Source organism: Lentinula edodes (assembly GCF_021015755.1).
Source record: "Lentinula edodes strain Le(Bin) 0899 ss11 chromosome Unknown C8R40scaffold_44, whole genome shotgun sequence".
Classification (NCBI taxonomy): domain Eukaryota; kingdom Fungi; phylum Basidiomycota; class Agaricomycetes; order Agaricales; family Omphalotaceae; genus Lentinula; species Lentinula edodes.
The window spans coordinates 158,158-289,875 of record NW_025764350.1 but is presented as its reverse complement, the minus strand read 5'-3'; the positions used below and the strand labels follow the sequence as shown (position 1 = coordinate 289,875).

General features: G+C 46.4%; 37 protein-coding genes and 2 non-coding genes across 39 annotated transcripts; 22 read left to right on the top strand and 17 right to left on the bottom strand.

The window, feature by feature from the left end:
• Positions 1-3,633: 3,633 nt before the first annotated feature.
• On the top strand, positions 3,634-3,858 carry C8R40DRAFT_1056736 (uncharacterized protein; the record flags this gene model as incomplete). The annotated part of the gene is made up of 1 exon (XM_046225103.1): positions 3,634-3,858. One exon carries the CDS (start codon positions 3,634-3,636, stop codon positions 3,856-3,858), a length of 225 nt encoding a protein of 74 aa, XP_046081629.1.
• Positions 3,859-4,161: 303 nt separating this feature from the next.
• Positions 4,162-5,379, bottom strand: C8R40DRAFT_1175567 (uncharacterized protein; the record flags this gene model as incomplete). Its single annotated transcript, XM_046232350.1, has 2 exons — positions 4,162-4,388; positions 4,458-5,379. 2 exons carry the CDS (start codon positions 5,377-5,379, stop codon positions 4,162-4,164), a joined length of 1,149 nt encoding a protein of 382 aa, XP_046081628.1.
• A 37,423-nt stretch (positions 5,380-42,802) lies between these two features.
• Positions 42,803-43,804, bottom strand: C8R40DRAFT_1175555 (uncharacterized protein; the record flags this gene model as incomplete). Its single annotated transcript, XM_046232349.1, has 1 exon — positions 42,803-43,804. One exon carries the CDS (start codon positions 43,802-43,804, stop codon positions 42,803-42,805), a length of 1,002 nt encoding a protein of 333 aa, XP_046081627.1.
• A 405-nt stretch (positions 43,805-44,209) lies between these two features.
• On the top strand, positions 44,210-44,790 carry C8R40DRAFT_1175554 (uncharacterized protein; the record flags this gene model as incomplete). Its single annotated transcript, XM_046232348.1, has 3 exons — positions 44,210-44,219; positions 44,272-44,358; positions 44,408-44,790. 3 exons carry the CDS (start codon positions 44,210-44,212, stop codon positions 44,788-44,790), a joined length of 480 nt encoding a protein of 159 aa, XP_046081626.1.
• A 1,593-nt stretch (positions 44,791-46,383) lies between these two features.
• On the top strand, positions 46,384-46,674 carry C8R40DRAFT_1056676 (WD40-repeat-containing domain protein; the record flags this gene model as incomplete). Its single annotated transcript, XM_046225098.1, has 1 exon — positions 46,384-46,674. The coding sequence occupies one exon, from the start codon at positions 46,384-46,386 to the stop codon at positions 46,672-46,674; it is 291 nt and encodes a 96-aa protein (XP_046081625.1).
• A 3,741-nt stretch (positions 46,675-50,415) lies between these two features.
• C8R40DRAFT_1175553 (uncharacterized protein) lies at positions 50,416-51,131 on the top strand (the record flags this gene model as incomplete). Its single annotated transcript, XM_046232347.1, has 2 exons — positions 50,416-50,554; positions 50,620-51,131. The coding sequence occupies 2 exons, from the start codon at positions 50,416-50,418 to the stop codon at positions 51,129-51,131; spliced, it is 651 nt and encodes a 216-aa protein (XP_046081624.1).
• A 1,089-nt stretch (positions 51,132-52,220) lies between these two features.
• C8R40DRAFT_1126178 (uncharacterized protein) lies at positions 52,221-53,892 on the bottom strand. The gene is made up of 10 exons (XM_046229013.1): positions 53,706-53,892; positions 53,666-53,669; positions 53,422-53,618; positions 53,292-53,370; positions 53,112-53,250; positions 52,856-52,887; positions 52,692-52,727; positions 52,618-52,642; positions 52,450-52,567; positions 52,221-52,397 (listed from the first exon to the last, which is right to left on the bottom strand). Exons 1-10 carry the CDS (start codon positions 53,865-53,867, stop codon positions 52,305-52,307), a joined length of 885 nt encoding a protein of 294 aa, XP_046081623.1. The 5' UTR covers positions 53,868-53,892; the 3' UTR covers positions 52,221-52,304.
• A 59-nt stretch (positions 53,893-53,951) lies between these two features.
• C8R40DRAFT_1126173 (uncharacterized protein) lies at positions 53,952-54,585 on the bottom strand. Its single transcript, XM_046229012.1, has 2 exons — positions 54,249-54,585; positions 53,952-54,195 (listed from the first exon to the last, which is right to left on the bottom strand). Exons 1-2 carry the CDS (start codon positions 54,423-54,425, stop codon positions 54,109-54,111), a joined length of 264 nt encoding a protein of 87 aa, XP_046081622.1. The 5' UTR covers positions 54,426-54,585; the 3' UTR covers positions 53,952-54,108.
• Positions 54,586-54,877: 292 nt separating this feature from the next.
• Positions 54,878-56,454, bottom strand: C8R40DRAFT_1056773 (concanavalin A-like lectin/glucanase domain-containing protein; the record flags this gene model as incomplete). Its single annotated transcript, XM_046225104.1, has 7 exons — positions 54,878-55,171; positions 55,244-55,292; positions 55,354-55,517; positions 55,584-55,889; positions 55,945-56,025; positions 56,078-56,214; positions 56,280-56,454. 7 exons carry the CDS (start codon positions 56,452-56,454, stop codon positions 54,878-54,880), a joined length of 1,206 nt encoding a protein of 401 aa, XP_046081621.1.
• An 848-nt stretch (positions 56,455-57,302) lies between these two features.
• Positions 57,303-57,382, top strand: C8R40DRAFT_t230. Its single transcript has one exon. It is a non-coding gene; the product is annotated as a tRNA-Glu (tRNA).
• A 1,071-nt stretch (positions 57,383-58,453) lies between these two features.
• On the top strand, positions 58,454-59,513 carry C8R40DRAFT_1073240 (uncharacterized protein; the record flags this gene model as incomplete). Its single annotated transcript, XM_046226539.1, has 6 exons — positions 58,454-58,621; positions 58,725-58,843; positions 58,916-58,928; positions 58,995-59,039; positions 59,116-59,254; positions 59,335-59,513. The coding sequence occupies 6 exons, from the start codon at positions 58,454-58,456 to the stop codon at positions 59,511-59,513; spliced, it is 663 nt and encodes a 220-aa protein (XP_046081620.1).
• Positions 59,514-59,957: 444 nt separating this feature from the next.
• On the top strand, positions 59,958-60,825 carry C8R40DRAFT_1175551 (uncharacterized protein; the record flags this gene model as incomplete). Its single annotated transcript, XM_046232346.1, has 6 exons — positions 59,958-60,110; positions 60,157-60,269; positions 60,343-60,355; positions 60,420-60,464; positions 60,512-60,650; positions 60,716-60,825. The coding sequence occupies 6 exons, from the start codon at positions 59,958-59,960 to the stop codon at positions 60,823-60,825; spliced, it is 573 nt and encodes a 190-aa protein (XP_046081619.1).
• A 1,551-nt stretch (positions 60,826-62,376) lies between these two features.
• Positions 62,377-62,461, top strand: C8R40DRAFT_t231. Its single transcript has one exon. It is a non-coding gene; the product is annotated as a tRNA-His (tRNA).
• Positions 62,462-63,676: 1,215 nt separating this feature from the next.
• Positions 63,677-65,800, bottom strand: C8R40DRAFT_642462 (uncharacterized protein). Its single transcript, XM_046235750.1, has 5 exons — positions 65,580-65,800; positions 65,007-65,491; positions 64,209-64,412; positions 64,032-64,153; positions 63,677-63,979 (listed from the first exon to the last, which is right to left on the bottom strand). The coding sequence occupies exons 1-4, from the start codon at positions 65,593-65,595 to the stop codon at positions 64,040-64,042; spliced, it is 819 nt and encodes a 272-aa protein (XP_046081618.1). The 5' UTR covers positions 65,596-65,800; the 3' UTR covers positions 63,677-63,979; positions 64,032-64,039.
• A 232-nt stretch (positions 65,801-66,032) lies between these two features.
• On the bottom strand, positions 66,033-67,934 carry C8R40DRAFT_1240419 (uncharacterized protein). The gene is made up of 2 exons (XM_046233517.1): positions 67,853-67,934; positions 66,033-67,794 (listed from the first exon to the last, which is right to left on the bottom strand). The coding sequence occupies exon 2, from the start codon at positions 67,778-67,780 to the stop codon at positions 66,164-66,166; it is 1,617 nt and encodes a 538-aa protein (XP_046081617.1). The 5' UTR covers positions 67,781-67,794; positions 67,853-67,934; the 3' UTR covers positions 66,033-66,163.
• Positions 67,935-68,231: 297 nt separating this feature from the next.
• C8R40DRAFT_642166 (uncharacterized protein) lies at positions 68,232-69,772 on the bottom strand. The gene is made up of 9 exons (XM_046235748.1): positions 69,458-69,772; positions 69,226-69,376; positions 68,997-69,171; positions 68,856-68,936; positions 68,743-68,773; positions 68,625-68,688; positions 68,551-68,567; positions 68,449-68,496; positions 68,232-68,371 (listed from the first exon to the last, which is right to left on the bottom strand). Exons 2-8 carry the CDS (start codon positions 69,337-69,339, stop codon positions 68,454-68,456), a joined length of 525 nt encoding a protein of 174 aa, XP_046081616.1. The 5' UTR covers positions 69,340-69,376; positions 69,458-69,772; the 3' UTR covers positions 68,232-68,371; positions 68,449-68,453.
• A 2,505-nt stretch (positions 69,773-72,277) lies between these two features.
• Positions 72,278-75,104, top strand: C8R40DRAFT_642440 (laccase). Its single transcript, XM_046235749.1, has 12 exons — positions 72,278-72,686; positions 72,765-72,831; positions 72,890-72,958; positions 73,042-73,197; positions 73,269-73,347; positions 73,418-73,445; positions 73,509-73,602; positions 73,665-74,342; positions 74,396-74,452; positions 74,506-74,594; positions 74,655-74,740; positions 74,801-75,104. The coding sequence occupies exons 1-12, from the start codon at positions 72,502-72,504 to the stop codon at positions 74,857-74,859; spliced, it is 1,647 nt and encodes a 548-aa protein (XP_046081615.1). The 5' UTR covers positions 72,278-72,501; the 3' UTR covers positions 74,860-75,104.
• C8R40DRAFT_1163144 (FAD binding domain-containing protein) lies at positions 74,915-77,515 on the bottom strand (the record flags this gene model as incomplete). The annotated part of the gene is made up of 15 exons (XM_046230339.1): positions 74,915-75,104; positions 75,152-75,568; positions 75,621-75,748; positions 75,807-75,862; positions 75,925-75,966; positions 76,016-76,102; positions 76,151-76,220; positions 76,279-76,556; positions 76,616-76,685; positions 76,745-76,882; positions 76,933-76,992; positions 77,058-77,099; positions 77,155-77,208; positions 77,273-77,327; positions 77,382-77,515. 15 exons carry the CDS (start codon positions 77,513-77,515, stop codon positions 74,915-74,917), a joined length of 1,821 nt encoding a protein of 606 aa, XP_046081614.1.
• Positions 77,516-78,058: 543 nt separating this feature from the next.
• On the bottom strand, positions 78,059-79,648 carry C8R40DRAFT_1056648 (glycosyltransferase family 15 protein; the record flags this gene model as incomplete). The annotated part of the gene is made up of 10 exons (XM_046225097.1): positions 78,059-78,108; positions 78,173-78,341; positions 78,411-78,511; positions 78,617-78,709; positions 78,794-78,856; positions 78,925-78,998; positions 79,163-79,215; positions 79,268-79,308; positions 79,361-79,500; positions 79,560-79,648. The coding sequence occupies 10 exons, from the start codon at positions 79,646-79,648 to the stop codon at positions 78,059-78,061; spliced, it is 873 nt and encodes a 290-aa protein (XP_046081613.1).
• Positions 79,649-80,674: 1,026 nt separating this feature from the next.
• C8R40DRAFT_641521 (uncharacterized protein) lies at positions 80,675-81,857 on the top strand. Its single transcript, XM_046235746.1, has 5 exons — positions 80,675-80,781; positions 80,834-81,075; positions 81,153-81,304; positions 81,372-81,456; positions 81,516-81,857. The coding sequence occupies exons 2-5, from the start codon at positions 80,938-80,940 to the stop codon at positions 81,786-81,788; spliced, it is 648 nt and encodes a 215-aa protein (XP_046081612.1). The 5' UTR covers positions 80,675-80,781; positions 80,834-80,937; the 3' UTR covers positions 81,789-81,857.
• Positions 81,858-82,228: 371 nt separating this feature from the next.
• On the top strand, positions 82,229-83,653 carry C8R40DRAFT_1175544 (uncharacterized protein; the record flags this gene model as incomplete). Its single annotated transcript, XM_046232345.1, has 8 exons — positions 82,229-82,249; positions 82,306-82,546; positions 82,621-82,703; positions 82,760-82,817; positions 82,874-82,993; positions 83,053-83,170; positions 83,220-83,298; positions 83,354-83,653. The coding sequence occupies 8 exons, from the start codon at positions 82,229-82,231 to the stop codon at positions 83,651-83,653; spliced, it is 1,020 nt and encodes a 339-aa protein (XP_046081611.1).
• A 169-nt stretch (positions 83,654-83,822) lies between these two features.
• On the top strand, positions 83,823-85,721 carry C8R40DRAFT_641024 (uncharacterized protein). Its single transcript, XM_046235745.1, has 8 exons — positions 83,823-84,518; positions 84,566-84,811; positions 84,869-84,961; positions 85,022-85,037; positions 85,091-85,240; positions 85,299-85,355; positions 85,408-85,471; positions 85,530-85,721. The coding sequence occupies exons 1-8, from the start codon at positions 84,126-84,128 to the stop codon at positions 85,618-85,620; spliced, it is 1,110 nt and encodes a 369-aa protein (XP_046081610.1). The 5' UTR covers positions 83,823-84,125; the 3' UTR covers positions 85,621-85,721.
• Positions 85,722-85,821: 100 nt separating this feature from the next.
• C8R40DRAFT_1175542 (NUDIX hydrolase domain-like protein) lies at positions 85,822-87,471 on the bottom strand (the record flags this gene model as incomplete). Its single annotated transcript, XM_046232344.1, has 8 exons — positions 85,822-86,149; positions 86,231-86,586; positions 86,638-86,671; positions 86,729-86,814; positions 86,868-86,888; positions 86,941-87,031; positions 87,091-87,234; positions 87,293-87,471. 8 exons carry the CDS (start codon positions 87,469-87,471, stop codon positions 85,822-85,824), a joined length of 1,239 nt encoding a protein of 412 aa, XP_046081609.1.
• A 71-nt stretch (positions 87,472-87,542) lies between these two features.
• C8R40DRAFT_1175541 (uncharacterized protein) lies at positions 87,543-88,901 on the top strand (the record flags this gene model as incomplete). Its single annotated transcript, XM_046232343.1, has 8 exons — positions 87,543-87,551; positions 87,618-87,812; positions 87,863-87,947; positions 88,003-88,192; positions 88,245-88,308; positions 88,366-88,529; positions 88,590-88,638; positions 88,716-88,901. 8 exons carry the CDS (start codon positions 87,543-87,545, stop codon positions 88,899-88,901), a joined length of 942 nt encoding a protein of 313 aa, XP_046081608.1.
• Positions 88,902-90,460: 1,559 nt separating this feature from the next.
• Positions 90,461-91,967, top strand: C8R40DRAFT_641530 (uncharacterized protein). Its single transcript, XM_046235747.1, has 8 exons — positions 90,461-90,696; positions 90,769-90,857; positions 90,917-90,955; positions 91,017-91,024; positions 91,083-91,237; positions 91,298-91,440; positions 91,492-91,573; positions 91,626-91,967. The coding sequence occupies exons 1-8, from the start codon at positions 90,667-90,669 to the stop codon at positions 91,824-91,826; spliced, it is 747 nt and encodes a 248-aa protein (XP_046081607.1). The 5' UTR covers positions 90,461-90,666; the 3' UTR covers positions 91,827-91,967.
• A 55-nt stretch (positions 91,968-92,022) lies between these two features.
• C8R40DRAFT_1056716 (uncharacterized protein) lies at positions 92,023-92,428 on the bottom strand (the record flags this gene model as incomplete). Its single annotated transcript, XM_046225101.1, has 3 exons — positions 92,023-92,058; positions 92,109-92,311; positions 92,368-92,428. 3 exons carry the CDS (start codon positions 92,426-92,428, stop codon positions 92,023-92,025), a joined length of 300 nt encoding a protein of 99 aa, XP_046081606.1.
• A 2,520-nt stretch (positions 92,429-94,948) lies between these two features.
• C8R40DRAFT_1126073 (uncharacterized protein) lies at positions 94,949-95,438 on the top strand (the record flags this gene model as incomplete). Its single annotated transcript, XM_046229011.1, has 1 exon — positions 94,949-95,438. A coding segment is annotated over one exon (188 nt), but the record flags the coding sequence as incomplete, so codon positions are not given.
• A 1,282-nt stretch (positions 95,439-96,720) lies between these two features.
• On the bottom strand, positions 96,721-97,459 carry C8R40DRAFT_1175537 (uncharacterized protein; the record flags this gene model as incomplete). The annotated part of the gene is made up of 2 exons (XM_046232342.1): positions 96,721-97,217; positions 97,279-97,459. 2 exons carry the CDS (start codon positions 97,457-97,459, stop codon positions 96,721-96,723), a joined length of 678 nt encoding a protein of 225 aa, XP_046081604.1.
• Positions 97,460-98,161: 702 nt separating this feature from the next.
• Positions 98,162-98,733, bottom strand: C8R40DRAFT_1126070 (uncharacterized protein). Its single transcript, XM_046229010.1, has 3 exons — positions 98,654-98,733; positions 98,440-98,602; positions 98,162-98,386 (listed from the first exon to the last, which is right to left on the bottom strand). The coding sequence occupies exons 2-3, from the start codon at positions 98,491-98,493 to the stop codon at positions 98,258-98,260; spliced, it is 183 nt and encodes a 60-aa protein (XP_046081603.1). The 5' UTR covers positions 98,494-98,602; positions 98,654-98,733; the 3' UTR covers positions 98,162-98,257.
• A 44-nt stretch (positions 98,734-98,777) lies between these two features.
• Positions 98,778-101,065, top strand: C8R40DRAFT_640967 (uncharacterized protein). The gene is made up of 2 exons (XM_046235743.1): positions 98,778-99,038; positions 99,090-101,065. Exon 2 carries the CDS (start codon positions 99,095-99,097, stop codon positions 100,739-100,741), a length of 1,647 nt encoding a protein of 548 aa, XP_046081602.1. The 5' UTR covers positions 98,778-99,038; positions 99,090-99,094; the 3' UTR covers positions 100,742-101,065.
• Positions 101,066-103,087, top strand: C8R40DRAFT_640968 (uncharacterized protein). Its single transcript, XM_046235744.1, has one exon. The coding sequence runs from the start codon at positions 101,389-101,391 to the stop codon at positions 103,036-103,038; it is 1,650 nt and encodes a 549-aa protein (XP_046081601.1). The 5' UTR covers positions 101,066-101,388; the 3' UTR covers positions 103,039-103,087.
• Positions 103,088-103,250: 163 nt separating this feature from the next.
• Positions 103,251-104,101, bottom strand: C8R40DRAFT_1175534 (uncharacterized protein; the record flags this gene model as incomplete). Its single annotated transcript, XM_046232341.1, has 6 exons — positions 103,251-103,332; positions 103,393-103,503; positions 103,565-103,572; positions 103,638-103,762; positions 103,821-103,970; positions 104,038-104,101. 6 exons carry the CDS (start codon positions 104,099-104,101, stop codon positions 103,251-103,253), a joined length of 540 nt encoding a protein of 179 aa, XP_046081600.1.
• Positions 104,102-104,987: 886 nt separating this feature from the next.
• Positions 104,988-107,090, bottom strand: C8R40DRAFT_1126066 (uncharacterized protein). The gene is made up of 11 exons (XM_046229009.1): positions 106,777-107,090; positions 106,716-106,728; positions 106,557-106,662; positions 106,361-106,507; positions 106,280-106,310; positions 106,166-106,229; positions 106,060-106,104; positions 105,935-105,988; positions 105,813-105,872; positions 105,586-105,746; positions 104,988-105,530 (listed from the first exon to the last, which is right to left on the bottom strand). Exons 1-11 carry the CDS (start codon positions 106,797-106,799, stop codon positions 105,215-105,217), a joined length of 1,020 nt encoding a protein of 339 aa, XP_046081599.1. The 5' UTR covers positions 106,800-107,090; the 3' UTR covers positions 104,988-105,214.
• C8R40DRAFT_1126059 (uncharacterized protein) lies at positions 107,000-108,795 on the top strand. Its single transcript, XM_046229008.1, has 5 exons — positions 107,000-107,021; positions 107,097-107,449; positions 107,505-107,615; positions 107,681-108,459; positions 108,514-108,795. Exons 2-5 carry the CDS (start codon positions 107,402-107,404, stop codon positions 108,515-108,517), a joined length of 942 nt encoding a protein of 313 aa, XP_046081598.1. The 5' UTR covers positions 107,000-107,021; positions 107,097-107,401; the 3' UTR covers positions 108,518-108,795.
• Positions 108,796-111,169, bottom strand: C8R40DRAFT_1258043 (FAD/NAD-P-binding domain-containing protein). Its single transcript, XM_046233790.1, has 7 exons — positions 110,540-111,169; positions 110,332-110,484; positions 109,583-110,275; positions 109,324-109,462; positions 109,134-109,272; positions 109,028-109,081; positions 108,796-108,961 (listed from the first exon to the last, which is right to left on the bottom strand). Exons 1-7 carry the CDS (start codon positions 111,063-111,065, stop codon positions 108,917-108,919), a joined length of 1,749 nt encoding a protein of 582 aa, XP_046081597.1. The 5' UTR covers positions 111,066-111,169; the 3' UTR covers positions 108,796-108,916.
• Positions 111,170-112,370: 1,201 nt separating this feature from the next.
• On the top strand, positions 112,371-119,002 carry C8R40DRAFT_1175530 (chitin synthase; the record flags this gene model as incomplete). Its single annotated transcript, XM_046232340.1, has 12 exons — positions 112,371-112,735; positions 112,791-115,901; positions 115,951-116,276; positions 116,326-116,680; positions 116,731-116,950; positions 117,007-117,579; positions 117,637-117,660; positions 117,713-117,802; positions 117,854-117,918; positions 117,965-118,131; positions 118,185-118,857; positions 118,903-119,002. 12 exons carry the CDS (start codon positions 112,371-112,373, stop codon positions 119,000-119,002), a joined length of 6,069 nt encoding a protein of 2,022 aa, XP_046081596.1.
• Positions 119,003-119,801: 799 nt separating this feature from the next.
• C8R40DRAFT_1056880 (Polymerase/histidinol phosphatase-like protein) lies at positions 119,802-120,837 on the top strand (the record flags this gene model as incomplete). Its single annotated transcript, XM_046225114.1, has 3 exons — positions 119,802-119,960; positions 120,012-120,557; positions 120,613-120,837. 3 exons carry the CDS (start codon positions 119,802-119,804, stop codon positions 120,835-120,837), a joined length of 930 nt encoding a protein of 309 aa, XP_046081595.1.
• Positions 120,838-123,333: 2,496 nt separating this feature from the next.
• C8R40DRAFT_1073222 (uncharacterized protein) lies at positions 123,334-124,854 on the top strand (the record flags this gene model as incomplete). Its single annotated transcript, XM_046226538.1, has 2 exons — positions 123,334-123,573; positions 123,634-124,854. The coding sequence occupies 2 exons, from the start codon at positions 123,334-123,336 to the stop codon at positions 124,852-124,854; spliced, it is 1,461 nt and encodes a 486-aa protein (XP_046081594.1).
• A 564-nt stretch (positions 124,855-125,418) lies between these two features.
• On the top strand, positions 125,419-128,222 carry C8R40DRAFT_1163134 (alpha/beta-hydrolase; the record flags this gene model as incomplete). The annotated part of the gene is made up of 17 exons (XM_046230338.1): positions 125,419-125,488; positions 125,554-125,616; positions 125,665-125,860; positions 125,923-126,053; positions 126,103-126,141; positions 126,192-126,223; positions 126,273-126,365; positions 126,425-126,538; positions 126,592-126,662; positions 126,717-127,054; positions 127,121-127,137; positions 127,190-127,253; positions 127,306-127,392; positions 127,453-127,482; positions 127,583-127,711; positions 127,771-127,943; positions 127,995-128,222. The coding sequence occupies 17 exons, from the start codon at positions 125,419-125,421 to the stop codon at positions 128,220-128,222; spliced, it is 1,875 nt and encodes a 624-aa protein (XP_046081593.1).
• Positions 128,223-131,718: the final 3,496 nt, after the last annotated feature.

Sequence of the window (131,718 nt, the reverse complement as noted above, 5' to 3'; positions counted from 1 at the left end):
CAAAGATTCCTCAGGTTTCTTCACATTAAATCTACTCTTGGGGGGAATGTTCATGCCGTCAAGCCCCTCCACAGGCCAGATGTGTGAACGGACTTACATTCCTACCAACTCTACCCCTTACCCGCTGTTGAACCCCCAACCAGGCTCATCAAAATGAGTGAAGAAGGTAGCAGCCACTCGTAGGAAATGCGCTAGCTCTGCTCAGCATAGGTAGGCCAACGGCGACTCAAACAGCATGCAATTTGGGTGGTGCTGGATGCGACTCCTGTCATATGCATGCAATTCACCCCATACGCTTCCCGGCCCGGCCCGGAGCGGCCGGACTTCGGAATAATTACCTTGTGACTTATTTATTATTCCGAGCTTTCATCGAGGTCTTATGACTACTGTATTTGTGATGTATATAAGCTAGAATACTTTGTACGTTGTAGTCAAGCTTGAAATCAAGTGTACCATCTTATCCCAGTCTTTAATATCTTCTTTACCCTTTGCTTCCGGACTCCCGGATCATCAGGAACCCCATTTAGGCTGCTCATCCCAATCTTGCACTCTTGCCATAATTCCCGGGGACACCAACAGTGTGTGAAGGGTGTTGCTAATAGCTTCACCGACGTCCCACTCCCAGTGTGTACTACAGGCCAGTACTCGGCTCCGGACCTCGGAGTTATCCCGGGCCATTTCCGGCCCATATCCGACCTCAGAACCTCTATAGTTATTGACCTGTAGGCACGGTCTTGTCAACTCCCATCAAACTTGAGTTGTTCAATACTTCATCTCTTCCCGCCGCCTCAAACAGGTGGAGTGCCTATTCTCGCACTGAACTCAGCCCTGGTTTACTGTAAGACCTGGGTCAGAATAGGTCTTAAGGTAGGGTTTGGTATACAAAGGTTTATGTTGTAGCATGCTAGGAGCAGGCTGGAGCTCGAAGGGAGCTATGGGAACCGCGACCGAGGACAGGAATGACCTAGTAGTGGCTGGAGCGAAGAGGTGGTGACCCTTGAGGGGGTTCCTAGGAGGTCCAGGGAGGTCCCTAAGGCGTAGGGAGGTTAGGTAGAAGGAGTGTTGGAGGTGGTAACGGAGAAGCAATACGTGGTTTGACGTTACTTAGATCGAGGTCCTGAAGCTCAAGGAGGTTTGGGGAGGTTAGCTCACCAAGGCAGTGACACGCCTAGATTTTGGCTAGACGTCTAGGCTGTGAATTGTGACATTTTCACGTATAGATTTGTATCGAGAGGACTGTAATTGAGACCCAGATTGACAGTCAAAGTCAATACTGAATCAGTCTAATAAGTTGAAGGGACCATATACCCATACTACCACAAGTTGGTTAGTTTACCCATCCCTGATCCTACCTTCGGATAGCAGTCTACCTGTTTGTCAAGCAGGATTATACCAGACTCGGACTACATCCGAAGGATGACCATTCACGTATGACATACCAAGGGTATTCTTATTAGACCTTACACTGGCAGGAGTTTGGAAGAACTTACTCAAGTGACCATGAGCCGAGGATTGACTCGAAATGACTTTCTAGAACTCAGGAATTATCAAATACTCCTTCTAGAACGAGATCATGCATTAATCTAAAAGACTGCGATTTAGTCTAATAGACCAATCAAGTTGCATGGTTGAGGAAAATGACTAGAAGAACGATCAAAGTACTGCGAGGCTCCGAAGACATATCAAATGAATGTCAAAGAGTCCTGACGTAGAAAATGTTGAAGAATGCAATTAAATGAATACTATGCATAACTCCCTGGATAGAGTATAGGCACATTGGGTGTCTGTTGAAAGAGAGAAGCAATTAGTTTAATCCAGATGAATCAGATTGATAGGATTAGAATCGAGGAGAGCTGATTTGCCTCCGGACGAGGTGACAAATGATCGAAGTAAGTGTTGAACAGCAATGACAATTGAACACCATTCGAGTCATTCTCCAAAACAATTAAATTAAATGAATAACGAAGTACCTACCTATGTTTGGAGGTATACTTGAATCTTGGGACCATTATGGACCAAATAAGGACATATAGATTCAAATTAAATGGTATCTGACTGATTGTAGAAGTTTCCTGGCGGTTCCGAACGTTTATTGTCTTAAATTAATTGTACTGTGCGACTCTATGTTCTGTATGTATAAATAGCGATCCGAAGTATCTGGAATACAAGTGATTTTGGGACGACGTTGCAGTGCTAATCCGTAAAAAGGAAAGACACACTCCCACCAGACTGAAACCTCTTCGCTAGCAGCCATTCGGGCCCGGCACTTGTGAGTATAGGAACGTTGTGTTCTGCTCCTTGTGACTGCGAGAAGTATATCCAGTTGTTGGGTATTCTTCGAACTTAGGATCAGTTGTTGGTCTTAAGGGCAAATCACACTGTGTGGTTGTGCCAGCACATAGTTCTAGCCCTCCGAGGGGTCTGTGTGTTTCGGTTTTAATTTACTTTGATTCAAACTCCCAATTCTTGATATACCCATATCAATACAAACCAAAGCACAAATCGTGCTGAATCTACCTTGATCAAAGGAATATATCGAATCCTTAGAACGATTCAAATTGATTGATCAAAGCTTCTTACTAGGCTTTCAAAGCTTTGCGGAACCTTTGCCAATGCTACCCCTTGCTATTAAATAAATTTGATAGCAGTGAACTCGCATATTGTGTATTAGATTGGTTGGTTGGAGTGCCCATTAGATTCCTTTCTCTTTCACACAAAAACGAGGCAAGCTTGTTAGCGGTAGGCGTTGGGGAGCTTTAGTATTGTTCGAGGGAGCTCGGGGACTCACTCGGATTGCTTAGACGTGAAGTAAAAGCGTGTATTGGATCGTATAGACGATTGTAGAGACAATAGACAAGAGTTGAGAGAAACAGAGATAAAGAAATAGAGAGTAAAGAGAATTCCGTATAGGTAGCAGGTACAAAGGGACAGGGACTGGACCTATGTAAAGGGTGTGTGTTCAAAATATACCAAGCTGGGGCTTCTGGACGTTGCGGCGCTACTTAAATAGGTACAGGAAGTGAACAAGAGAACATCTGGAAACATGAGGCAGCTAATCGAGGGAGGAAGGTAATCGAGATTTAGTACTTAAAGGGGTTGGCGGTTAGGAGGGTGTTGTATGCGTATCGTGGTGAGTGTCAGGACGTTTGGGTAGGTATGTCAGGGGAATGGTGATAATTGGGGAGGTGCATGGAGGAGGAGGGGATTGGGGAGGTGTATGGTGGTACTTGGGGAGGTGTAAAGGTGGGTAGGAGATGGTGGCTGGTACTGGGACAGGTCTGGTTGTAGCCAGGGCATGACATTTACAGCGACTTTGGCGTAACCTCAATGCGTTGACCAAGTCACATCTCCGTCTTTTTGATTGGGATGGGGAGTGAGTTGGAGGTCAATGCTTTAGCTTATTATTTTCTAATCTACAGAACTTATCCAGGTCTCGAGTTGTTCTCCTCGATGCCTCAGATCGGGTCATAGCGGTTTTGGGTGGGATTCCGCCAAGTTCTGCTGGTGAGGGCTGGCGAACAGCTGTGCACAAGGCTAGTGAGGTGGTGGAAACCTTTTGGGAGAGCAGCTTGTTCACCAAGCAACTTCTTCGATGCCATCCTCATCTCTGGGCAAACTTTCCTGGTACCCCGTATGCTGGTCCCCAATCATTTTCGCCCCCCTCATCAAGACCCTGACAACACTGTTCACAGCTGGTGCACTGATACTCCCCTCGCCAAGTACGACCCCGACTTAGGCAGTCATCTCATACTCTGGGATCCCCGTCTTCCCATTCGTTTCCCACCAGGTTCCACCATCCTCTTCCCATTGGCAATCATCACCCACTCGACTTTGCCAATTCAAAAGGGGGAGACTTGATCCGCATTAATTCAATACTCCTCCGGTGGGCTCTTTCATTGAAGGGCTAATGGATCGGAAAGGTATTCGTAGGACAGAGGCAGGCCTGGATGACTTAAGTGATCTTAGTAGTTCTGAGATGGGACTCTTACCTACAGCTAGACATATGTGTTCATAATTTGTATGTAAAAATGCATTGGGAAAATCTATCAAATCTACTCATGTTACAAACTTTGAGTATCACAGAGTGCCATAGGATTTCTGCCGCTTCTGCTTATGCTCTGGAGAAGGAGGTCTGAAGGGCATGGAGAAGTGCTGTTTGAGTCAACGCTCCAAAGGTTCACCCAAAACGGGAAGCGAATCAGATACAGTTCTACGGAACTTCCTCGTAGTCATTGGGAGACTTGAGATTGGGGAGATAGGCCGAGAGGGAGGTGGGGCAGTCAGATGTGGAGAGGCCATAGTGCGGGGTCTTGTCAGTTGAATTGAGAGCGCCTCAACTACTGTGCTTGATTCTGAGATTTCCGGAGATTCTGGAAGCGCTACTGCCTCTGAGAGAAGGTTCTCTCAGCCATAGAGACGTGGAAGTAGGGTGGTTACTTCCTGGTGAATCCGCTGACTGATCTGTATTCCAATAGCAGAGTGCTGAAAGAGGTTGAGATCCATGAGAGGGTCCTCATCAGAATCCAAGCTGGTAGCGGGTGATTCTACAATAGCCTCGCTATCTGTGTCCCCCTGCTCATCAAGACCATTTCCTAGGATAGTAGAGTCACCACCAAGAGCTTGAATTACAGCCCAGTCAATAGGTTCTGGGGACAGTTGAGATTTGGGAACCACAGCCATCAGATTAGAAGTTTTAGATGACATGGTTTGACAGGCAATCTCCTGGGCACTAGCTAATGTTTGAGGATAGTGAAATGGTTTCTCGGTCCATGCATTGATAACATAACGGAAAGCACGGAGGTGCTTACAAGCTCCTCCTTGGCTGTAAAAGTTTGGGCAAGAACACGAAGCATTGCCAAAGCGAGAAATAGTGAGCTGGTAAGATGTAGAACCAGACATTGAAGCGCAAGTTGTCACAAACATATCATGGTTGGAACCGAAGGAAGGAGTTTGCAGCCAATAAGACTGAAGGATATGTTGAGCTTGAATGTTCCTAGACTCATCGACAGCCCACCAGCAAACACTGATGAGAGCTTGAGAATGCTCTTGCTTTTTGGCAATGAATTTCTGCTGAAGTTCTCCAAGGTTCTGGCCACCAGCACCTTCTCGAAATCGTGAATCCAGCCACAAATAATGCTGTCTTTGCATCTGTCGACGACTGTATACCTGGGGTAGGATTTCAGTGAGCAATAGGAATATCAAAATATCAAAACACAGTCGGTGGCCAGAATGTAAATATTGGTGGAGATATTTCCACTCCAAGATAGCATTGAAAGATTCCACGTGGTTGGTTGTGGGGATGACACCTTGTACAGGGATTGAAAGAGCTGCAGCCACAGCAAGGCGTCCCCATTCAGACCAACTCTGCCAGAGTGACATGCTCATCCAATTGACATTGATATACCTAACGTGCTCTAGTCCAGCTTCTGCTTGTCATGCCTCGCCCCGAATTGCATAGCCCATAAGCTCCTTAACATAGTTCCCGACCTCCTCAACCCCCTTCCCTGAACCCCTGAGAGCACTCCCAACATCCCGCAGACCTCCTTACTGCTAGAACAACCTCCACAATCCTTAGTTCCCCTCAATTCAACCGAACAACTCCACGACAGGGTCCTGGAACCCCGTACATGCGCCCATCATTCTGTCCTCATGTACTTAGAAACCCCATTAAGTGCTCGTTTCATATTATGTCCCTTTGTTAACTTCCCTATACGTATTTAAGCAGTCCAGTAGTGTCCAGAAGCCCAGCTTGGTATATTTTGAACACACACCCTTTTGCATAGGTCCAGTCCCTGTCCCTTTGTACCTGCTACCTATACAGATTTCTCTTTACTCTCAGTTTCTCTATCTCAGTTTCTCTCTACTCTTGTCTATCGTCTCTACAATCCAATATATGCTTTTACTTCACATCTAAGCAATCCGAGTGAGTCTCCGAGCTCCCTCAAACAATACTAAAGCTCCCCAATGCCTAAAGCCTTGGTGAGCTAACCTCCCCAATGCCTAAAGCCTTGGTGAGCTAACCTCCCCAACGCCTAAAGCCTTGGTGAGCTAACGTCCCCAACGCCTAAAGCCTTGGTGAGCTAACGTCCCCAAAACCTCCTCGAGCTCCCCCATTGCTCCAAAAGCTTTGGGACCTCGACCTAGGTAATGTCGAAGCTACCTCCCATGTCAAACTACGTATCGCTTCTCCGTTACAACCTCCCATACTTGAGGACATCCACCCTCAAGCCCAGTCCCTGGGAACCTACCCTCCCGGGCGTATACCTTCTCAGGAGCTTACACACTCGAGACCCCTTTCCACTACGACCTATTCGATCTTACATTGACATTCTAGCGAGTACAACCCCTACTACGCAACACTACCAGGTTCCGTACTTCTGCTTAACCTCCATACGCCTTAGGGACCTCCCTGGACCTTATAGGAACCCCTTCAAGGGTCATATCTCTTCATCCCAGCCATTACTAGGTCATTCCTGTCCTCGGTCACGGTTCCCATAGCTCCCTTCAAGCTCCAGCCTGCTCCTAGCACGCTACAACATAAACCCTTTCATACCAAACCCTACCTTAAGACCTATTCTGACCCAGGTCTTACACTGCTGCTCTCTTTGTGTAAGACCTGGGTCAGAATAGGTCTCAGGGTAGGTCCTGGTATAAAGAGCTCACGTTGCAGCATGCTAGGAGCAGGCTGGAGCTTGAAGGGAGCTACGGGAACTGCGACCGAGGACAAGAATGACCTAGTAGTGGCTGGGATAGAGAGATGTGACCTTTGAAGGGGTTCCTGTAAGGTCCAGGGAGGTCCCTAAGGCATAGGTAGGGGAGGTAGAGGTACAGAACCTAGTAGCATTGCGTAGAAGGAGTTGTACTCGCTAGAACGCATAAGATCGAATAGGTCGTAGAGAGAATGGGTCTTGAGTGTATAAGCTCCTGAGAAGATATATGCCCGGGAGGGGAGGTCCCGGGATCTGGGGCTTAAAGGTGGACATCCTCAAGTGTTGGAGGTGGTAACGGAGAAGCAGCACGTAGTTTGATGTAGGGGGTAGCTTTGACATTACCAGGATCGAGGTCCCAGAGCTTGTGGAGCAATTGGGGAGCTCGAGGAGGTTTGGGGAAGGTTAGCTCACCAAGGCGTTAGGCATTGGGGAGCTTTAGTATTGTTTGAGGGAGCTCGGAGACTCACTCGGATTGCTTAAATGTGAAGTAAAAGCATATATTAGACCGTATAGACAAGAGTAGAGACAACAGACAAGAGTAGAGAGAAACTGAGATAGAGAAACAGAGAGTGAAGAGAAATCTGTATGGTTAGCAGGTACAAAGGGACAGGGACTGGACCTATGCAAAAGGGTGTGTGTTCAAAATATACCAAGCTGGGGGCGTTGATGTTACCAAGGATACTTATATAGTTGGGATGAATAGGTAAAGAAACATTGTAATAAACGAGCATCTAATGGGGATGGCATGAAGTGCGGAGCCCATGAGGCTAATTGATAGGGGATTGTCCGATGGCATACGCGAGTCTCGGGACTGGTGGTTCATGGGGGTTTCATAGGAGGTTATGGGTTCATGGGAGGTTATTTAGGAGGTGCGGGACATTGTGGTCCCGAGAAGGGACTGGGGAGGTTGGAAACTAGGCTGGGGAGGTTGGAAACTAGGCTGGGGAGGTTGGGAACTATGTTAAGGAGCTTGTGGGCTATGCGATTCGGGGCGAGGCATGACCCAGCGCAGGTTCCCGGACCTAGTACTGAGCCTCCTACTCCTGAAAACAGAGAACAACCCTCTGTCACTCCCGGTGACGAAGCTAATACCCTGATCAGACTATGTCAGGAAGGGGGAGCTGAATTAATATATTCTCTCATGGCTAGGGCCATTCCATTTGAGGGGGAGGTGAAAGGCTCTGAGAACATCTGTGAATGGACTTACAAGGACATTACTTGCTGAGCTAAGGCTGAGCGTGAGGAATGGCTTAAGGCCTGCCAAGAAGAGCTTGAAGCGCTCAAACGGTGTGGTACTTTTGAATTCATGGATTGTCCAGCAGACCGAAAGGTCATTAAGAACTGCTAGGTCTTTGACATCAAATCTGATGGCTGTAAGAAGGCATGCCTTGTTGTCAAAGGGTTCTCACAAATTGAAGGTCTTGATTATGACCAAGTCTTCTCTCCTGTAGTATGGTTTGAGACTGTTAGACTGTTGCTTGCCTTGACTGCGCTGAACAACTGGTATCTCACTGGACTTGATGTTCAAAATGCCTATCTATATGGCGTCTTACATGAGACTATCTACATGGAACAGCCTGAAGGTTTTTGAATCAAAGGCAAAGAGGATAAAGTCCTCTTACTGCGCAAAGCTCTGTATGGACTGAAACAAGCAGGTCTTGTCTGGTGGCGAACACTGGACTCATACATGAAAACACTCAGCTTCAAATGCTTGAGCTCTGATGCAGATATCTTTGTCCATTGAGGAAAAGATGGCTCTCTAGTCATTGCCATTATCTACGTTGATGACGCACTCTTCGCTGGACCTGACAAGAAACTCGTAGCTTCTCTTAAAGGGAAATTCATGTCACACTGGGAATGCAGAGATCTTGGTGAAGCCAAAGAATTCCTTTGCATGCAGATTACTCATCATGGCAAAAAGATCTATATTGATCAATGCACCTACCTTGACAAAATCCTTAAGCATTGTGGTATGGAAAATGCTAAAATGGCTAATACACCACTTCCTGCAGGGTTCCAACCTGTAAGACCTGGGTCAGAATAGGTCTTAAGGTAGGGTTTGGTATAAAAGGGTTTATGTTGTAGCATGCTAGGAGCAGGCTGGAGCTCGAAGGGAGCTACGGGAACCGCAACCGAGGACAGGAATGACCTAGTAGTGGCTGGGATGAAGAGGTATGACCCTTGAAGGGATTCCTAGGAGGTCCAGGGAGGTCCCTAAGGCATAGGGAGGTTAGGTAGAAGTATGGGACCTTGTAATATTGCATAGTAGGAGTTGTACTCGCTAGAACATCAATATAGGATCGAACAGGTCGTAGATGGAAATGGGTCTTGAGTGTGTAAGCTCCCGAGAAGGTATACACCCGGGAGGGTAGGTCCCCAGGGACTGGGCTTGAAGATGGACATCCTTGAGTGTTGGAGGTGGTAACGGAGAAGCAGTACGTAGTTCGACGTAAGAGGTAGCTTCGACGTTACCTAGATCGAGGTCCCGAAGCCTATGGAGTAGCTAGGGAGCTCGAGGAGGTTTGGGGAAGGGTGGCTCACCAAAGCGTTTAGGCATTGGGGAGCTTTAGTATTGTTCGAGGGAGCTTGGAGACTCACTCGGATGGCTTAAACTTGAAGTAAAAGCGTATATTTGATCGTATAGACAATCAGAGAGACAACAGACAAGAGTAGGGAGAAACTGAGATAGAGAAACAGAGAGTAAAGAGAAATCCGTATAGGTAGCAGGTACAAAGGGACAGGGACAGGACCTATGCAAAAGGGTGTGTGTTCAAAATATACCAAGCTGGGGCTTGGGGACGTTGCGGAACTACTTAAATAGGTACGGGAAGTGAACAAGGGAACATCAGGGGATCTAACGGACATGAGGCAGGTAATTGAGATTTCTACTTAATGCAGTTGATCGTAGGAGGTCCGTAGGCATGTTGGGGGAGCTATGCGTGTCGGGAAAGCCGTCGGACATTCAGGGAATGGGGAAGTGGGAAGGTTCCATAAGTCTTAAGGGGGAGCAGAGCTAGGTAAGAGGTAGGGGAACATATGGTTGGTGCTGTGGCGGGCCTGGTTGTGGTCAGGGCATGACACAACCCAAACCCACCAAAGGCCAAGCAGATTCCGCTCTTTGTAGCAAGTTCCAGATGGTTATTAGTTCTCTTCTCTACCTTATGTTGGGCACATGTCCCGACATCTCCTTTGCTGTTACCAAGCTTGCACAACATGCAGCTAACCCATCTCAAGAGCACCCTCTATATTTGCCGCTACCTCCTAGGTACTAGATCATATGCACTTTGCTATGATGGTGAATTGGGTATTGGTCTCAGCGCTTGGACTGATTTGGATTGGGCTTCCGTGTCAGCAACTGGTTCTAGTAATGGGTGTCACCAGGTGTCAAACTCAAGAAAACCTGTCAAGTCCATGCCTCGGGCCTCCATTCCACCGCTCGGTATTCCGAAGATCCACTCTTATTGTAATATTACTCTTATTGTTCTTTCTCGCTACACATACCCTTTCGTTCTAGTCCCTTCTTATTGTCTTTTACTTTACCCTGCAGGTACTACTCGTATAGCTCCTAGTAGTTAGTCTGGCGCTCCGCACCGCTGCGCCGTTCCGTAGATATAAATACTGCCTGTACGCTACTGTAGTTCCTCAGTTTAATTATCGACTTAGATTCCCTCTTTAACTCTGTGCTCTCTAAGTCTTCAGGCTCAACGCCTTGAAGTACGTTCTACTCTACCTTAGGACTTAGACGTCCTCTGGCTCGCTCCTCGTCACCGGCGATACCACCGCTCCGACTTGGCTGCTCCTCAGTTCCTCCCTTCTCTACTCTCAATCTCCGGTGACTAACGGCGTAACGGCGGTGTTGTTAATAACTTCACTACTGTCCCACTCGTCTTCCGCACTTAGACACCTTGTAGCTTTGGCACGGTTACACGGTGTACATGATCTTAACAGTATAATTAAACTCAATCCATTAACGTCGTACTGACCTATCATTTTTTATGCCTCCGAAAACTCGAGCTCAATCCAGAGCTAACTCCGAAGAAAACACTTTCTTCACCACAGCCCAATCATTTACCCCATTCTCCGACTCTATTTCTGCCATTGGTCAACCACGTCGCCGTAATCGCGGTTTCGGTCCAGCCACTGTTCCTACTACGTCGACTCTTCCTGAAGCCATGGAAGAAGAACAACAATTCGAATACAGTACCTTGTATACCGGTGACGGACAACCTGTCCAAGTCCTGACCCCCCGTGGTCGCTCCGGCTCGGGGCCGGTCTACTACTCGAATCGATTCTCCAATTCTCCAAGCCATCGCCCGCCGTACTGGGAAACAACCCCAACGTCGTGCTGCTTCTGAATCTCCTCGTGACCCACCTCCTCACTTCGATTTGGACACCGGTGATCACGATGATCAAGACCCTCCTGTCGACCCCGACAATCCGGGCGCCGATAACAATAATGACGATCTGGATGACGACTCCGGCGGTTTACCGCGTGGTGAGCCTGGTGACCCCAGTGGACCTGGTGGTCCCGGCGGTCCTGGTGGACCTGGTGGACCCCGTTCTCCTATTTCTCCTGACATCCCCAACGAGCAACGTGCTATGTTGGAACTCCTCTCGGGGTTCAAGGGCTCCATTGAGACCCTTGGTACCGTCCTCGCCGCTCTCGGCCGTCCCTCTGACAGCTCTGAATCCAAGAGCAAGGTCAAGGAGCCAGAGGTATTCGACGGTTCGGATCCCCGAAAACTCAAGACGTTCTTCGTCAATCTCGCCCTGGTCTTCAATGACCATCCAAAGTACTTCACCGACCAACGGAAGGTGAACTACACCCTTTCCTATCTCAGTGGGTCAGCCAAAGAATGGTTTGTCCCTGATATCCTCGATCCGGATCTCGACTCGCTGCCGGCCTGGACGTCCTCCTTCAAGGCCCTTGTAAAGGAGCTCCAGGATAATTTCGGCGTTTACGACCCCTAAGGCGAGGCCGAAGATTCTCTCGGTAATCTGAAGATGAAGGAAACCGAGAACATCTGGAAATACAACATCCGGTTCAACACCCTAGCTGCTAGTACCAACTGGGATTCTGCTGCCCTGAAATGGGCTTATGGACGAGGCCTAGCTGAACGCATCAAGGACGAAATGGCGCGTTTGCCCGAGCCGGCGATGCTCGCCGATTATCATCAGGAAGTTCTTCGTATTGACAATCATTATTGGAAACGCGAGGAAACTAGAAAGCGTGAGGCTGGTAAGCCTTTCATTGCTCGGAACCCGAAGAAGGGTTCCTCGGACTTTAAGACTGGTTCTACTAACCAGCAAAACAACTCTCAGCCATCTGGCTCTTCGGCGCCGTTCACGCCGAAACCTAAACCTTTCTCTGGTGGTAAGCCCCAGAACTCTTCGAATTCCGGCCAATCCGGCGGTCAGCGCCCCGCGTTCAACCATCTTGGTGCAGATGGGAAAGTCCTTCCCTCCGAGAAGGAAAGAAGGATGAAGAACAACCTTTGTCTTTTCTGCGGTGGTAAGCATCAGATTGCTGACTGCAATAAGCGAAAGGCCCGAGAATCGAAGGGCCGTGCTGCCAAGGTTGAAGAAACCCCCGAAGCAACCGTTGAGGTTGTTGAAGAGGAATCGGAAAACTAGTCCGCAGCTCTTGTTCCCCGGTACGAAACGGGAGCTGCGTTGATCAGGTTCGTACCTCACCTGGGGAGTTATATCTCAACGCGTCCGCTCTTTCTTCCATTGAACGATCTCTTGTAATATCTTTGACTACTGAATTTCCTTTATCCGATTTGGCCGCGCCAGCCGAACCTATTTCTGCTCTTCTTAAATTTCCTACTCTTGTTGATTCTGGTTCTACTGACTCTTTCATCGATACTCATTATGTTTCTCAAAATTCTATTCCTACGACCAAAATCTCTCCTGTTAATCTTCGTCTTTTTGATGGTTCATTATCTTCTAAACCCATTACCGATATGGCGAATATCGCCGTTTGGTTCCCTTCTGGCGAGCTGCTTCTCTTACCCTTTTATGTTACTCATTTAGATTCATCTTGTAAAGCAGTATTAGGTTACAGTTTCTTATCCCACTACAATCCGTTGATTGACTGGGCATCTTGAAACATTACGTTCTGTAACACTTCACACTTTGATTCTCCACAGACGTCTGTGCCTTCTGCCATCAACCCCGTTGTTGCAAAGGTCGCTGTTCCGCTACCGGAACCTTCGCCGTCGGTTTCACCGACAATTCTGGAGACCCCTCCTGGGGACTCACCTCGCTCTCGCTCCCGCTCTCGGACTTTACGGGCCAAGCCCCTTTCGTCCAAATTCCCCTTTGAACCCATCTATTCTTACCCTACGGTCTCTCAATTTGCTGCTCAACTGGAAACTCCCGAGGTCGACATTGCACTCGTCAGTGCTGCAGTCTTTAATAGGGCTTGCAAGGACGCTGGTATGGAACCCATTCTTCTTCGTGCTATCCACTCAGAGGTCGCGGCCCGTGCCGCTGACCGCTCCTCCACCACTCCTACTGTCCCTCCACTCCATCCTTCTATTCCAGAAGAGTACGCAGAGTTCGCAGACGTCTTCGACGAGATTGCTGCAGATTCACTCCCTGAACACAGACCTTACGACTTGAAGATTGATTTGGAAGAAGGCGCTTCGCCGCCTCTCGGCCGTATTTACCCTTTGTCTGAAAAGGAGCTAGTCGCCCTTAAAGACTTTATTGACAAACAGCTGGCTACTGGTGCCATCACCCCATCATCCTCTCCTCATGGCGCTCCGGTCCTTTTTGTCCCGAAGAAAGACGGCAAACTTCGCCTTTGCGTCGACTTCCGTGGACTCAATCGTATCACCAAAAAGGATCGTTACCCACTCCCACTCATATCAGATCTTCTCGACGCTCCGAAAAGAGCTAAAATATACACCAAATTGGATCTCGCTCACACTTATCATCTGGTCAGAATCGCTGAAGGTGATGAATGGAAAACCACCTTTCGGACCCGCTACGGCTCTTACAAATGGAAGGTCATGCCGTTCGGCCTTACGAACGCCCCTGCGGCTTTCCAGCGGTTTGTTAATGACATCTTCTCTGACATGCTCGATGTTTGTGTCATCGTCTATCTGGACGATAGTCTAATCTACTCTGATACGCCAGAAGAACACCGAGAACACGTTAAGGAAGTTCTTCGGCGGTTACGGAAACATCGGCTTTACGCCAACCCCGAGAAGTGCGAATTCAATATGGATACTGTTGAGCATTTGGGTTATATTCTTTCTCCCGACGGATTGACTATGTCCAAGGAGAAAGTTCAGACAGTTCTAGAGTGGCCGGTCCCGAGGAAGGTTAAGGACATTCAGTCCTTCCTGGGTTTTGCAAACTTCTATCGTCGTTTTATTTACAATTATAGTGATATTGTTGTGCCGATGACTCGGCTTACCCAAAAAGGCGCTTCCTGGATCTGGGACAGCAGCTGTCAAGAGGCCTTCGAAAATCTCAAGACTGCTTTTACTTCTGCGCCGATACTGGCCCATTGGGAGCTGAATCGCCCACTTATCGTTGAGACCGACGCTTCCAACTACGCCATTGCGGCTATTCTTTCCATCCAATATGCTGACGGTGAAATTCATCCTCTAGCCTTCCTTTCCAGAACGCTTCACGCAGCGGAACTCAACTACGATACCCACGACAAGGAGCTACTGGCCATCTTCGAGGCCTTGTAATCCGGTGGACGTCGTCACCAATCACAAGAATCTTGAGTATTTTTCTACTACCAAGGTTCTTACACGCCGACAGGTCCGATGGTCTGAATTTTTACATCAATTTAATATGGTCATTCGCTTCCAACCGGGGAAACTCGGCGAGAAACCTGATTCGATAACTAGACGCTGGGACGTCTACCCTAAAGAGGGGGATATCGGCTACGCCCAAGTGAACCCTCATAACTTCCGTCCTATATTTACTAACGAACAACTCACTGCGTCTCTTCGAGCTACCTTCCTGGAAGGTCCGGCTTTACGAGCCTCGATTATCATGGATATCGAAGCCCTACACCAGGCTATCATTCTCGCTCTTCCCGCCGACCCGAGCTCCGTTGCTGGTTTGGAACTTGCTAAAGATCCTTCCAATGAACGTTGGAGCTTAGGTAGTGACAAGCTACTACGCCTTGACGACTGTATTTATGTTCCTAATCACGGCGATCTTCGCCTTCAAGTCCTCCGTTACTTCCATGATCATCCACTCTCCGGCCATTTCGGCCAGAACCGCACTCTAGAAGCTGTACGTTGTCAATACACCTGGCCCAAGGTCAGAGACTTTGTTCGTGACTACGTTACTTCCTGCACTATCTGTGGTCGCAATAAGCCTCGCCGCCATCGGCCTTACGGCTTGTTGAAACCTCTGCCGGTTCCGGTCCGACCATGGGATTCCATCTCCATGGACTTCATCGAGCAACTGCCAATGTCTAATGGCTACACAGCTATCCTAGTCGTCGTGGATCGATCTTCCAAACAAGCTATATTTATTCCAACTCACGACACCATTACTTCCGAACAACTAGCTGAGCTCTTTGTTATTCACGTTTTCTCTAAGCATGGTGTTCCTAATCATGTCACTTCTGATCGTGGTTCCGAATTTGTTTCGGCGTTCTTCCGGGCTCTCGGTAAAGCGCTTTCTATGGAACTTCACTATACCTCTGGATATCATCCGGAAGCCGATGCGGAGACTGAGCGTGTCAATCAGACTCTCGAGCAGTACATCAGGATCTATTGTTCCTACCAACAGGATGACTGGTCGCCTTTACTTCCGATCACCGAGTTCGCCTATAACAACGCTCCCAATGCTTCCACTGGTATTACTCCATTCTTCGCTAACAAAGGATACCACCCTAACATCACCGTTCGGCCCGAGGTCGATATGAAGTCTGATCTAGCTAGAGACTTCGTCGTCAACCTCGATGAACTCCACGCTTTCCTTCGAGAGGAAATCCTTTTAGCTCAGTCTTGTTATAAGGAACAAGCTGACAGGAAAAGAATCTCGCACCCGGAGTTCCCGATCAGCTCCGAAGTATTTGTTCTTGCTAAGCATATTCGATCTACTCATCCTACTGAAAAATTCTCTGAAAAATATCTTGGTCCTTTCAAGGTCATCAGTCGACCTGGTACTCTATCTTACGAGCTCAAGCTCCCGGACTATCTTCACCGCATTCACCCGGTTTTCCACGTCTCACAGCTGGAGCCAGTTACGCCGAATCCATTTCCGAATCGTACTCAATCTCCTCCACCTCCAATTGAAGTTGATGGTGAAGAGGAGTACAACATTGCCGAAATCCTGGACTCCAAGCTGGACAGAAGGTATAAACGTTGCCCTCTACGTTATTACATTCGGTGGGCCGGTTATGAAGGTACCGACGATGAGTTCTCTTTGGTTGCTGCTGATGAATTACACGCTGACGAACTTGTACCGGCATTCCACGCCCGATATCCTCACAAGCCTGGACCTTGATCACACAAAAACATTTTATTCCTTTGTCCCGTTCCCGCCTTGCTCCGCCGAAGTTTACTTCGTGTGTTTAGAGGGTAAACACGATGATAGTAAATTGAGTGTTTATCTCTCTCTCTTATTTGCTTATTATGGTTTATTTAATCACAGTTTTCACTTAGTTTCCATTTACACTTACACTACTTATACTAAACTAATTACTTATTACGCCGCCTCGCGGCCCATTCGCTTTCCGATTTTAAATCGCGTTAACATTTTGTTAGATACAAAAAACAAAAGAAAAGCAATAAGCAAAAAATATGTACAGAAGGCAGAGGACTACAAGAAGTTTACGCAGGGCCGATGTCCGTTGTCCATGATACTACTACTCTACTCCTCCCTTTCCTTTCCTTTCTCCGACCGGGCCTTCTTCGGCGCCGGTTCATCCCTCTCCTCTTCTTCCCTTCCCTCCATTTCCTCCTCTCCTTCTCCATCCTCCTCTTCCCCGACCTCTTGCTCTACTCTTCGCTGTTCCTCTTCCTCATCGCTATCCGCAAGTCTCCGTCGCTTCTTCGGCAAATCCGATGGCCCAGCCTCCGGCAATTCTGGTGGCGTTCTTCTCCTCCTTGAGGTATCCGTGACCAACCAGTCCAGCGTCCGGTTCATGTGACGATGGTAGGTGTTCGCCTTCACCTGACCATCTCGAAGCTGCCGGTTGTTGGCGAGTAACTGAGCCACCTGGCTCTCCAGAACCGCCAGGCGCTCGCCATACGGAGTTCCTCCCCCCTCTCGCTTCACCGTCGAGGGCCGCCCGGAGTACGAGCACCGTACCTTGGCATCGTGGCAGGGTTTGCAAATGACAGAACTCCTCTTGCCAGCCTGCATCTGGCAAGAGATCTTCTTGCTCCTGCACCTTTCACAGGGAGCCCTGTCATCGTTGTCGTTGTCGTTGTCATCCCCGTCGCCGCCGTCATTGGGGTCCCCACCAACGGGCTATAAACAAGGAAATCAGCAAAAAGATTATCGCCTAAGGGTATCATTACTCACCTGGGCCTTGCCCTTGCCTTTCCCCTTGTCCTTTCGGATTTCCACCACCGGCCGTTGTGGGGAAACCGAACTCCCTCCTGGCGAGGAGCCACGTCGACTACGAGCGGTGGCCGCCTCCGCCATTCTCCTCTGACGCTCCTCCAACTCCCGCGCTGCTACCTCCTTCTTCCTCTGCGCCTCCTCTGCGGCCTTCCTGGCCACCTCCTCCTCGGCTTTCTTCTTAGCCGCCGCAGCCGCCTTCCTGGCCTTCATCCGGCGGACCCTCTCCTCCGCCTGCCGGATGGCCTCGTCATCGTCTTCCTCCATATCGTCGTCGTCGCCCTCTCTAGGTTCGTCGGGGGCGGTGAGGTTGATGGGTGGTGGTAGAGTAGGCTGCGATCTTGAGGGACCGGCGGTCGACGATTTAGTAGTGGTGGTGGTTGTAGTTCGGCTGGTCGACATGGTAGAGGACTTAGAGTTTTTGGAAAATCTAGGGCCTTAGCGGCAAAACCCTGGGCCTTTTATAGGGCAAAAACGGCGCACGGACCAACGCAAATTTTTCTCCGAATTGTGTTTGGTTTACGGTGAACCGAAAATTTTCACTAATGACTAATGACAATTCCCGGTACCAACGGCTTTTGAAAATTTTCCTGCTGACTGATGGGTCAAATTCCCGATACTGACGGCCTTTAAAAATTTTCTTTGGTGACTAACCAACTCCCGGTATTAACGGCTTTCGAGGGCTCAAGCCTAAGAGGGGGATACTGTCAAGTCCATGCCTCGGGCCTCCATTCCGCCGCTCGGTATTCCGAAGATCCACTCTTATTGTAATATTACTCTTATTGTTCTTTCTCGCTACACATACCCTTTCGTTCTAGTCCCTTCTTATTGTCTTTTACTTTACCCTGCAGGTACTACTCTAAATCCTAAGGTTATAGTAGAGAGTACTTCAAGGCAATGAGCCTGAAGACTTAGAGGAGCACAGAGTTAAGGAGGGAATCTAAGTCGATAATTAAACTGAGGAACTACAGTAGTGTACAGGCAGTATTTATATCTACGGAACGGCGCAGCGGTGCGGAGCGCCAGACTAACTACTAGGAGCTATACGAGTAGTACCTGCAGGGTAGAGTAAAAGACAATGAGGAGAGACTAGAACGAAAGGGTATGTGTAGCGAGAAAGAACAATAAGAAGAGATTACAATAAGAGGTGGATCTTCGGAGTACCGAGCGGCGGAATGGAGGCCCGAGGCATGGGCTTGACATAATACCTGCAGGGAAGAGGATAAGACAATAAGAAGGAGCTAGGATGAAATGGTTTGTGTAACAAGAAAGAACAATAAGGAGAAAATGACAATAAGAAGTATCTCTTGGAATACCGAGCAGCGGAGCAAGGCGCCGAGGCATGGGCTTGACAGCTATGCAGTTCATGTCATGAAGCAGCAGAGGCGGAGTGATTAGCGGAGCAGGAAAGCGGAGTGACTAAGCAAGGCAGCGAGGCGGAGCGACTAAGCAGGTCAGTGAGGCAGAGTGACTAAGCGGATCGGAGGCAAACTGGTCCCAGATAATGATAGAGATATATTGAGTATCGTAGTCATAGGTAGTAATAAGTAAGCACATACCTGGTCCCAGATAATGACAGAGAGGTCAAGATAAGGGACCAGGCTGTGGAGGGTTGGCTATATATACATAATCCGGTCTGCGAGAAACAACGATATAATACTGTACAGTTCAGGGGCAAGGAAGGTGGCGGAAGCCGGTAGAAAGAGAAGATGGGTCAGGTGGATCAGTAATCAATGGGGGTTTGACAGTGATGGTGTAAGACCTGGGTCAAAATAGGTCTTAGGGTAGGTTTGGTATATGGAGGTTTATGTTGTAGCATGCTAGGAGCAGGCTCGAGCTCGAAGGGAGCTACGAGAACCGCAACCGAGGACGGGAATGACCTAGTAGTGTCTGGAACGATGAGGTGATGACCCTTGAGGGGGTTTCTAGGAGGTCCAGGGAGGTCCCTAGGGCGTAGGGAGGTTAAAGAAGAGTGCGGGACCGTACGATATTGCGTAGTAGGAGTTGTACTTGCTAGAACGTCAATATAGGATCAAGTAGGTCGTATATGCAACTGGGTCTCAAGAGTGTAAGCTCCCGAGAAGGGATATGCCAGGGAGGGTAGGTCCCTGGGGGCTGGGCTTGAGGATGGACGTCCTTGAGTGGGGGAGGTGGTAACGGAGAAGCGGTACGTAGTTCAACGTGAGGGGTAGCTTTGACGTTACCTAGATCGAGGTCCCGAAGCTTACGAAGTAGCTAGGGAGCTGTGGAGGTTTGGGGAAGGGTAGCTCACCAAAGCGTGTAGGTGTTGGGGAGCTTTAGTAATGTTCGAGGGAGCTCGGGGACTCACTCGGAAGGCTTAGACTTGAAGTGAAAGCGTATATTCGATCGTATAGACGATCAGAGAGACAATAGACAGGAGTAGAGAGAAACAGAGGTAGAGAAACAGAGAGTAAAGAGAATTCCGTATAGGTAGCAGGTACAAAGGGACAGGGACTGAACCTATGTAAAGGGTGTGTGTTCAAAATATACCAAGCTGGGGCTTGGGGACGTATCAGAGCTACTTAAATAGGTACAGGAAGTGAACAAGGGAACATCAGGGGCCATGAGGCGTGTAATCGAGATTAGTATCTTAATGGGGTAGGTGTAGGAGGGCTTCAAACGCGTGTCGGGGGAGGTTTAGGAGCTGTCTTGGGTAGGTACAGGCATGGATCGATTCTTGGGGAGGTACGGGCATGGACCGGTGCAGAGGGGTGAGAGTGTATGGCTGATACTGGGGCTGTCCTGGTCGTCACCATTAAGAGGGCTGTGGATAATGGTCGAGCCATGACAGATGGGATGATGTATCGTACAAGTAAAGGCGTCGAGATGGTGAGAAAAGGAAAATGAATGACAGTTCACACGCCACTAATATGATCATGTGTGATACTATGTCATATGTAGTCATTTACCATAAGCGGATTCCTCAGTACTTCCTTACGTAATACTGTCATACATTTATGTATATAACCAGGCTGTATCCTGTACTGGAATCCAACTCGCTTCTCTCTCATCTTTATTGCCTCACTGAGACTATAAGCTTTGTTACCCAGGTATGGTGCTAGAGAGTGTCCCCACTATGCACCCCTTGCCTGCTCAACACCTTCCCTCACATGTACATATCCTTTTACCACCATCCCTTTACCTCACAGTATAATGCTCACTTAAGTTCATATTCTCAGCCAGAGACCCCTTTGGATAATACATGATCTTCTGTTCATACCCCATTGAGTTCACAAGACCCACTGGCCGTGACAAGAGCCGATGCAGCCATGATTCCGCCATGCCACCTGAACGCTAAGATGTGACTTCTCTGTGACCAAGCAGTTGTATATTGTTAATTTTACCCAGTCATTGCCCAACACTGGCAGAAAATTCAATAAAAATACCACAAATTCATGGAAAGAGCTCTGAAAGGTATGCAATAGATCTGTCAATTTCATTTTACCAGAAGTGCAATGGTTCAGATGAGGCAGAAGATCCCGTCTTGATTTGCTTACTATATCTTGAAATGCCATAGTAGGGGTATGGAGGCAAGGTTCCGGATCATAGCAAACACAGAAAGGAAGTCTCGCGGGGTGACAGAGGTGTGTCTACCAGTGTGCAAGGTATGACAATCACACTTGCAAAGTTTTTGAGTCCCTCAGTTGCTTTACAGTCAACTGAGATGAGCTCGCAAACATACTAGTATATTCACTATGGATACTAACATATCATAGCTTACATTAACATACATGAGTCTTTATACTAGTTACTTGGCATATTGAGATGGAATGTGAACTAGTTTACCAAAGGCTGTATACTAGAAGTTCCATAGGGAAAGAAATAAGACAATAAGAGAATGTCACTGAACTGTAATGCGAGTCTTCCTTCCGTCCTCGCGTCGACGACTCGTATACCATAGACAGAAGCCAAGTGCTGATTCCCCCGAATTACCCGAACGTATGTACATTTGTAAGTTAATATATTCTATTGCCGATTAATGGCAAGCCGTGCATGTAGTCCTATTGCATCCTCTACATCTCCCCCTCACTTTAGATTTCGAGCGTCCTCGCTCGAACCGACGTTGTATGAATGATTAAATCAATCTTCCTCTGCCTCGATGCCTGCCAATGTCTCCTTATCTAGAAATTCTGTAACTTTCGCCTGTTTGGTTGACCTCGAGTGATAAGGAATGATTCGAAAGGCTGCGTATCGGAGGCATAAAACGGCGCCTGTCAATTCCGCTAGACGATAGTTCCTGTTGCGAGTACGTTTTATGATGATCATAGGGCCGAAATATCGAGGTAGTGCTTTCTTCGAGACGCCTGCTTCAATCCGTTTGTTGAGGACTAGAACTAACTCGCCTGCCTTGAATTTATAATCTTTTATGACATTCTTGTGATAACGACGAAAGGCTTCCACTGATTTGAACCAACTTTGTACGACTTTTTCGTGAATTTGAGCTAAATCCTTCTCTCGTCGTTCGAGTTGTCAAGCCCTGAGTCCGAAAGCTTGGAGGTGATGTCTGGGAGAAGGAATGTTGCTTGGGTGATGTCGAAAGGCAAGAGTGGTTCTACCCCATGCGAAGCGTAGTAAGGTAAGAATCCGATGTCTATCTCGGATGTAACGATGTGAGACTTCGACGACGCCGTTTGCTTGAGAATTATATGCCGCAATTCAGATGTGTGTGATGTGGTACTTCTCGCGAAGCCAATCCAATGCTGCCACCATTGCAGGACCGTTATCGGTTGTAATTTCTTCTAGTCCTCCCCATCGGCAAAGTATCTCCTCGAATATAAGCTGTCCCAACGTTTTCCCATTTTCTTTCTTCAACATTCTCCATTCCGGCCATCAAGAGAGTGAACATCGGCCTTGAAGAATGAACTTATAGCCCTGGACCAGAGGCATGTACATCACGTCGATGTGCGCTTTGCGAAAGAGAGTGGCAGGGATAGAAATAGAGGGAGGGATTATAACTTTTTCAGTAGAACGGACTTGGCATTCATGGCATGTTTTCAAGAACCAATGCAAATCTTCGTTGAGGCTCGGCCACCAGAAACGATCCGCTAGTGTACGTCGTGTAGAATAAAATCCTTTGTGTCCTAATTTGTCATGAGATTGCTGTAGGAGTGAGAGTCGGTCAGAAGGGGAAAGAATGACGAGTTGATGTCGACCCGAGTGTTCTCGTCGCCATAGTGTCATGCCCTGGCTACAACCAGACCAGTCCTAGTACCCACCACACGTTGCCATACGTCCTACCCACCTCCCGTATGTCCTCTGCACCTCCCCAAGTACCACCAGACACCTCCCCAAGTATTTCTGACGCAGCTACCCAAACGTCCTTCACCCCGACACGCATATGAAAACCCTCTAGCCGATAACCCCTTTAAGTATTAATCTCGATTACCTCCCTCCCTCCGATTAGCTACCTCATGCCTCCAGATGTTCTCTTGTTCACTTCCCGTACCTATTTAAGTAACGCCGCAATGTCCTGAAGCCCCAGCTTGGTATATTTTGAACACACACCCTTTTGCATACGTCCAGTCCCTGTCCCTTTGTACCTGCTACCTATACGGAATTCTCTTTACTCTCTGTTTCTCTACCTCTGTTTCTCTCTACTCCTGTCTATTGTCTCTCTGATCGTCTATACGATCGAATATACGCTTTCACTTCAAGTCTAAGCCTTCCGAGTGAGTCCCCGAGCTCCCTCGAACATTACTAAAGCTCCCCAACGCCTACACGCTTTGGTGAGCTACCCTTCCCCAAACCTCCAGAGCTCCCTAGCTACTTCGTAAGCTTCGGGACCTCGATCTAGGTAACGTCAAAGCTACCCCTCACGTTGAACTACGTACCGCTTCTCCGTTACCACCTCCCCCACTCGAGGACGTCCATCCTCAAGCCCAGCCCCCAGGGACCTACCCTCCCTGGCATATCCCTTCTCGGGAGCTTATACCCTCGAGATCCAGTTACATATACGACCTACTCGATCCTATATTGACGTTCTAGCGAGTACAACTCCTACTACGCAATATCGTACAGTCCCGCACTCTTCCTTAACCTCCCTACGCCTTAGGGACCTCCCTGGACCTCCTAGGAACCCCCTCAAGGGTCATCATCTCGTCGCTCCAGCCACTACTAGGTCATTCCCGTCCTCGGTCACGGTTCTCGTAGCTCCCTTCAAGCTCCAGCCTGCTCTTAGCACGCTACAACATAAACCTCCATATACCAAAACCTACCCTAAGACCTATTTTGACCCAGGTCTTACATTATACCAAGCTCTTCCGTCACCGAACGGACTTGTCGCGACAAAATGTCGGCGACGTCAACAGAACGACCTTCTAGTTCCAAGACCGAATCAAAGAAACAAAAGAGCGCCTTATCTCGTGGAAACACGACACAAGCTCAAAAATCGAACCAGGCTGCTAGCTCCACTGTCATCACGGTGGCAGCTGGTCAACGCCTGATGTCCATCCCAGAACAGTCGTTCGGGAATGAAACCGCCAGCAACATCCGGACCCCAGAGGGACGTCAACTGGAGGTTCAGGGGCCCCCTCCAGTGGAACCTGGGATGGGACCACCACAACGGAGGTATACCTCCATGGGTTACGCCCAACCTGCCAGTAGTCCCATGGGAGGTTTCACCTACTCCCCTACCTGGGGAATGAGAGGACCTCCCCCTGGACCGGTACCGCAGCTAGACATGGAGTCAGCTTCGAATGCGGGTGGAAGAGTCAGCGGCCAAGTAGCTGCTATCGAAAGGATACAAGGGGAGAGTACTGACCCTCTCACAGTACGACAACAGGAGAAACTTCCAGAGAGGAGAGTATCCCCTGCCGTATCCGAACAGTCTCGGACGTCATCCCGGAGGTTACCAACCCCCCCGGTACAGTCCCTTAACCTTCCTCCCCCGAGACGAGGAAGTTCACTCTCCAGTCTCCTGAAGAGCCCAGCTATGAATACGCCCAACTGGGAGCGTACCCACGCAATACACCATAGCAGGACCAAGTTTCCAGTACAACCATTGTCTGAAATGACATTGCGTCTGGAAGACGTCATTCGAATTCAGGAGTGTATCCCGGAGGATGTAGCTATGGTCCTAAGGGAGGTATTGGAGTCGATGGGGGTCGAAATATTGGGAGACGGTCTCGAATTCTCAGACTTACGAGTACAGTTCCTGACAGTGGGAACTCAACTGGAGATAGACCTCCCAGAGAAGGCCCAGCAGTGGCTGATGACTCCCGCGAACCGATCAGATTTTCTCTGGCTGTACAAGGTCCTGTTGGACCCAGAGAGGATGTTGGAACTGTTAGAGGCAGAGGCACGTTATGGGCGATCGTTCCGAAACTTGAGGGGAATACTTCCCCTCCTCCCTCATACCCATGGAAGGGAAAAGGAATTCTGTGGAGAAGCGGGGCTGCGTATATTGTACCGAGCCTCTAACTACAGATCAGGAGCTGTACGATTTGAACCTCCCCCTTCGAGGGTTAACATTCCGAACTACCAAGCGATCCAAATACTTCGGAACGCAAACCTAGCGGAGGCAGCAGCTAAAATCGATGAGAAAAGTAATGAGGATGCTAACACAATTGCTGCAAAAAATCGTAGGCGCAGGAGATACACCACGGCTCACCTCCTGGCCCCAGTGGAGTCAATGCCTGATTAGGATAGTCCCGTCCGGGTCCGTAGCGGACAGACGGTATACACGTACACGCCCATGAGGCATATGCACCAGCTTCTGGTGAGGAGTGAGGAATCTGAAGCGATGTTGTGTTCGCAGGAGACCCGACACCGGACGTTACTAGCGGAATCAGACACTCTGATGCTGTCGGAGGAACTTTCTGGATCGAATCTAGAAAGAGCTTTGGAATTCCGTCGCAGACTGGTCGCGGATAATCGGGGAACCTCATATATGGTTCAATGCGAACCAGAGAGTGTAGGGGAGTTCCCTCCGGAGCAATTTGACCAGAAAAGGCAGCTCCATGGATCTGATGGTCGTTTCCTGGCACAGAATCATTCATTGCCCAGGAATATCGAGGTTCCTGAATTCCTTAAACCCGGTAACATGGCCATGAGGAGCCCCCAGTTACGCTCGGGGACCTCCCCCACTGTACATGCCTTGGCACAAAATTCAACTCCTCCCCCCAGAGTTAACCTGCAAACGAAACCGGTAACTCCAGTTTTGACGCAGCGATACCAGTTTGGCAAGGTAAGGATGGATGGCGAGCAACATTCATCCCGGATCTCCGGACATGATCTGACAGCTCGGTTGGTTCCCAACGCTGTACATGTTCCTCCAAGACTGAGCAATCCATCAGTCGTGCCCTATCAAGGGTCGGTATCGATGCAGTCTCAGGTAGTGGGAACGGAGAATCAAAGGGTTCCGAACCAACGAAGAATGCGGGCCGTGCACGAGGAGGCGGCACCCCCGCAGGGAGCTCCTTTTGGAACTCCCTTTGTAACGGGAGCTCAGACGAACCAACCTGGCATGGTTGTTGACTCGGCACGCTCTCAGGAATCGGTAGCAATGATCCAACAACAGGCTCAGGTCATTGAGACGCTCCAGGAACAACTCCGTGAGGTAAATAAAGGATTCACAGCGGGGGAAGTACCGACTGGAGGACCTTTTTCCAAAACAGGAAACACGGCGGGATTATTCGGGCGAGCACTGACATGCCCTGGCTACAACCAGACCAGTCCCAGTACCCACCACACGTTGCCATATGTCCTACCCACCTCCTGTATGTCCTCTGCACCTCCCCAAGTACCACCAGACAACTCCCCAAGTATTTCTGATGCAGCTACCCAAACGTCCTTCACCCCGACACGCGTACGAAAGCCCTCTAGCCGATAACCCCTTTAAGTATTAATCTCGATTACCTCCCTCCCTCCGATTAGCTACCTCATGCCTCCAGATGTTCTCTTGTTCACTTCCCGTACCTATTTAAGTAACGCCGCAATGTCCTGAAGCCCCAGCTTGGTATATTTTGAACACACACCCTTTTGCATAGGTCCAGTCCCTGTCCCTTTGTACCTGCTAACCATACGGATTTCTCTTTACTCTCTGTTTCACTACCTCTGTTTCTCTCAACTCTTGTCTATCATCTCTGTGATCGTCTATACGATCCAATACACGCTTTTACTTCACGTCTAAGCAACCCGAGTGAGTTCCCGAGCTCCCTCAAACAATATTAAAGCTCCCCAACGCCTACCGCCTTGGTGAGCTAACTTCCCCAAACCTCCTCGAGCTCCCTAGCTATTCTATAAGCTTCAGGACCTCGATCTAGGTAACGTCGAAGCTACTCCTCACGTCGAACTACGTACTGCTTCTCCGTTACCACCTCCCACACTCGAGGACGTCCATCCTCAAGCCTAGCCCCCAGGGATCCGCCCTCCCTGGCACATCCCTTCTCGGGAGCTTACACCCTTGAGACCCATTTACACATACGACCTACTCGATCCTATATTGACGTTCTAGCGAGTACAACTCCTACTACGCAATATTGTACGGTCCCGCACTCTTCCATAACCTCCCTACGCCCTAGGGACCTCCCTGGACCTCCTAGGACCCCCCTCAAGGGTCACCATCTCGTCGTTCCAGCCACTACTAGGTCATTCCCGTCCTCAGTCGCGGTTCTTGTAGCTCCCTTCGAGCTCCAGCCTGCTCCTAGCACGCTACAACATAAACCTCCATATACCAAAACCTACCCTAAGACCTATTTTGACCCAGGTCTTACAAGCACCTAGGGTAATGAGAGAATACATGAGGGAAGGTCCTTCTCCTGTAGTTCCCCAGCCAAGGAGCTGGCAAGCTACGGAACCAATATCCTTTAACTGAAACACTCCTACAGGAGCTAAGGATGGAAACCCCCAGGTAGAACAAGCAGGACAGATCCCGGATATTCCGAGTGTGGACCGACGACCTATTCACGAGTGGGGAGCCCGAGTGCAAAGAGCTGAACTAGGGGAGTATGGGAGACCAGAAGGAGGAGCGTACGCGTTGGAAAACAAGGGAGGAGGCAAGGGCGGTTTTAACCCCCCTCCTAGAGTACCTCCCCCACATTTTTCTAGTCAATCGAGAGATCGAGAATGACCTCTGAGTCAAGGGGGACAGGGTCAAAGAGAACAGGGAGGAAGGAGCGGGGGAGGGGCACCACCTCCGCCTCCTCCTCCTCCACCACCTTCCGGGGGACCGGGTGATAGTAATTCGGAAGGTTCCGACGAGGGGGAACAGAACCAATCGAGTAGAAATGGTGGAAGGAGAGAAGAGGACAGAGGAGAGCTCCCCACTGGAGCTCCTGAGGTACCTCCAACACGCTATGACCCGGACCAACCCTGGTACTTTGATCCAAGACAAGGTTGGCACCGTAAGGCAGCTCCTAGACCTCCCAACGAGGGACGGAGTACGTGGGAGAGCAATGAAGAAAAAAATCGGATTACCATTGAGTCGAAGCTCGACGTCGGTAAGATCGAAAGCTTCGCAGGTGACGACCGGTCTGCATGGAAGACGTGGGTCCTCAGTTTGGAAAGGATGTTTGGAGTACGACCTACCATCTATGCTCGTGAAAAGGACAAGTGCGCTTCGGCAGCCAGCCATCTCACCGGTGCAGCACTCTCCCACTTTGACACGTTGAATCGGCAACGACTGAAGGGGGAGTACACTTGTCTTGAGGACTGGACGGAGTTTAAACGAGAGTTCGGTTCCAAATTTGGACCCATTGACGAAGCGGACGAGGCAAGGAGGCGATTGGCCTGGATGAAGCAAATGCCGGAGGAAAGCTTGGCCAACTTCTTCATTCGCTTCAACGAATACGCTCCTCTGACCGGGTTTAACGACGAGGCTCTGATAACATACCTCAAGAAAGGGGTAGCTCCCTGGTTGCCTCTACAGGTTGTTACCGGAAGGGAAGAACCTCGATCCTATGACGAATGGACTCGAGTGTTCACGAAATTGGATGGAGCTGTACGTGCGCAAGCGGAGAGTCTGAGGAACCTCCACGGAGAAAAACCGAGTCGCTTCCCCGGGTTGGAATTAGCACCTGAAGCTCCTTACAAGTCCCCCTTGCGGAGGGAAAGAGAGCCAGCTGACGTCTGGACCTCCAATCCGAAACCAGCTGCGACAGGGAGGTTCCAAAACAGGTCCAACTGGAAAGAGGGACGACAAAGGGCATCTGCAGCTTGGGGGGAAGGAGAAAGTTACGATAGCGAGAATCGAGAGGAGGATGAAGACTGCTGTCACTGCAGGGATGGAGGAGAATGGACTGAAGCGGTCCTCCGAGCAAGAGTTACCGATACCGGGAGGAAATGGACTCCTGAGGAAAGAGCAAAGAAGTGGAGGAGACGAAGGCAGGAGCTCTGCATGCGTTGTGGACGAAAGGAGCACTGGGCAAAGGACTGCCCTAACCCAGAATCGTTAGAACGTCCAGCAGAGGATCAAGGGAGCTCAGAGAGAGCTTCCAAGGCCGATTCAACTCGAGGAAGAGGGACGGCCAACCAAGGGGGAGGTCGTAAGGACGATTCAACTCGTCCTTTAGAACGGATTCGCGCCGGGATCGTAGTAGAAGAACGGGAAGGAATGGACGATCTCTGGAACGTTCACATCTTAGACTCACCAAAGGAAGGTGAGCAAGAACTGTTGGACGAAGTGGGAAATGGGCAGGGGGCTTCGAGGTAGATCAGGGCGAACTGCGAAGCCCCGCAACACCTTTGCCTACCACAATAAGAGCTGCACTCGCGGGGAGTCCGCCAGCTCGTCTCACATCCCGATCCTACAATTCCTTCATCATCCTTACACGCTTTCCGTTCTCCAACCTCGATGAAGACAAAGAATACACCACACTAGTGGATAGTGGAGCAACTAGATGCTTCATAGACAAAACCGTCGCTATGCGACATCCCGAAAATTTGGTTGACCTAACGAACAGTATCCCTTTGGAGCTGTTCGACGGGCAACCTACCTCCGCAGGATTGATAACTCAGACCTACACTGACCAGATCAGTTTTGCAGATGGAACAATTCACAAGGTGGAGTTTCTAGTAACTCGACTACACCCCACGGCTCCAATTGTGCTAGGATTGCCGTGGCTACGCATGCACAACCCAGTAATTGACTGGAAGGAACTCTGCCTGACATTCCAGGACCGAAACGTCTGAATCTCAGCAGCCCTTGCGTCGGAAATTGTCCAACCAGGCGCCGAGGGAGGTACTGAGGAGCTAGCAAAGGGGGGAAATGGCGAAGAAATACACGAAGGAACTCTCCAACCACCTCCTGAAGCTCCGCAACCACCTCCAGAAGTTCCTCAACAATCTCTGGAAGCTCCCCTTCGAGCTCCAAGGATAGGGGTGGAACTAGAGGAAGTAAAGGACGAAGAGTACGAGGCGAGTCAACCAGGTCCACACAAGTTATTCCCCTCGGACAAAGATCTAGGACCAGACGACCCAATCCTTATGGGGATCAATGAATGGTTAGCGTTCGCGAGCGAAAGCACAGAAGAAAAGGTGGAGGAAATCCTCGAGGCTGGGCGATCCGCCATGGAGAAAGTAACCCCGAAACCAACGAAGGATTCAGAGGAGGCCTATCAAAAGTGGAAGAGTAGGGACACGGAACGATCCTCCTCCTGGCCGGGAGCTAAGCAAAAAGTCCGGTGGAGGAAGAAAAGGAGGGAACACGGACCTTATCCCGACCTCCCCACCTTAGACATCGAAAGCCTGAACATACCCAAAATTCCTTCAAGGTCCGGTCTGACTCCCAAAGGTTCAATAAGACGCAACAACTTCCGAAGAAAGCAGCTCATAGCGGGTACCCATGTGGTGGAACGAAAATCGGATCCCACCATACAAGGGAAACCCATCAGCTTAATAGGAGCAGCTGGAATGGATCGTCTACTGAGGGAGGGAACCCCAGCGTACTTCCTTCATATATCGCCCACGAAGGAGGAGTCCCCTACTGAAGAAATACTCCGGGCGAGTGATAGCAACGACCCAGAAAGATTGCAACAACCAAAGGATCCTGAGAATGAGAACCCTGGCCCGGAACAAGGGGGGGTCGTCAAGGAGCTTGACGAAGAAGTATCGAAGCGACAGGAGACGGAGGAGTTAAAGAAATCCATTCCCGTCCAGTACCAGGACTACCTGGACGTATTCTCACCCGGAGAAGCAAGAACACTACCTCCGCACCGACCCTACGATATCAAAATCGAAACGGAAGGTGATGCGATACCTCCCATAGGGAAGCTCTACAACATGTCTGAGAAAGAGCTGAAATCTCTCAAGGAATACATCGATGAGATGTTGGGGAAAGGGTTCATACGATCCTCCAGTTCCCCCGCGGGAGCTCCTGTCTTGTTTGCCAAGAAAAAGGATGGTACTCTGCGACTCTGCGTCGACTATCGAGCCCTGAACAAGATTACGAAGAAGAATAGGTACCCTCCACCACTGATAGGTACCTTAGTGGATCAACTACGGAAGGCGAAGATCTTCACGAAGATTGATCTCCGCGCAGGATACAACAACGTCAGGGTAGCCCAGGGGCACGAGTGGAAGACTGCATTCTGAACTCGGTATGGGTCATTCGAGTATCTGGTAATGCCCTTTGGGCTCACGAATGCTCCCTCCGCGTTTCAATTCTTCATGAACAAGATCTTCCACGATATGGTAGACGTCTGTGTGGTGATCTATCTGGACGACATACTGATTTACTCAGATGATGAGGAGTCCCATGTGGAGCACGTCAGGAAGGTCCTGGAACGATTACGTGCCAACCACCTCCATGCAAAGCCGGAAAAATGTGCGTTCCATGTCGGCACCGTCGAGTACTTGGGGGTGATCATATCACCATTGGGAGTGTCCATGGACCCCGAGAAAGTGAAGGCAGTAATGGACTGGCCAAAACCAAGGACGGTGAAGGAACTCCAGGCATTCCTAGGACTCGCAAACTTCTATAGGAGGTTCATAGATAACTATTCAGGAATTACCAAGGTGTTCACAAAGCTCCTACGGAAAGACTCTGTGTGGAACTGGACCCCCCAGTGTAGCAGTGCTTTCGAACTGCTGAAATCAGCGTTCTCGGAGGCTCCAGTCTTAGGACACTACAACCCAGACCTACCGGTAATCCTCGAATGCGATGCCTCCGACTTGGCTATAGCAGGGATTCTATCACAGCTGGATCCTGAAACGGGGGAGATACACCCTATCGCCTTCCATGCACGATCAATGATCTCCGCGGAGCTGAACTACGACATATACGATAAGGAGCTCCTAGCTATCGTGGACTGCTTCAAACAGTGGAGGGCGTACTGCGAAGGATCCCGACACCAGATCCAAGTATACTCAGACCATAACAATCTCCAGTACTTCACCACTACGAAGCAGTTAACAGCACGACAAGCCCGGTGGGCAGAGCTCCTTTCAGGATACGATTTCGTTATCAACTATCGCCCAGGGAGGTTGGGAGCCAAGCCGGACGCGCTCACCCACAGATCAGACGTGTACCCAAAGAAGGGAGCTTCAAGGGACCAGGCCTTAGCAGGGAGGGAAAGGGTAATCATACCTCCAGAACGACTGAATGCTACCATCCTTATGAACGAGGACCTCCTAGTAAATCAAGTAAGGGAAGCTCCAAAGGACACGACTATAATTGAAGCACTGAGGAGGATTGCACGCAACGAGGAGGAATCTCTCGTTTGGGAGGATGGGCTGATAAAGAGGGGAGGTCGTATATACGTCCCAGACGTTGGGACCCTACGAAGGGAGGTCCTACAGTCGTACCACGACCATAAACTAAGGGGACATCTGGGGGAAAAACGCACCAAGAAGCTCGTAAACCAGCTGTTCTTCTGGAAAGGACTGTCCAAAGATGTGAACTACTACGTGCGGAGCTGCCACTCGTGTTTGAGAGCCAAAGCCAGTCGCTCCAAACCTTACGGGAACCTCCGTCCGTTACCAATTGGTCAAAGACCTTGGTCCTCAATCTCCCTAGATCACATCACCCAGCTCCCAGCCACGGCGGGCCCAGAGAAATACGACGCCATCCTCATAGTAGTCTGCCGACTCACCAAACAGGCCATATATGTTCCTTGTCATACGACGGATAATGCGGAGGACTTTGCCAATCTATTCATCACATACGTCTTCTCAAAGCATGGGATGCCCTCCGACATAACTTCAGACCGGGGCTCCCTCTTTGTGTCCCAATTCTGGAGGGAGCTCTGTAGAGCATTAGGAATCGAGTCCCGACTATCCACTGCGTATCACCCACAGACAGATGGACAAACGGAACGAGTAAACCAATCCGTGGAAGCGTACCTTCGAATCTATTGCTCCTACGACCAAGACGACTGGGACCTCCTCCTACCAATGGCCGAATTTGTATACAACAATACCCCAAACACGACGACAGGTGTCTCACCATTCTTCGCCAACAAGGGTTATCACCCAAAGTTGTCCATTACGCTGGAGCAGGTGCAGAGAGCGGAGATCAATGAGTACGCGTCCAACCTCAAGGAGCTACATGCGTACCTCCAGGAACGAATCGGGGTAGCTAACAAGGTCTATGCGAAGTACGCGAACCAAAAACGCCAGGAGGCCCCGGACTGGAAGGAGGGTGATCAAGTCTGGCTAAATATGGAGAACGTCAGGACTAGACGACCTATGAAGAAGCTAGACCACAAGTGGACAGGTCCCTATACAATCTTGTCGAAAGTAGGAAGTCATGCCTACCGACTGGACCTCCCTGGGGACCTCCACAAGATTCACAATGTGTTCCATGTCGACAGGCTGAAACCTCACTTCCATGACAAATTCAAACGCCAGACCTCCCCGCCTCCCCCAATCTTCATAAAAGGGGAGACGGAGCATTTTGTCGAGGACATCCTTGACTCCAAACCCAAGAAGGGACGACCGGAGGAAGTGGAATACCTCGTAAAATGGGAGGGGTATAATGACGAGTTCAACTCTTGGGTAGGATGGGAAGGTATGGTGGGCTCGATCGAGCTCCTACGTAGCTGGCACAAACACCACCCGAGGAAACGCCAGCCATCGCGTCTGCAATGGGCTTCGTTGGAACGAGAAGCACGGGAAGATGAGGAGGAGGGACCGGGAAGGTAGAAGGGAGTAGAGGGGGGAACGAGAACAATGAGGACACGACGGGGACGACAACCCCATGTTCACGACTATCTAACGACAACTTGCATTGGAGGGCTCACGAGACCTGAATGCACGACGATTTCACTCTTATTGATTTTTCACACAGTATAAAGAAGGTTCCCATTAATTAACGAAGAAAGTCAAAACAAACAAGAAGAAAGCGACAATTTTAAGGTAGAAAACAAATACAAAAAAGGATGGTTTGACAAGAACACTACAGGAAGAGGGGGAGACACTACAACGATTCCTCCTTAACGATACCCTGACCCGGCGCCAGGTCAACAACTTCCCCCGTCATAGAAACCCGAGCCACACGAGACTCCTCCGTTTCGTACAACTCATCATCGTCGCCAGTAAGGTCGATGGCTAGGTTGACGATGGATCCAAAGAGAGGGGGCAGAGTGGGGGAAGGAGGAGGAGGAGACAGGGAGGTCGGTGACTCCTGCTCAGGCAAGAACAGAGGGACCTGGGGTTGGAAACCAATGGAAGAGGATGATACCGGAGCAACTGGCACTTCAGGGGACTGCTCTACGACCACCTCCTGCGACGGTTCAGTAACCGGATCTACCGCAGACACGGGAGCTGGGGGATTCGGACCAGGCAAGGGAGTGTCGGTGATATGATGAATATAGTCAAGCATCAACTGCTCCCAATCTGCAGTTAGCTGGTCGATACTAGGGAGGGCAGGAACGATATCGTCCCACCTCCCAGCACCGTCACTGTGAGGGAGAGGCGTGGACAGTGCTAACATGCGTCGGTGGAGAGGAGGTTCTAAGGAATCGCTGGGAGGAGGTGCGAAGCCTGCATGCTGAGCAGCCGTAAGGAAAGGACCATCGTTATCAAATCGGGAGTGTTCCAAGACCATGCGATAGAAGCCCTCGTCTTCATCAACAGTGTTATTGAAAAACCACTGGATACTGCTTATGGATCGCATATACAGATCACCGTGGATACCCTGAGCCGCCTGCATGTAATCCAAGGCCAAACGGAAGTTATGCCCGACGACGTCAAGGTCATCAGAATCGAGACCACGACGAAGAAAGGCAACTACCGCTTTGATAATCGCCCCAATATAACGGTGGTGATGATGAAGGACGGTCGCGGGATCCGAACGGTAAAGGGATGAGCAAAGGTGGCAACGCGGCGGAGATCCTCATGAGCCTTGTTAAGATCTCCCTCGAGTTGTGAGAGAGGGGGCAGAACGACTTCGTAATAACCCTCATCAGGGTACTCCTTGATCATTTGGTCGACAAAGGCTGCACGGTCGCGAACACGGTGGACCTCCTCTTGTAACTGCTCCACAAGACGACATTGACGTGTTGCAAGAAGGTTAGACTCATCAACCAGACCTTGTTGATGCAACAGGGTAGTCGCCAAATGCGAATTCTTGCGGTTGGCAGTGGAGAGCTTCTCCACAGCGACCTTCCGCTCCCGGGTGGCGTCTTGAAGATCCCCCTGCAACTTCCGGAAACGCTCCAAGAGACTCTGGGAAGAAAGTTAAGCAAGGAAGAAAAAATTAGGGAAAGACAAAAGACTCACTTGACCAGGAGTCCCCGGTAGGGCCTCATCCAATGCACGGAATTGATCCAGCACACCACGGTACTCCACTTCTTGTTCACGGACCTCACGGTTAGAAGACCGCAACTGTTCCACCTCCCGTTGTCGAGATTCGAGGGCATGCGAAGTGTCGCGAAGAGCGGAGGTAAGGGAGGAATTCTCCCGCTGCGAGTCCGCAAGTTGAGACTCCAACTCACGAATGCGAGCTGCCAGACGCTGATTCTCAGCACGATAAGGGTGAGCCATGAAAGTACGGGGTACCAAGGCAGGGCGAGGAGTAGGAGGCATAGGGGAAGAAAGGAGGTCTTGTCCGGCACCCTTTATAGGTGTCCGAGCGGAAGGGGAAGAAACGGATTGTTGAACCAAACCAGAATGCAACTCCGCCACAGTCGCCAACCGAACCAAATCGCTGGGACCCTGCGTTGGCAGGTCCCTGTTGAGTACCCCCATTAGGGAAGGGGAGGCAGGAGGGGGAACAGGAGGGGAGGTAGGAGCCACCGAGCGAACAGGTGGAACCACCAACCGAACACGACGGAAAGGCTCTACATTCACCTCTACTGCAGGGGACTTACGACGAGAACACTTTTTGGGAGCATCCGACCGAATCTTCTTGCTGGAGGGACCAGCCACAGGCATAGGGGAACGATTGCGCTTATGTTTAGCTGCAACAGCTGCTTCGTTCTGCTGCAACGTAAGAAATTGCTGCAACTCCTGCTGATCAGCATCGACCGCGTCCTGCTCGTCCAACATATTCAGCTCGAGAAGGATGGAGGTGGAGGAGGTACGCGCATGAAGCGCAGAGTCGTATTCGCGCCAGGCAGTCAATGGAATACCCCAAGTCAATTTATGGGCAGGAGTTCCGTGGAGCTCTAAGAATCTTTGGCTGTAGGCAAGATCTTGATTACAGTGATGGGCGAAATATCTGTATCGAAGGATCTTCCCCAGACTGCAAGTCTTCTTGGACGAGCAGTTCGTACACCGAGGGGAGCTCGGCAACACCTTACATTTCCCTGGGGTCTTCAGACAATTGGTACAGGGAGATGCTACCTCCGCTAAAATAGGCCATAACGGGTCATCCTGGCAGTAGGCCGACAGTGATTTGCCAGTGTTGAAGACCGTCTCGAACAGCTGAAGCTGGGGACGAGACGGCGACTCGATCGTAAAAGCTAGCTGATCAGCCTCGACCTCCCCATCGGATTCAGGAGCCGGGGAAGGTACCTCTCCCAAGGCGGTAAGGGGGGGTAACAAAGGAGATGGTGTGCGTGAAAGAGGTCGAGTAGGGGTAGGAGACATCGCAGTTAGAAGAGTTTGACTTGTAAGAACTGAGGCGGTGGAAGAAAGGGAGAAGCAAGGATCTCACGGACTTCAACAAGAACATTTTCGGGTACCACGTGAATGTCAGGTGACTGCCCAGAAAAAACGCGCCTACCCATTGCGAGGGCGCGAAGGGGTTACAGGGGGGGGTAATGTCATGCCCTGGCTACAACCAGACCAGTCCCAGTACCCACCACACGTTGCCATACGTCCTACCCACCTCCCGTATGTCCTCTGCACCTCCCCAAGTATTTCTGACGCAGCTACCCAAACGTCCTTCACCCCGACACGCATACGAAAACCCTCTAGCCGATAACCCCTTTAAGTATTAATCTCGATTACCTCCCTCCCTCCGATTAGCTACCTCATGCCTCCAGATGTTCTCTTGTTCACTTCCCGTACCTATTTAAGTAACGCCGCAATGTCCTGAAGCCCCAGCTTGGTATATTTTGAACACACACCCTTTTGCATACGTCCAGTCCCTGTCCCTTTGTACCTGCTACCTATACGGAATTCTCTTTACTCTCTGTTTCTCTACCTCTGTTTCTCTCTACTCCTGTCTATTGTCTCTCTGATCGTCTATACGATCGAATATACGCTTTCACTTCAAGTCTAAGCCTTCCGAGTGAGTCCCCGAGCTCCCTCGAACATTACTAAAGCTCCCCAACGCCTACACGCTTTGGTGAGCTACCCTTCCCCAAACCTCCAGAGCTCCCTAGCTACTTCGTAAGCTTCGGGACCTCGATCTAGGTAACGTCAAAGCTACCCCTCACGTTGAACTACGTACCGCTTCTCCGTTACCACCTCCCCCACTCGAGGACGTCCATCCTCAAGCCCAGCCCCCAGGGACCTACCCTCCCTGGCATATCCCTTCTCGGGAGCTTATACCCTCGAGATCCAGTTACATATACGACCTACTCGATCCTATATTGACGTTCTAGCGAGTACAACTCCTACTACGCAATATCGTACAGTCCCGCACTCTTCCTTAACCTCCCTACGCCTTAGGGACCTCCCTGGACCTCCTAGGAACCCCCTCAAGGGTCATCATCTCGTCGCTCCAGCCACTACTAGGTCATTCCCGTCCTCGGTCACGGTTCTCGTAGCTCCCTTCAAGCTCCAGCCTGCTCTTAGCACGCTACAACATAAACCTCCATATACCAAAACCTACCCTAAGACCTATTTTGACCCAGGTCTTACACATAGATGGTTTCCTTTAACGAAATATCTGGAGGCTTGTTGGATGAACTGTTTGAGCTGTAGTGTAGAAAGTGAAGTTGGTGTTGTGAAGGTTGTTAAGTAATCTTGTATCGTATGGAGCTCGTTCCGCTGCTTGGCTATGAGGGATTTTCACATTGTCCAATGCTTCCACTGATGCCATTAGACAGAAGGCTGAGGATGTTCCGGTGTCTCTATATTCCACGATTCCTCCGAGTCGATCCTCCTTGTCCCATGCTCCAGCTATCCATATTCCTGCACTCAAAATCTCATCTACCCATTCGTCTGCTTTGCCTTCTCGTTCATCTCCTTCATCTACTGTTCGTCGTCTCCTCGATACTCCGTCAGGTCCTAGGAAATTTTTTCCCAGTACGTGTTTGAGGTCGAAGTCGAATAGTTGAATAGCGGCAATCCAGCAGTTCATGGCGGCATTCGGATGCATGTCTGGGTTGTTGATCATGCCCTTCACACACGAAGCATCCATCTCAACAATAAGCTTTTGAACTCCGATAATGTAGATTTTCATTGCGTGAAAGGCTCGAAAGAGGCCATAAAGCTCAATTTTGGCCTGGGAGTAACGAGCTTTGCGTTCGTTCCAAGCGATGGACCAAAAACGAGATGGGTGGCGACGACCATCTTTGTTGTCTTGTGAGAGGATGATACCACATGCGATGTAAGAGGAGTCGACGGCCATGATGACAGGAAGGAGGGAAAGGTAGTCGATAGTGACTAACACTTCGCATTTTGACACAGCATCCTTGGTGTTTGCCATAGCTTGCTGGTGCTCTGGTAGCCATATGAATGTGACATCCTTTTTCGTGAGGTCGACCAGTGGACGGGTGATTCGTGCGAAGTCCTTAATCCAAACACGAAGTACTCCTGCCGTTCCCAAGAATCCTCGGACTTCAGTGATGGACTTGCAAGCTGGCCAAGACTGAATCTTCACAACTTTGCTGTTGTCTGGGAGTCGACCTTCATACGTGCACACCGTTCCTACGATTTTAAGCTCTGGAACTGCTACTTTGAGTTTCTTTGCTGAGACCGTGACTCCAGCATGTTTGAGTTGATGGAGAATGCAATTGAGATCCAGAGCGTGTTCCCAAACAAAGCGACAGATACCTGAGTTTTCCACCAATACTTCGTAGTCTCCTCCCTGCTTTTCATATCGAGTTTCGGGTCCCAAAACTGGTAAGTCATCTATAAAATCTGGAGAGACTTCGGTCTCATCCTGTAGCAGAAACGCGACGTGACCATGGAAGACTGGGACAGAGCCTGTCCATCCCTGGGGTATACGTGCTAGGCGAAATGTTCCGACAGGAGTATCGAATGTTGTGGGGTCTCGAGAGTCTTCGTGAAGTGTCCCATGATCGAATCCTGCGATTACATCGATACCAGAGTATATCCCTCGCCCGCCACACTGCTCAATGAAGAGATGGATGATAGGTGGCTGGCCTGAGTCGCGAACGGTGATTGCTTTGAGTTTCTTTAAGTTATGGACGATGCGTAGACCTCCATCTGACTTCACAACTACGAACCATTGGGAACAATATGAACTATTCGAGGGTTCGTAAAGTCCTGATGCGACCTTCTCCCGAACAAGTTGAATGACCTTGTTTCGAATTCCTGGTGGGATTGGCAGTGTTCTATCGGCCCATGGTGTATATGCTATCATTGGAATCTTCAGGGGAGGAAAATAGTCTTCGCGGAATTGACCCTTCTCTGTCTCGTCCCAGGCTATCCCCATCTCATTCTTCTTCAAAACATCTGCCATCAGTAGGCGTTCCTCAGGCCATAGAAATCCGTTTTTCAATATGCCGAGTCCTTTCAGTCGTTCCTCCGTTAGACGTACTCCAGGGAGAAACTGTGGTGGATTTCGTGAGAGGCTTGGAAGGGTAAGAAGAGGGTCCTCTGGGAATCTTCGGATCACCTTAGCATAGTCAAGCATGACAGTCGGGATGGGTTGAACCTTCTGCGCAACACGCTTATATGCAAGAATGTGGTGGATTTGATTGTGTGAGTAGTTGGAATGAAAGATGAAGGCTGCCAATGATGTTGGGTTGCTCGGATGCTGGATTTCCCCGTCAGTCAACATATCGAGTTGAACTCTTTCCCACATCCGAACCACTTCCTCTGGCGTTATTGAGTTGTCTGGCGGTGTCTCGATATCCTTTAGTATTGTTTTGACTGTCCTCGATCTCTGCCTTCCCATTGGGTCATGTACTGTGACTAGGACATTCTCGTCTGTCTCCATCTTCGACAATCGTACATGTCTCTGCCAAGGTCGCCCCAACAAAACTTGAAACGGACTGTTTGTGACGATGAAAGCATGGGCCCATGTCACCAGTCCGTCCACAACAATTTGCAAGTATTCCGTGCACCCTTCCATCCGTTCACGGCTCCCATTCGCAGTTTCCATTGTAACCATCTTCTCGGGATTTATTCGGAGGCCCATCTCTTTGCAAACATCGGCTCTAATGATGACGATTTCCGCCCCGTCGTCAATGAGTGCTGTCTCTTTCTACCTTCCAAACAACATGACTTCAATCATCCGTACCGGCGTTGAGTATTCCAGGTTCAGGGACTCCTTGGTACGGATTATTGCTTGGACTGTTGGTTCATCCGTGGTAGTGGGAATATGTTGGACTTTCGTATGGTCTATCCATTGCTTTCGCAAGTCGCTACTAAGTGATACGAGATCACGGACGGTCACATCTGGAACTACAACATCCAACGTCCTTTGGAACATCTTCGTAGCGGCGTTTGGATCCTCTGCTTTGGACTCGTAGGTGAATGCAGGTTTACTTCCGGATATGGTGAGTGGTCCTGGCAGGTTTACTGGAATCTTGGGTTGCTTATGAGTTTCTTTGGCTTTAGGTTGATCCTCCGTATCCTCTTCGCGCTGTTTTTGCTTGCCAGCTGAACGCGTTACTGCCATCCCTACATTCTCCTCGACCCTTTCCAGCTCCAGGGGTGCCATCCATGTATCACCGTCTTCCTCTATTGCATCCACATCTATGATCTCCTCCATTCTTCCTTCCACCCTCGACGAACTTGCAGATGTATCTTCGTTTGCCTCCACCGTTACTGCTCCTGTAATGGCTTGGCAGTCTAAAAACCGGCAAGTTTGAACTCTCCCTGTCTATGACACCTTTTATACCTGTCGTGGGGTCAGACGGAATCTGCCGACGTGCTTGGGGATGGTTATCAGGCCAGCAGAACCAACGTCCGATTTGGGATACTCGGCTCGTTCGTAGATATTCGGGAAGATGGGTACAGTCACGGATCAGGTGGTTTTCTTTGCAGAAGAAGCAAAGGATATCTGCTGGGAGAGGTCCTGGAGCTTGTCTCTGCATCCCGTTACCTCTCCTGTAGTTGTTCCTTTGTATTTCAATCGAGTTGGGATACGTCGCTGGGGTTAATGGGCGGTTTGGATATGGTGCCATCTGGACTGCAGGAATCGCCGCTGTTGTCACTATTTGCGGAATTGGTGGAAGTGCTGCGATAGCACCTGCAACCACTGGCGAAATTGTTGCTAATCTGGCATAAACTCCTGCGTAATTGACATCCTGAACGTTCAATGCACGGAGTTGTTTGGCGAGATCTTCGACACTATCCGTCTGCGGCTTCTCAACAATCTTCGTCCTCACTACTTGCTTCACCGTCTTCTTCCTCTTTGGCTTCTCTTACTCCGACTCTTCACTCTCACTTGAATCACTATCTTCATCATCCTCACTTTCACTCGTGGACTCAATAACGACGACCTTGCCTTCCTTCTTCTTCTTTGGCTTTGTGAACATTTCGGCAATGGGGTCATCAGACTCCATGCCCAATACATCATCACTAAAGACTTCGCAACCCATCTTGAAGGCTAGTTCCATGTCCGGAACTGTGGTCCTGTCGAATGTCGAGTCCTTTAGCTCAATGCGACCAAGAATCTCCTTTCGGTCGTGTTTATGAAGACCATACCAGAAGTAGCGGTTCGACTCATCCACCGAAACCTTCTTATCGTCCTTCAATAGTCTCGACATTACTCGGAACTGTCGGTAGTACTCGATAAGATCCCCTTCCTTGTCAATTCGGTTTTTCGCATTCTTCTCAGCAAGTTTCTTCAAGCCTTTTACTGTGTAACGATGTCCTTTCTTGGAACCCGGGTAAGCATCGAACAATTCTGTCTTCATCTTATTCCAATCTTTTTCCCCATAGCCGTCGAGTGTTTTCCAATAGCGCTTTGTCTGTCCGTTGACGTACTTCAAAACAGCATGAACCCGTTCCTCATCGGTGAGTTCTTGTGCTTTCGCATGACCATCAAATTCCTCAAGAAATTCTCGTAGTTCTGCATTTTTCCCTCTGAACTTAGTTGGTGCTTGTGTTGAACCTGGGGCTGGCATATACGATGGACCTTTCGTAGCCGCGCGCGTGGGTGTAGTCGACATTGTAATGGGTGAAATTCGTGATGAAGATGGTGGAGAGGGAGTTAATGGAGAGAGTGAAGATACTGTTGAGGGAGTTGTTCCGAGAGAGGTCCACTCACTGGTATGTATTTCTTTCGTTATGTCTGCACTGGGTTGTCTAACGTCTATGTCTGTTCTGTTGTCTTTACGGTGCGATGTTTCCTCGGGGACTAGGTACTGTAGCCGCTCTGTGTCTAGGGAGTGTCTATGCGCCGTTGATGATATGCCCTTTCGTGCTGGCAGAAATCTTAGCGGTTTTCCCGACGCTGTCAAGTTTGGATGTTCCGACGAAATCTTAGCTATCTTTCTTAGCTTGCGGTGGGCTCCAGATGTAATGCGAGTCTTCCTTCCGTCCTCGCGTCGACGACTTGTATACCGTAGATGGAAGCCAAGTGCTGATTCCCCCGAATTACCCGAATGTATGTACATTTGTAAGTTAATATATTCTATTGCCGATTAATGGCAAGCCGTGCATGTAGTCCTATCGCATCCTCTACAGAACGGAGAAATGTAGCAAGAAAGCAAAAAACAATGAAGTAGATCTATGAGACCCCAAGGCCATTGGGTAAGGGGGAAAAGAAAAACAACAAAACAGTTGATTTACTTCAATGTCCTTGGACAACAGGCATCAGATGCTAAATGGCACTCTCTCAGAAAATCAGTAGCTACTAGCTAGCAACAAACATTGAGAACTATCTTGCAGAAAAACTGCTAATTGTCTACTACAACAGTGCTATAGAAATAAATTCTCCTCAATGAGTTCGAAGTGGGAAACCACACCTAGCTAAAACCTATGTAGGCAGTGCACATTCTGATACTAAATCATCAAGCTCAATGTTCTGATCAGCATTCACTGCCCTATTTAACTCCCACCGATTTAGTCCCCCCTGCTATTGACTCTATCACTATATGCCCTAATAGATTTCCTCTTCCTCCTGATAACAGAACCTCTGAAACAAGCATGTTTCCGCTCATGTGCTCATCAATTTCCAGAGAAATCAACACCTTCTGGCCAACTGTGACTCCTGTTATATTGATTGTTCCCAGAGGTACCCGATGCAGTGGACCTCCAGCAACCAGATTTACTGTTGCAGTATCACCAGAAACTACCATGTATCTGAAGCATATGCGAGGAACAGATGTGGTTTTTGGAATAAGTATGCATAACACATTCTTGCAAACAGTTTCAATGCCCAAACGAAGAGAAGTCAGGCTGCTGATGAACAATGGAGCTCGGGCTGTGATTCTCCTGAATGCTTCCTCTGCTGCTTGGAGCTCAGGAGTAGTAGTTGTGAAGCAAAAAAATGCAAGGGATGGAAGTTTGTTGGATAACTCTGTGACCAAACTTTGCGTAGGTTTTGTTGGAAGATGGGTTGTAAGGAATGCATGAAGATCTGGTCCAGTAGTTAGTGACTTTGTTTCTAGTGTTTGTAACACACTATGAATGCTCTGGAGTATGCCTTCCACAGTGGCATCACATACAATGCCAGCAATTACTTTGGTCGAAAAAATTCCGTCTTCACTATCACTCATGCAGAGCTGTACTCCTGCATGATTATCTCCTATATTTAGCACAAGCTCATTTCTGGGTGACCAATACCTTCTCCCCGCAGCTAAAGCATGATGGAAAATTTCTGCATGGCGGATAGGGTATGGGAGAAAAATATCTAGATCCTGGAATGTATCAAAAACAATTTGTTCTTCCTGTTCCGAAAAATATGATGGGATGGTAATAACCACATGTGCCTTTTTCTCACTGGGAATGTACAGTTTGAGCCGCATGACTGCAGAATGAAGATCAGGAGTGATGGTTTCTTGGAAAGAGTGCGGTGTACCACTTTCTTTGTCCAAGGGAATCATTGTGCAATATATGCAAGAATTCATGGACAATGTGAAGAATGATATCCCTAATGCAATACTGTAAGAGATGGGTGGCATGATGACTATTGGTGAAACGGGTTTCTAGCACATCTTATGAGTCTTTTCCATCTGTGCCTATTTTTCATCATTATGTACAATTGATGGTCTCATTTGCACCAGTACCGGAACTACGGAACTTGATACAAACAATCAACATTATAAATGAGGACCGGAGCGCCAAGGGAACTTGAATGCTATCCATCTGCCAACATGACCGAATTACCCAAAGCATAGAATCAAAGTGAAGCTAGGCAGACTAGCAACTGATTTCATGAATAAAAACCAACTCTCAAGTACAGTGCCTTGCGTATTGCATCAAATTTTTTCCAATATAATTTGCACTAAATGGAACCTGGTAACAAAATATACAGTCACATTTACAGGCAGTGAGATTGACCCTTGCTTAGCTATCCATGCCCTACCTTTTGCAGCAAAACTTGGCAGTCAAGGAACTCAAACTGACAGGGCATTGCTTCAGAAAGCCATAGATGAAGGTAAGCAAGTGATATGTTCAACTGTGGATCAGTATTCTGAATGGTACAGCCAATACACGCCTTGAAACACTTGACTCAGTATTGCAAGGTCCACATGCAAATACAATCATCCAGAAGGCATTTGGCTCCCAAGCAGATGTGCAGAAGATTCACAGTTGTGTTCAGAAGCTTGTTACAGGAAAAGTTTTCATTCCTGCCGATGTAGATATGGAAGCAGGGAATGGTGCTGGTGGTGCCACAGATCCTCAAAGCAAGCATATCACATTTTCACTGGGGTATTTCTCTGGGACAACAAAAGAAGACAGTGATAGACGTGCAGGTACCTTGATACATAAAGCCTCTCATGCTCTGTGTGGAACCTATGATTACTTTGATCATTCCAACTGTGAACCGACTACTCTCAAAGCAAACAATCTTAATGGGTGTATGTAATTGAGTGATCAAATTGATTTGCACTAATAACTATATTTTCAGATGCTGATAGTCCCGACTTTGAAACCCTCCTGAAAATATGCTCAAGGAATTCTTATTTAAATGCAGATTCTTATCGTATGATAGCAATGAGCTGAATTTCTGCAGGCATTGATTCTGATGTATAACATGACTGATCTTTCCTGATTGTGAATTCTTCATAGTGGAAGTATCCAGCAGCTACTAAACAACAAACATAATTCTCACTTATGGCAGGGCAAATACAATATTTTTTGAGTAGTATCCCGATTTATTTTGTGATTGATTTTAGTATACTCCAATTCACTTATGGCTGGGTCAATACACTATTATCGTGTGAAATACCCGGACTTATCTCATTACCATACTGAATCCTCATAATGATTTTCGCCATCTGGAAGCAGAAGCTCAATTATGAGGAAAATCTTGTTTTGAATTGAAAGAAACACCAGTGACCTACTAACGATGCTGCTACATTTCTTTGCTCCAGACAATTTCCTACTTCCAGTGGCCATACAAAAGTCATTGTTGCCTATCAATCTGGAGGGTACTCCTGTACAATCACCGAGGTTCTTGGGGCATTGTTGAAGGGTGATCCAGATCTTGCCGAAAAAGACAATCAATGAACGGATGAAATTGCTTGTAGACTCCTGGAATGCTGCTGCAAAATCCAAAGGTTTACACACTTTTCATCCTGCAATTCTTATTGATATGAATGTTTGAATATTGATTTAATTCTGATTCCTTTAATGGAAATCATTCACAAGAATTAACTGCAATGCATGAAACTTCCATTCTAAAACTGGCCAGAACATCCTGTGTATCATAAAATTAGTTTCACACACTCCAAAATATATCTGCACAGTGTGGAAGAAAGTTTAGTGAAATAAGGACATAACCACCTACTCGACTCTCGACTTGTGAAATCGGTTACTGAGAACAACAATTTTGCTTAGTCAAGATTGAAAAAGGCTTTGGATACAGAACACCCTCCGAGTATCAACCAAACAAAGCACCCAGAATTATATTCACCTTTCATGCATTTCCAGATTATCTCTTTGACAAGGGCTGTGCACATACCTAATATTGTAATGCACCACAGCAGCATAGAGCTTTGAGCTGTCTATCTTTGGATATTATGTGTAGGAATAGATAAGACTCAGTTGAGCCTGAGTGTAAAGATCAACTGTATTAGTACCTGTAGGAATAGATAAGACTAAGAATTGTATAAGTACAGGTTTGAATAGGGAAACTGGAAATGAGTAAACATACCTCAGTTGAGTGTAAAGATCAACTGAGGGAATAACTAGCGAAACGAAAGATATATAACCCGATCACCAGGTCGGGTTGGTAAGCCGAAACATAGGTAACAGATAAGCAGTCAAACGGAAGTATAGTATTGAAGGAAAAAGGAAACGTCAAAGCTAGGCGTACGGAGTACTCTCCAACATTATGTATTCAAAGCTCAAGTTCAATATTGCTGGATTGCATTCATTGACACCGCACCGGTACTTGAGCACCCTTCCATCCCGGAAAGGCACCATATCAGGGATAGAGAAACATAAAACCCCAGGTATGAGCGGACAGATGATGGTCAAACCAACTCAAACTCACGCAGATCCGGTAAATTCAGTTGAATTTGTACCAGATGAACATATGATTGTTTCTGGGTCTTCTAATGATTCAATCAAAGTACGAGATGCAAACAGTGGACATGTCATTGGCGAGCCTATTCATGAACACACTGGCCATGTGATTATAGTTCCATCTTCACCTGATGGAAGGAAATTTACTTCTGCCTCCAATGATCATTCAGTGAGAATCTGGGATGCACAGAATGCTTCATTGATAAGGGAACAACTCTAGAGACATACTAGTTATATGAATTCAGTAGCATTTACAACAGATAGAGGGAAAATCATATCTGACTCTGAGGATCACACAATCAGGATTTGGAATGCAGAAAGTAGACCAAGAATTGACAAACCACATCCTGGACATACAAGCCATGTAAAATGCATTTGCATTCTTGCCTGATGGACAAAAATATTTTTTCTAGTTCAATTTATTTATCATTCAATCAGAGCCTGGGATGTGAAGAGTGGCCAAATATGTGGCAAACCCCGGAAAGGTCAGACAGACTGTGCACAGAGTCTTTGAATAGGCATGGTTCATGGCAGGAGCAATGAACTTGCATTATGTGCATGTTCTTCTGTCACGTTCTCACTAAATATGAACAGAATTGTATCCAGGCTTGATGATTGCACAGTCAAAAGTAGAAAGTGGACAAATGATTGATGAACCTCTTCCTTGACCATACTAAATGGGTAGATTCAGCGGCATCTTTAGAGATGGTGATAAAATTGTGTCTGGGTCTCGAGATAACACTATCAGAGTCTTTGATGGGCTAGACATGGGAAAATGATAGGTGAACCTTTGTAGGGTCACACTGGTTGGGCAAAATCAGTTGCATTTTCTCTGGATGGATCTGAAATTGTTTCTAGCTCTCAGGATCACTCTGTCAGAATTTTTGATGTAAGGAGTGGAAACTGACCTCCAATACCATAAAAAAATCTAAAATTTAGGAAAATTTAGTCCAAGAAGTTGACAACAGGGACCATAAAAAAGACATTAGACCAGGAAGCATTGACTCTCTAAAATAGAATCTATGAAGCTTCAATGTAATTGTGAGTCACTACAAGTTCACTACTTGATGATGTCAGTGAATCTGCAGGGAATGGTTTGAAAAATCCATAGCTACAAATTGCATTGGAATAATAGAGTAATGTAGTGACATGCAGGTGAAATGTGAATGGTTCAACTAGTAGGGTAAAGAGGAGAGAGAAAAAAATCCATGAGGACTGGAATTGACCTACTCGATCAATGTTCAATGCTGACGCGTTAGCAACCCATGGTATAAGAACGAAACGGAACGGGTCAGTGTTGCGCGTGGAACATTATATAGAGAACTTGATGGACCCAGATTGCGAACATGTACCAAGGCCTACTCACAAAATCCACGGGGCTGAATACATACATGTCCTTCCATTCCCTTCGAGTATCAGGCATGATGTGTAATGCTCTAAGCCGTAATTGGCTCGCCACCGCTCCCCATGCTACCTCTTACCAGCTGACATCTTGGAGTAGTCAAGGGAGAAAGGACCTAGACGGAATATTGGCAATATCGGAGCTCAATATTTCGAGAGCTAACGAGTCCGAGAATGAGTGGATATGAATGATACAACCTACCAGAAAGAAGGTCTTGAAGAGCACCGCATTTAGGATTCTACAACTATTTGACTGAGTGACTAAACTGCAGGAAAACGGGGGATACTCACCGTATGGCCCACTCGTACTCAATCAACCAAATCTTCACTTCTCCGGATCCTGTGAAGAACGTCGGTACCCCCGAGACGGTCAAAATTATTTAAAAAATCCTATCGCGCACGCGAGTAAAGGACAGGAGTGGATGTTGAAGATGTGGGCGACGTCACCACTGCATGATAATTGCAGTTCTCTCATAGGTTATGAGATCTTGATACCGGGGGATGAGTGTTATGGGCTGACAGGTGGCTGGTGAGAGATCTTCATCTCGGAATACCACAGGAGAGCTTGTGAGTGATAGTGCTGCGGCAGGCGGTTTGTTAACAAGTCTGTGACTACAGAAGACCCATTCTCAATGATGAATCAGTAATGAAAAAAAAGCCTCAGTACACCACCATCATGACCCTCGTTCAACATATTCTCTCCATCCATGCCTCCTAGCGCTTTTGACGTTCCCTTCTTCCCAACGCGTCGTCAAGGGACGTGAAAGCGGCAGATGGGATTGGGGTGTTTTCGTGCGTTGCCGTGGCGTGGCATAATTGCCTGGATCGAGGTCAGTCGAAAACATCCGGATGATCAGTGATAGATAGAATTAGATAGATCATCAGAAGAGACTCACTAGCACCCTCAGGCCTTCCATAACCCGATCCCCTCAAACCTCCATCCTATCAATACCATTACGAGTCATCTTTTTCCTCTCGGTCTTGGAGCAGCGGCGTCTCGGAAAGTAGGGATCCGGGTTTAAATTTGCAAATGAGGTTGGTGATGGTAAAATGATGGAACGTAGTGGATGTCTATGAGAGCTCAGTGAGACTTAACATGATGGCACTATTGAGCCGGTCACGTTTGGTGATGTGCTGCCGGAATGATCTCACAGAAAGCTGCGACATGCAAGACTCGACATTCAACGTTCAACACCCACCCACATATCGGTAGAATTAAGAAGTTGCAAGAATCACTATACACCTACTTCCATTTACAGCTACGTTTATATTGTGTGCCCTTGAAGGGCTCCGATAACCACTGATACCCAGATCATCCCCTGTCACCTGTGTCGTGGTCAGTCGCCTACTGCCAAGTAGGATTTATTAGACTTCAAGTGAAGATTGGACGTTCCCACAGAAAGCTACAACTTGCAAAACACTACGAGATAGTATTCAATAATTCAATGATTTTTAACATACAATTCAGAAGTGACTCCCCTGCCAATTGCTCGACATCACGACGTTCACACTGTTTTTTGAATCATTCATTAACCGCAAGTAAGGCTAAGTGCTAAGGCGCGGGGAGCTGCGGCGACCAGCTAGTTGTACCTGGCTTATCCCATCGGTATACGGTAGCTCATCATCAACATCAGCTGGTGCGTTCGACTTTCATCTCTGTGCTCGTGCTATAGTGTCCTCTCGGATTCAGCTGTCAAAACCTGCGCTTACAAATAGACTGCTCAATATTCCACGAATCATGTAAGAGACTTCAGAACTTAGAAGACTTACCCTCCACGTATGACATATCCTTGCTCTTATCACAACCCATGCCTTCAACATCTCTTCCCAATTTGTTGCCAATGGCTTTGACAGTGAAAGGAACGGATCAAATTCGTGCGTCGGGCTTTTCCCGTGTTGCGTTCGAGGAATGTCCGATGGGTATAGCTATGGGGGTACGGTCGAATATCAAAAGCGTTGCGGAACAACGGGTGAGAAGAACGATTTCCATTAAATTTGATCTTTCAAAGCCCTCCTCTCCAGCTCAGTCATCTACTGCTCTTGCTCTCTTCCTATCCTACCCCCCGCCGCCTCAGTCCTTTCTCGATGTAAAATGAGACAAGGCATAGAAAGGCTATGCTGCGTTATGGTTTCACCCCAACCAGTGTGCATCACGAAAGTTCATGCCAGAGGTCCGGTTGAACCTGTGCGAGGCTAAAACAGTGGAGCTCGTACCGATCAGGGCACCTGGGAGCACCTGGGCCGCCGAAAATTTTGTGATATAAGTACCTTCTTCGAATATCTGCGCAGATCCCATAAATCGAGCCAAGCCCGCAAAAAAACCCACTTTCAACAGTAACGCTGGTCGGTACGTCGAGATCACTTTTGAATCTTCCCGCCTTTTAGGGTTATACTGCTTATGCTGTTGGTATCGTTATAGTTCAGTTTGACATTCTCCTGTCATAATCCGATTCGCCATCTTTGACCGTCTCCAACTGGTGTGTAGTGCTTAATTCATCGATGTTAATGATGAAGTGCCAAAATAACTTTTCCATACCCCCATCCTTCCAGTGCCTCCACCATGCTCGTTGTACTCAATTTTCTGCCGTGTTCATTCCTGACGCTCTTCTTGCCTTTATTTTCCACTATCCTTGGAGTCGTCTCCGCCGTACCTCTAACATCCTATGATTCCTCTAAAGGCCAACTTGAACAACGTGCTCGTACGTTCTTATTTCTATCAAATAGCAATCACTGCTTTTGCTAAAATATAAAACTCTTCATTCAGCAACTGTTCACAACGTCTACCTCTACCGTTCAAACAAAGGGTTGAAAGTTCGGGAGAAGATCGACGCAGAATTTGTCCTTTCTCAGGACCAAGACTGGGAGATTACTTTTGGCAGTGGACCCGGCCTCAGGTCCCAAGAACTCATACGTGGCATCTGGGCTATTGAAATCATCGAGGATAAAAAATATCGTTTGGGGGATCTTTTGGGGTTTATCAGCATAAAAAACTCAGAGCGTAAGAAGATGTTTGAGGATATCAAGAAACTCAGAGGGTCCACGAAATTTGATGTGCAGAACAGGTTGATGGGTTTCTTCAAGGCGAGTAACGATGGAGTGAAGTTTACTGGGAATATTGACCATATGGGGAATGATTGGAAGGGAGATGCTTGGGATAATGCATATATGGCTATGACGGATCCCGGAGAATATAAGAAAAAGTTACAAGTGGGAAGAGGGAAGTGGAATGTCGAATTACGGTTAGAGGAGCAAAAGAAAGCAATGGGGTCATCATAATATCCCCAACCTTCCCAACCTTCCTTACAGTAGTGTACTTGTCATTCAGTAACATGACATGTCAGTTTATAGTGGATGATGGGATGAATTGTGGTCGTCATAAACATAGCACATAGGGTAAGATAAATTATTTGAGTTTACATCCCAGCGGATAACAACTTAATGTGTACATATGTTGTGCTATGCCACTCAATTCTGTTCAAGACTCCAATTCGTTGGACGATTTATTGATTCTGACGACAATGGCGACTCAAACAGAATTATGAGAGAGCAAAGACTCATTGAAGAAACCAAGTTATTGGAGGCTAGAACGAGTTGGAGACGAACGGCGATCAAAAGACTTGATACATGTCGGGATAACGATGTCATGATCGTTGATAATCCAGAAAGAACGCAATCATAGTCACCAATCATTGCTCACTGTTGTTTTTCCACCTTCTGCATCAGCGTTAAGCTTGCTGGACGTATGACGCGATGAACAGCAATGAAAACCCATAATCCGTTCCCCGTTTTCGCTCTCATTCCCATTCAATCCTACACCTCCGGCAAAGAGACGAGAATTCGAAGGCTGGTTGTAGACACTGTTATCCATATTCTCGGCACTACCTACATCTTCAACGAAACATAAAAATACTGATCCCCATCAGCCCCCTGTTACCCATCCCCCATATACAACTTTCTGAGTCTCTTGGGTCTTAAGTACTAAGTAGTAAGCGGTCTGTCACGTACATCATCGTTTCAAGTCTTCATCCTAGTCCTCTCACCATAGAGCTCTGCAAATGTAGTGACTCGAATTTCAAACACTCGATGTTCACGATGTTTCAAGGTCGAGTCGGATAACCAAGTCAATAGTTTGGCACCATTGCAGAACCCTAGTAGGGAGGATGTTCAAATCATATAAACCAGTCGGTGACTTCCGGATGGTGCTTTTAAGTGTGAGAGGAAGTGTTGAGAACTGGGTCGGATGTGGTCCTTTTTTCATTAAGCCATTCCAAATTAAGGTCAAGAATTGTTTGAATATGGCTTAATTTCTGTATTCTTCACCAAGCTATACTTAAATCCTACTTCACTTATCACACACTACTTGCTGCCGTACTATGGAACTGATTTCATTAATGGACAACATCATCGGTATTACAAGCTGTAGTTTAATCAGAATGATTCAAGCAAATTTTACACCAAAACACTGGTGACTGTGGAGGTTTGGTTTGAAGCAAATTGTAATTCCGTGTCAACTGATTTGATATGTCCATGAGGACCAATTACCTGGTTCACACATCAGAAGTAGTATGGAGTGTATTATTTCAGTAGCACACACCCTATTCCTGGGAGCTTGGGACCTCAGAGAATCTGTGCCATCAGGATGGACATCTAGCTCATATACCTGAGCTTCTGTTTCTGTTTCCAGGTGGCGAAGATTATTGCGAGCATTCAGTCTGATGCAAAAGATAAGTCCAGATATTCCCCACAGTAATATTGTATTTACCCAGCCATAAGTGAGTTGGAGTATACTGAAATCAACAGTGTTAGTTCCATAAAACATAAAGAACCATGGAGGACCTTTTGCAAGACATGTATATGTGGTTATCCAGATCACTTTATTTTGTGTCAATGAATGCATGGTGAAAAAATTTTGAGTGTGGTCATACAATTATTTTCCATTACTTGCAGCTGGAAAAAAATAAAAATCAGAGAAATCTGGCTGTCATGAACAGACACTAAACATACAAATATCACAACAAGAACTGCAACAACACTGGTGCAGGAACAATGAGATCAAGTTGACAGCATGAATGTGTCTCAAACTTTACCTAGTTACAAGTCCTGTTTCTATAATTTGCTTAAATTAGCAAGATTGATACCTATGACAAGAAAGAAACATGCGGAGTGTCCATCTGATGAGTTTATCCAGTAGCTTCACCGTGCTGACGAAATTGGATTAGACAAACTAAGTTTCTGTCCAACAGATCTTGAATATACCTTTTCATAGCCTCCCTCCGTTCTTTCCAAAGTTTAAAAACCAGAATTCCCGCAACAGCAACATCAACAAATGCACCCACTACAAAATTGACAGTGAAAAGCCAATTCCATTGTAATTCGAACAATGTTACTGAAACGCCTCAATGACAAATCCCACAGCTGCATAGCTGGAGACAAAACGAAGGAAGCACAGAACCCATAGGACAAGGGGGATGTACAAAACATTTAAAAATCTGTAGATACGAAGAATATAAAAGGCCTTTTTGTGAAATTATATCAATTCAGGGACGTGCTTTTAATTACCACTTACTTGAACTACTGCAGTCACTGGGGCTGCAAATGCAACTGTGAGATCGAATGGCAACGGAAATTTCGAGAGGATCTCCGGATGTCCATAAAAAGTGATCAGCATAATATAAACCCCACTTGTGACACATATTGTGTGAGCCAATTCACAGATACTATGGAAATAGATTGAGGTACTGTTAATTGTTGATGCAAAGTGTGCTACTATATGACGATACATACCACACAAATGCAACCTAGATATGAACTGAACTTAATGACATTTCAATTGGCAAATGAGCCGCATACCAAGATTTTGAGAAGAAGCTTGTCCTTGGGATATCCTTTATAGTAAAGATACACTTGAACAATGAAGATGCCGAATAATAAGATCACAATAAACGATCCACAGAGCAATGCGCCAAAGGTTAGATCAAGATCTGGAGAAGCAATTCCTGCTGTAGACATCATGGAAAGAAAATATACACCAGCACTATGAGGTCTTCGAAATTACAGCAATTGAACAATGGGCTTTTATATGTAGCCCATCTTGATCTCTACTTATTTTGGTCATGGAGTTGTGCACTGCAGCTCATCTCGTCTCCATCGGATGCACAAACCTCCACCAGAAACCATTCATCCACGATGTGGTAAGAAGCACAGTCAGTGGAGTGATTTGACCACAGCGTGATTGTTGATCAGTATATAATGATCATCTTTCAAAACACACCTTCCGAGTCGTAGCAGTGTTTACAATTGGGCCCAAAGCTATTTGTGATAACTGACAAGAATGTATAAGGTAAGTAAGTAGCGCTCTTGTCGGAAGTCCAGCGGAGGTTGAATAGTGGCGAGTTGGAATGTTGATGTAGGTGATGTCCTTGAGATTCGGGGCTCCGAAGGGGTGTGAAAAGGTGTTGAGAGTTTTATTGTGCAGGGTAACAGTCTTGTATCGAATACGCAGAGAGAGAGCAAGATTGAAAAGTGGGAGGAAAGCAGATTAAGGATTAAGAAACGTGCTGAGAAAGGCATTCCATCAAGATTGACATCTATGTTAATGCATGAAGAGATCTTTTCTCAGCAATACACATTGCGGGGGTATAGGCTGTTGGGTTGGTGAGATTATAGGAGGGCTTGGTGTGTTGATTGGCATAAAATTTGAAAGTTTGGAAACAAATCCACATTCATTCAGCCATGATCTTCACATTAGCATTCACTGTGCTTCATAGATGTTTCATAAGGGCAGACTGCTCATTTTTCTTTTCTCATTCCATAGCATCTCATTGCGTACAGTATATGGTCCAATTTAGTCCCAATGATGGCTCTTTTATATTGTTGTAGCAAAGCCATTTCAATAATATATACTATATTTTTGAAGCTGGAGCATTCACTACACACTCTTCTCAAATACTTCAAGTCCATCCAACAAAGATAGAGATAGTCAATAATAAATAACACCACCAGCAATGTTTCCCATCTACCTATTAACAGAACCTCAAGACACCAAGTAGAACCAAAACACATAACCACGATGACCACGATAAGCTATGAACAAGTGTAGAAGCGGCTGTAGCAGTGTTAGCATTTGCATCGTTAGCCCCGCTACTCGACGACGTAGAAGCCGATGCTGGTGAAGCCGAGGTCAATGATGCTGGGGAGACCGACGTGTTCCCCGTAGTAACAGTTGTGGTGGCAGTAGCGAGGTAAGTTCGTATGTAGGCGATATCCCAGTATGCGTTATTATAAATGGGATTTCCGGTGCCGATGACGTTGTCAATCTGGATGCAGGAGAACGTGATGAACTTAGCTGGAGGATAGGACATCAATGGTGTAAGATAAAAGAGACTTACGCATTGTCCCGAACATCCTGTAGAGTTATAGATCGACGGAACGCCGGCCCTGGAAGAATAGAGCAACCGGATATGTGATTCACACAGAACATGATGAGAAAACCACGCACCACACGCCACAAAGAGTGATATCGATAATGAGCTGTTGAGGCTGGAAGTATTGCGTGATATTACAGGCGTTGGATAGATACGCGGCGGTAGGTGTACCCCAATCAGCCAGGTTCATGGTCGAGGAACTATTGGCCTGAGATATCGATGCCGGGAGACTCCCGCGCTACCGAACGAACAAGTTCAATTCCAATTAGTTGAACATATCGCCAGTACGATCAACGGGACTCACCGGCCAAAACCACATATAGATCCCACTAACGTCCAACTGCGTCGCAAACACACCTCCGCCAGCCTGCGCAAACCCACTTCCAAAACTGTTCGGTTTCTTTTCTTGTACCACACACCCTGCGCCCGTAGAGCAATTCGTTTGGAGAATGCTCCCTGATTGTATCGAGTTCGTGCCTAGGAAACATCCAGAGGTGGTGTGGAGGGCGTATTGGTTTGAATCGAGGTTGTTGATGGCTTCGATGATGTCGATTTCGCCGGAATTCGGCCAGAGGAGGTTGGTGCCGAGCATCCAGAATGAAGGCCAGACCTGGAGGGTAGAGAAATTAGACAAGGGTATGGTTAGAATGAATACAACAACATACGGAACAGCCGTAGGGTATGTGCCAGGTGTCAATAATGACGAGACTGCCGATAGGATAGGCGTCCTTTGTAGTGATCTTGACCTTTAGGGAGCCCGTGAGTACGATGTTCAACACAAAGATTGAATAAACATACCGAATTCCTGTTCACCGTCGCAGCAGCCGTTATATTCGTCGTATTATCCACCCGTATTATCGCATGGTTGGTGTTTGGGTCGATGTAAGTCAGCCGCTGCGAGGCTCCAGTGCTTTGATCGACGTAGTCCACGTTACCTGTGAACGAAGACACGATACGAGTAAGTACCGCGCCACAAAATAATCAAAGCCTAATAACGCACCCCAAGTCGTATTATCGATATCTCCGTAATAATCCCACTCTGAAAAGAATTCGTTACCGGAGTATTCACGAATTGGCGTGTATATTGCAGCGGAGAGCCGGAAGAGCCCAGGGAGAAGAAGAAGAAGGGTGAAAGGGAGGAAGCGGAAGGTGCTAACTGACGCAGTTTTTGCCATACTCGGGGGACGGAATGACTAGACATAAAACAATGGACCATGAGGGTTTATCTAGAGTTTAGATAGGTCACATACATGCTATTCTATCCTGATCCCATCTTTTGGAGGCATACAGTCGATACTAATTTGTGGGTATCGATTGCATTGTAAGCACCGTTCTCGGTGGAGGTAGGGTATTCGGAAGAGCATTCAAGTCAAAACAACGACTTTAAGGAGCGTTCAGTAAACCTCTTGAGACATGGAAGAAGCTGGCAGAAGCACTTTGAGGAGAACGCGAGTCGGTTGAAACAAACCGAGGTGGGAGCGTGGGCAAGGCACTAAGGAGTCCGGTCACCTTTCTGGGCACCGTTCCGAAATTTCTCCCTTTTTCCAACTTTTCAATCTTCCAATAGTTTAGGTCTCCAAACGGGTTCCGATTTCACAGATATTTAGAACGCTTCCTTGATAGCCCTCGAATATACTGTACACTGACCTGTGATTCATTGGGGCATCCAGAGTACTGCCATCATCCGAGTCCGCTCAGTTCTGCTCAGTTCCTGAACCTGAACTTCAGAAGATTTCGGAATTTCATTCAATATCTCTTCCCGTCTTAGCCAACCTTCACAGCCGGCGAAACGCAAGCTCCTACACTGCGTGTACCACGGGGGAAGGATTGCTTGAAGACATGATAGTCGTTGAGTCGCTGTTGAGCTCGAATTCACTGTGAAATGAAGTACGTGTCTCACTCTTCGATCGTTCTGCTGTTACTGACGTAGGTTTTGCTGTGGTCGACATGTTTCTTTGCTGCAAGACGAGCGATTCCCTTCGTGTAGTACAATCTATCGAGTTCATGTCTCCCCAAACTTGTGTCCAATGTGGTGTAGTGGCCAACATTGCTGTCTTTCATTAAGTTGCACAGCAGCCCGGGGTTCGATTCCCCGCATTGGAATCTCTTTTTCAAGCCCATCTTTCGCACTAATGATTTTTTGTAAAGTCTCTCATCGTAATGCAAGCCTACGATAACTGGGCAACTATATTGATAAAGTCTGTCCTTCCATCGACGACAACATCGAAAGTTCATGCTTTCTATGCATACGCTCCTCCCCTTTCACCGACACTTATTGGACCATTCTCGTCCTTTCCTGCTGCGAAGGATATGTTGGGATTTGGATTCCTCGTCCCTGGGATTGTCCGTTTGAGAATGCTCCAGAACACCGCATTCAACGTATGACCAGAGCAGTTCACAAAGATCGCATGTTAACTATCCAGTTTGATCACTCTACCGCGTCAAGCGATAACAATACACAAGGAGTGACCTGGAGGGACTGGGTGATATCAAGCTATCATATTTTGACATGATAGGCGCTGAAGAAAAGCTAAAGACTGAGCTATGAACCGTTGAGCCCCCGAGCTCGAGGCTCAAAACTATCCGAGCAAGTCCTAATGGTTGTGAGCTCTTATCCCAATCCGACCCATTCTCAAGTATAGTCTATTCCTTCATGCCTGATACCCTTCATTCACTCCAAGCTCAAACCATTCTATAAATTCCCGGAGTCTTGGCGATGTTAGCGACACCTATCATTCTAATCACATCGACCGAGATGTAGATTTTACTACCGCATGCACGTGTACTGTAAAACCAGATCAACGCCAGTGTGTTCATCCACGTTTCCCCTCTCTCTGCTCTCCGTGATTTACCTCGATCCCATATTCCATTCCTAACGATCTCCTCCTGTACCTTTTGCCACAATTGCCATGCTTGAACAGTCGAAGCTGTTCTCCGTTTTGTTCTTCCATTGACCGTTGGTAAGCCATGATGATGCGGCATTTATTTCTGATACGGAACAGCCTTGTCTTGGAATAGTTATTTAAAGGCAACCGTGAAATCTTATTCCCTCGATCGCGCTGTTGCTTTATTACATTCTCATTGAACAGGAGAGCTGGACTCTCCTTGCGCCTTGTCGAATTCGGTCCTGAACTTATTCTTTGTCTCCCGACAATTTGTCGTATCGTCTACACCATGATAATCTTCTCCATCCTTCTTGTTCTCTCGGCGGCTGTCCCGGATCTTGCAAGGCCTTGCTATGCATCACCGATTCCCGAGATCGGAGGTCGTGGACTCCAGTATCCTCAAGAATTTCCTCCTTCATTACCGAAAGGAAGTGTATGTTTTTTTGCTGTGACCTATGTAAGTTCCGATATTCATCGCCTCATTGTACACATATACAGTATACTCATATGTTTCTTGTATTGGGTTAACCATTGTCGCCGGTGTTAATGATGAGTTTCAGGAATCTGTCTACCATAAGAATCCGGATCGCAGGTTGAAATTCAAAGCCGAAGATATACAACTCCACGAGGGAAGGCCGTTTGAATGCGCACTGAGCACAAGATATTTGGAAAGAATCAAGTGAGTGACAGGTAGAACCTGCGCTCATGAACTATGCTTGGTTATGACATTCTCTGTTCTCTCTTCTGATAGGCTGGATCGGTTGGTAAGAGGAAATTTTCGACGGTATACCCATCATTCACTCAAGTAATTTTTTCACAACATTAAACAGTGTGTCCTCAAGGCTAACCTGGAGGAGTTTCGAGATTTCAAAAAGGTATGGATAACATTCAATTTGTGACAAGTGTTTTTGCTCAGTAGCTCGTAACCCTTCCCCACTGGACCATGTTCAGATTTCCTTTGTGAAAGATGGCCCAACAGCAACCCGCGAATCTATGATAGTCTCTCCAGAACGATCGATGTGGATTCACCCCAAGACCCTTCTTGTAAAGAAATTAGCTTGGAAGATAGAATGTCTTCCACAAAAGGATGGTGAGTAATTCAAAAATTTTCTGAATCACAGTGGAGTTCATTCTCTGATGATTTATTTATCTATGCCATGTTTTCCATAGTTTCCATTGAAGAGTTGACAATCCCAATGGATGATTGGAAGATTACCAGAAACACTGACAGTACTTCCAGTGCGCATTCAGATACAGGTGGTTACAGGGCACCTCTCCAGGATTTGGATTTGGATCCAGTGGGTGATTTTAGTTACAATGTAGACTCGCATTCAGATCCGGGTAATTGAATTCAGCGTCAGATTACGCTTTACTTTGGTATATACGATGTCGATGAGCACATGTGAGCACCGACCTGCTTGAATTTATCTTCCTATTTCAGTAGTGAGACCAAGTGAGGCAATACTATACCTACAGTCTTACAATTCTGACTCTTTTCAATCAATAAACAAACCTCTGGTTTTTCAATACCTTTCCTCTTAGTATCAGTACCCGAGCTCGATCCATCGTCATCTTGTTCGGTAAGAAGAAGGCCTAAGAAGGCGGCATTTCAGCCGCAGTCACGTGTATTCTGCATAAAAGGCTCGAATGAACCGAAATCTTTTCTTTCTTCGCCTGGTGCGTTATTCTCTTGCTTCGACTAAAGCTGGTCTTCTCGTTGCGCCGTTTACCACAATCTTCATCTTCATATCAAACATCTCTTGTGCCATCCACAAACCTATACTCCCTACGCGATGCGCTATTCCATCTCTGTCATTCTTCCTTTGCTTGTTCAGAGTTTGCATGCATTTCCAATCAACCAGCTTAGATTTCGTGGGCTGTCTTATCCGCAGGCTTTCCCCCCTTCTATACCAGAAGGAAGTATATGTTTCTTCACCCTGAACGATGTAAGTTCTTATATTTATCTTGCGGTCAGGTATTGATGTTGTCCAGGCGTCTATGAGGAATCTAAACAACTCAAAGTTGACAGGCGCGGATATACAGCTTCATGGGAAAAAGGAATTTGTGTGCGCTCTCAAAGCAGACCAGTCAGGGTTCAAAGGACCGTAAGTCGTTGTTACACTCATGAAAACCGATCGACGAATCCATATGATGATCCTCTCATTCTTAATATGATAGCTCAAACCGACTGGTAAGATAAAGACATTTTCCTTATACCAATTTCTTTTTCGAATCTCACTCTCCTGGTCAAACAGTGTGTCCTTAAGGCTGAGGAAGAGAAATTCAATGAACTTGAAAAGGTACGAGGACTTCCTGCGCATTATATTTAGTACTAACCTGCATTCAGATTGAATCTATAGAAGATGAAACAAGTCTTAGAACTGTGATTGTTCATCCAGGAGACAAGATATGGATTTCTGCTGAAACTCTAGCAAGAGAGGACCTTTTTGAAATAATGTGTCTTCCATTTGACGAAGGCAACAAAAGTGAATGGAAATTATTTGAATACATTTCATTCAATTTTACTAACTTTTTTCGATGATTACAACAGTTTGTGATGCCAAATTGGAAATTTCGACAGAAAAATGGAATATCGTTGACAAGATGCCATTGCTCGCAGATTTAACTCATTATACTCCGCCCCCCCGGAATTACACATGATTTCGATTGGTCCACTGCTCAATCATATGTCTGTAATACCTACGCTCTCAAGGTTCCGAAATTTGAGCGAATTAGGTCTTTTGTTTCAACTTTCCATGATACATTGTGTTGCACCCTGCAAATTTCTGTGAAAGCCTTGATCATATGCTTTACTCATATCCTCAATGTATGAAAATTCTTTCCAGCCCACCGTCCTCCAAGCATCACGACTTTGTTTTTCAGTGAGACTCAGAACAACAAATGTTTTGTCGGATTATCTATCCTTTGTGGCTGACTGGAATGGCTCGCTCCGGGATTTGACATGATGAAAGATGTTATGTGATAGAGAACTAAGTCGTCTGAGTTGTAAGTCCCCAGTTGGTCATTCTAATCCAACTCGGACCAACTCTCTCTTGGTACATCTGCTCTTAAGAGCTCGTGCTGAGACTCCCACTTAGTCGTTCCATTTTTGTTAGTTATTGTCTCTTCTCATGCTTCAATCAATGCATTGCTTTCTGTCCGAATACTTCGAGTTGTAGGACTTCGTTTTCAACACTCAACCTTGAATGTGATTGCAAAATTTAGGCCAGTGTAATGTATAGACTGATCAGTTTGCAAAACCTGTATACTCGCCAGAACAAGGATTTTGGCTGGAGAGTGCTGCTCTGGCAAGTATACAGGTTTTGAAGATGTACTACATGCTGATACTATGACTCATACTTACAACTCACTCAAAAATTATAAACTCTGATCAATTTGAGAGCCAATTTGTTGTGGTATCAGTCCCATAGTGCTAGTAGACATCCATGGTATAGTAAATCATTGCTGACAGATTTTTTGAAGCCTGGACAATGGATAGATGTACTACCACACAGTGGATGATATACATATGAGTGCCAAGGAATGATTTAAGTGAATGGCTGCTTAGAAGAAGTGTTCCATATAAATCTAGAGTTACAAGAAGTGTTAAGAATGGAGAACTCAGTGACAAAGATTCAAGTTCCTGTTTATGTATGTCTTACCAATTATTTGCTATTCCAGAACACTCCCAGTTCAACTAGACTCAGGCTTATCTCGATCTCCCCAGCCTTCCTGCAGTGATAGTTTTGTCTTGTGTCCTATGTGTATCATTGTCTTTCAGAATACTCCGTGAATCAGCTGTTGATTGACTAAATGAGAAGCTCCTGAAAATATACCTGTTGTGTAAGTTGCTTTGCCTGCTTGTGGGTGTAGCAATATTAATGTGAAAGGTCTCCGGTTCAAATCCGGATTTGTCCATTTTGTGTGATAAATAAGAGACGTTTCATACAATACTGTCTCGCGAGGAATCTCCAGCGTACATATATGGTATACCTGGCATTACCTGCTTCCATTAGGTGCTACTTAACACAACTCTGACATCCACAGTATCACCTCGCTCCCCAGACATCAAGGTCACCCTAGCACTATCAATTTTGGCCAGTTGCTTGCTGCACAAGGGTTTTGAAATCAGGAAAGGAACTCAAAAGGTAGAATGCGCTGGAATGCGGTGCAAAACCGGCATCTGATTACCTAATCCGTTTAACCTTCCAGGTCCCCGTAGATTAGTGGTTAGATCATCACGTTGTGGTATTTGAACGCATCCGTGGAGACCCAGGCTCGACTCCTGGCAGGGACACCTTTTTCTTCTGTTTTGTTTTTAGTCTTTGAGAATGTATGAACGAAAACAGCCTCCAAGTCAAAGCTCCAGATAAAATGATCAGCAACATATTCTGGCGTCTTTTCTCTTCCTACGGCGACACTCATCATCGTGTCAGTTATCGGACTGTTTAAATGTTTTTTCCTGCCTTTAATGACCTTTTAGCATGGTGAATACGGAAGAGGAAGATCAAGAACTCAGCAATAGGTCCGTCTTTTTGATCTTCATATGAGTTTTTTCAGTCAACTCGTACTCAGGCTATTGACATCAAATTATGCAATCCCAGCTAAGCCCAGCTACTTCTTCCTCTCGTCTTCTTATCTCGATAATTCAGTGGAATTTGTTTATACCGAACGGATTCTGAGTATCTTAAAAATGTCCCGAATCCCGTGCTTCCACATTGCTCGCGAGCTTGGTCAAAACATTCACTTGAAGTAGCTTGAAGTCTTTGAAAGTATCACGCCTGAGAGATATGCCGCTATTTTCCTACCACTGAATGGGTCGTTATATGATGGAATTAGGCTGGGACGGGTATCCTTGGTCGATAGATTGATGATGGGCTGTTGCTGCATGTACGTCTCCGTTGTCGCATTCTATGGGTCGTACGTACTGATCCGTCTATGAATGTAGCTCATAATGGCTCCAGGATTGACTTCTCCCATCCGTTCTTATTGAATCAATGTCAGACCCATACGGATACTACTTTTCTACCATCTTGTGTGGTTCCGATATCCAGCCCTTTGCAGCTCACGTCGTTCTTCAGATGGCGTGGTCTCTTGAGCAAATTCGTTCGATCTGGCAGTAATTCCATCCTGGTTCCATCCTGAAGTTTCTCGAGCAAGCTCACGCGCTGAAATGTTTAATCCGTTCAATCTTGACCAATGTCTCACCACAATTTCCAGGTTACAATCGCACTTTCATCTTGACACGGGGATACCTCGCTCTCTCTCTCTCCTCTGTAAGAATCCTTGTGGGTCGGTTTCATTTTCGAAGATTCATCATTCTCAATAATCTCCTACACACAGTGCTGTCCAATATTCCTCAGTGGTAAATGCCCTCAATAGCTTGTGAAACATAATCTCTTCAAAACCTTCTTGTTGTTCTATCACGAAATTTTCAGCATTGCGAAGACACCAGAGATAGTGTGATGTTGAATTGATGTCTTCAGGATGCAGTCATTCGGAGTGTTAATGTATATGAGCACTATTTGAGCCGACTCAATGTCCTTGTCCTTGTCCCTATCGCTCGTGCTTCACAATAACACATTATTCTTCCTAAAATGAGAGCTTCATTGAATACAGAATAGTAGATTGCTCTCAATCCCAAGTATCGTACACGTCAAATTTCGATTATCCAAATCATGTAGCACAAGTGGTCCAATTCATAGAGCTATGATATCAATGGCGGCTCCTTTGGAACGTAGGTCCCTCCATAGTGGGTGGTCAAGCATCTTCCTCGCTTGTTCATCGGATGCTGTGATAAGCATTTTGAGTGATGCTACTCCCGTAGCGTTTGAGCGCTGGATTCGAGAGTTGACACAAGCATATACCATATCCATTATCTTGAAGTCCACCGGGGACATCGATAAGGATTGATTCCAGTAGAATTGCAATTCACGAAGGTCCGGAAAGGAAGGTGTTTGAGCATCCGTTCCAGTGATTTCCGAAAGCACTAGATGAACAGATGAGAAAGAGTGATCACCTCTGATGGCAATACTTCGGAGTACAAGGGGATTCAAAAGGCCTTTCACGAATTTTCCCGCATCTCTCCCGACGATCAAATGTTCCAATTGGAACTTCGATCGCATTTCAAATCGTTTCACTGCATCGCTGATAATTCCAGAGGCGATCACAGTCAGGTGTGTGAGCACTGGACAAGAAAGTGAGTCCAGAAGTGCCGTGAGAGCAGGAAAGGCCGTAAGAGGATTGTACTGTTCTATTGAAAACTCGCCGAGGTTGGGGAGGCAAAGAATAACCTCAGAACGTGGGCGATCATTACCAACCAAGAGACCCCGTACCGAGAGTTTGCGAAGATTTGGAAACTGCGGAATAATCTTCAAGACCTCGCTGGACGCTACTGCTGAAATGCTGTAGTTTGTAATCTGATGGAAAAGCGAGCTCGTGGGCATAATTTTTACAGAGTTCGACCAGCAACTTCCCACTGTGGACCATGCTCTCAACTTGGGCGCTACAATCTCCAACGAGCTTGTAGGACCATCTCGTGAATCTGACTCCCGGATCTCTATTCGCTCCAACGATATGAAGTCATCTTCCGAAACCGAGGTAGCACCAGTTCCTTGTCCTCCTGCAAGAACCAACAACTTCCAACGCCAAGAGTGTGTGAGGACAACGTTGGAGATGTCAGTGATGAAGTCAGAGATAGAGGGTGATGACTCGGGAGAGGACATATCGAGGTAGACGATGAGTGGAAGCGTCTTCGAATGTCGAAAGTAGATTGAAATGAGCAGGAGCACCATAGGGATATGCGAATCACTGGTTTGCATTTTATGCAGCTTTATCTTCACTCGTGTCCAGAGGGAAGGCATATTGTGAATAATATCCTTCCATTGACGACATACACGTCCATAGACCCACGGCGGCGAATTGAGGTCCAAAGAATGTGAAGCAGAGTCGAAATACTCCTCGTGGTCTTTATCGTAACCTGCACCGTAGAAGAAAATATGTCCCCATACATCAGAAGGCACTCGTCTTATCGGATTGAGAGACTCTTTGTACTGCATGACCACGGGTTTGAGGAGTTCTCTGGTATTTTCGAGCGCCTGTATTGAAGTTTTCATCAAAGCAATACGAGTATCGAGATCGTTAAGGAAAGATTGCCCTTCCCCTACAAAAGATTGGAAACTCTTCTCTTCTTCCACAGTGGGACATTGGCTTGTGGAACATAGCTCGGCGATACGGGAGCTGTCAGATGGAGAAACAGGGAGTTTGCGTTTGGAGAAATAGCCGCATTGAGGACACGCCGACTCCTCTGTGTCCATCATGGAAAATACTGGAAATTTATCAAACAATGCAGGGGGAGTTAGAACACGTACATACACACGATGTGATATTGTGGTTCAGGAAGATGAGTGTCGCACCTGCCGGATTGAGCATTTCCTGACTATACGGTGTTCAGATCTTGAATCGAGCCATTGAGACAGCAAAATGACATGATTTCGCCTCTAGATACGTCCCATATCCTAAAAATAATCAGATCTCAATCATTTTATGGGTCGAGAAATGTACGAAATAAATGATTACTTCAGACTATATTACTCACTTGGTTTTACGTGGTATGTATGACTTTTCTCTTCCCCCGGTGAGAACCTCTCTTTCATTTTCTACTGTAGGTCTGCGAGAAGCATATCCTGTGCTAAAAGCGAGATAAATGTACAAGTATCAGTGCAGATATTTTTCCATTTCGAAAGAACTACTGAATTCCACAGAATCAGTGTATGTTCTCACAATATAGTATGCGTACAAGTACTGAATTCATATAGCTATGATTTTTTTTTTTAAAAAAACTCTTCATTAACCGCAAGTAAGTAAGTCTAAGTACTAAGGCGCGGGGAGTCATGGAAACAAATAAGTAATATCCTCGTCTGTTGCCTTTCTCCATTCTTCTGATATGGGTACACCTTGACTGGGTCCCTGCATGGTGGTAGAGCTGCGGGTCGTAGGGTCATATAGCTATGATATCGACCGTCGCTCCCATTGAATGAATGTCCCTCAATTGTGGGTGGCTAAGCATCCTCCTTGCTTGTTCATCAGGTGCTGTGATGAATACACTGAGCGGTTTTACTCCCAGTGCGTTTGAGCACTTCATTCGAGAGTGAACACAAAAATAGAGCGTGCCCATTATATCAAAATCTACAAGAGGTAAGGATGGATTCCAATGGAACTGCAATTCACGAAGGTTCGGCAGTGGAGCCTTGTGGGAATACATTCCGAAAATTTCATGAAGCACCAAGAGCACGGACGAGGGAGAGTGATCACCCCTAATCAGTATACGTCGGAGCACAAGTGAGTTCAACAGGCCGTTCACAAATTTTTCCGCATCTTTCCCGACAACTAGATGTTGAAGTTGGAAATTTGACCGCTCTTCGAATCGTTTGACTGCGTCACTGACGATTCCAGAGGCAATGACGGTAAGACGGATGAGTGCTGGACAAGAAAGTGAGTCTAGAAGATCCACGAGAGCAGGATAAAGCGCAAGCGGATTCCTCTGTTCAATGGAAAACTCCTCGAGTTTGGGAAGGTAGAGGACAACCTTTGATCTTTGAGAATCATCGCCAACCAAAAGACACCGCACGGAGAGTTTACGGAGATTTGGAAGCTGTGAAATAGCTTTCAGAACCTCGCTGGACGCTACTGCTGAAATAGAATATTCTGTGATTTGGTGATAGAACGAGCTCGGCGGCATAGTTTTGACAGGATTTGACCATGTATTTCCCACTGTTGACCATGCCCTCAATTTCGGCGCTACGATATCCAACGAGCTTGAAGTACTTGGTGAATTCGACTCCCGGATCTCTATCCGCTCCAATGATGAGAAGGTGTCCTCGGAAATCGCAGCAGGACCAATTCCTTGCCCTCCAGAAAGAACCAACAGCTCCCATCGCCAAGAGTGTGTGAGGATAAGGTTGGAGATATAAATGATGTGATTAGAAACAGAGAGCGATGACTCATCGGAGGACATATCGAGGTAGATAATGAGTGGAAGCGCCTTTGAACGTCGAAAGTAGATTGACATGAGCGAGAGCGTCAAAGGAATACGCAAATTAGAGGAAGTTTTAGTTTGTATTTTACACAGCTCTATCTTCACTCGTGTCCAGAGAAAAGGCGTGTTGTGAATGATATCCTTCCATCGATGACAGACGCGTCCATATACCCACGGAGGCGAATTTAAGTCCAAAGATTGTGAAGCAAAGTCGAAATACTCCTCGGGATCTTTATCATAACCCACACCATAGAAGAAGATGCGTCCCAATATGTCAGAGGGCAGGCGCCTTATCGGATTGAGAGACGCTTTGTACTGCATGACTACGGGTCGAAGGAGGTCTCTGGCATTTTCGAGGGCCTGCAGTGAGGCCTTCATCAAAGCAATTCGAGTTTCGATATGATTGAGGACAGATTGCCCTTCCTCAACGAAGGATCTAAGTTCCTTTTCTTCTTCTGGAGTGGGACGATTGTTTGTGCGGCATAACTCGGCGATACGGGGACTATTGGACGAGATGGGAGGAAGTTTGGTTTTGGAGGAATAGCCACATTGTGGGCACTCCGACTCATAGTTTACCATGAAGGATATTGTACCTACGTGATGAATTGTGATGATTAGGCATTGCACTAGGGATCAGAAAAAAACACGTACACGATATGGTCCCAAAAGATGACTGTAGAGAGGAAAGATGCTAGATGCCACTTGCCCGTCGCGTTTATAACAAAGAACAAAGAAAGCCGCAGATAGGTAATCCAAATGATCAAATCGTCAACACGTTGTTCTTTCATTCTTCAAGTTGTCATATAGTGGACAGAACACTGTTATCTGCATTAACTCGGGCCAGACCATAATAAAACCCTCTAACATAGTTGATAGTCAAGTGTAAGAAGTACTATATACCTGAGAAGAGGTCCTCGAGTGGCACGACTAAACATTCAAACGTAGAAAATGTTCCTCACTAGAACAGCTACCTGCCTCCCTCTAACCCCTCGCACTACCCTTCTGAGTATGGACTATGCATGCTCGTATGTTAAGCACCTGGGGCAAAACCAAACTAATCTATAATCATCCGTCCCTTCCCTCGTTTTGCATTCTTCATTTCAGTCCAAGCGCCATCTGCCGATGTACTTATCTTATAAGATACATATTTTAAAGCGGGTAGTTGAGCAGCTATCAAAGCAGAGTGATCACGAATACGATTAGTATTTGCACCGACAGAAATCAAGGTGTAAAGAATTATTGCACACCTTTGTCAGTGACCCAGTGTAGCCATGGCATTCGACTTCATTGTGGGACTTCGGTTGGATTCGATGAGATTTTGGACAAGAGCAAGGTAAGGATATGCTTACGATAGAATGACATCTGACTGTATAGAAACAAAAGGTTGAGATGGCACGAGAATCAGTTCACCTGGCCAGCTTACCTTCCCTCGACCAAGGCTGAAAAGGCTCGAACTCGAGCTTCTCATACTTCTCTTGTCCTGCACGCTGCGATGAGTAGAAGTGAATACTTGGAAACATTAGAAAGCTTCGAAGACTTACATCAGCCCTTTGCTTGTATCGAGTTCGAATTCTGTAGTATTCGAGTATAAGTTCAACATACTCGTGACCCGCTAGATGGAGGAAGGACGGTGTAATAAGGAAGGAAGACTCACCAACAACAGCAAAGTTATTGTCTTTGCACCTCCGGGGTGCGAACGAACCAATACCCTGGTCAGGAAACATTAGCAGCTTTCCTACACATGATGAGCATGTGAGTCTTCGAGTCATCAAGAGGCAAAGCGCATGACACTTGCTTTTTCCCAATACAGGCCGGTACACATCTTTTAGACTATGTCCCTGGGCAAACAAAGTGACTGTGGGTCCACATGTGAAATAGTACAGCATGATCGGTTCAGATAAGGCTCGAGGCGTTGGATTTGACGATGACTGGTATGCTCCTCTAGGTTCATTCCTGGCGAGAAACGTAGACTGGAGTGGACAAGGACAGTCAGAAAAATGGTCAATTTTGTTAGAACAACTTACATGATCCGGGGACATTAATCCAGTACGGTCCTGGGATAGAGGGATTGCCTCGGCGGCGGAGAAAGCCAAAAGCACGCATAAACATAGGGAACACAAGAAACTTCCGCACAGCATATTGATTCTTCGAAGATTTATGTGAACCTACAAATAACTGAACAACCACAAATGCGGGGAATACCAGAGCACAGTAAGTTGTAGAGCAGGATTACTGAAGAAGAGAGAAATCACTCACAAAGCGGGGAAGAGAAATGTATGTGGTAGGAGCGACCAGCGCGGGGATCGCCTATTCGTGTTGGAGTTCCTTTTTATATGTCCTGAATCGGATAATCTGCGCGATAGGATGAATTGCTTCCTGTGCACAGCAAATAGGAGAAATTCCAATACCGACGAGCAGGAGCAACAAGTCATGCCACAAAGGTAGAAACGTACATAAGCCAAGGATTGGGTATTTTTTGATGTCAACCAGAGTCAACCCTTCTCATCGGTCTCATTCCATATTTTCCATACCGACTCTCTTCGTGTCGGTTTTCCTTTCCTTTCATTCGATCCCCATCGCGTCAAACTAAGATCGGATATGATTTGAAATCTCAGTCCTTAGGACCGAAAACAGCCTTGAACACCCGAAACTCATTTACTCTGATCCTATCCTATCCTCTGCATCTGTCCACCCGTCGGGGAAGGAGATAGAACAAGTAGGACACAGCATTTGATGGCAATCGATGGGGCTCAAACAAAGCAAACGACTCGGATGAGAGTCGAAACATAGATGGAATGGAACCACCGACGTGACGAGAATTATCAGACAACGCATAGTCCTGCAGAATCTCGCAGTACACAGCGCCGACATTGCCAGATTTTTGATGCACAGATCATAGGAAAAACTCTATCCGTTTTGTTTGCATGGGACACTTGAACGATATCGGTACCGTCCAATCTGCAAATATGAATGGATCAATTTTGAGGAAACCAAATTGGATGGTTTGACACGTACCTCAGCCGACCTTCTCAAGACATCCACCTGTTTGCACCACTGTGCTTCAAGAGATAGACACTGCTTTCCAAGATATCACACTTGCGCTAAATTTATGGCCTGAAAGAGTCCACGACAACGAAGTCTTAGCGGCTGTGCATTTCGGTGGCATCGGTGGCAGACAGGAGGTGGCGAGCAGTGATTTTATGTGACCATTGCAGAGAGCAGTCACCTGTACACGAAATTAACGACGGAGCCAATTACGTCACACCGGTTTCGGTCTTTGAGCTTGTTTGTGACATTTAATTGCACTTCTTCATCTCGTCCACCTATTTGTACCACTTTCTTGATCCATCGCTCAATTTTGAATTTCAACCTTGGGTCATTCCACCCTCAACAACATCATACCACTATTTGGGCTACTGGCATCTGAAAGTGGATCTGAAATGTCGACGGGACAGATAGTCTCGGTTTGTAGACTGGTTGTAGGTTATCTACAGGGGGGCTGCAGATACTACCGTCTTCCGAGTCCTTCATATAATCTAACTTATAATAATGACTCAGGACTAATGCCTGCAATAAACGCGACCACTTTTTCAGTATGACCTTCGTCTTCTTGAATATATCCAACCCTTAGGCAACTTGGATACTCGGGATCTATGATCCTTCAAGGTTCCGGCTACTGCACCCAGCCCATATGCATCCCGCGATGTCAATTTTACGCCAGGTATCCTGAGTGAACTCTTTCCAGCCAGGAGTTGTCCCCTCTCTCAAGGTAAGGTCTTTACAGCGTCTGTATCCTGCAAGCATTTTGGCACTGATTTATATATATCATTACTAGTCGGATTCAACGTCGGAGTAGAAAGCAGCTGCCATTGAAGCTTCAGCTTTATAGTGGTTCTCTATGTCTCTGACAGAGATTTGTGTTCCAGCATAATTCGTGGGCCAACCCGTGATACCCCAATTTTGCCAAGGAATTTCCCGAGACAGTATTTGCGCGGTGGCTTTATTCTTTCACTGCCATGCGCAACTCCTAGCAATTTCCTGATAATTTCCAGTAGGTAGTCATTGGCGGAGAGTTCGAAGAATGACTTGAGTAGACTAGTCAGCTGGCGGAACAAAAACAGACGAGTAGCTTATTGGGATGATGAAAGGCGCTGAGTTTTGAGAGAGAGTCTGCGAGCTGGGATCGGAATGTCCGGAATCCGAGACCGACCGGAATCCGTCATACCGGCTTCAATCTTGCCCTATCTTGCCTCTCCGAGTTCTGGATCGAATTTCTACCTGTAACATTATCCGACGAGGTGCAATTTTACAGCTTTTATTGCTTCACGATTCAGGTGATCTTCCAACGTCAATCGCCATTTTCGGCCGTCCTGCGTGCAACTCAAGGCCGCGTACGACATTTTCATAAACTTTGATATAATCCACTTCCTTTATTACTCACTCATTTCTCCGCCGTGCACCTTGTGGAAAGCTCGTGGTTGTTTTATAGTACCGTCGCCGAGGCCCTAAAGGTCAATCTCGACCTGAACTTTGGTATGCAGGTAATTCGATACCTTTTCAGTTCTGGTATCTTCCGAGTCTTACTTTCATATCAGGGAGTCAGGACAAGCTGATTCTAGGAACAAAAGTCAATTATAACGAGGCAGGACTTCTATGCAAAGCCATGAATATCGTTCGTGGACAGCAAAATTGCTCTGTTCGTAACTACAACTGTGGCCGATTCCGTTTGACCTACAATCGCCGCATCACTCTGAACTCTCCGTTCTGCAATCGGCATTCTGAGATTCTATTTCCGCCCTCTTCCGAGTCGAGGTGTTGCACACGTCACACTGAGAGCGCGGTGATCACTTAGTCTCCTTTACTCGCCGAATCCGTACCACATCACACAGGGTACCTGAAAAGGTACATCCTACTACAGTCGTACCTCTTGATCCATCCATTCAATTGCATCCGAAATCCTCGTCCTATCTTTACGCACTTGCACACTACGAGCCCGGTCCTTCTAGTCTCTTCCGACTTGCCTTCCGACGCACAAATGTCTCAGGCTTCACAAGAGCCGAGGTAGTCCTTTGTCCCATCCTGTAGAATACAGACGCTTCAATACTGATGAAGATGATTCTACATCGTAAGGAAGCGTAAGTAAGCCTTGTTGGAACTAGGGTTCGAAGCTCAAGGCCGTTTTGCCTAGCCACGAGGCAGAGAGTAAAAATGCCGGTCATATAAAGACTTTGCGATGGACTGTTCTTGTTGCATCATCTACTCGAAGAGAGCACAAGCTTGCAAGCTCATCCAGACTCGCAATGTTTCTTATCAACGTTGTCTTTGGATTTTGGCTCTTGTGCGTACCTACGAGCCTCCGTCTCGTGAGCGGCGTCGAAATTGTGAAATCCCATCCTCGCGATAAAATTTGGCATGAAAAAATAGATCACCATGACCAACTTTTCATAGTCAATAAGGACATTGCTCCAGACGGATTTCAGCGCTCGTGGGCTCTCTCTTATTTCTTTTCCCTTCATATATTGCTAAGTTTCAATCGTTTTGCTATCCTTCTATCCTGAGACAGAACTGTCCTTGCCGGTAGAACGCCACAGGATGCGTCTTTTCCTGGACCTTTGATTACCGGTCGAAAGGTGGATTCTGCACATGTACTTCAAGTTGAAGTGCCCATCATACCTAACCAATGTCTAGGGCGATAGATTCACGATCAACGTAACGGATCTACTCACAGACCCAACGATGGATAGGAGCACCAGCATTGCAAGTCCTTTCCCCCAAACTCAACTTCCAGCCGTGTCTTTCTTCACGTATATGAAATCAGTGCTAAATCAGTCCTTCCGCAGCATTGGCATGGTCTCTTCCAAAAAACAACAAACTATGCAGACGGAGTCGCGTTTGTCTCGCAATGCCCTATCGCAACAAACCATTCATTCTTGTATGACTTTGGAGTTCCAGACCAAGCGGGGACTTTCTGGTACCATAGTCATCTTTCGGTACAGGTCCGTATGTACTTTGTTTACTGAGAGGAGCCAAACCTGACGTATATGGATTTTCCTTCTTGATTATGTAGTATGGCGACGGTCTAAGAGGCCCTATTGTCATCTACGATCCTGAAGACCCTCATCAAGACTTGTACGATGTTGATGACGGTATAGTCAAACTTGAACACCGACCACGAGTCTCCACTTATCTTTCACCCTCAACTTTCTATATCACTAGAGTCGACTATTATCACAATTGCGGACTGGTTTGTCCCATCCTTTTCCTGCCAGTTGGAAAGCTGATCACGCCGACGGGGTTTTGCAACTAGGTTCCATCTTACAAGCTTGCAACTCCTTGCAGCCCTTGTCGTACCAAATGCTGACGCGACACTGATTAACGGGAACGGCCGTTATGTTGGAGGAGTGAGTACATTAAGCTCATGAGGTTTCTTAGAACATGATGGCTAACCACTTTCACGATATAGCCTGATACCCCACTCACCGTCATCAATGTTGAGCACGGAAAGCGTTATCGATTCCGCTTAATTGACATGTCCTTCGATGCCTTCCACGGCTTCTCCATCGACAACCACAACCTCACCATCATCGAGGTCGACGGAATCAACACTCTACCTCACACCGTCAATTTCATCGAGATCTACCCTGCTCAACGGTACTCATTCGTTCTCAACGCCAACCGACCAATATCCAACTACCGCATCCGAGCACTGTCCAATACCGGTGTAGGAGCTCATAACTTTACTAACGGTGTTAATTCTGCCATCCTTCGGTACGTAGGTGCACCTGAGGAAGAACCTCAGACATCTCAGCCTCTGTCATCCGATGTGATGATCTTCCGAGAAGGGGATCTTCATCCCCTAGAGAACCCAGGTGCACCAGGAAACCCCTATCCAGGTGGTGCAGATCTAGTCTTGAACTTCACCCTCGGCTTCGATGCGGAAATGGTGCTCTTCTCGATGAATGGTGTAGTCTTTGAATCACCTACTGTACCAGTATTGTTGCAAATTTTGAGTGGGGCACACCACGCACAGGATTTACTACCAAAAGGAGGGGTACACACTCTTCCTCCTAATAAGGTTATTGAAATTAACTTTTTTGGTGGAGATGCTCCTGCGGGACCTCATCCCTTCCATTTACATGGCGTAAGCAGACTAATTCTCTACGCTGGGAATTGAACTGATTGATAAAAATTCAGCATGCATTTGATGTTGTTCGAACCTCTGATAGTTCAGAATACAACTTCAAAAACCCAGTAAGTTTTTTCAATCAAACTCAGACTACTGAGGTTGAGGCTACTATACATAGGTCCGCCGAGATACTACTCTTGTGGCCATGAAGAACCAAACCACCATCAGATTTGTTACAGATAATGCTGGACCCTGGTTTTTGCATTGGTTTGTCGCCGCTTTGTTTGGTTTGGTTTCCTTTGAATAACATTATATGTTCCTCTCTAGTCACATTGATCTTCATTTGAGTTTGGGGCTTGCGGTCGTTTTAGCTGAGGACACACGGGATACAAAGAAAGATGACATGATTCCTGGTATGGCATTGCTACATTTCAATCCCAGTAATGAGTATATACTAATAGTCATTAATTCAGCGGATTGGAAAGGACTATGCCCTATATATAATAGTTTGACCCCTTCACAACTACCTTAGAGCCCAAATTTAGGCTGGAATTTCTAAACAACAGACTCAGAGCATATTGTAACTTTTACTTGGGTGTCTCTAAAAAGCTTGAAAAATAGTGTTTGATGTGTTCGAAGTCATCAATCGTAGCGATTGCACCGACATATCCATCTGGACGAACTACAACCAGGATGCCATCGACCCCAATACCGTAGTTTTGATAAACTTGAATGTGGTCTGTGCCAGGGTTCGTATCTATGTAGTCAACATAAACTCTAGAAACCCATAAGTATTGACTTGTATTGAGCATTGGATAGCTCACTTAGACCAATGAGATCGCAGCTTTAAGGGTAATTCCTTGAACAATGCCAGCTCTAGTTTTGTGCTTAGTATGGTCAGCACATCAAGCCCGCTTTGACTGCTATTTCCCGGAAGAATGTCCAGGCCTAGCAGGGAGCGTAAATTACCAATCTTTACTGCAAGCTGCTGAAGTCTCATGCGTTGAGCAGAGCTCGACGCATTACCAGCAAAGACCAATATCTTGAATCGTGTGTCGGATGGTAGGAGATCATGGATATGGATCGGACAGAAATCCAACAGTCGAACTACCGTTCCGGGAGGCATTCGTTTCCCAATGACAATACCGCTGGCTAGGCCTTGATTCTTGATGTCGACGATGTCAGAAGGCAAGTAGTGGACGCCAATGCCACTCGAAAACTCAGTACTCTTTTGAATCATTCTGTACGATGATTATAATATCCATGTTATGGTTGAGTAAAATCCAGGCTCACGACATATATGCAGTGCGCATGGCACCATTCACGTTCGACTCATTGTGGGTCTTTTCCGAAATGAGTTTGGCCAATTTTTTGTCGAAGGCAATTAGGTCTAGTGCGTACTGGCGTCTTTCAAACTCATACTATGGTTGGACAATGACTTCAGTTACATCAAAGTTGACATTCACAGTGGCAACTCACAGTTTTTAAGAGCGTGCGATTGGACCAGCCACGCAGAACCCATACTAGCTTCCATGCTGTACAGAAGAAATGCAAATTCAGTACATATACCCATCTACCAGGAAGCACCAGAGCCTACCAAGGTTATATGTATCATTAATACTTGCATTCATTCCTTGTCCTGTTTGAAATGAGTTGTAATTTTATTCAAGCTTTAAATCAGGGCTTACCGGCTTTGGGTGAATGAGTATGGCAAGCGTCGCCAGCAATGAATACCCGATCACGCACGGAATATCTGGATGCGACTCCTTGGGCGACTACGAACCATGTCAGAGAAACATCACAATGAGCAGCAAAAACTCAACTCGTGTAGATTGAAGACCATTCAAATGATTTAGGGACAATTGTGAAAGGATATAGTGTCTTTCTCGCAACCTGTGCTTTCCTTGTCGGTACGTCTTTTTCCATGGTCTCAAGCTTCAGATTTACTTACATCCAAAATCCATTCCGGGCCCATTTTCACTTTACTCCCATCTGCTGCTTCCTTTGTGGCATCAATAGCATTCTGTCCTTCCAACTGAACGTATATGCGAATCATGTCGCGTTCTCGAGGGATAATCATGCAAGAACCACTGTCAGAACGTATCCCTGCCCAATTTCGAAAATCTGGAAAATCAGTCTCGGGAACTAGGTCAACAACGCCCCAGACGTAAGGTGTAGAAGATTCATCCACGGGAATCTGCACATTTCGACGGATCCAGGAATGTGCACCTAAAGTGCAAGGTGAGTTAGAAGGGTTAGAAATCATTTTTTGAAATAGTCATACGAACCGTCAGCACCAACAACATACTTAGCGTGAACTACTTCCGTTTCAGATGAATCTACGTTTTTAATTGTCACCTTTAGAAGTCAAGGGTTAACGAAGTTTCAAAATAGTGGAAAGTGAAACCTGCCTTAACAGGATGAGCATCCGGGTCTGAAACTGAGTTCTCATTGACCTCAATAGCGATAGGTATGGTGCTTCGATCAACTTGGAGATCCATATCCTGCATGTTGTCCAGGAATATTTGCTCTATTGCGCCTTGATGTAAAGTGACCTGGCGAATTATCAGTGTCGTAAACAATACCGCTTTCATGAATGTTTCACCCCGAAGTCATATCGTGGGTCAAGCATATTAGGCTTGAAAAAAGGTACACGTTCGGAAAGCTATGAATTTCAGTTTCGATCGCGGGGTCAATACGAGACTGGCTATAGAGATGGAGTACACTGACCTGTATTTCTCCAGGCTTATTTGGATTTGGATTGTAGAAGGCCTGTGGTGTCAACGTGAGCAATGAAAAGACATTCATTGAGTATGCTGAAACTTACGGCCGTTCGCAGCTGGTTGCCCTCTTTCATCACCCGATCGAGCAAGCCATAGCTCTGTTCGACGACGATCATGGAAATCACAGGCGAACCAAAGACATGGTCTGAATACCTTGAAAACTTCCATTGTACGTGGCTGGAGCCCGTCAGCGTGACCCACAGCTACTCTTGTAGCTCTAATGTTTCCTTGGTATTAGACAGTAGACTCGAATGCAAAAGCTCATTCGTACCTTTTCTCAATAATTCGAACACACACTCCGGCTTTGGCAAGCGCATATGCTCCCATCAGTCCTGCTGGTCCTGCACCTACGATCAGTACATCGACAGTGTTGCGTGTTTCGCTCGCGTTAGGCCTAAGAGACATAGGATTAGAAACTTCAAGTACATTTGTGAGCGAATGCGTTATATACTTCTAGAGAGGACATCAATCACAGAATAGGTACCGAGGTACCGAGTAAACAAGGAAGCCATATTGAAAGCTAGTAAACATAGCTACCACTATGTCACTTCCATGTAGTCAGCAGAACAACGACCCCCTTATCATGAACATGGACACGGTCGGTGGCACACGTAAACGTCAGTCAGCGTTCATCCGTTTTTCCAGGAGTTCGCACAGCTCTCTGTCAATCTTCCGAAGAAAGTTTTCTATAAGGCCGCCTGAGCCCACCTCCGACATTATTTCCGGGATCTAACGCTCAACGATGCCCATTTCTCGCCGAGAATGGTTCGCATTTTGCTGAAACCGGTACTATATGAGGATAAAACATATAAGGATATTCACAAAGGTCCGTGTAGGGTAGGATTAGAATATGGATATGACGAGGATTACAGGAGGTGCAGGTACATTTAGTAGAGTCAAAGACGACGTACGCAGGTCCAGCAAGCGAGCGAGTTCCAGTTTCTTCGATCAATGGAATAATTTTTCGTATCGGGAAATACATGATTGAGGTGCGTAGTCTGTAGGAGATTCCCAGCATTAGCATTGTCGTCAAAATCAAACATTACAAGAGAAAAAACATACCGAGTGTATCATGCGAATTACACGTACACTTTCCCCTCACCCAATCGTCTCCTTTTGGACAATGCTGGAATGGTTCGTGACGGTAGCCGATGTCTCTGAAGAAATGCAGCTGATCCTTTGGCAGGAAAAGAGCAGCAGCAATGGAATGGACTGGAGCATCTCCCCAACGCTGAGGGAAAAGCAACGAGTTTTATATTAGCTGATAAAGGAAAGAAAGGATAGTGTGTGCGATATTCACCTCATAGTAAAATCCTCCTTTTGAATCCAAGAACTCGAAGAATTTAGCATACGCCTCGCTTCTCCAGAAGTCCATATCAGCAATCTCAAAATTACTCCAGACTGAGGCCGAAGGGAACCAGAAACATAAGGTAATAAAGGGTAAAATTACGAAGTTGAACCAATTTAGCAAAAAAGGATTAGAGGTAATCGAAAAGATGTACGTACAGTGACATAGATTATAGGAATCTCCATCGTTGTCGCTGAGATAGTTCATGGCGTTTTCAGAAGCGATGTATTCAGGGTGCGCGGTCATGAAGTCTACGACGTATTGAGTATGATATTATTGAAGGTGATGATCGAAAGAGATTGATGAATGTAGACGACGATCAGCAAGATGTTCACCTTTGACCGTGGCCCATAATGTAGGTATTGTCTTTTCCCACTCGTAGAATGATATCGTGAAACCTGGACATCAAAAAATGATAATTAGCTTCAGTGATTAGCTCGACCCGGTATAAGTTGAACACACTGACCATACGTCTTCTTGTTATCTCGCAAGTAATCAAACGGATCGTAGGTCACGTCGCAGAAATATTGAATATCTGGTCTACCAGTGAGAAAGACGACATTAGCGGGAGTGTGGATTACGGAGCCGAAAGCAGTGGGAGAAAAGTTAAAATCGTGAGATGGGATCGGGTGGAAATCGACAATACAATTGAGAAATGCGAGGACAGGAACGCCGAATCGTGGTAAAGAAACGGTCGAACTCACTCAACTCGCCAGTAGTACCTGTACGGTTGTAGAAGAGGATGATTGAAAAAGAACTTGAGGATGGATAAGCAAATATATCCACAATCCAGTATATGACCAACCCACCCCGGAATTGAATCGACACATGTTGCGGTATGGCACACTATCTAAGACAAAGCACTGTTAACTCATTCTCGAAAGGAAAAGAAGGATAGATACCGGCATATATGATGTTTGCTGCTTGCATTTGTGCCCTTCCTTCCGTCGCTTTTTCCTCGTCTATCCAATCCGGCTGGTACCAGTGCTCTTTCGGTATGAGACCGAATGATATTGGGGCAGACGATTCCTTCTGGACAGCACTGTAAGTTCGAACCAGGAGCAAATGAGTGGCTGTTATTTGATGAGTTTAACCACATACGACTTGAACTCTCCGTCAAACTCTTCCTCATTTAGAAACACCCAAGGATACCCATACTCCTTGTTAAACTTATCTTCAAGGTGCCGCATACTGTTAAGGACGCCTGAAAGATCGGAATTTCGAGCTAGGAAGACGAGAGTGGCGTTCGCTGTGCCTTTGCCTGCAGGAAGCAGTAGATTTTCGTGATAGGAGTTGTAGTCCGACATTGAAGAGAATGTGTAATTTTGGGGAGACAAGAGTACGCGAATGAATAAAATCCCGACCTGAAATGAATTTTATTAATACATAGTTGAAAACTAAAAAGCAACGACTCACTAAACATAGCGAGATCGCAACATATTTCTTCCTCCCAACAATTAGGGGGTGAACGCTGACATTCATAGTGGGTGGTGGTGTCAGAGAGGTAATTCTGTTCACTTACTTATATGACGTTGATTACAACAGCACTTCAGTCTTTCACTGCGGATTCGGTAACACATCTAAACACATTGCCTGCGTAGACAAGAATAGATTTATATTGTGCGCGATTGGTCGGTTTCCATGAGAGGGTGGATTCATCAATATGGCGAAGTTCGACGGCAGTAAGTGAATGCTTTGGGATTTCAAATCCGGACAAACTTTGTTGGTCGTCGTTGTGGATCACTGGATGTACTTCATCTCATCACTCTATATTTTTATCCAATCTAATCACGGATGCTTATCTTAGCGCCAGTTAAGTTTCTTCGCGTTGAGCGCCCGGGACATGCAAGGAAGTCAAACTTAAGGAAGTAAAGCTTACGACCGACAAAGAGACGTGGCCAGTCGCAGTGGCGTTTATCGTCGATGGTAAATGAGAACCCTGTCAAAACCGTTCGTTCTTGACTCACTCTGATTCACTCTTCTTATATTCATTAGTCGACAGATGTATCGCAACCCAAACTCTCAAGCGCAACAATCCTTCAACGAGACTTCACCCCGGAAAGTGCATCCATGAAGATCTTGAAATATTGAATACACACATGAACATAGAAGAGAAAGCTCCGCGGTTGACGGCGTTATACCTACGGCAGACGAACCTGTTTATAACAAGTGTTCGCGTTGAACTACCGAGGAAGACGTGGAACGCTGGTAATCATCATCTTCCGCATCCTGACACGGTTTGAAGATTGTTTCGGGAAATTCAAGAAAAATATCCTGATTTGTAGACTATAATCGAGTGGTTGGCGGTGCTCTTAACTGCATGGTGACATCCATCAACATCCATCCTTCAAGCTTGTAATTCACTATTTTCTCAGATGTCTTGTTGGCGGTGCATTGCTGTTCACCCCCCATTTCGACTGGACATGTCCGTTTTACGATATAAAGTAGTTTGCAGTCATTCCCAGAGGCGTACACATTCATGTTCACCAGCGCATTACCCCCAGGGTTTTATGAAATCCACATTCATAGTGCTGATCAGATCGATAAGGAGAAGATTCTTACTCCTCAATCTCTTGGTGTTTCCATCACGTCTGGTACAGCATCAACAGATGCTACTGCAAGTCCAATTCTTCATTATGTGCTAGAAATCTCTAGTTCTCATTTCCGTCATTGAAAATCCTTTACTATACGCAGTGGCAGATATCTGGCGATGGACTCATTGTGGCTTTTGACGAATCAAAATCGGAATATCAAACTCAGACAAATAATTCGCCGTGCCAAGTTGGAGACTATGTGACTACAGGAAAAGTAGGTGGAATGCGGTGGATTATCTATGGAGCCGAATGGTATCTAAACAATCCTGTAAATTGTATGTGTGCTAGCCTATCTGAATGAATTTTCCTCTTTCTACAGGAATCTTGGAGACTATTGGACTGCATATATTATGAGCAACGATGGAACGAAGCTTTTCTGGACAATTAACCCTTCCAATTCTTGCGTGAGTTCGTACCTACGTGGGGCACCCGAGGATCATAATAATGGCTGAAACCTCCTTAGGTATGGCTTCGACAGTTCGATGATATTTGCATCCAGAACATTCCGAAATTCCACTTTGTTCCTGTCGGGCCTCGCGATGGCAGGCCTTTAAACCAAATTCCAAGGTGGGGTAGAAAGTTTCGCGGCGAAAATCCCAACCATTCGACAGGAACAGGAATTCTGGAGGCCATCATGACCTTGATCATTGTCAATCTCTATGTGATTATGCAGCTGTGTCGAGGTAATCATGCAGGTGAATTGACAGAGCTTCTGCCTCCTTGGTTAAAGAAATAGACTTATAGAATTGTTCGTAATCCGCATCGTTGAGGTTTGCTAAGAGTCGTTTACGCTGAAGCGCTGAGGTGTGAAAATTTCGTGTCCCGAGTTTCAGTATTGTCACGCGCTGCTGCCTTTCGACTTCGACTGCAGCCACAATTCACAATTGTCCTTTTCTCTGTGCTTGGATTGGAAACATCACAGTGACCTCTGTATATCTGAAAGCAACGCTCTTTATACCTTTCGATAATCTTGAAACCCCTCACCGGCACCTGGCATAGCCTCAGTTGATCCATCCACGCGATGCGATAACGAAAAATGGGTACCACCCGAGTACCTGAACTTATATAACTCACTTCCCCGTTGGTGGCAAACGATTTCCCCGTAAAATTTCTCTCTGGTAGAGAATTATTACTATTGTCTCTCTGGTAGAGCCCCCGCTCTATTTATTGTCATTTATGGTTAGAGTTCATACTACGGTGCGTCTCATGTGTTGTGATCTTTGTCAAGGCTCAGTCTAATCTCCTCGTCGCAGATTGCGGGCTATTCCGCCCTTCTCGTGGCCTCCGGGTGCATAGCGCTACCGTTCATTAGTGGCACAAACGAAGGTCAAGCGATCCCAGAATTGACGCCTGTTTCCAACATGATTTTCCCCGGCGAAGGATCCCAAGACTTGAGGAATATGGAAGGATTTGATCCAGGTCTCTCGAGCTCGATTTTGCGTCGAACAGTGGCGACGAAGTGCGTACCCCTGGAAAGCAAGATGTTGAAGAAGCGTGCGTAGCTTGCTTAATTTCAATTTCCCCCGAGGTTCGGTGCTCATTTACCCCCGTCGTCACTGCCAATTCAGTCGGAGGCTGGGAGGAAATGAACAAATATGCAGACACGCACTGGAGCAAAAAGAGTCGCAATGTTGTTACGAACGATGAACATGTGCGTAGTTTAGCATCCTGCCTTCTTCCGAAATCAGAATTTTTTGGCGTACCTAGGAGCTCGATTATAAAGCAGAGCTCTGCACTGCTGGTTCGGTCCAGATAATCTATGACGGTAAGTAACGACGTCCATCGCACAACTTCTGCACGTATCTCATTGACACACTCTAGGAACGCCAGATTGTATAACCAACAACGCGAGCACTGCTGGAGTGTTTGATGGCACGACTGGAACAGTTTCCATGGCTGTACTACAAGGATTTAGTGCTACTTCCATGTTCACAATCAGTTGTGCGTTAATCATCAAGTCCGTTTATTGGCCTGTATCAACATGTTGATCCTATCGTTAGCATCCACTAGCATTGGCCTCACCTCTAGCTTCATGACCATGCTGAACTTTCCTGACATAACGGGGATTATGTCACAATTTAGTGCGTCTGCGACAATTAGTAACACCGCGACTAAAAGGTATGGTCGTTTGTTTGTTTTTCCGTTCTTAGTTAAAGGACTCTATCAGTTTCACGATAACCCAGAATGAAATGGTGACATCTACTATCCTCATGGCTGCTCCGAACGGAGAAAGTTGTGATGCAACTGTGGGTGGATCACTCGAATATTGACGATGCTTATTCTAAGTCGTTTTCTTGTCAGCTTTCCGTCCGTACATGTACCATTCAAGGCAAAGGAACGCTTCATTTGACTGTGACCGACACAAGTACGATCTGGTTCGAATATAAGGACAAAGTGAAAGGTCATTACAAATGCAAGTATACTGTTACTTCATCATCGCTGAAGACGCTTATCCATCACTCTCGGTGCTTAGATCGCTATGAGGCTGGAAACTTGAAAGCTTCTGACCGCTCAGGATACATAAATTTCAGTGGTCCCATTCAAGTCAAAACCCATGCAGCGTATGCAGGAACATGTCAAAACATCACTCTTGCTGCGTAATCATAATCTCTTTTTAATTTTACTACGCAATAGTGCGGAGACCTAAGGAGTGAAGTGACTTTGGTCTCTTAACGTGTAGACCATGAGACCTCCCGTTCAAATGGACTGAAGAATCGAGTAGATCCGGGATCGTCTGGGCTTGGGAGTCAAAGGTCTAGCCTGAGTCATCATGTAATTCAATAGTAAGTCGCTTCCTCCCACTTCGGAGGCGTATAGGTAGCACCAGGAGATACAGGAGTCTCCTGTTCTGCATTGGTACAAGTACAAGCTATACTGACTCGATATTCTGTTTACATCACTGTTGTTGAACAGTCCTCGCTAGACTGTTCCGATACCTTAGAACATCCGAGTTGGCAGTGAAATAAGATGGTCATCAGCTTCCTTTCGCCAAGATCGCGTCATCTGGCACCACTAGATCGAATACTACAAAGGAACGCGGATTTGTTCCTTTCTCCTCCCACTGCAAGCGAACATGTCGAGTGCCAACTTCCAATCCATACTAACCCTCGACTACTCCCTCGCCACTTCGAACCCCGAATCAAGGCTCAAATTTATATCCCAACTACGAACCGTCCTCGTCAACGTCGGATTCCTCTATCTCTCCAACACGCCCGTAGATAAAGGCCTCATCCACAAACTCAAACATGATTATGTCCCTCGTTTGTTTGGTCTACCGCAAGGGGACAAAGACCAAATAAGGATGGCCAATTCGCCACATTTTCTGGGGTATTCGAGGATGGGAATGGAGCTGACCAAGGGGGAGGTAGATTGGAGAGAACAGTTTGATTTTGGGACGGGGTTCGAAGGGGAGAGACCCTTAAAGGCGGGAGATCCGGCATATTGGAATGTGTATGGACCGTCACAGGTGTGTATCTCCATTACGCTACAGAATGAGTACTGAGCAATTCATAGTACCCGAACGAAGATCAACTTCCAGGATTCAAAGCATTATTTGAATCATACCTCGCTCAAGTATCGGCGCTTGCCTCCGACTTTCTCCAACTCGTTTCCGAGGCACTTGGTCTACCTCCCGATACATTGGACCAATTCTACCAGACCAACGACCGTATGCATCTCAGCAAGATTATCAAGTATCCTGTACAGCGGGAATCCCGACAGGGTGTTGGGGCGCATTATGATGGGGCTATGCTCACTTTCGTGAGTTTGCGGCAGATTATTGCTTGGAAAGTAATTCATGGTTAGGATTGAATATAGCTTCTTCAAGCATCAGAAGAACATCGTGGATTGCAAGCTCAAAATCTGCGCGGAGAATGGATTGACGTGCCTCCAAAGCCTGATACGTTTGTAGTAGGTGTTCAACCAGTCGAAATTTCCAAGTTGTCTCTCTCATACTCTGCACACCTGTAGATCAATTTTGGAAGATGTCAGACCCAAATTCGCTCTAATCTGCTCTTAACTCATGTATATAATCACCAGCACTGGAATTTGTCACCCAAGGCGTCGTTCGAGCAACCTCTCACCGAGTTCTAGCTCCTCCTTTAGAGTCTAAGACACCCCGATATTCGATCCCGTTCTTCTACAGTGGAATGGATTTGGAAGTCAGAGTTGACGGAAGCGCACTGAAAAGTAGGCCCTTCTTGTTCTCCTTACTCCATTTGAAATCGCTAAACGAGCTGTTTTCCAGTGCCTCCGGAAATACTCAAGCTCCGGGACGAGAGAGGTGTACTTCCAGAAACCGAATGTGAGTAGCAATTATCGCATTGTGAACGATATTGACCCACGGCCTCGAAAAGCTATCAACTATCCGGAATACGCTCACGACGTTGCGGGGAAAGTATATCTGTTAGGCAGAGCAAAGTCAGTCGATGGAGCCGTTCTTTCTGTGTTGGATTCTAATTCTTGTTCTGCGTTGCAGGAGCCACCCGGACGTCGCGGAACGTCATTATCCTGATGTTTTCAAAGAACTTTTCCCGAAAGGAATGCCCTTGCATGGTGTAGCATATTAAGTTCGTACTACGAAAAAATCGCTCGTCCAATTCTTGTAATGTGTATGTACAGCGTGTTCGTTGTTCCGAATGTATAAAATAAAGACGTTTCTCGAGTTTACTGTGAGAAGGAGAACCTAAGAATCCTTCAAGAGGCACTTTACCTAGACCTCTTACCGTCACGAAGTACACCTAGAATCCGTGCATTCACGATACACCTCGCTACAGTTTACTGCGTGTTCTAATAATATGTCCAAACGAAGGCGAACCTGAGCTAGAATTCTTCAAACCTCTTCTAGGTCCAACATCTTCTTCGATTACCCCTGCGACCTCACGCACCCTTTTCCAATCTACTTTCCCGGCCAAACCCTCCTCCTCTAGCGCCTGCCGCAAGAGGTTCGGTCGATCGGGTGGATTTGGGCGACAGAACGCCCAGGCAATACGGGTCGATGTACTGGGACTGCCGGGAGGTGATACTTCAAAATCCGGAGAGGCTAGCGCAGGCGGTGAGGGAGAGTATCCGACTCTAGCGGTGTGAATCATAATTGCACTATGGGCGACGAGCAAGATTGGGGCCGGAAAGGGAAAAAGATGTCAATCATCGAAGAGCAAAGATGCAGAACGGACGCACGCTGTTAGACCGTACACTGGTTTGATACCTCCTGCTTCTCTACCCGTGAGGAATTGGTGCATCCTGAATTTTGGTCTTTGAATAATCGGCTCGACTGAGTTGGAGTCAGAGACGAGACTAGATCGTCGATCTGTCCGCTTTGTTTTCGCATGCCTGACTTTCGAAGGGTCGACCACGACAGGCGGACCATCCCAATCCCAATCGTGTGAGATATGGTAGCGGTAACCCGTACCATCGTCTCCAAGCTCGACGAGTTCCGGCTCCGAGCGAATTATACTGGCCGGTGGTGTGGAAGATAGAAAGGACGCAAGCGGATGAGAGAAGAGAGCTGTTACTTCCGGCGCATTGAGAATAGGCTGGCAGGAAGGTGAGTGAGTGTAGTAGTAGAGAGACGGAAGTGGACCTACTTGAAGGGTATTGTCCAGGATAAGAACAACGACTCTGTTTCGAGCAATAGTCAAAATTCGAATCCCAGAAAAGATGAATAAGAATACGTACGGAGTTACCAGTAATTCTTTTGCCACATAAAACGGCTCCAAAACACAAAGTAGCGGCACTTTGCTTTGATCCGGAGGGAGACCTATCTGGGCGAAGTAGTTAGCGTAAACTAAAGGAATTTGAAGAAGTCGGTGATCACTTCTTCAAAAGCTTCTCTTCTCTATATTCTAATGAACAGCCAACCCTCGAGACAAGGTATACGTACGACGTACAGCGGTATCTTCTATTGTCTTATCCTCTGGATCCATTTTACCACCAGGTAGCGAAGTGTCACCAGCAAACGAACGGAGAGTAGAAGCGCGCCTGAAGAAATGGAACTATCAGAAACGTATACCAAAAAATTCAGAGTTATGAATACATACTTGCTCAACAAGACATACAGATCGCCTTTGCGTCCCACAAACAGAGCTACGAGAACAGCTGCACACCTTGAGCGAGGGAATGGCAGCCACGGTTGAGGAAAGGCATCTTTCGGAGGTTTATACGCGGCTAGATTTCGTAGACACCTTGACGGGAGAAAGACGACTAAGAAGGGGCGGTTCAGCAATTAATCGGTCGAATCACCTTTTTGATTCATTTGTTAGTGTTCCAAGATTCGCGTTTCTTTCCAGGTCATTAGTGGACAACCTGAGTTTCCCAGTTCTCTCAATTCGCACATCTGATTGAGAATGATATCCTAGATAATTTCGCGAGCCAAAAGGTAAATTTCGCCGGTTCAGTTTGATTTTACTTTTGGAGGACATGGTAGCATGAGCTTCTAGAGTATACTGTAGCAGTCGCAGAGGCCAGTCTGGTGAGAGTGAGGATCGCTGCAATGGTCATGGTTGGAAGCAGATTTCGGCAATCATTAGAAGCCGACAGCCGAGAATGATCACATGACGATAAGCAGCTCGGTGCTAGCCCAGACTCTCATCAGTCTCAATCCCCGGTTGAATTTACTCTCAACGACTTCTTCTCGAGGCTCGTCCTGCTGTCGCTCCATCATCTGACTTACATCGACCCAAACACCAACTATGCGATAATACGGGTCGATAATCCGACAAATATAACGGTAGCTGCGACGGTGGAACCAGGAATACGGTGCGTTGACCATATCCATTTGTTGTATTATGCTCCACTCATTTGTTTCTGTAGGTGAAGATCACTACGAAGGACGCATATCCCATCGGTAGTCTTGCTGTTATTGACGTTTGGCACATACCCTACGGTTGTTCCGTACGTTATTTATCCTATCTAGTTCATGATACCATTATCTAATCCCTCCCCATTAACAGGTCTGGCCTTCATTCTGGATGCTCGGCACCGACCTCCTCTGGCCAAATTCCGGCGAAATTACATCATCGAAGCCATCAACAACCTCGATTCAAACCAATACGCCCTGCACACCACCTCTGAATGTTTCCTAGGCACGAACTCGATACATTCAGGGAGCATTCTTCAAACTTATTTCTCTACGGGCGCAGGGTGTGTAGTACAAGAAAAGAAACCGAGCAGTTTTGGAAGTGGGTTTGCGCAGACTGGCGGAGGTGTGTTTGCGACGCAGTTTGGATGTTAGTGGAATCTATGTGTGGTTTCGGCCGGTGAGTTTACCAGCGATATGTTCAAAATCATTGGAATTAAACTTTTTCGTTCGTTAGCGCGGGAGTCTCCCGGCATCGATATCTCAAGCCAATAGCTCCTCGACTATAAACCTGACCGATTGGGATACACCTACCGCTGCGTATCTTTTCAACGCCTGTAATATCGCGCAATACTTCCAGCCTCAACAACTCATTATTGGTATCACTCTTTGTAGCGTGTGGTGCGCGGGTTTCTCATCATTTTGTATGTGAATCACATATCCTTTACTCTATTCTTCCAGGGCCGGCGTTCCATCGATCCATAACTTTACAGGATGTTCAGGACAATGTGTAAGTCTCTTCTTTCTTGAATCATTGGAGTCCTATCCCAGCTAAATTCCTTGAATTTACCTCGTTCTCTCATCCAGATCGACAACGTCATCAGCACTGGAAATCTCATCTACAACAACGCCTCCTGGGATATCGCCTACACACGAAGTTACCTTGCTACTGCCACCACAACTCTTACTATGGGAAACGCGTCAGTTTCCCCAGCATCAAAAGAGCGCTTCATCTCGGCCGATAGATTCCAAGTGTTTATCGTAAACTGGTAGCAGCCGAAGGAATGCTCAGATTGCGGCATCTTCGCGTCTTTCGGAAGTAACAGCTTCAATGTCGCCTTCACCGTACCGAACTCCGAATGATTCGGAATGTCATAGTTGTAGGAGGGACCCGCGTTGTTCGAAGAATCCTGACAGGATGTCTCTAGACATCTTGAACTGACATGTAATACCAGCTCGAAGGCATTGATCTGTTTCCTCATTACTCAGTCAATGTGCAACAAAATCCCGATGGGGGATAGCTAAGACTAACCGGTGGATGGCCTGCAGACACGACAGAAACAAGTCCGAAGAGGAACAGGAAAGTTGTTAGAAGACACACGGTTTTCGTGGGACAGCGATTCTATCGAGTTGAACAAGAAACTACAAGATGGAAGTGTGAGAAGATCTAGAAAACTGAGAGTCGAGCCAGCTTTCGATCTTTGGCCAGCAAAGATTCAGCCGTGACGGTAGGGAGTCGCTAACGAACGGAGAGGAGAAGCGCTTCTGAAGAAATGGAACTATCAGAAACATATACCAAAAAATTAAAAATTAGGAATACATACTTGCTCAACAAGACATACAAATCGCCTTTGCGTCCCACAAACAGAGCTACGGGAACAGCTGCACACCTTGAGCGAGGGAATGGCAGCCACGGTTGAGGGAAGGTACACAAGTAGTCTGTATAGATATCAGCCAATCTCGGGGGGACGGAATGTTATCTTGTGCCATCTCGCTCGTGATGCCCATTCTTGTCAGGATTCTAGCAATGCCTTGCTATGCGACACTAATTGCTCGACTGCTTGAGCTGCAAGATCGGGGTCTACCCTATCATGAGTCGCCACTCCCATCCTATCCCATCCTGCAATTGCCGGAAGGAAGTCGATGTTTCTTTGCTCTGAACCATGTGCGTCAGTGAGACTCATCATCTCATCTTATGATTTTCCCCGTCTAATCAGCAATGTTTCCACCAAACAACAAAAAGCACGACGAATCCAAAAGGTTGAGAAATTCGTGTGTGTGGAGCGCTCTCAAAAGATATTGTGTAAGTAATTTCATATTACTCTCGAATAATATATGACCTCAATTTGCGCAATGTAGACAAGGTAAAAAGGGTCAGCTGGTGAGAGCATTAATCGTCGTGAATTTCTCAAGATCATCCAATCGAGCCAAATAGTGTGTTCTCATACTATCTGGTGCAAATTTCTTGACGGAAACCAACAGGGTGTGTATGACCCGTTGATCCCCATCCATATTTTGCTTGACGGGAATCTTTACATTAGGTTGATTCCAAAGAACCACACGATCCTTCACCCAACACTGTAAGTTTTTACAAAACCCAAATGGAGATGGATCATACTCTCCTCACAAACAAGCAAATTGGTTTCACTGGACTATGTTACACTCAGATCGAAACTCTAAAATGTAAGGATAGAATATATCAACTTTGCATTCAATACCTGATATCTTCCCTTGGTTTCTGTCTGCAGCGGGAGATTTGGAAATTCCTTGGCAAGTTTGGGATATCACGGGCTGGCCCACAGATGTCGATGGAACGAAAATCCCGGTCAAAGACATAGAGGAGCATCATCAAGCTGAACCTGCTTGCTATTCCGACATTATTGATATGTACCTATAAACCAGAGAGCTTGGAGTAGATTGCAAGTTTTCTTTCTTGTCTAACTTACCTGCAGCTCCCAGGCACACATTCTATTCTTCTACATACTATGTCTGCCTAAACTGTACTCATGCATGAACAAAACAGCAGATTGTTGATTAGATGTATTTCTGCTGCCAGTGTGATCATAAGGTGTGTCAACTCAAACTCAATAATCATACTGCATGGCCCCATTGGAACAATTGTTTTCTGAATGGTTTTTAGCATCGGTCAAACTTGTTGCCGTGTCCTATGCTGAGAGCAGGCTGTGTGCCCGGCTGGGGTGCGGTGCGAGCTTTGCGAGCCACCGTGGCGTAGGCACTTCTAAAGCTTGTCCTATACTAAAAACCCGTACTCGAAATACATTACATAGGGCGCGAGTAAGCTGTCTGTCGCATCATCCAACTAAAATGTCAGTGCTACGACAATGGACGACAGATCTACTCGAAATTGACAAATGGCGAGATATAAAGGTGCAAAGGTAAGTAAGGTTCTCTCAGGCTCTAGAGGACAACATCGATTGCTCATCCCTTTATTAGACTACCGCGAATTCCCTACACTCACCATGTCTGTTGCACTTCCTCCCGGCCTGTACGAGATCCATATTCCTAATGATGCAAAGAAAAAGCTTCTTGCACCACCTTCTGCTGGGGAGACAATTAGTGTTGGCACAGTTCAAACACCCCTCAGTGTCGTGCGTGCAATCCCTCACTTGCCTAATATATGGAACTTATTCATCATAACCATAATCTAGTGGCAAATATCTGGAAATGGGGCAATCACCTCTTTCTCGACTGGAAATCAAACCCAGACAAAGGACAACCCCTCCACCGTAGGAAGCAATGTGGTAACTGACAAGGCAGAAGGGATGCAGTGGATTGTCTGTGGAGTAGAATCGCCAGTGAATTCTTCTGCCCGTTGATCATCGCCTCATGATTTCTTCTGCAGAACGGGCAACAACAGTTGGACTGGATCAATCATGACCAACGACGTAACTGGGCTTTTCTGGTCAATCGAATCTGGTCGGAGGGTGAGGTCTCTGCTCCTCATCGAACCGATTGCCTATCATTAACGTTCCAAAGATCGTCCTGAGGAATCCTGCCAACGAGTCCATTCCTCAATTTCACTTTGTACCCGCTAGCCGCAAATCGTTTGAAAGGGTTAACGAAACGACGCAACCATCGGCAGGAAAAGGAGCTCTGGAAGCAATACTCACTGTGATCATAATCGTCTTGTACATGATTTTGGAGAGGTCTAGAGGGTCGAAGGCGAAGCTTCTATGAATGAGTAAAACTAAAACCTTCCTTTTTCCTTACCTCTCGACACTTAAACTTTATCAATCACTTATCCTATATCTTCGCATCATCCTAAAGCTGACAGGAATGCGATCGAAAACCACAAATACAAGTTTTGAGGACAATCATATGGTATCTCGAGTCAGTCTATGTGAAGATACATGCAGTTTAATGTTTAGGCTATTCATTTGTCCACGACCTCCGGAGGTAAATTCCTCATCTGCATAGAATCATGAGGGATTATGCGCAGATGCTGAAATCACGACGTACCGGGGCATCTCTAACAACCTCTAATGTCCCCGTTGCTCCTGCTGCTCCGACTTTAGAATCCGTTCCCGCAGAGCCGGGGTTCTTCAACGTCTCCATTGGTTCAGGAGGGTCATCGGGGGCATCTTGATAAACAGGCGCAGAACGGTAGAGGTCTTTTCCTGTTGGTGCATTGTCAACGGCTGTTGGATGACCGAGTCCTTTAGCTATGGAGGAAAAACAAACGTTAGTGATATTGCACAGAATTGGAATCGATGCTCACCCTGCATATCTTTCTTGATAGATTTACTGGAGGCAGCGCTGTCTTCGAATTTGTGCGGCATGATTGTGTTCAGGTATATTGATATGGGACCTCAGTTGATATACTGCGAAGAAGGCCCATGTCATCATCTACTACGCCAAGCTTGACGTTCTTTTTGGTCATAGCCTGAATTTGTCGATCGGGTGTCCAAACTCACATGTGGAGCCACCCCAGCAAATATCAACGATAAGATACGATAAACCCACTCCTCATAGCAATATTTTGCCTTGATTATGGCTACAAAAATGACTGGGTTTGTGGCGATAGTGGGACAATATATGTGCTGGACAGTGGGCTACAGCAGGGATGAGGCTAGCGGTGTTGAAAACGCAACCAGCTCCTCTTTTGATTCTGAAGTTTGCCTCAGTTGCATTGGAGTTTCGGATTGGTTCGATCAATAGTAAGTGAAGCAGAGACTACTATGTCCCTCTACATCGATTCTTGATATCTAACATCCTACTGGAGTCGTCAAGCGGAGCCGTTGCTGTATGCTGTGTTCTTAGAATGATATAACAGCTGGAAACACTTGAACAGGATACAGCTGATGAGCTCACGATGGATCAACGGCATTTGAACTTAGAGTAACAAACGCAAACTCTCAAAGTATTCTTGGCTATGAGAAATTGACCTGTAATCTCCCGTACTAAATTTAACGTTAGAGGTGAGGCAAAGGTTTGAGATGATTGATACGCACTTTTAATTGTTTTTCCGGCCGCACCAATTCAGCATTTAAGGGTTCATTTACTTAGAAACATTGCGTGAAATGAATTCAGCTTGTTGGAAGAGGTCAGGAAAGAAGTGCGCAAAGAAAGAATTAGCTGACCAAGACAACGCCGGTGGTCCTGATCTTCGGACCAACCTCTTTTCTCCCCTCTTCTTCCGCATCAGTCTTTTGGGTTTGACCATAGCTGAATCTCAAGCTCAGCAACGATCTTGACGATTTCTAGTCAACCAGTAGAGTGAGATGGAACGTATTAATACTACCGTCTTCTAATGGAAGCAGTAGTCTTGTATAATTGTTAGTAGTTATAACAGTTGGTCAAGAAGGTACGTTGTAACTATCGTAAGTATGCTGATTTCCTGGCCATAGGTATTGAATGACAGTGCTTGCCTGTTGGCCTCACTTCACCCCTCACATTTCATACACCGTGTATACGTTCATCTCGATTCACCACCAAGGCTGTGAGAAGTGCCATTGCCTGTCACCGTCGTGCTGCTTAATGTCCCGATGATGCTTAGTACGGGACACTTGATCTCTCGATAAATGCCAGTCGACGCCGAAATTGAGCTGCATCTACCATCAATATAGGTATTATATTAAAACAATCATTCGTGAATAAAGACACCTTCAAGCTTTCGACTGCACTGGTCGAGTTGAAACTGGCAACAGAAGAAAAACGATATAAAATTTCTGGAAGGTTCTGAAAGGATTGACTGATTGTCTGTCAAACGACAAGTTGAGTCGCTGATCCTCTTCTGTTTGAGCTGTTTGCCTATTCCATGATTGTAACCATAAATCATAACTACAGCTTCTTCCAAGTTCCTGCTCGGTGGGTGTCAAAATGCAGCAATCTGATTGTTGATATGTAAATACTTGCATTTATAGGGCTGACTCGGTACAACATCACGTAGATTTCTCATTCTGACTGGCGTCCAGCACCGGTTGTTTGACCGGTAAAGACTATCCACTTTGGAGCTGTTCTCAAACTTACCTCGACTTCAACATTTGAATCATAGGTTGTATTCCCAAGATATATGATAGCAGCATCTCTCTCTCAATGATCTTGCCGCTACGCCGTACTTCAGTGGGCAGTTCAATCTGCTTTTTGGAGCGTTGGTGGACAGATTTCACTTTTTGGAGCCTCAGATCCAGCCATTAACGTACAATTTGCATAGGAAACGGGCAAACCGACTCTTCTATCAGGGTAGATCCCGACTCCTCAGCTTGTACTTGTAATTCCAATAATCCCGACTTTCCTTTTTGCAATGAGCCAGAGGACACTACCACACTCTCTAAAACATCTTCTAGTCATGATCCAACAGTCACCCGCACTATAACTCAGACCACAACTGCGTCAAGTACCATTGTCGAATCTGCATCTGCAGACTCTACCCAATCCTTGAATACCCTCTCAAGTACTTCATTAACTCCATCTACAAGGTATCTCAATTGACGAGTACCTAATAACCAAGTCTACGGTGCTCATAGATATATGCTCCTATAGTATACCCAGCCGAACTTCCATAGGCAGTTCAAGGTAAGATTAAACCATCACATAAATAATCTCTGACTTTATTTTTGAAAGTGGTGGCATAAGCTCAATGGCAACCCAGTCACCGAAACAGTGGGTTTCTCCTACCTACCAACTAGTTTTATATGATTATTTTGACTTATCATCACTTTTGTCAAAGGAGTATGCAAACCATTGGCATATCAAGGTATGCAGTGCGTCAAGACAGATGAACCCAAGATGCTGACCTACCAATTGGGAATAACAGTTCAAAAAAGTATACCGGTGCAATTGTTGGGGGAGTAATCGGAATCATGGTTCTGATCACCGCAATTCTCGGTGTGTTCTATATCCGACGACGGTCTAGAAAACGCAATGGTGCACTTCAGTCATCACTGGAGAGCCAACCACCCTTAGCACGGAAGCCAGCTCCAGTAATACTCACACCAGATCCTTTCACCCTGAAATACCTTGAATCCCGGAGAGACGTTGATATATTTGAACAGGGAAGCTCAACAACTACAATCAATCCACTTTTATCTGATGGAAAGATCGATGAGCTGATGAGGAGAATGCGAACTCTGGAAACGCTGCTTGCAGCACAAAGTCCGGGTCCTCAGAGGTCACTTCCCACCGTGACTCCATTACCTCCAAATTATACCAATGACAGCAGTGGGAGGGTCTGATATTGATCATTGAAATCACACGAGAACTTGTTTGAAGAACACCTACTAGTAGGATAGGATTATACAGTTGATAGGAGCAATATATTTGTTGTTGTATGCATACGTCCTTATACAGACAGATATTCACTCAGTGCTAGCATGACAATCACTGACTCTGAAGGATCAGGGTCTCGTGAGCACCAAATGGCAATCAAAACTTGTAAGCTTGCTCAAGCCACATGAGTGCATATCCTATAGGCATTGTTAGGGTGACTTTACAGAGGTAGACCCATCCTGCACAGCGAAATAATGTGGTGTCGAAGCTATCCATTATAGGTTGGGGGGTTTAAGTTCTCGCTGTCTCGATTGAGATCAGGGTCTGGACATTGTTTCTTAGCCTGCTAGTTGACAGATCGGAGTAAGTATGGGCTATTCGAGTGAAATGGCTTCAAGTAACTTTAGCTTGAAGCTAGCAAGCTGTAGCATTTGTTAAGATCTTCTATCTATACCTACAGTACATTATGATTATTCAAATGCTTCCTAAGCTAAAGGACAATTTCCAGCGGGCCATCAGCATTTGCGGTATTACTTGCAGTGACCTGTGCACTTATGTGCAGTAGCACTGCCAATCTGCAAAACATGGATTCTTTTGCTAATCATTGAAGGGCAGCTGAGAGTGCTCTCTGTTAAGTAGTTAATCTCAGTTGATGATAAAACAACTGATCATTCTCAAGTGTACCTGTTAAGTAGTTAATCTATTGGCCATCTGTAAAACCTGGATTTTGGGCTAATAGCTGGAGAGCAGCTGACAGTGCTGGACAGTGCTCTCCAGCCAGTATCCTTGCTCTGGCAAGCACAGGTTGATCAATTATGGATATGCATAAACCTCCAGTGCTGGACAGTCCTCTCCAGCCTGTATTATTGCTCTCATGAACATCCAGGTTTTGCAGATGCTAATCCAGTCTGAAGAAACTTCAAGAAAGACTTAGCCCTGAGATTTATGAACAATATTTCACAAGAGGAATTTTAGGACAAAAGGATACTACAGAAAATTGTGCAGACATGTGCATATTATCATCCCAAAGAAGCCACATGAACGTACACTTCCTCTGGGTCTTGGTAGATGTAATCAATATGGAAGTCTGACAAATGGGGTGCCGAATCTATCCATCATAGGATGGGGGGTCGGAGAGGTGTTCTGAGTCACTTGCACCCTGCCAGTGCAGCACTCTTGTATGTCCAAAATGCATACTTAGATCCAGATCAACATTATAGATTGATGCACGCTCTGCAGTTGTGTCCAAGTCCCTTGTTTGAAATGATCTTTCTTGAGAAATATTTCTCCTGGAATTCACTGGTTTTTGATGTTGGGTGCTGGAATTGCAACAAATGGAGAATGCTGCCAGAGAAATCACTACTCAGTGTTTATATTTTGCTGGGATACCAGTGAACTTACGCCAAAATCTAATTCGAATCTTGCGCAATAATGCAAATGTCAAAATCATGCCCACAACTACACCTGCGATGCTCCCAACAACACCGCCTGCAATAGCAGGAACAGCAGCAGATGAGGGATATGGAGTGGTTCCAGCTGTGCAGGTGGATAATGTGCTATAGGTGCTACCTATAATAGTTGCTGCTGGACTGGGTAGTGTAAATGTGGGTATTGGATTATAGATGATATAATCCAGGTAAAACTGGCCAGCAGTTGTAGCTTCAGGTAGGACCATGATAGTCAGTGTGTGATTTCCTGGTTCTAGTGAAGGCGACCTATAGAACGGGACACGATAATTGTTTTGAAGGTTTAGTACTGGAAATACAAATTCAAATTGAGAGTTCGATAAGTCATCAACTTGGTAGGTGGATGTGGGAGATTCCCCAGTTCCTACTGTTCCAAAAACTTCGACACCAATTCCTGTGGTATATCAGAATTTAAACAATTTGCCGGGAACTCCATCGGACACACTGGTATGCACCTTCAAAAGTGAAGATAGCGGTGGAATTCATGCTCCTACTCGCTACGTGCGTTGTTCCTTCACATTCAAACCCTATTCGCCCTCCGGTTGTCCATCCAGAAGAATACACAATGCGTAAGTCAGCATCATCTACCGAAATCGCTGAGGATGATAGAAGTGGGCAAGGGAAAGATGAAGTCATGAGAAGTCACTCCCTTGATAGCTAGGGTTTGAGCAGTCTTTTAATTAAGTTGGTTGTTCAGCGTCTCAGCGAAGTGAAAAAAAATCTGAATAAATATAGTGAGTTGATATTTTCTCACTGCCATAACTGAGATGCATTTCATTTCGTGAAACTTTGACACTTCTCAGCCTGCAAGTTGACAGATCCTAATGCCACTTGAATTGCCTTCAAGAAAAGCCTAAAGTTAACCAGTTATAGCCTATCTTGCTATGCATCCACGTCTACATCCTCTACATCACTCTATCAGTATCTATCAGTCCAAAAACATACAGGTGCAACATAACAACAAACATCACTACTGAACTAGACGTTAAACAACCGCATAATCTGATCACAAGTTTACTACCTGCAAGAACCTGCAAATAAACTCCGTCACCTACCCATAAAGTCTGTCCGTGAACAGGCGAAACGTAGCGGCTATCGCAAGACCCTTGATCTCAATGACTTTCCCTCACCGATGTTTGTAGCGGCGCACTTTGTGAAAGGGCTCTGGACTGGCGCTAAACCCTCGCCCCTTCCTCTTTCTTTCCTGGGAATCCTTCTGTGCGCCCTCCGCCACTGGCGCGACGACTCGGATCCAAGGATCTCGCTTCCCACAATCAATAGAATGAGGATTTTAGTAACCTTGATCTTACATGAAAAGTCAGCGATTGGGACCATATCTCAAGGAAGTAAATGGGTTCATTATGAATGCATCGGAGTGAGATGTCTTTAGGTTCGAACTAAGAGGTCCTAGATAGGATGGCGATTACACACTATTCAAGCTTTCCCTAGCTTTCCGTCCATAATGTATAAGAAAAACTCAAATTCTCTATGCGAATGAGTACTGAATCCCTTCCGTGGGCTATGAAGACCGAGCCATAATGAGTGTGGGTTCTGTCTTGATACCTTTGGTATCAGAGTTGATCAGTGGCTTCTATGCGCAAGGACAATCCACAGACGAAGCAGACGAAGAAGTGCAGGAATCCCTCAGCCAGTCGGTGCACCTCAGGCATACCTCGATCCTGACTGGGTTGTACAGCAGCTGGTATTTGTTGAAATATCAGAATGATCCGGCGAAGGTCTTGTTTGCATTGTTTGCATATGAGTGTTGGTCAACGGCAACTGGTTGACACTGTGAGTCTGGGAAAAGTCAAAGACAGGATGATTTTGTACCAATGGTAGGCAGTACTAATTTGAACACGTTTAATGAGGGAACTAGCATGCTTAGAAAGGTCTCCTTGAGTCATACTTTGACAAAATCGTGATTTGACGCTAGGAAAGATCTAGAGGCGCCCATATTCGTGGCGCTTAGTCATAGCATTCCATAGCCACTCTTTGCAATTGCTTTCCTTTCAAGTTCTTGGGATTGTCTTCAACCCTGTCACAATCGCGAGAATCCGCGCAAGATAAAGTCGAAGGAGAGAACAATGAACTGACAATGGACCTCCCGTTTGGGAGGCTCTTTGTTGCGCGGTCTATAAAACACAAGGCAAAGGCAAGGTGGCATGCACCTCTCGTCTCTCTATCGACAGTCATATTTGTATCGAAAACATCCTGTGTACGCCTTTGGTTTCAACTTACAGTCAATAACTTGCTTATAATTATCCAGAACCAATGTCGATCATGATAAACACTGGAGTAGCTTGCCTAGAACGCGGTCCTCCGACTATCCCATCTGATGCCTCCCGCATTACCCAGCTTCTTCGTACAAATGAGCCTCCCACAGAGGAGGAAGAGGAAATCTTTCGATTCTTCGTCAAGTCGGGACGCTCTTACCTGCGTGATTTGGACATTCGTATCGCTTTAATGAAAGGATCGCTTCACGAGATGGAGAAGATGAAGGGAAAACTTGGGCCGGAGGTCAGCCGATACAAATACTCTCTCGGCGCAATGAGACGCATGCCTTTGGACGTGTTAGAAGTCATTTTCCGTTTCGGTGCGGGATACTTCACGAATCCGGAAGATTTTTTCAGCTCTACTACACATTGTTTGGATATCAAATCTCCTCCATGGATCTATGCTCGAGTGTGTCGTCGATGGAAGGACATAGTCGTTTATAAAATACCGTCGCTTTGGACACGAGTCAAATTCGATCTGGGCAAAATCCGGGATTCCCCCTCTCGGCGAATACCTATGGCATTATCTCTTCTATCCATCTATCTCAGTCGTTCGAGTGCGCTTCCCCTCATTGTCTACATCGACATGTTCTCCGCGCCAGCTTCTCCTGATCTTGTTGGGTTCGCCTTGCGTCTCGTTGCCGCACATTCTAGGCGATGGCAATCGTTGTTTCTGGTTGGAGGGCAGGGGATTGACACGAAAATCTTGTCAGGGGATTCTTTGATGTCGCTGGAGAACATTCAAATCCAAGAGAGTTCCATGGAGGCCCCGCGATCACTAGATATCGCTGCCTCGCAGTTGAGGGCCTGGTCCGCGGTGGGCAACCTCTTATCAACGTATGTTCAAATAACACCGCCGACCTCACTTTGTCGCCAAATCACAGAATATTCAATCTCCACTGTGATGTACACTGAAGTGCACAAGATCCTTCCTCTACTTCCTAACATCCGTAAACTTTCTGTACAGGATATCTTGAATAGCAACAATCCACCAACTTCAGAGCTTCGCCTCCCCTATCTCCGGGAGTTTAATATACGACAGCAGAATAATCCTCTTGCTACATTCCTCCCGACTGATGGTCTGGTGGCCCTTATTGACTCGATCTCTTGTCCTGCCCTCACGCACCTTTCAGTGTCGGTCTACGGAATATTCGGGGATGCATTCAAAAGATTTGAACGGCGTTCAAACTTTAAACTACAGCACCTAATTGCTGGAGAGGGCGCAGGTATCCTCGTCAAAGGCCTCCAGAATAGGCTTGCACTCGAAACAATCGAAATCCGAGGTTTCCATTTCTATACATCAGTGATTGAGGTCATCACTCACTTGCACGTACCACCTGCTTTAACCCCGGTTGCTTTGTCAATGTCATGGTCTCCAGCGACATCGAACTCCCATTCCAATATTTCGCCGCCAGTGACCCCATTTCCGAATCTACGCCGATTCCAATTCCAGTTGAGCCTCTTGCCCTTCATGGATATCATGGAGAAGCTGCATGCATGTGTAAGCTCTCGTCGGTCAGGCTCTGCAGCGCCGCTCGAAATCCTCGTTGCGGCGCGGGATGGGCAAGCGAGGACGATGCTCGGCCATCCGCGATTGAAGGACCTTCGTTCAATGGGAGCGAAAGTTGAGATTACATCTACGTGATCAGTTGAATCTGTACTGTATGTCTAATCTCTTCGATCTTTGTACATTGTATTCTGCAAATTATCTCTGTGTTTCACAAATTACAGTCAATATCATGCCTAATAAGGTACCAGTCCGTACCATATAGTCCGCGTCGGCCTTCATGAAATGTCCTATACATCCGTCGCTAACGATGGGGGATATGGCACAACGGTATAGCATAGTATACGACTGGTATACGAGATGTGTTACAGGTGGATGCCAGGGACCCGGGATAGGCCTTTCATCCTTGGACTTTGGACGTTGACGTGGCGCGTGGGGCACTTGAGTAGAGATGGTTAACACTGAATGAAAATTGCGAAATTTTATTCAAGACATACGAGGAACAACCTTCCCGGAAATGATCATGTTCGCGATTTTCATGACCGCTCCATTCCAAACGAGCCACTCTTCTTCATTTTCAGATGGGAGTCTGATGTTAATTGTTGTTGAGAACTTGCTTAGGTACCTTGTATACTTACAGGCATAAGATGGAGACAATGACACTGACACTGACAGTGAGAAAAACGATCCGGGCTATGTAGATAAGTCAGGGTGCGAAATTCCAATCTTCCTTTCTACCATACTGTTACCATCGTCGAAGCCACTCGTTGTATACCATCTTTAACATGGAGACCTCTACCGTAACTCCAACATGCCCTCAGTGCGGCTACCATACCAACAACAACCTTCCGACTATACCCTCTGATACCCCCCGCTTCGCCGAACTCCTTCGAACAAATGAGTGCCCCACCGAACAAGAAGAGAGCACATTTCGATCTTTCATCGCCGATGGGCAATCGTCACTTAATACCATTGATACCCGTATTGCCTTGATCAAACTCCTACTAGCCAAGCTCGAAAATGACAGAGAGACGCTTAGTCTCGCGATCGCACGGTACAAAGAGCCTCTCAACCCCATCAGACGCACACCTGCAGATGTGTTGAGACAGATCTTCGTTCACGGTGCGGGGCACGATAGAAGCGCTAGAGAGTGTCGTCGTTCGACTCCACACGCTTTAGACCTGGAGTCTCCGCCGTGGGTGTTCGGACGCGTGTGTCGTCGATGGAAAGATATAACTGTTTACGAAATGCCCTCCCTCTGGACACGAGTCAAGCTAAAGTTGAGGAAGATAAAAAGCAAAGACTTACATCATCAGATGGCCTTGCTCTCCCTTCTATCAATTTACCTCAATCGTTCAAAGGCACTTCCTCTCACTGTATTTCTCGATATGTCCGTACCCAAATCATCTTCTGTATCCTTCCGGGCCTCTGAGCACGCCTCTGTTCTCAACATCCTCCTTGCACACTCCCGGCGATGGGTGTCACTTTTTCTTGTCGGAGGACAGGCAATTGACATGCTCGCGATTTCGGAAGATTCTCTCATATCCTTGGAGGAAGTTCACATTCAGGATGGCCCAAGTGGTAATCCCCGCTCGCTTGATATCCAAGCCTCGGAATTGAGATCATGGACATCAGTGGGAACTACTTCGTCTCCCTTCATTAGAGTATTGCCACCGACTTCAGTGTGTCAACAAATCACAGAGTATTCCATCTCAAATGTGACGTATACCGAAGTTTTGAAGGTCATCCGGTTATTTCCTCATCTTCGTCAACTGTCTGTCCAGAATCTCTCACCTGAGAATGACTTACCAGGACCTGAACTTCCTGCTACTTGTCTCTCTCAGCTCCAAGCCCTTCACCTGATACAGCTGAATCTTTCTGCATCGTCCGCCAATGCTTTTATAGCTCTTCTGGATGTTATTGTTTGCCCCGCCCTCACACATCTGTTGGTAGATGCATGCGGAAATATCAGTGGTGCAATTCAAAGGCTCAAAGAGCGATCCAACTTTGAATTACAGCATCTCATTGCCGCAGAGGATGCAGATGCTTTCGTAAAAGGTCTTTCAAACTGTCTTGAGCTCGAAGAAGTCGAAATCAGAGGCGCCTACTTGTACAAGTCCATCACCGAAGTACTGGCTCATTTGAGCACAATCACCACACCAACAAAATTGAATAACCCATCACAATTACCCCCATTACCGAATCTTCGCCGACTACATTTCCAATTGGGTGTCTTGCCCTTTGTTGATGTAGTAGTGGAGAACCTGCATGCTTGTGTTATCTCTCGCTTGTTTTGTGCTCAGCATACTACAGGCCTTAGGCAGCTGGAAATATGCATAACGACACCTGATGCTCAAGCGAGGAAAATACTGGACTCTCCTCGATTGAAATATCTTCATTCGGTAGGAGTAAAAATCGAGATCATAGGTATATGAATTGTATATAAATTGTTCTTTGGTTGGTGTACATGAACTATGTTGTACCAAATCTCCTATGCATGTGAACCACGATCCTTAGAGTTCGTGAAGATCCTCACTCGATTCCGCGACTCACAATAACATTTACATAAACCTTGAAACCTTTAAGTTCATTTCTTATTAATAAGTAGAATTGGTTAAATAATCGAATGATGCACCTCTCCCCAAAGTCATCGGGATTTAATTCCATGTACAGGCCGCCTTTGGCCGTAATAAAAACGACGCCTTCCTACACCCATGAACCACGCCAACCTGAAATCATATGGTGAATCAGCCCGTAACCACCTGTTCACATCACGGTAGTTCACATACCTGACGCAGAAAACAAACGTTGTGAATGTGATGTTGCCGTGCGTTATACCATTCCATGAAAAGATATCGTATCGAATATCAGTAGGCAGTCCGATGAGGCTCGACAAAACGCTATAAATTTTGTGCAGTACAAGCTCAGATTCCGACAATGCTCATTGTATGAAATCCTCACTGTGTAACCTGCATATGAGACAGTTCGGTTCATAACATTCAACTTTTGCGAAGACATATATGAGAAAACCCACGTCAGTAATTGCCATTGCGGTAAGAGTTGCACCAATAATTCGCTCTTGTGCAACAGGATTATCACGAAATGCGTCTTCCGCTACTCGAAAGACGAGAGATACTATTAGTCCTACAAGCATATAGCCTTAAAAATATATAAACGTCAGTGCGTTTGTAACAGGCAGAGGAAAGCATGCACCCACAATTACCAAGCTGCCACAATGCAACAGCGGTTCGAGGATCCAGAGATTCTGAAGCCAGGAAAGAAGGGTTGGAATGAGGAATCTGTTCATGATGAAACCAAGCCGCGCCAGGCCACAGCCAAATCATTGGAGCTGGAATGATAGCAGACGCTGACAGAGTAGGTGAACCACGGGCATTGGCGAGCACGAGTAGATACAAGTGAGTCTAAGAGCTTACCTGGTTCAAGGTAGAAGAAAAGTAATTTATAAAAGCCGGGGAGGGCTTGAAGATGATTGGACATAGTGTTCGTCGATGGAAAGTACTGAACTTGGGGGAAGGATAGGTAATGGTCAATGAGGAAGTCGAAGCTAATGAGGCCTCATGGCAGGTGTACGAGGCGCGACTAGTTGGATTAACGCGTGGTCTATGTGACGTCTCGTGTCTGACACCTCGATCCAAATGTGGTATAGTACGAGTACGACGAAAATTCTCCTCGGTTTGCATAATATCTCGATGCAGGCTGAGTCTCGCACCATCGCCCCTAAGACTTTTGCTAGAAATGGTTGAACCGAGCTATATCGTACTTATGGCTCATACATTATCCTGATGGACCGCGAATCTAAAAAATATGGTTCAAAATTGGCTACTAAAGGCAACAGAGCGTCATAAGGAAGGAGCGAAGTATATCAGAGTTAAACTTATTTTTTTACAACCTTCTCGCACACGACTTGAATGCTGGAAACTTGAATGTCAGAAAAATAGGAATGTACTCCCATTTTTTGTGAACTTTGGCAGCGAACGCATTGAGTTGAGTTCCATTGAAGGTTACAAAATACTTCCTCCGAATCTGCAAAACCTGGATGTTCACGAGAGCAAGGGTACTAGCTGGAGAGCGCTGTCCAGCGCTGAAAGCACTCCCAGCAGTTTTTCAGTACTGCTGGGAGTGCTTTCCCAGCTGGACAGTGCTGTCAGCTGCTTTCGAGCTCTTAGCCGAAAATACAGGTTTTACAGATGTCAGTCAAATGAGTTGAAATGACACACAATACCATAAAACAAGCAAAGATACCCACTTGAACAGGGTTGTCCAACATAGCCTCTAACTGCAGCCTGTTTAAGTTGATTATATTTGTAAAGATCTTCAATGGTCGACTTCAGTGTTTTCCATGATTCAAGAATCTCTCGTATGCTAGTGTTCGAAGTTCTGTCCATTTGCATTTTGTTTCCCCTTGAACAATGAAAATTACTATACAGGATTGACAATCATATCAGTACAATAAGTAGTAGCTAACTACGCTTCGCTTCTATGTATACAATGAAAATTTTGTGATATAAAAAAACACTAAAAGAGAAGTCTGCTTAGTAGCAAATGTACCTAATAACCAGTTACTTGTGAAACATTTGACAGTCCGTGTATTCAAACAGTCTGAGCTGCATTAACATGGGCCCTGTTAACGTCAACTCTGCTCCAAGCGGTTTTTGTAGTGATAGGTGAATCAAGTTGCCCAGAATCACTAGTGGTTTTGATACTTGAAATTTCAAGACCCTCATCATGGTCCAAGTTGCTTTGCATCTGTCTATGGAAAGCTAGTTCATGGCTGGGAGCAAAATCATTCCGGCCTGAGGTGTAACCCAACGTAGTGCTTCCTTGCGTAAGAATCGAAGCTATGCTTTTCCGTCCATTAATGGATGCAAGGACCACATTTGAGTAGAGGTTGCATAAGAGAAAAGCCCTAAATATCATATAAGCAACATCAAATGAAAGTGGCATGTATATTGTTTACTCACGCAGCAATATAAATGTAATTTGTCTCAAATAATTCAAAGAGGACTAATACCACCAGTGCAGCAATGGCTGTCACACTGCCTGTTTCAATTGCGCGCACTATGAGTTTTTGAAGCACAATCTGAGTCCTCTTTGAATATGCATCACTTGTAGCAAAGCGCAGCTAGAAATTGTAATATAGAGGTAAAAAAACAAAGAACGGCCAAATCCTTATTTCTACTAGACTCACCACAATGATCATGCTGGTTGCAACAATGATATCACCAGTGAACCCTCCCGATAGCCAGACCTGACAGCAGCAGAGGATTATTAACATGAGCCCGAAGTGTTTTGTAAGGTAGAATTTCTCACCCTGGCGATTTTATTCAGACCCTCTATGTCTGCAGTTGTTGCAGACTGAGCAGCCTTTAAGGATGAAATTCAATAGAAATAAATCTCAAAAAGTACAAGGAAATCGTGATGGAGAAGAGACATACCTTTACCCCCCCATAAATCGATGCAGATACCTGCATCAGGGAAATCTAACCAATTTGCAATTACAACCACATACAACCACGTACTTTAACAATTATTTGCACTCACCAAAACAACAAGAGTAACTACGCATCGGATGAGTATTTTTTTGCTATTGAATGCCCATAGCCGCCTATGGGATGTTATATATCCAGATCTCAATTCACAAACTTCAGAGCATACCAGCAGAAAAACAGCTGCTCTAACATCGTCACTAGTAACAACATCAATGATACTAATGCAAGTTGATTCGGTGAGACCTACTTGTCCCACTCAAAACAGTATGTGCGCTTGCTTGCCATGGTACTATCACAAAAATCTCGGGATTTCCCCATCCGCTGACAAGGAAACGCCAGGCCCAAGTGAAGGCAATAATTGAATGAGTTACTGATAAGGTGAAAAGGGTATAAACTAATCTTTGATAAGTCTTTACAAATCTGAGCAAAACCCGTATGCGTACCAAGGATCCTGATACCTAATTTTTCTTTTGCTGAGTTTGTGTAGAAGGTGTACACCTGAAGACCGAGGATTCCCAAGAGTCCCCATTCAAGAATAATACCCACGAGCTTCGTCAAAGCTCAGGCTTCATTGTAATTCATCTTACATTGAATATACCTACCAGTGGGCCCGTTCTAATAATGTTTAATAGTAATTCCAAGACCGATGGTAAATGGACATACAGAGACATCAGGTTTTCAGACATATTCCTTCCAGGCTGAGTTTGAACGACGACAGTTACTTGTGGAAGGTGAGAACGAATGAGTGTGGAACCAGCCCATTCAGACTAAATACCATTCGGAGCATTCTGAACATCCCGATTTCTTCGCATGAATGGGGTTATCTTCTATGCTGATGAATACGAAGTCTGACCCAATTAGATTGGGGAATCATAAAATCCGATGCTGGGAAAGAAAAGGTTGTAGACCTAGGCAATGTGTTAAAGTTCAGATGCACAATGAAAATAGAATGGAAGTTCAGTGAAAATTGGTCGCGTTCTGACCTTGTGGTAAGCGGCTTCGGAACGTTTTACGACAGCTCATACAACATCAACATACAAAAACAACAGCTCTTAATCTTCGCCGCGGTTGATGGACAGAAGTTCTTATCAGGTGCATGACTGATTATCCGAAGAGCACTGAATCCAGTTCGAATCAGCGGTTTTCGTCAATTGCCATCAATGAATGAAAAATCCAGCAATATATTTAAATGACATATTCAGCGCTGAGCTCGGACGACGAAGATACTTACAAGCACTCTCACGGATGACATTTCCTCTTCCTTCACATTTCCCATTTTTGCCTCACAATGTTTGTGCCTAAACTTGCATTGAGGCAAAGGAAGAGTATCTATGACGGTAAGGCACTTACTGGCGTAAAGTGATATGCTTTTCGATACTGATTCGACTTCAGTTGGAAGGAAATTTTTTACCATCGTTGGTGTAGCGTCGCTCCCAGGATCATTTATAGTGAACGCGCCGTTCGGTCGTTTCACTCCTCGAAGTCCATTTCTGACTATTGATGGTATGTCATGTTTTCCGTATTCATAGTTGGTGCCCAAGTTAGCTTAACTCTTCGTTGTGCCACAGGAAGGCTGGGATGGGTCCTCATGGAGCTCTGGTCTCCCCTAGGATTCATTTATGCAATGTTCAATTCGCCGCTATCAGAGGAATCTCCCCGATTCTCGATGCCCCAGATTGTTCTTGTCAGCTGCTTCATGGTCCATTATCTCAATCGCGGTTTCCTTTCTCCGGCGCGCGCCCCATCTCGTTCTCGAATGCACGTCTTCATGCCACTTACTGGGTTAATATTGAATACGACCAATGGAGGATTAATAGGGTCGTACATCTCTTCACCCATAGCGTTCCAACACCTTCAGCCGGAAACTGCCTTTTCATCCCCTCAATTTTACATCGGCGTATTCCTCTGGGCAGTTGGATTTCTTGGCAACTTCTGGGCAGATGAAATACTCTCCGACATTCGAAAGAAGGGGGCTTTGAGGGGAAAGGAAAAGAAGCTCTCCAGTGGAGCGGAGTACTACGGTATTCCGCATGGATTCCTGTATAGGTGGATATCGTTTCCAAATTATTTGTGCGAGTGGGTGGAAATGCTTGGATGGGCGTTGGCCGCATCACCGATCCCTAAGCTTACTGACTTGGAATGGCTCTTGAGCGTGAATGGTATATATACTATGGCATTCACCACTCCGCCGTCACAATTTGCACCAACTTTGACTCCTCCGTGGATCTTTCTAATAGTCGAACTTTGTTTGATGCTTCCGAGGGCATACAAAGGTCATCAGTGGTACAAGGAGAAATTCGGCGATGCGTTTCCTAAAGAAAGAAGGGCTGTTATTCCGTATGTCTTCTGATTATTGCGCTATTTATGTAGTTCCTTAAAGATAGTTTGACAACAACTTACCTAGTCAGGGAGATGCCTCGAGTTTTCTGCCTCGATGCGTAATTGAAATGGCTCCATGGCCTGCCTGCCGAAGAAAGATTCATAGTCGACGTAGGTCGACATACAGCGGTAGAAAGGTGATTTTTGTTTTGACAAGGTAAATGAACTAAATCGGATCACTCCTTGAGACAAAATAATCAGCACGCCCCGAGAAGCGAGGTAAGTATGTTCCCGGTACGTTCAAAGGAACTCGCAGATTCGTACAACGGCATTTCCCTCTTACATTATCTCAGACATCCGATGACAATGCACACAAAGTTTTTGAGTATGATTTCAACTTCAAGTAGACAGCACATGAGGTAGAGCTTTTAATAGATGCAACAGCGTTAAAGGCATATCAGAAGACAGCACCTAAGACACGCAATCACAGCTTCATATAACCAATGTTGAGTGCTTGGAATTGGATTCCCTACAGAATGACAGCCGACCCGATATGAGTGGACCTCAAGCCAACGACGAGAATGTGTCCACCTACCAGATACTTTGATTGTAGACGAGAATTGTTGAATGAACCTGGAGCATACCATAACTGCATCGAATGAATGAACAAAGAACTGAGCAGACGGGGTTAATAAACATACACCAGGATGCCCGGTAGGTCTATATCCCACTTCGTATTCACCTTCCTCGTCAAGGCCGTTCGGGAGAGAATACGTCTCATCGATAATCTCGTCACTTAATAAGTTCTTGAGCATCTGGGCCATGTGCCGATAGCCAGTGCTACCCGGGACCTGATCAATATCACAGAACATGCAAAACGTCGGCACTTACGCAAAAATTACAACATCGGCTTCGATTGCTGAACCGTCAGATAAAACGATTGACTGCTTGGTGAATTTTGTAATCTCGACTCCAGATTTGACCTTGATCTCTCCGTGAATGATTTTATCTCCGCAGCCTACATCCATCCCTAACATGTGATCTATGAGTAAATCTTGCGAAGGTAAACTGGAAATGAATGATCCTACAAAAACCTAAAGAATGCATGAGGCTACATTGGTAAGGTGTTGGGGCCACGGAACGGATGAGCACGCACCACCAAATCGTAGATATACCAAAGGAAGAATGCCAGCACCATACGGACCCATATCGACGTTCATCCCAGCTTTTCTCAACCCTTCAATGAGATCCTTCTCTTGATCCCACATCAGGCCCCTGGTCTCTGCTAGAATCTCGAAGAGACGGAAGGTGGGCGTAGCAAACGCACGAAAGTCTGAAACTTCAACCGGAACATCGGGTGGATACACCTGGAGATGTTGTTCTGCTATCGTACTCGCAGGCTGAACAACAGTAGTCGAGCGTTGTATCATCGTCACTGATCGCGCTTTGTGTGTGGATAGGTCTAGAGCTATATCTGCACCGCTATTCCCAGTGCCTATGACGACAACTCGCTTTCCGATGAAGTCTGCGCCTCCTGAGAACCCTTCTGAATGCATGATCTGGCCTTCGAATGTTTCCTGATCTTCGATGGTAGGCATATAAGGCTCCCCGAGCATCCCAGTTGCAACTACAACATGCTTGGGATGTAGAGTACATATTTTACCTGCCTTATTGACGGTGACAGTCCACCTCTTCGAATCTCTGTCGTACGTCGGTGCAGGAATAACACGGGATTTCGTCCATACCAGGAGATCTTGCGAAACGACGTACTGTTCTAGCCACTCTGCGAGTTTATCTCGAGGCGTCCAGAAAGGCCAATTCGAAGGAAATGATTGATATAGTACTAGAATTGAAGAGAATGATCATTCGGATTACAAGAACGGTGAATAGCTGACTCACAACTGTGATGAGTTTTGGGAGTATGAAGCGCTAAAGTTGGGTATCGACGGCGCCAAGTATCTCCGACGCGGTCGTTCTTGTCTACGACAAGACTTGAGATTTCCATTTGCTGAAGTCTCGCAGCCACTTGCAGTCCATTTTGTCCGGCGCCAACTGAACGGAAATTGGCTTGTAATCAACCCAGAAAAGAAAAAGGTGGAGCACATACTGATCAAAACCTCAGGTTCTTCCTCTGCTTTACGCCATTCGATGTCTCGTGCCTCGCCCCATGTAGGACATCGACCACCATAAATATCGCCTGCCGCACCTTTCTCCTCGTGGTTTTTGAGGCTATCAATAGTGATGAAGACTGTAGAGGCCTTCCATCCTGCTATATCCTCCATTTCGGTCGTACTAGACAGGTTGAAATACCCTCGCCCGTTTGCAATTGGTGTCGAGAAGGAGAAACCAGCAGTTACAGTGCCGGGCATAGGTCCAGGAGAGGGTTTGAAGTATTGGTCCGAAGCGAGCTCAAATTCTAGAAAATTCGAATTCGGGAGATGTTCCGATAAGTACGAAGAAATTTTCTCATGGCCATGAAGGGTACGCAGGTCCCAATCGAAAGCCAAAAAGTCCCGAAGCCATCCATTTGGAAGGAAGAGAGAAGTTGTGCTTGCAACGTCTCCACGTTGGAGATGCTCTGAGAAACGGGCGAACCACGCTGAAGCTACCTCGTCGGATAAGGCTGAAGTCATAAAGAAGAAAGGGTGGGAGAAGAAATGCGAAACGATGAGTATTTATCTGTACCACAATTGAATACAGCCTAGAAGAACTTACATGACCTCCTGACTTTGTGTGAAGCATTCCCAGAAGTTTTGTAGCCATTTTGGGCGACCAACTCGCGTCATCAGTGATAAACGTCGGTATAGTTACCCGCATTGATCATCCGAGAGGGCTTGGAAGTTGGAGGATAGTATAGCATAAGATACGAGGATTTGCTCAAGGCTGGCCTGTGGTACGTCCTGGAATAGCCGCATCGTTTCGAGGCACTGATATAAACGAAGTATATGAATAGCGAGGGTAAAACTTTGATGATGCAGCGATGTACCACATAGATAGGATGATTGAACGAGCAGTGTGGCACGTTCTTCAACACCACCAACGAAAACAGACGCAGAGAGAGAGATGTTTTTTTTTCGAAGCGACGTAGACACTGAAATGTTGCCAGTGATTAGCCACTAGATCAAGAGAGAAAGATCGCCAGAATGCAGAGTAAGCGGAAAGAAGAGTTAGAACATACCTCTGACATACCTCATGATTAGACCCATTCTAGTGACTTTTCCTGTTCCCAAAACAGTTGGTGAGCTTTTCTTCCCACCTTACGGTAACTGCCAAAAATGCATGGATGTGGGTCTGTACGACCGGATAGCACTGGCAGAGTTATTCTGTCATATGCCGAAGATTTTGCCGAGCATAATAATGCCGTTGATCCGTTCAGAAACGATTCCGAATTGAAAAGACATTGTCGGCGTGCGCGTTGCCAGTGGTCCGGTGTCAACAAGTCGACATTTTCCGAGACGACTCGGCCTCACCTTTTTCGGATACGTTGCGGCTTGATACGGCTTGATAATTCACCTACTCCCTTTCCTGCTGCTACATCTCTTCCAAGAAACGATACCTGAACGATACCAAAGATAGCTGCTGGATCAACGAAACGGAAAGAGGCCATCAGAACTGCAGAATAAATAGACTCTAATATACTATACTCACGTCCGTACATTTTGATACTTGCTCAAGTCCAATGGCCATGACTTAGTGCGAAAAAAAGCAGGTCGACTAGGAGATAGTCCGGTATGTACATATATGAGTAGCCCGGATTCGAAATAACTGGCAGTGAACACGGTAATACTAATAATACCGTTGCAGTGACGCCACGTGGGAATGAATTGGCCGTAGGCTGTCTGCGTGTGTAACGATTATTTCTTCTTCCTCTCCACTCGCTGCTACACAACACCAAGGCAGCATTTGCTGTTTGTTCCCTACCATCTCTCCTTACGGTCATGGCCTCAAATCACAATGTGCAGGCCGTAGCCTCTGGCGACCTCATTGACCTTGTTTCGTCTTCCGGCTCAGCGACCATCTATCCAACCGACGACGCTATTCTGGCTGTTTTACAAGCCAGGTTTAGAGCTGATTTACCGTATACTCGCGCCGGAGCCACCAATTTTGTCGCAATTAATCCATATAAAACTCTAGCGAGTGTTAATAATGCCAGTGCAAAGGAATACGAGGAACGATCGTATAAAGACACTAGTTTACCAATGGTTGACTCACCAAAGCTTCTACAGCCACATATTTACGACCTTGCTGCGAGGATGTATCTAGTGATGAGGAGAAGGAATGAGTCGCAGGCATTGCTCGCGAGGTGAGCATGATCAACCCACGGCCTCATTTCTTTTATGCTGAGTTTTTCTTTGCAGGGGTATCACAGGCTCTGGAAAGACTTCAAATCTTCGTCTTTTTACCAACCAGATCCTCAGGCTGTCCAGTCATTCGAGCAAAGAAGCCAAAATCGCAGAGCAAGTCAAAGCACTTGGAATCGTTCTCGAATCATTTGGTAACTCGAAAACGCTCATGAACCCAAATGCTTCACGACACAGTCGATATACTGAGCTGCATTTCAACGAGCGAGGAAGAATTGCTGGTGCCAAAGTCCTCACTTTCGGACTCGACAAGTCTAGACTCAATCGCCTTACTCAGGAAGAACGGTCTTTTCACGTCTTCTATCAATTCATTGCTGGATGTACGTCCGCTGAACGAGATGCACTCAATATTGAGGATCCCTCGGACTATGCCCTGTTAGCTTCTTCGGGTACCTACAGGCTTCCCGCGGGTCCGTCCAGCGATGACTCGATTGCCATGGGTGACCTGCGAGCTGCTATGCGAACGCTTGGATTCAAACCAAAAGCTACCGCAGCCATTTTTAGCCTCCTTATAGCCATTCTTCTTCTCGGCAACCTCGAATTTGGTGAAGGTGATTTTCACACCGTTTCCGCTCACGTTACCAATGTCGAGGTGCTCGACCACGTATCTCGTTTGCTCGGAGTCTCCTCCGAAGACCTCTCGCAGGCTCTGACGAACAAGACGAGCTATGTGCGCAAGGAACTTTATACCGCTTTGCTGAACGCGCAGCAGAGTGCTCTTCAACGAGACCAGCTTGTCCGGGATCTCTATGCCATCATGTTCGCATTTGTTGTCGAAACAGCGAACCACAAGGTTGCTCCGTCATCCAAATCACCCCCTCCGCACAGCCAGATTGTTTTGCTCGACCAACCCGGGTATCAGTCTCGCGGTCCAACCGGAACAAGTTCCGTCGCTCTTTCGGGTAATGCTCCTCTCATATCCGCTTACGGCCAAAACGGCTTTGACGAGTTTTGCATCAATTTTGCCGATGAGATGCTCCAGTCGTACTTCACGCGCCAAACGTTTGAGGACACCATTGGGTATAGTAATCATATTGTCAGCGACGGCGTGTCGATCCCAGCGATATCAACAATGGATAATACGGCGTGTGTGGAGATGCTTCGAGGGCAGTTGCCGGATAAGGCGCAGCGGAAGCCTGGAGGGCTCTTGTCGCTGATGAACAAGGCTTCGTCTGCTCACAAGCAGGGTAAGGGTAACAGTGATCATCGTAATGAAGATTTGTTGCAGGAAATGCAAGCTAAATTCGGCGTGCATGCATCCTTCGTCGCTACTTCTGGTAACGCAAACCGTATGCAGTTTGGTGTCAACCACTATGCTGGTGTGTGCATGTATGACGTTTCAGACTTTGTAGAAAAGGACACAGACTTGCTTGATCCGGCTTTCGTCCCACTGTTGAGGAATTCCAGTGAAAGCTTTGTCGCCAAATTATTCTCTGGCCCAAGTTTGGCAGTGGAGAAGCACTACAAGGACGAGTCAATCGTTGTCCAAGCACAAGTCTCCTCCAGACCACTGCGTACCCTCACACCATTCGTTTCCTCCAATTTCACAGGAGAAGGCGAACGTACTTCAGAAGATGCACAAGAACACCTCGAGCTCGACAGAGGTAAATCTTACCCTGTTACCACTCAAATCAACTTCACTCTTTCCGAGCTCTTTGCCAACATCTCCAAAGCCCGTCTCTGGGCATTGTCTTGCATTCGTCCGAACGACTCCGGCTCACCAAATTCTTTTGACAAACGCCGAGTCAAAGCTCAAATTCGTAGTCTCCTCCTATCTGATTTGGCCTCCCGTCGCAGTGTCGAATGCATCGCCGACTTTGACCTGGCTCAATTCTGTGACCGTTATGTCCCGACTATGCGTGGGTCTGAGAGTGAGCGAATCACACAATGTGCTCGAGCGAATGGGTGGATTGAGGGTGTAGATTATGTTGTTGGCCACCGCTCGATATGGCTTTCGTATTCCGCTTGGAAAATGGTAGAAGATACTGTTCGGGCTGTAGAAAAAGACGCCAAGAGGGCTTTAGGGGACGCAGGCATGGAAATGGACGATGACGAGGACGCCAGTGTCGCACCGGACGATGGCACAGAATACACGCATGAAGGAGGAGGTTATGGTTATGGGGGTGTTGGATCCCAAATGGACGGTGGTGGACTCGGAGCGAGTAATGATGACTTGGTATTGAGGAGGACAGGAACAAACGGAACTCAACATCGTTCCCCTAATCAAGGTCCAGCATACAATGCTCTACCGGCCCCGAATTCCCCAGCTCAAATGTCGACGCCGAACGCGTTCAGAGGCCAGGCGGATGATGGCGGCTGGGGATCCGAATGGGATAAGAAGGATGAGTCGTCAGTTACGGGGACAGGTACAGTCCCTGCTGGGTCATCTGTCAAGGAAGGTGATGGTCTTGTCGTCAAAGACGCTCCAGACTCTGTCGAAGAAGTTCCTTCAACAAGGAGCCGGAGATTCTGGCTTGGAACTGTCTGGGCTTGTACTTGGTTCATTCCCTCGTTTTTGCTGACGCATGTTGGGCGGATGAAACGACCTGATGTTCGGCTTGCATGGAGAGAAAAGGTCACCATTTGTTTCCTCATTTTGCTTCTCAACGGCATCGTCATTTTCTACATTGTCATTTTTGGCCGGTTACTTTGCCCCGACTATGATAATGCATGGTTGACGAACGAGGTCGCAGAACATACTGCAGATAATGACTACTATGTCGCTATTCAAGGAAAAGTCTACGATGTCTCAAACTTCGTTCAAGGCCAACACAGTGATATCGACGGAGAGGACTCCAACTCCGATGATGTCTTGGAAGCGCTTGCTGGACTGGATTTGACATATTACTTCCCAGTTCCTCTTGTCCTCGGCTGCGGTAATCTTGGTCCGACCTCAACGATGAAGCTGTCGTTCAAGAACTTCACTGAAACTGAACCGACTGCGGATCATTCGTCAGGAGAGTTTGCTCAATCTACGACGAGCCAGCTTCATAATTCGGATTGGTATACTGCGACGTTCCAACCCGTCATCAATCAGTATCACATTGGAACGCTAGTTCACAGTTGGGATGAGATACAGTCCTATGCATCAGATGAAGACATTGAAAAGTAAGTAAATGGATATCTACATTACCAAAAATTGACAATATTTGTTCAGGATCTGGGGTGTCTATAACAACAATCTCTATGATCTGACTGACTACTTCTACACTCAAGACCAAAATGACAACAATGACGCATATCTTTTCCTCGACTCTGGTATCGAGACCGTTTTCAAGGATCGTTCTGGCCAAGACATCACCGATTCGTTGAATACCGCGCTCGGGAAGCTTAACGAGACCTATCGTCAACAGAATCTGGACTGTCTCAACAATGTCTTCTACATTGGCCAGACTGACTTCCGCACTACCGCCAGGTGCCAAGCGCCAAACATTACGCTGATCGTGGTAGCTGCTATTCTGATGTCTACAATGGTTTTGAAATGTTTGTATCTCTACTTATTTTGTGTGTTGTTTTTCATCAGCCTCTACAGTTCTTTCTGCTCTGCAGCTTGCTCCTAAACGTACCCCGGAGTTGCAAGACAAATTTGTGCTCTGCCAAGTTCCTTGTTACACAGAAGGGGAAGACTCTCTTCGCCGCACTATTGACTCCCTTGCTGCTCTCAACTACGACGACAAGCGCAAACTTATCTTCATCATCTGCGATGGAAACATTACCGGAAGCGGGAACGACCGTACCACGCCCCGCATCGTCCAGGATATTCTCGGTGTGGATCCTAAGCTTGACCCTGAACCATTGATGTTCAAGTCGGTCGGAGAAGGCTCACGTGCGCTAAATTATGGCAAAGTGTACTCCGGGTTATATGAGTTCGAAGGACACGTCGTGCCGTATGTCCTTATGATAGCTTCAGGAAAATTTCCTGACTCTTTTTCTCAAGGTACATGGTTGTTGTGAAAGTTGGTAAACCCACGGAGCGTTCAAAACCTGGCAATCGTGGCAAGCGTGACAGTCAAATTTTGCTTATGCATTATTTAAACCGTGTTCACTTTGACGCGCCTATGAGTCCGCTAGAGCTGGAGCTGTATCATCAGATGAGGAATGTTATTGGGATCGATCCTGCCTTCTACGAGTATATATTCACCATCGACGCCGACACAGTGAGTTGGTTTGTTTGAACCATATGGAGTTAGTGAAACTCAGTTCCTGTTTGCAGACTGTGACACCAGAATCTCTCAACAGGCTTGTAGCTTCGGCCGCTATCGACTCGAATATCATTGGAATATGTGGCGAAACCAAGGTAGCGAACGAGGATACTTCCTGGTGGACAATGATCCAGGTTTACGAGTATTACATATCCCACCACTTGACCAAGGCCTTCGAAAGTCTCTTCGGCTCCGTCACCTGTCTTCCCGGTTGCTTCAGTCTTTACCGTATTCGTACAGCAGACAAGGGTCGGCCTATCATCATATCGAACCGTGTCATTGACGAGTACGCCGAACCCAACGTTGATACCCTTCACAAGAAGAATCTTTTCTCTTTGGGAGAAGATCGTTATTTGACGACACTGTTGATGAAACACTTTCCTACGTTCAAGACCAAATTCAACCCTGATGCTGTAGCCCATACGGTCGCTCCGGAGTCTACTCGTGTGCTATTCTCTCAACGTCGTCGTTGGATCAACTCCACGGTCCATAACCTGTGTGAATTGGTGATGCTCCCTGAGCTCATCGGATTCTGCTGTTTTTCTATGCGTATATTCGTTTTTGTTGATCTTTTGAGTACCATGGTGAATGACTGTCCGTTCTTTCATTCTATATATTCGTTTGTTGACTTTCCATCGTAGATCCTGCCTTCCACCGTCGTCTATGTGTGTGCACTCACTTCTTACTTCTTATTCCTGTCCTAACCTGAAATGTCAGCTGGTATACCTTGTTATCGTAGTTTCTCTTGGAAAATCCCCCTTCCCGTTGATTGCCATCATCATGATTGCAGCTGGGTATGGTCTTCAAGTGAGGTTAATCCATTGCTGCGTTGCGCCACTCGTTAACATCTTGACACAGATTTTGATCTTCATCTTGAAGCGTGAATTCATGCTGATCGGGTGGATGGTCGTTTACCTTCTTTCGTAAGTCCTCGATACCGAAGCAGGGCTTTTCTCACTATTTTCGCAGGTATCCAATCTACAGCTTATTCCTTCCGGTTTATTCCTTCTGGTGCATGGACGAATTCGGTTGGGGTAACACTCGTTTGGTTATCGGTGAAGGAAAAGACAAGAAGGTCATTGTAAATGACGATGATAAATTTGACGAGTCGATGATTCCACTGAAGAAGTTTAGTGGTGCGTGTTTCCATTCCATATTCATCCGCATGGTGACTAACTGCTTATTGTAGAATACGAAGCTGAAGCATGGGAAACTGGTTCGCGTCATTCAGATGAAACTGGATATAGTAAGCCGCACACACATCCGCGTCCAACCGCATCTCGGACTGGTTCTCCCTACAACTATCAACAAGGCTCACAAGCTGGTGATTACTATCGTGACACGAACTTAACGATGAATAGTCGTTCGAATCCCAATCCATTCACGGGGAGCCAGCAATCTTTAAGCAACCTTTCACATCATGGTGGTCAGCAATACGCTGCACCTCAACTCCCTTACATGCCTTTTGGTGGTGGGCCAGGCTCTGCCGCCGGCTCTGATTATGGCGGACGGATGCCTATGGGACCAGTTATGCCAATGAGCTATCAGAACACTGGCAGTATGTATGGGATGCCGATGGGGATGGGGATGAATATGATGTCTCCTGCCGCTATGGATCCCCGAACCACTATGATGGCTGGTATGATGACTGGTGGTAGCTTTGGTGGCTCTCAGTCTGGTGCATTCGCCCCACCTACCATGCCTGCCAGTCAAGAGCAGCGACCATTGTCCACATTTTCGATGGCGACCACTGTCAACCCATTTGCCGGTCCCAGCCAGAACCCCAATCCTAGTGATGACGAACTTTTCGCCGCATTGCGCAGCTATCTCGGTACTCAAGACCTAATGACTGTTACCAAGAAGTACGTGTTATTATGCCGATGATGATTTTTACTCATGTGTTGTAGAACCGCTCGAGAAGCCATGAATGCTAAATTCCCGAGAGCGGACCTACTGTCGCGCAAAGACTTCCTCAACAAGTCCATTGACACTATCCTTGCAGAATAGAATATAGACCCTTTCATTCGTTTTCGTTGACTCGCCTCCTACTACAGGACTTGGATTTGCTATCATTTGCGCCTTCCTTTACTTCCCTCGAACTTGCTTTGCATATCACGGACCTAATATCTCATGTGTAATACTCTTGTCAAGGACCATCCGGTTACATACATTAACACTCTTTTCTTGGCTCGCAGGGTAATATCCATAAGTTATACACAGAACTTTATTCAAGCAGTCTCTTAGTTATCCTTCAAAGAACTTTCGTGTCAAATACCACTCGGTGTACAAGTCAAATAACTACCATACAGTTAGTTATACGCAGCATGAGGTGAAAAACTAAGTGATCGCGGCTTTTGCAAATCCGTGACGGTTAGTTTCGTTCAAGTCTGGTTTGAATGTTCAAGGTTTACCCATTGAATTTGAGAAAAGCATCGCAAGTACTCGTTCCAGCGCCTCCCTGCACCAAATTTTAATCAAATGAGTCACCTGTCCATTGGTACTGACATTACACTTTACCTTCAGTACAGCACAGGCGACGTCAAGCGTCTTTCAAAAAACGAATTATAAGATAGAAAGCGTCCGAAAATTAGTGGCGGTTCCTTCTGGATGATTGAGTCACTTGCCTTGCTAGTTCATAATCATTTGTTGTGTTCAATGTTGAGTCCGGTAGTCCAAAGCGGCCCCGTAATCCAGAGTAGCTCTCAGTAGCCCCCGAAATTTGACATAGCTCAGATCATGTTGATCGCAAAATGCTGTGCTCAGCAGCGCTTAAGACCAGACTTGGTTTTGGCATTATCTTTCATTTATGCCTTATAGTCATCATTCACACTCTGGTCAATTTTGTCGTCATGCTGCGGGAAGTCTCGAAGACGTTGTTCTTGAAGCCATACGGAGTGGCTTCGAAGTGTATGGGCTTACTGAGCACGTTCCTAGATATCGGATTGAGGACTTATACCCCGAAGAGGTAACTTGTTTGCTAATGGATTTTCCAAAAACTCATATGTGGCAATGCAAGGCAGGAATGGATCTGCAAGCTCTGCATGATCAGTTTGACGCGTTCGTGTATGAAGCCCATCGCCTCAAAGCGCGATATGCGTCTCAAATCACCTTGCTCGTCGGATTAGAAACAGACTACATTACTTCTATCGACTTGGACCAATTGGATGCCTTGCTAGAACGCAATCGCGGTAGGATTGAATACATCGTTGGCTCCATCCATCACGTTGGAGAAATACCCATCGATTTTGATGTAGATACGTTCAGAAAATCCCTAGCCCAACAGCCAGGAACATCGGAGAACGAACGGATGGAGAACTTCCTATGCCGCTACTTTGATGCACAGTTCCACGTATTGCAGAGATTTCATCCTGAGCTTATTGGTCACCTTGATCTATGTCGACTATATCATCCGGAGATACGGCTTTCGGACTACTCTCGCTCATGGAAGCGATTGAAGCGTAATATATCTTATGCCATCGAATATGGAGCTCTGTTTGAAGTAAATGCTGCCGCGTTCAGAAAGAATTGGAACACTGCATATCCTGCGGAAGATTTGTTGAAGGTAGAAACATTCCTTTTAATCTCGCTAAACAATTCTTCATTATGAGTGCATCTAGGTCATCCTTCAAGATGGCGGAAGATTAGCGCTATCCGATGACAGTCACGGTCCTCATGCAGTTGGATTGAACTATCGCCGTCTCCTGGAATACCTCCGACGTGAAGGCGTTTCCGAGTTATGGTACTTGCAGTTTTCTGAAAGTCCCAATAAAGCCGGACGCAATATACAAGCTGTCAAGGCTCCCGGTGAGTGGTGGAATCATTCATTCTGGAACAAGGAGTAGGGGGAAATTGGTTTGTAAGGTTAATAGGACACCGGTAAGTAGCACTAGGCCGGATGCGACACCTACCATATGCTCAGTGTATAAGGTTTACTAGGTTTCTGGCTTCTTCCTAGATAGTGTATATCCTAAGCAAGCTCTGCGAGAACCTCGTTCCAGAGCGGGAGCTTAGACGCCAGATTATACCATTTTGGATCGAAAATCTCAAAGTTAAATGTCATCTATGCAGACGCCGTCTATGCCCTTAATGATTTGATTCCTGATTTTCTACATTTCCCGACTTGATACTCGTCATAGTACGGTTTTCGGAGTCGCTGGAATCAGTATCCCGACCGCTTAAGGTACATTTGGCAGTGAGACCCTTCCCGGACTTCTGCATGTCGTCTATCGCATTTCTGTGAGTCATACCACTAGCAGCGAATGATTTGAAACGATGCTGAACGCCATCAAATTGACATGATATGTTATACCCTGTCTTTGTTTGCATTCCATGTCTCTAGCCAAATTTAATATTTTCCATTTACGGATTGTGTACTCGGATATCTAAGTCCTTCCGACTTCGCTCTGGTTGAAGTAGTGCTGAGTATAAATGAGTAGGAGGTTGAGCATAAGTAATCGACATTCCATCCTCTTCAACTTCTTCAGATACTTATAAACGCAAAAGTATGTTCTCGTTTGACAACTTACTGGTAGCTACTCATCTTGATTTTCTCCTCGCTCAGACTAGATTGACACAATGTGCTACCGCTCTGTCAACTGCACCAAATTCGCTTGCGGACATTTGATACCTATTGACGGTGGCGTCAAAGTTGGTGCTGATCGTTTTCGTTCCTCTCATGCTTGACTGAAAAGTTCATCCTTTCTAGGTCGACTGTAACAAAAGCAACTGCATCAACAGCAGGGTTCATCAAGCGAAAGGCCCATGCAGCAACTGCACAAGCACTTGCACTCAGTGGTAAGCGGTCTGATATATGTCTTGACCTTAGCATAACGTTTGCTTCAGGTTGAAAGAGGCTCGAAAAGTCCCTGTTAGCGCTGTGAACGGGGCTTGCACCGCGTGCCGCCGCTAGGTGATGCGCCATAGACATCATTAATTTTCGTTTGGTTTTTAAACGTGCTGCTATCTGGGTCATTTGCACCCTTCGAAATAGTTAATACATAGAGTCATTCTTCTGAGTCGAATTTTATCCTACATTTCGCGGAGAACTGCGCCTGGTCAGGTTTTGCATTAATTCCTTCCGCCTCTTGCAATTAGCGCGCTACCAATGAAAATATGAACTATGATTCATGAAAGAGGTAGGTTGCTACTACTCACCATCGACACCGCTAGTGGCCGTACAGGTGATCCGCTACAGTTCCATAAGTTTCTCCGCTCGGGGCCTTCGAGATTACGCATTCGAACTTTCTGGTACAGACTATCAACCACTAAAGGGTCTGAGGCTCGTAGTTGACAGTAAAGACAGAAGCTTGAGGAACTGCGGCGCCTAAGCCTTGTTAGGAGTGTTCTGTCATCGGAGGAATTGGACGCGGTGTCCAAGATCCCGCCAAGATCGCTTAGTGGCTGCATGAAGTGGAAGTTCCAGTAAAGTTGAAAACGCTCTGTTTATTCATCAGTACGCCACAATACAACGTATCAATTGACAGCTACACAGCCTTGAGCTTCGAATCTTGTTGAAAAAATAAAGATACGACAGCGTGAATGACAAACTGGACCCACAAATTCGCAACTTGATCTTCTGGTATAAAACGACGACGATGATACAGGAGGGTGAAGGTCAGCTATCCGAACATCTGGTTCTTACCTGCATGGTTTTGGAGGTACCAGGAGGAGCTACATAGATTCCAAAATCATTTTTACGTCCCCACAATCGGAATGACACTGCGAATCATTAATGAAAGTATGCTTCCAATCCTCTGATATAAGATGCCTTCAACGTTAACTCAAGTGAAACCACGATAATGAATATACGCACTGGATCGAGCCTATGGTGAATCAGTGGAAGGGCTTATAGTACAAACCAGAAAAATAGTAGTCATCAGATCCTTAAACGATGTCAAGGGCATTGAAGACACAAAGTTGATGCTTTGACCAGCGTTGAGTCTTGATCGGCATCCCGTCAATGAGTTGAATTAGTGCAACATTTGTCTAAGCCTGGTTCGTGGCTGTTCCTGGAAGGCTCCTGTCCTCAAAATAAGTCTGCTGCAAGAATCTCTGTATGATAGCAACATGAGAAAAAATTCGGCTCGACAGTTGATCAGCAGTTGATCTGATCAGCGGTAAGAATTCAGAAGCATGTGACCAGAGATAAACTATATCAGGCATATCTTTAATCACATGATATTATGTATTTGCGTCAATGTACATAACTTTGTAACAATTTTGTACCTTTCTTGAATCCGAAAAACAATTCGGCAGGAACGGCTGCACGTTTATCTGCTCCAGTCTGATTTCTTTGTTGTCTTCATCGACATCGTTGGCCACCCAGTGACGCGCACGGTATGCTCAATGTGGACGTAATTGCACTAATATGCGAGGAGCTGGAATTTGGCACTTCTCGATGTCTCGATCGTACATTCCGGACTACCGAAGATCTAAACTGTCGGAAAGGCCTTTTATCTTTAGGTCTTAGCTCCAAAACATTTCTGGAACCCGCATTGGGTGTTCTCTGGAGGACGTTAAACAGTGTCGAACCACTGCTGTCGGTGCTGCCAGAGACAGTGTCTTTGAATGGGAAAAAAGTATGTACTCACTCAATCTTGCGATCACCCGATCCACTGAGAATTCCTGCGCATAAATAGATGATCATGAAGCAGATTGCTCTTCCCTCTTGGGATAGGCTTCACTACTATGCTTCCAGAGTCCGTATATTCAAAGACGACGGCACTGACAATGTGCATGAATCGGTTTATGCAATCCTTGGCCAATCAAAACCTATCTTTCCAAACCTAGCACAGTTGCTACCTGGAACTCAAATATGCATGTACTCGTTGGTATTCTTTTTGACGAGCTCTATATCCAGAGCAGTGATTCCTTCGCCCTATTTCCCACAATCTGAACATCTCGATTTCGGGCCTTCACTTGCTCTTCTTGCTTCAAAGAGTCCAGGATTACGATCTCTATTCATTACAACCACCCAATTTTCCGGGATATCCGCTTCCCTAAGAGGTTTCCGCGAGTTGGAGGCTCTTCATCTGGGACGTTTACCACAGTATGAGAAAGACTATATTCAGAGCTTGGCATCTCTAACGAAATTGACCTACCTCAATTTGACCTTACTCAGCGATGATTCCTTCGATTATGTTGGTCTCCAGACTAGTTTCCCTTCTCTGAAGCAACTTTCAATCATCGGGTCTAGTTCAGAGTTGCATAACTTTTTGAAGATTGTCACGCCTTTGTCTCTACAGATATTGTCCTTAAGATGGCATGGTGATCCATCCATCATCGATGCTATTGATGTGACCACATCCCTTGGTCGTTTCTCTTCCCTCCAGAATCTCGATATCGATAACGCAACATCGCTTTTTGTAGTGGACCCTGATCGCGAAAGACTCTGGTCGTTGTTCAACCCGTTGTTGAAGCTAACCCAAATTCGGAGCCTTCGGTATTCCTCGCCACTTTTCCTTACCGACCAAATCACGGCCACTATTGCCTCCTCATGGCCTCACGCTGAAACACTTCATTTTACTGCTGTCTCGTGGTCTGAAATACCCCCCGTCAGTTCTCTAGCCCATTTTGCTCGAGAATGTCCGAACTTGGACTATCTCCAGTATCCGATCCAAATCGATGTTTCTCCTGGTGCAGCAGATCCTATTCCACCCACCCCGTTCATGCATCCTTTGCGTGATTTTATCTGCAGTGTGCACTACGATGTATTGGATCCTCTTTACGTCGCGTTAAGCCTACATCAGATCTTTCCGAGTCTCAAGAATGTGTCTGGTGATGGGGATAAGTGGGACGAGGTGAAGGCAATATTAGAGTCGTATCATCTCATATTAGCTCAGAATCGACGATCGATTTGAATAATTCAAGAACATCTTGGGTGTTAGATGTAGTGCCACGTCGTTTTTCTGCAGGTGCTAACTCGTGAGTCATGCTCTCCAAATGGGCTCACGTTTGATACAATCTGGATTGGGAAAACTTTCTCTGCATTGTAAACAATTCTATTACATTAGCAGATAGAGATGTATTCTCGAAAGCCTTCTCAATTATCAGAGAAGCCACAACGAGTGTCATGGATCGAAGAAACCTCGCGAGAGAACGGGCCGGAACGGGGGAACTCACTTTTGCTCGACGATTTCTCTCGTCTTTCTGTTCATCTTTCCCTAATGCCACGAGCTCCACACCCGCAGCTGATGGACATTGACTCTGTCTTATCTTTTTGTGATTGATGTTGTGCTGGTTTGGTAACGTTCGCGATTGTAAAAATGGGAGTCTGCATATGCTAACTTGATTCCAACTTTGAAGCTTCTCTTCTTCGGAAGGATCACGGACAATTATCTCAACATGGTCTAGTATGCGCGACCGAAAATAAAGCTATAAGAATACCTGCGGTTTGACGAACATACTCTGAACAAGTCCTCGCGATGCTCGATCTCTCTGGCTTGTTACTGCTACTTCTATCTGCCTCTCAAGCACTTTCGCAACGTCTGCCAAGTAAGTTGTCTTTTCTGTCTTGAGCTTACGTGTGAGCTCACATGGCGTCTCACCACTCGTATTAGGTACTTTCCCTCACAACTATACAGGAATACCTGAAGGAGATTTCAGCCCGGCATGGCAAAAATGTACGTCTTCAATTCCACCAAAGTATCTTTTCTAAAATTTAGCTGTAGATTTTGAAGTCACTGACCCGTTACCAAATGTCACTGAACCAATCGCACGAAATTTCGCCGGCAATATCGGGGTCAATCGCGTCGGACATCCCAACAACACCCTTTGGTTTTGGGCATTTGAGAAGGAAGAAGGGTCGCTCACTGCGCGCGCTGGGGAACGGGACGATGAGCCATGGCTCATCTGGCTGAACGGAGGGTGAGTCTCAATCAACTCGGGTTTGAATCATCATCAACTGTCTTTGGTCTCCATTTTACTAGTCCGGGCTCTTCCAGTCTTGTAGGTCTCATGACAGAGAACGGTCCGCTTCAAGTGACGGGAAATTACTCCATCGTTGAAAATGAATTCAGTTGGAACAAGTTAGCAGATGCTTTCTGGGTAGACCAGCCAGGTCAACTTAATCAATGGTGTCTCGCTATGATCTTATATTTTTTGAACAGTTGGCACCGGATTCTCGACATCAGATGCTGCTGGTTACGGTATTTGGCTTATTTACAGACTATCAGCCGCTTGACTAATCATTTTTCAGTCGACGGTGAAGACCAATTAGGGCAGGATTTCGTGTGTATCAATTTCTTTTTTACGATCCTGGCTCAATGCTTCAAATCAGGTCGGATTCCTCACAAATCTCGTCAAAGTCTTCCCGAGTCTTGCCACTCGGCCGTTCTATCTCACCGGAGAGAGTTATGCTGGAACATTCATCGTGAGTCATACATACTTTCCACGTCGAGCTGATAATCTTGAAAGATGTTGATCCCTTAGCCATATATCACGAAAGCAATCTTCTCGACGCCCAATCCGCCGGTGAATCTGCGTAAAATCTCGATTGGTGACGGAACCATTGGCGGGTTCGCCTTGTACGAGGAACTTTCCACGGTGATAAAACTTTCTCCGTTTCCCAATCTTTGCTTACTGATCTGTATACCCAGGTCATCACACTCGAAACATATCCTGAAATCATTGGATTTGACCCGGATGTGTTCCAGTATTTCAAGGAGCAGTACGTATTCATCTGCTCATTGACATTCTTAGATCTGGCTGAGCAGGAATTTAGGGAGCACTTGTGTGGATATGACGTAAACTTGACCTACCCTCAACATGGTATAATTCCTACAATAACTGATCCTTTTACCACTACGAGTGTCTTTGCAAATTCTCAAGTCCAACCCCAAGTACCCAGAAAGCGAAGCTTAAGCAAAAGGGCGCTTTCTGCTGCCGTTTCTTCGCTTGAGTCCCGTGACATAGAAAGTAGGACAGCAGAACTTGAGGAGAGGAGAACCATATTGAAGCGAAATCTTATCGGTCGTCCCAACGGTACCCTCGATCCTACCTATGGATGCTTCTTGTGGGAGGAGATGACTGGTTACGCACAAAATTTTACCTTTCCCTGGAGTAAGTCGTGTGTTCGGGTTCTGTGAAAATTTGTTGCTCAACGTGGTATTTCAATTCCATCTACAGCCGTAGGCGAATTTGACGTTAGTGGCCTCTGAACTCTACTTCCTGGTTCACTCCAACCTTCCTTAATAGGCTTATGATATTCCGGACGCCCTTCGCCCCGAGGTTCCTTCTGATCCAAGTGTCTTTTTAAATGGTCTGGATGCACATAACATTGCCTGCAATCGCGTTGACTAGCTTTTACCCAGATAATCGCACTCGCGCTGCTTTACACGCTCCGATTAAAGAGTGGGTGGAGATCTTCAGTAACCCCTTCGGTAACTCTACATCCGAAGGTTAGACAAGACAATCACCATTAACTATCGACAAACTGATTGTGTTTCATAATATTTTAGGACCCGGAACAAATCCGTTTGGAGATCCTAGTAAGGCGTTCCTTATTTATCTCTGCAGCTGACTGACCTTGGTCTCTTAGGCGTCGAGTAAGTTTCAAATTCACGCTTCGCAGACGCATTGCGCTCGCAGGATCTAACTTCAAGTACAGACCAATGGCATTCATGACTGAACTCGCTACCAACGCGAGCGATAGGGGTGTTCATATCATCATATACGAAGGAAACGATGACTCGCTAGTTGCACACCGAGGACTCCAAGGTTAGCTTCCGTAAGAATTATAAGCGAAAGGAGGTTGCTGAATTGCTGCGTGCGCCCAGTCGTAATCCAAAATATCACTTTCGGCGGTATCCAAGGGTTTACTCGCAAACCAGCCACCCCATTTACAGACGATGAAGGACGATTTGCGGGAATTGTCCATCAAGAAAGAAACCTCACCTATGCACTATTCCAAAACGCGGGTCACTTCGTTCCGATGTCTGTTCCTGAGGCGGTCAGTCCTGCTCTCATTTCTTTATGGAATTATTGACATTTGATACTTCAGGCGTTCGTGTTTCTGCGGGAATTCATCCTTGGGTCAAACACAACCGGATTGGTTCTTGGGTCTCATGTAGTTGGCGGTGAGGATTCAATCCTTGCGGAAGATGTTATGCCTGGAACTACAGCCATATTTTATGGTCATGGAACGACAGCATCTTCGCTGATTGTTCCAAGCGAAACTTTGGCTTCCTGGAGCTCCTTCTTAGCTACAGCTACAGCTACCGCCTTGTAGAGTGTTATGTTCATTCTGCTTGCCGTAGTGATACGTTAAAGGTTACATAATTATTAGTAAACGCGATGCTGCTTGATCACGTGCGCGCGTTTGATTGTCCCACGGTGGAAAATAACTGAGTTGCCAAGCGCCCAGCAAGCGCCTTTACTGTTTAACCTGTGTATAAGTTATTCGAGTGAGCTTATATGTATACCGAGATATTCTACTTTGTATATGATAGTTGGTATCAATATATCAGAAGGTTTTGCCTGGGGGCAAAGCCCCGCGCGGGTGGGCAACACACCGCTAAACGGAGACTTTTGAGCCCGGAGTGTCTGGGCTGTGGTAGCTTACCCGTCAGACACTGAAATAAAGAAAGGGAGGGTGGGTGGGATTACGACGAAAGGTGGGATTGTGGGATGTATTGCGATGAGTGTCGTGAGTGAGAACGGACGAGCACCTAATAACACTCATCGCCACTCCTTATCTTATCCTATGATAAGCCAACCTACGGTTGACTTATCTCGGAATAAGTTATTCGAGTGAGCTTATATGTATACCGAGATATTCTACTTTGTATATGATAGTTGGTATCAATATATCAGAAGGTTTTGCCTGGGGGCGAAGCCCCGCGCTCCCACCCGTGAATGAGGAGAGTGCGAATCACCCAGACAGAGCCGAGGCTCCTTCCCAGCACACTCCGAATAACTATTGGAGTTGTACCCCGAATAGAGCTGAGGACTCTGATTATTAACTGCCAAAATTGTATGTATTTTCTGTGTGTAAAAGGAAGTACGAGAGTTTAAGTATCGTCCGAAATGTTGGTAATATCTAAACCAGCCATACAAGCAGTGATGAGTTCATTACTAACTTTATTCTTCTTTCTATATTGCTCTATGTTGTCCGAAATAGCATCAATTTGAGTCCGTGAATAAGCCTTCGCCAAATGTGTTGGGATGATGTGTTCCATACGTCTCCAATATAGAAGAAAAGCCAGTGAGGTCCAACCTCCGATCATTGCAACCACCTCTGGCGAAACACCTGCGAGAAGGAGTTCGACAGCTCCTCCAATTCTGAAACTATGGCCCAGGACATGACGCATTGCCGCTCGTTCCCAGACGCCGTAACAAAAAGTGAGGAATACATGTTTAACCATATGCTGAGGGATTCCTTTGTTGTCGATATAGGCAAAGAGGGAGAATTCGTCCGGTAATTTGTCGTTGACCTGCCAGTGCTTTGCAAAAGCGTCATATGCACATACAACATCTCCGCGACGTGTTACAACCACGTTCGTGTCATAAAGTACGCAGCCCCTATCATTTTCCTTTTCTCACCGTCCCGACGCCTTTACTTGTACGATACATCATCCCATCACTGTCAAACCCCCATCGATTACTGATCCATCGATTACTGATCCACCTGACCCATCTTCTCCTTCTATTGGCTTCCGCCACCTTCCTTGTTCCTAAACTGTACAGTATTACATCGTTGTTTCTCGCAGACCGGATTATGTATATATAGCCAACCCTCCACAGCCTGGTCCCTTATCTTGACCTCTCTGTCATTATCTGGGACCAGGTATGTGCTTACTTATTATTACCTATGACTACGATACTCAATATATCTCTGTCATTATCTGGGACCAGTCTGCCGCCGTTCTGCTTAGTCGCTCCGCCTTGTTGCCTTGTCCAGTTGCTCCGCCTCACCGTTCTGCTTAGTCGCTCCGCTTTCCCGCTCCGTTAGTCACTCCGCCTCTGCCGCTTCGTGACATTAGGTCAAGATCCATTACTGCACTGACAGCCTACCAATAAGGTTGTCCTTGCAGGGTCTATAGACACCACGTCTTCCCCAGTTCCGCCCGACTCTGAAACACCTGTTGCCAGTATAGACTGCTCCGCACTCCCGCACGCACTTGACCCCAGAGACCAAGCTCACGCCCATAACAACGACGATACTTGGCGCGACTGCCAGTCTCAACCTTGCCCCAACGCCCTTTCGAACTCAATCCGAGAGCCACTCACTGTGAGCAATATAACCTTCCTGCCGATTCCTCAGCCCCGATTGCCTACTCCCATCATGTCGACTCCTATCCCGCCTGCCCCAAACACCTCTGCGGATGATCTCATGGCTCAGCTCATCAGACAAGTAGCTAACCTTGCTACAGCTATGGAGGAACGCTCATCCTCCAAGTCAAGCATGAACAAACCCGAGGTTTTCAAGGGTAAAGATGGCGCTGAAGCCCGTCGCTTCATGGCTCAGTTCCAGAATTGGGCGTCAGAACAACCGGATCTCGCCAAAAGCCAGGTAAAACTCATCAAGTCCGCCTTGGGCTTCTTCACAGAAAGTGCCGGAGATTGGGCAACTCCCCATCTGCTACATTTCAATGCGGAAAATCCCCCTTTCGGAGGAAATTGGGAGGCGTTTCTGAAGGAATTTAGCCAACGGTTTGAACCAATGGACCCAGGTATGGAAGCCCGTAGCGAGATCAAGAATCTCAGGCAAAGTAAAGGACAGACAGTTGCGGAATTCGCTCAGAAGTTCAAGGATATCGGAGATCGGACTGAAATGTCTGATATTGACTTGCGGGAACGTTTCTTCACTGCATTACTCCCAGAGATCCGACAACACCTCATCACCGTAAACATTGCCCAAGGAATTGCTCCGACTCTGAAGGAGGCAATCAAACGGGCCATATCGGTGGATGTCTACCTGCACAATCCCACCATGACTGGCCGGAACTCTGGATACCCTCCCACGCATACTGCTCATACTACCCCTGCTGACCCCCACGCTATGGACATTGATGCAACCCACACCAGTAATGGGAATACTAGGGAAGCATTCCTAGCTCGCATGCGAGGACGATGCTTCGGCTGCGGTGCCCAAGGTCATGTCAAGCAAAACTGCCCACACCGAGAAACCACCTGCCGCTACTGTGGACGTCGAGGACATCTGGAAGCAGTCTGCCAAGACAAATTTATGGGACTCGGACGAGACCGAGGCCGACGCCAGCAACCTCGACGCCAACAGATATCCGCTACGGGACCCGCGCCATTCTCCCTATTCCCAAACGAATCCGTCCAAATCGCGTCCTCGACCCCAACATCTGCTTCTGCACCCGTAGCTGCTACTCCGAGCCCCCCTAACCAGGACTTTTCCAATCAGATTGGTCAAATAAGGGAATTACTTGATCGTGCTAACGCTATGTCCTCCTCGTCCTCTGGCTTCCAACAGGGTTTTTAAAGAGGGTACCCGCTTCGGCTGCACCGAGAGTACCCCGTAATCAGTTTGTTATGTTCGCTACTTCCTCGTATGACTCGCACCCATCATGTACAATATCGTCGATCCGGGAATTAAACTCTACTTCCCCACATTTCCGAATTCATGCGAGACTAAGAGGAAGGAATCACAGTATAACAACTGCAGCCATGGTAGACTGTGGAGCTACCGCCCTGTTTTTAAACCAAGACTTTGTCACCCGGAACCATGTAAGATGTGCACCCCTCCATAAACCGAT

What these genes read in the sequence shown, in the direction of transcription:
- C8R40DRAFT_1126178 (XM_046229013.1), bottom strand. Translation starts at nt 53,867, where the DNA reads ATGATGTCTACAGCAGGAATTGCTTCTCCAGATCTTGATCTAACCTTT. An exon ending in TCCAACTCACTTATGGCTGG is followed by an intron (nt 52,568 to 52,617) that starts GTAAATACAATA and finishes CTTTTGCATCAG; the next exon opens with ACTGAATGCTCGCAATAATC. An exon ending in CCCAAGCTCCCAGGAATAGG is followed by an intron (nt 52,398 to 52,449) that starts GTGTGTGCTACT and finishes TGTGTGAACCAG; the next exon opens with GTAATTGGTCCTCATGGACA.
- C8R40DRAFT_642440 (XM_046235749.1), top strand. Translation starts at nt 72,502, where the DNA reads ATGTTTCTTATCAACGTTGTCTTTGGATTTTGGCTCTTGTGCGTACCT. An exon ending in CTTGTACGATGTTGATGACG is followed by an intron (nt 73,348 to 73,417) that starts GTATAGTCAAAC and finishes CTATATCACTAG; the next exon opens with AGTCGACTATTATCACAATT. An exon ending in ATTATCACAATTGCGGACTG is followed by an intron (nt 73,446 to 73,508) that starts GTTTGTCCCATC and finishes TTTTGCAACTAG; the next exon opens with GTTCCATCTTACAAGCTTGC.
- C8R40DRAFT_640967 (XM_046235743.1), top strand. Translation starts at nt 99,095, where the DNA reads ATGTCGATCATGATAAACACTGGAGTAGCTTGCCTAGAACGCGGTCCT.
- C8R40DRAFT_1240419 (XM_046233517.1), bottom strand. Translation starts at nt 67,780, where the DNA reads ATGGTAAACTATGAGTCGGAGTGCCCACAATGTGGCTATTCCTCCAAA.
- C8R40DRAFT_641024 (XM_046235745.1), top strand. Translation starts at nt 84,126, where the DNA reads ATGTCGAGTGCCAACTTCCAATCCATACTAACCCTCGACTACTCCCTC. An exon ending in ATGTGTATGGACCGTCACAG is followed by an intron (nt 84,519 to 84,565) that starts GTGTGTATCTCC and finishes AGCAATTCATAG; the next exon opens with TACCCGAACGAAGATCAACT. An exon ending in ATGGGGCTATGCTCACTTTC is followed by an intron (nt 84,812 to 84,868) that starts GTGAGTTTGCGG and finishes GATTGAATATAG; the next exon opens with CTTCTTCAAGCATCAGAAGA.
- C8R40DRAFT_1126059 (XM_046229008.1), top strand. Translation starts at nt 107,402, where the DNA reads ATGTTTGTGCCTAAACTTGCATTGAGGCAAAGGAAGAGTATCTATGAC. An exon ending in AAAGGAAGAGTATCTATGAC is followed by an intron (nt 107,450 to 107,504) that starts GGTAAGGCACTT and finishes GATTCGACTTCA; the next exon opens with GTTGGAAGGAAATTTTTTAC. An exon ending in GTCCATTTCTGACTATTGAT is followed by an intron (nt 107,616 to 107,680) that starts GGTATGTCATGT and finishes CGTTGTGCCACA; the next exon opens with GGAAGGCTGGGATGGGTCCT.
- C8R40DRAFT_1126070 (XM_046229010.1), bottom strand. Translation starts at nt 98,493, where the DNA reads ATGCCTGAGGTGCACCGACTGGCTGAGGGATTCCTGCACTTCTTCGTC. An exon ending in TGCACTTCTTCGTCTGCTTC is followed by an intron (nt 98,387 to 98,439) that starts GTCTGTGGATTG and finishes CTGATACCAAAG; the next exon opens with GTATCAAGACAGAACCCACA.
- C8R40DRAFT_640968 (XM_046235744.1), top strand. Translation starts at nt 101,389, where the DNA reads ATGGAGACCTCTACCGTAACTCCAACATGCCCTCAGTGCGGCTACCAT.
- C8R40DRAFT_642462 (XM_046235750.1), bottom strand. An exon ending in TGCCTTCCCTCTGGACACGA is followed by an intron (nt 64,413 to 65,006) that starts GTGAAGATAAAG and finishes TCAATAGAACAG; the next exon opens with TACAATCCTCTTACGGCCTT. An exon ending in AAGGCCTTTTGAATCCCCTT is followed by an intron (nt 64,154 to 64,208) that starts GTACTCCGAAGT and finishes CTGTTCATCTAG; the next exon opens with TGCTTTCGGAAATCACTGGA.
- C8R40DRAFT_1126066 (XM_046229009.1), bottom strand. Translation starts at nt 106,799, where the DNA reads ATGTCTGAAAACCTGATGTCTCT. An exon ending in CAACCAGCATGATCATTGTG is followed by an intron (nt 105,747 to 105,812) that starts GTGAGTCTAGTA and finishes TACAATTTCTAG; the next exon opens with CTGCGCTTTGCTACAAGTGA. An exon ending in AATTACATTTATATTGCTGC is followed by an intron (nt 105,531 to 105,585) that starts GTGAGTAAACAA and finishes TATGATATTTAG; the next exon opens with GGCTTTTCTCTTATGCAACC.
- C8R40DRAFT_642166 (XM_046235748.1), bottom strand. Translation starts at nt 69,339, where the DNA reads ATGCTGTGCGGAAGTTTCTTGTGTTCCCTATGTTTATGCGTGCTTTTG. An exon ending in CCGGCCTGTATTGGGAAAAA is followed by an intron (nt 68,937 to 68,996) that starts GCAAGTGTCATG and finishes CATCATGTGTAG; the next exon opens with GAAAGCTGCTAATGTTTCCT. An exon ending in GATACAAGCAAAGGGCTGAT is followed by an intron (nt 68,689 to 68,742) that starts GTAAGTCTTCGA and finishes TACTCATCGCAG; the next exon opens with CGTGCAGGACAAGAGAAGTA.
- C8R40DRAFT_1126173 (XM_046229012.1), bottom strand. Translation starts at nt 54,425, where the DNA reads ATGCCTTTCTCAGCACGTTTCTTAATCCTTAATCTGCTTTCCTCCCAC. An exon ending in CACCTACATCAACATTCCAA is followed by an intron (nt 54,196 to 54,248) that starts CTCGCCACTATT and finishes CTACTTACTTAC; the next exon opens with CTTATACATTCTTGTCAGTT.
- C8R40DRAFT_641530 (XM_046235747.1), top strand. Translation starts at nt 90,667, where the DNA reads ATGTATTTCTGCTGCCAGTGTGATCATAAG. An exon ending in GCTGCCAGTGTGATCATAAG is followed by an intron (nt 90,697 to 90,768) that starts GTGTGTCAACTC and finishes AATGGTTTTTAG; the next exon opens with CATCGGTCAAACTTGTTGCC. An exon ending in ATTGTCTGTGGAGTAGAATC is followed by an intron (nt 91,441 to 91,491) that starts GCCAGTGAATTC and finishes TTTCTTCTGCAG; the next exon opens with AACGGGCAACAACAGTTGGA.
- C8R40DRAFT_1258043 (XM_046233790.1), bottom strand. Translation starts at nt 111,065, where the DNA reads ATGACTTCAGCCTTATCCGACGAGGTAGCTTCAGCGTGGTTCGCCCGT. An exon ending in GCCGATGTTGTAATTTTTGC is followed by an intron (nt 109,273 to 109,323) that starts GTAAGTGCCGAC and finishes GGTCCCGGGTAG; the next exon opens with CACTGGCTATCGGCACATGG. An exon ending in GACCTACCGGGCATCCTGGT is followed by an intron (nt 109,082 to 109,133) that starts GTATGTTTATTA and finishes CATTCGATGCAG; the next exon opens with TTATGGTATGCTCCAGGTTC.
- C8R40DRAFT_641521 (XM_046235746.1), top strand. Translation starts at nt 80,938, where the DNA reads ATGTTCACCAGCGCATTACCCCCAGGGTTTTATGAAATCCACATTCAT. An exon ending in CAGCATCAACAGATGCTACT is followed by an intron (nt 81,076 to 81,152) that starts GCAAGTCCAATT and finishes TACTATACGCAG; the next exon opens with TGGCAGATATCTGGCGATGG. An exon ending in TTAACCCTTCCAATTCTTGC is followed by an intron (nt 81,457 to 81,515) that starts GTGAGTTCGTAC and finishes AAACCTCCTTAG; the next exon opens with GTATGGCTTCGACAGTTCGA.